Source organism: Capricornis sumatraensis, chromosome 4 (genome assembly GCF_032405125.1).
Source record: "Capricornis sumatraensis isolate serow.1 chromosome 4, serow.2, whole genome shotgun sequence".
Classification (NCBI taxonomy): Eukaryota; Metazoa; Chordata; class Mammalia; order Artiodactyla; family Bovidae; genus Capricornis; species Capricornis sumatraensis.
The window spans coordinates 99977538-100100151 of NC_091072.1; the positions used below are offsets into that span (position 1 = coordinate 99977538).

Consider the following 122614-nt stretch of genomic DNA (forward strand, 5'->3'; position numbering starts at 1 on the left):
ATATTCCATGCAAGGATGGGCACAATAAAAGACAGAAAAGGTAAGGACCTAACAGAAGTAGAAGAGATTAAGAAGAGATGGCAAGAATACACAGAAGAACTATATAAAAAAGTCTTAATGACCAAGATAACCATGATGGTGTGGTCACTCACCTAGAGCCAGATATCCTGGAGTGTGAAGTCAAGTGGGCCTTAGGAAGCATTAACACAAAAAATGGTAGTGGAGGTGATAGAATTTCAGCTGAGCTATTTAAAATTCTAAAAGATGATGGTGTGAAAGTGCTGTACTCAATATGCCAGCAAATTTGGAAAACTCAGCAGTGGCCACAGGACTGGAAAAGGTCAGTTTTTATTTCAATCCCAAAGAAAGGCAATGTCAAAGAATGTCTAAACTACTGAACAATTGTGTTCATTTTACATGTTAGTAAGGTAACGCTCAAAATCCTTCAAGCTAGGCCTCAGCAGTACATGAACTGAGAACTTTCAGATGTACAACCTGGGTTTAGAAAAGGCAGAAGAATAAGAGATCAAATTGCCAACATCCATCAGATCAAAGAGAAACCAAGGGAATTCCAGAAAAACATCTACTTCTGCTTTATTGACTATACTAAAGCCTTTCACTGTGGATCACAACAAACTGTGGAAAATTCTTAAAGAGATGGGAAGACCAGAGCATCTTACCTGTCTCCTGAGAATCCCATATGCGGGTCAAGAAGCAACAGATAGAACTAGGCATGGAACAACTGACTGCTTCAAAATTGAGGATGGAGTACAACAAGGCTGTATATTGTCACCCTGCTTATTTAGCTTATATTCAGAGTACATCATAGGAAATGCCAGGCTGGATGAACCACAAGCTGGAATCAAGACTGTGGGAAAAATATTAACATACTTGGATATACAGATGATACCACTCTCATGGCAGAAAGCGAAGAGGAACTAAAAAACCTCTTGATGAAGGTGAAAGAGGAGAGTGAAAAAGTTGGCTTAAAACTCAACATTCAAAAAACTAAGATCATGGTATCTGGTCCCATGACTTCATGGCAAACAAGGGAGGAAAGTAGAAGCAGTGACAGATTTTATATTATTAGGCTCCAATATAAAGTCACTGCGGACGGTGATGGCAGCTTGTTCCTTAGAAGGAAAGCTATGACAGACTTAAATAGTGTATTAAAAAGCAGAGACATCACTTTGCAGACAAACATCCATATAGTCAAAGCTATGGTCTTTCCAGTAGTTATATATGGATGTGAAAGTTGGACCATAAAGAAGACTGAGCACCAAAGAATTGATGCTTTTGAATTGTGGTGCTGGAGATTATTGAGAGTCCCTTGGACAGCAAGGAGATCAAACTAGTCAATCCTAAAGAAAATCAACCCAGAATATTCATTGGAAAGACTAATGCTGAAGCTGAAGCTCCAATATTTTGGCCAACTGATGCAAAGAGCCAACTCATTCAAAAAGACCCTGATGCTGGGAGAATTGAAGGCAAAAGGAGAAAAGGGTGGCAGAGAATGAGATGGTTAAATAGCATCACCAACTCAACAGACATGAATTTGAGCAAACCCCAGGAGATAGTGAAGGACAGGGAAGACTGGCATGCTGTTGTCCATGGGGTCTCAGAGTTGGACATGACTTAGCAACTGAAAAACAACAACAATGGTCACTAATGTTAACCAGACTTACTGTGGTGATCATTTCATAATGTATACAAATATAAAATCATTATGTCATACACCTGGAACTAATATGACATCATATGTCAATTATTCCTCAATAAAAACAACAACAAAGGACAGTTTGCTGGGACCTATCACCAGAGTTTCTGACTCAGTAGCTGTGAGGTGGGGCTTAGAATTTGCCTTTCTAACATAGCTAATGTTTCTCACAGGTGATGCTAGTAGTGCTGGTCTGGGGCCCACATTTTGAAAGCCACTGTTAGATTAAAAAGACCTGTCAAGTGCCACAAAAAATGAGCCATGCTGATAAATTGTGATCTTTTACTATATCAGGGATAACAGAGAAAGTCCTAAAAGTAGGCATGGGGGAGGTGAATTCTAAGACTCGAGAATCAAAATAGGATGAGATTTCTCAGCTCTTAAATCAAAGTCTGCAAGATAAGGAAGGAGCATTTCCAAAATTCTGAAGGAAAATGATTTTCAACCTAAAATTCTATAACCAGCAAAAAGTAGTCATCAGGAGTAAAGGTGGGAGACTTCCCTGGTGGACCAGTGGTGAAGACTTTGTGCTCCTAATATAGGGGGTCCAGGTTCCATCCCTGGATGGAGAACTATATCCCAAAATGAAGATCAAAGATCCTAAGATCCTATGTGTCACAACTAAGACCCAGCATAGCCAAATAAATATAAATAAATAAATATTAAAAAAAAAAAAAGCTCAGGCAGCACAGATGCACTAAAAAAAGAAGAAGAAGAATGAGGGTGGGATAAAGCCATTTTAGGTAAGCATTAAATCTCTAAAGTATTACTTCCCAGGCATTCTTTCTCAGGAAGCTACTGGAGGATGTGCTTCACTCAAAAGGAAATAAATCGAGGAAGAGGAAGACACTGAGTCCCTGGAGAGGAAAAGGGCAAAGTGAATTCTTAAGTACCAATCATGGGCAGTCCCAGGGTGACAGGTGTGCTGCAAGACTTAAGAGCAAAGCATCCATAGAAAAGCAGAAGGATGGGGTGCCACAGGACAAGTGTCTCCAAGGAGAAACAAAACAGAACCAATAAGATTACATGACAGGTTTGCCCATATGCAAAATTGTACTAAGAAGGCGTTTTACAGAACCATTGAAGGGAGTGGGAAGACGGAGCCAGAGATTCAAAGAAAACCAAGCAAACAAAAAAATGAGGCAATTAACTCCAGGAAAAACAAGAAAGTTGTATAAGAAAGGAAATGTAAACAGAGCACACAACAAAAAGTTATATTAGAAAAGGAAATGAAACCAGCATATTTGCCTCAAAAGTAAACAACATTTTCAAAGTCAATAATGAGATCACTGAACATGGACTTAACCATAAATTGTGATATAAACATAATGGGGGTGGGTAGAGAGGAAGAGAATCAGAACCCTCATCTACCAAGACAAGGAGTGAACAAATTAGATAAATGAACCCAGAACGGCAGTACACATGTTATTTAGAAATAAGGAAGGAAATTCCAGAAGAAACGGCCAAACCAAGTTGAAAGTGACTGTCCCTGGGGAGTAGGATAAAGCTTGGGAGAAAGGCCAGTAGGACTTCTGTTTTTATAACAAGCCCTTTAGAAGGATTTGGTTTGTAAGCAATGTGTATGTATTAGCTCGATAAAAATAAATATTACTTTTATAAAGCAACTGTAAAAGGAAGTGTCACATCCTCCAAGACAGAGTGCCTGAGGGACCCTGTTGTAGCCTCAGAGGACCAGAGGTCTCCCATCCTCATCGCCCCCCTCCCCTGCCCCGAAATGGGCATTGCTCATCAGCTCAGCCCTCTTCTCCCAGAGCACTCCCTCCATCTCTTCCTGTTCTGCGCACCATCCACAGGGTGGCTATACTCCAGCCCTACTGAGCCTGATTCTGGGCCTTTGCATGCACTGTGTCCTCGACCTGGAAGGCTATTCGTTCCTATTCCACTCTCACCCACTCTCACTGCAACAGATTTTTTTTTTTTAATATTTATTATTTGCCTGTGCCAGCTCTTGGTTGTGGCACGTGGCATCTTTTTTTTCAATTGTGACATATGAGATCTTTAGTTGTAGCATGTGGGATCTAGCTCCCTGACCAGGAATCAAACTCCACCCGCTGCACTGGGAGTATGGAGTCTTAGCCACTGGACCACCAGGGAAGTTCCAGATTAAGGACAGTTTAAATTTCAAGCGTCAGTTGAGATAACACTTATCCATAGCCGTCCTCCTTCCCCCCCTAGTCTGGGTCTAAATGCTCCCCCTCTGTGCTATCCTGCAGCTGTGTGTCTGGTCCTCACTGTCGCTCTTTAGTTCCCTGCACTGCAAATGCCCCCTCACTGGTTTAGCTCTCCCACTAGACTGTAAACTCAAAGAAGACAGGAACTCAGTCTTAATCCCTCCAGTTCCAGGTCAGGGCCTGTTCCTGGTAAAATAGTGAATGATCATGCAAACGGCTAAATATTAATATACATGACACATTTAGTAAGGGTTCAGATCTGAGTTCTAAATATTCAAATACAGACCTCCCGCCCCCATCCAAAACATGCTCTGTACTCTCCCTGGCCTATAAGATCAAACTTCTCAGGCAAGCTGGCTGTGGCCAGTGCCTCAACTTCACCCCTGCCTTGATCCCATAAAGCAGTCAAGGCCCCTTCACGATGACCAGGTTCAGCTCCAGTAAAGGCAATTTCTAACCCAGTTCATACTAAAATAGAGGGAGCAGCTTCGAGACCGTCTGCCCAACCCGGGAGGAAATCAACTCCCTCTTAGTTTTCTTGTCGCAGAGCCTAAAACACAGGTCTCAGAGGTCGGCCTGCCGTGCTAAGTCGCTTCAGTCGTGTTTGACTCTGTGCCTGTAGCCTGCCGGGCTCCTCTGTCTATGGGATTCTCCAGGCAAGAACCCTGGAGGTGTTCATGCCCTCCTCTAGGGGATCTTCCCCACGGAGAGAGACATCTGAGTCCCCGGTTAAACAAAGGGGACACAGTCTTTTAACTTTGGCCTGACAAAGGTCCGTCTTTGCATAAACTAAGCGATTGGCTCTACCCAGTCTCTCACCCCCAACCCCCCCACCCCCGTTGCATTCTGCCTCGTTGACTCCCAGCCAGTATTATTCAGCCGCTCAGTCGTGTCTGACTCTCTGCGACCCCATGAACTGCAGCACACCAGGCTTCCCTGTCCTTCAACATCTCCCGGTGTTAAATCAAACTCATGTCCCTCGAGTCGGTAATGCCATCCAACCATCTCATCCTCTCTCGTCCCCTTCTCCTCTTGCCCTCAATCCTTCCCGGCATCAGGGTCAGTACATCCACTGGGAAAGATGAGAGCCCCCAGGCCGTGTTCAGGAAGGCCTGGAGGTAAGAAGCGTGAGTGCTCAGCCTGGGCCAGGCAAACAGTAGGTGATGGGCAGTAAAAATCCGCCTTGCCTCACTCCCACGAGGTCTGGGGAGCAGGCTGGACAATTCGCCTCACTGGGAAGCCTGCAGGTCGCAGGCTTGGGTCAGGGGCGTCCTGCCGCCCCACCCCCATCACACCACGTGACCTCAAAGGGCCGCCAGGGGTTTGGAATGCGGCGACCTCAGCGTCGCTCCCGGAGGGGCCAGCAGAGCTGCGGCGGACGGAGGGAGGGAAGAGGAAGGGGCCGCACCCGCGGCTGGGAGGACTGGAGGGGTGGGGGTGGGGCGCAGGAGGGGGCCTTTTCTTCCCCCAGCGCGCGCGCTGGGGGAGCGAGGCAAGGAGGTAGACGGTTTGGCTTCGTCCAGGAAACCTGTAAATACGGGCCTAGAAACTCGATCTGCTCCTGTCGCTTCCCTATTTAGGAGAAGGGACGGAGACGGGCGATTAGTGGCTCCTGGGGGCGCAGGTCACGTGGCTTCCCAGGACTAGGTAGAGGGAGGGGGAGGCAATGCTCCCTAGGAACCCGGATTCTGGGAGGCCGCCATTCCAGGCCTGGTGGCTCGAGCCCCAAATAGTTGTTTGTCCTCATCTTAGACGCTTGCACCCTGCCTGTGGGGTGGGCAAGTCAAGGGTCCACCCTGCTGCGGGTTCCTGCTCACCACGAGCCCTTCTGAATGCCTTGGCGAAGTGTGTCTGTCGGTCCCGCCAAGCCTCAGTCGGCTCCTGGCCTCCTTTGCAAAACCAGGATTAGATGTGACCAGACTCCCTGGTCCCAGACTCCTGTGCCTGTGGTGGCCATCAGGCTCCAAAGCTCTGCTTTGGGTCTAGGACTCGCCATCCTGGGTGGCAGAGAAAGTGTCCAGGAGCCTGGTGTCCTGCCTCCCGGCTTCCCTGGCTCAGTGGTCCAGGAGACCCGCAGTTCCCAGGGAATAAAGTGCCCACCGGGACTGGCTTCCAACAGAGTCCACTGTGTGGGCATGAGGGGTGTGGAGGAAAAAAGACAGCGTCTGCCCTCAAGGAGCTTACACTGCAGCAGGGACAACAGTCAAGTAAAGCAGAATGAAAATACTGGAGCATTGAGAAATACGTCGAGCACATCAAAGTCCAGCTGGGACCTGGGAGGGTTTGAGGAAGAGGTGGCACTTGAATTGTATTTTAAAAGGATGAGGAGTCATCGCACCGGGGAGGGGGTAGGGCCTCCAGACAGAAAGAACCCTGGGTGCAAAAGCATGGAAGCACACAGTGCCAAAGAACCACAGGTGAACCCTTCCTCAGGACAGAAGCACCAGGGAGTGTAGGAAGGTGTGTGAGAAATGGGGCGGGTGAGCCACCAGGAGCCAGAGCCAGGCTTCTGAGCTTGTTCTGAAAGTCCTAGGGAACTGCTGAATCATTTCATACAGCCAGGATCAGATTTGCATCTTCCAGGAGAACTGGGGATGGATTTGGATACGGGCCCTAGAGCAGGAGAGAGCTTGATTAGGAGCCTGTTGCCAGCCTCCTCCCAGATAGCAGCAGTAGGAACCAGAAGAATGAAAAGGCTTGACAAATACTTGTGAGGGGAAGAGCCACTTGGCTTCAGGATGGATTGGGGAGTGGAGGGGAGTGGGGAGGAGGTGTCTTGGGTGACCTCAGTCAGGCCTGGGGAACTGGGCAGATGATGGATGAAGAAGCCAAGGTTGATGAGGAGAGTCCTATTTATTGAGCACCTCCAGTGTATCAGGCATTCAGTGCTTCCCATATTATCTCATTTAATCCTCACAGTAACCTGTGAAGTAATACTATTGGTTATTCCTATTTTAAGATGAGGAAACTAAATCAAGAGGTTCAATAACGAAGTAATAGGGTTGGGATGATGAACATACCTGCACCTTGCAGAATGCATCATGCCAATCTGAAGCTCCAGTGAAGTTCCCCAGGCTCCTTTACATAGAAAGTATACCCACTACCACTGGCTCCTCCTCCCCTCCCCAGATCCTACATGTGGCATCACCCACAACTGTTCAGTCACTGTCACCAGATCTTTAACCCACCCCACTTCACCCCCAGGTCCTTGCCCGGAATAGCCAGGGCAGGGCCACACAGACCTTGGGTCAGGAGGCCCACAGGGCTCTGCAACCCTGGTGCTAAGATCCCACCTTCTCAGTTACAGTCCAAAAGGGAACTGAGAAACGGCAACAAACAATCAGAGAAAGCAAAAAAATGGGTGTGGTCCATTTGTAGTAAAAAAAATTTTTTTTTCATTTTAATGGAACGTTTCAGTAACATCAGAGGGTCAAGAAAAGTCTTCCTTGGCCCAACCCTGTGCTCATTTTCTGTGGGGAAAGGGGCAGAGTTCTGGAGCAAGTGTGCCCCTCCCATAGAGGAAACTTCTCCAGCTGTTTCCCTTTCCCAACCCTGGCTCAGGAACACCCAGGCCAACCCAAAGAGCCATGGGAGACAGACAGGGGCGGCACTCCTTGGAGCCCCAGCCTCACTACCCCACACCTTGCACTTGGGGAGGGGATGGGGCATTAAGATCCTGTTGCTTCTGGATTGCCTCTCCCTAGCCTTCCGGTGGAAGTAAATTGAGATAAAGGGAAGAAACAGGTAGGTGACCTGATACAGTTTGCAAGCTTTCTCTTGGGAGAATTGTTAGGCCTAGAGAGCCCTGGCCTCAGCTAGCATTCTTGAGCCTAATTAAACAGGGCCCACCCAGTCACACAGTCAGCAACTGGCCCAAGGCCTGGAGGTAGGTTATCAGATGGTTTGAGGCAGAAGTGAGGCCTCTCACCTCCCCTACACCCTTAACTGTAGGAAAGATGCTCATCATGACCCCGGAGAGCTGTCTGGGTCAGGGACCTGAAATCTGAGGACAGAGCAATGAGAACCCCATGGCATCAAGAGTCCAGGCCCCTGCCTGTGGTCCAGGCCCCTGCCTGTGGTCCAGGCTCCAGTAAAGCTGCCACTGCCTTTGTAGTTTCTGGAGGCACAAAGGTCCTTACCAGGCCTCTTGGGGACCTTTCCTCATCTAACCTCTCCACCCTGGGTTCTATTTGCACCGTTGTGCCTCTGGTCTTAGGTTTCTGTGTGTCTTCTTATAAATGAAACTATCTTTGACCTCAGAGCAAGAGGTACTTGAGGGCCATCTACTCTATATCCTTCAGGGACAGCTAGAGCCCTGCACTCAGAAGGCATCCTCAGCACACAGAGATGAAAGCAGTGTGCCTCCAACTGTTGGCCACAACCTGGTAATGGGTCATGAAATCATGACCAGCATCTTAAAAAAAAAAAGTAGAATAAATAAAGTATCATAGTGCACGCATATAGCAAGGATAAGTATTATCCCAAGAAGCTTTTGTTTCAGTTATCTCACGGTTCAGAATATGTTTCTTGCTGTAGGTCACTGAACCCGTGGTTCAGAGCACTAGTTAAGACATAGACTCAAACAGCAAATACAGAGAGAAAGGCTGCCTGCTCTGTGTCGGGCACTATGCTAGATCCAAAACGAACAATACAGTTTTAATCCATCTGCTGGTGGGGAAGGCAATAAGCAAACTATCTGCAAGAAATGATGCTAAGTGCTCTGAGAGAGTAGGTAAGAGGCTATAAAGCCCTGGTGTGAAAGTGGGTATCTGGGAGGGTTTCCCAGAGGAGGTGATGCAGTCAGAGTTCTTAATAGGAAAAGACAGTGACAAGGAAAAAAAAGAAAGGAAGAAAGAAAAAGAAGAAATGGAGAAAATGGTGACTAGATTCTGGTATCTCTTCCATCCTATTGATAGGAGAAGAACGATGGTAAAGTGTTAAGATTCAAGTCTTAAAGTCTAAAGACAACTTCTAGGGAGTTACCTGGCAGTCCAGTGGTTAGGACTTGACAGTTTCACTGCTCTGGACCCAGGTTCGATCCCTGATCGGGAAACTAGGATCCTGCAAGCAGCCTGACCAAAAAAAAAAAAAAAAAAGACAATTTCTAGTCCTGCCTCCTCTTCTTAACAAACTGTGAGACCTTAGGTGAGTCAGTTAATCTTTCCAGACCCTGTTTCCTTGTTTACAAAATGGGCATATCTGCTCTGTCAATCTCAAAACAGTAAGAGATCAAACATGACAGAAAATGTATGTTAAAGTACTTTGTAAACTATAAATGAGGGAGGGATTGTCTCCATGGATGAGGAAATGACAGTGTAGAGAGGTGAAGTGTCCTGTCTAACACTAGAGAGCAGGAGGAAGGGAGTGTTTGGGGAGTAAGGGTGGGCGGGGCAGGTACCCCTCAATCCTCTGTCCTCAGCTTCTGCCTGCACTCCCCCTCGTCTCACTGGAGCAGAATTCCCCACACCGAAAAGGCCCCCTAGCAACCTATTAAAAGATTTCCCTTAAGAATCTTTTAAGGTTTTTATGAACTTTTTCACAATGATGGGAGGTACATGAGAACTCCTCCCTTTCCCCTTCTTTTAATGAATTAGCATCTACCCAAACTCAGTGTTTAAAGTTACATAAGCATCATTCAGATCTTCTGTACCAGCTTTCACTTTGGAAAAACTGCATTTCCTTTAAAAGTGTTATATAAAAAGGTTTTATGTATGTATGTGTAGGAACAGAAGAACAGGTGCACGTGAGCACTGTTAAGGCACACAGGCGCTTATGCATCACAAACTCATCTGTCCGCATGGGGAGCAAGTTTAAGATGTGACCTGCTTGGCCGGCAACCCCCAGTGAGGCCTGGTACATATTGGGCAATGGGAACTACAGCAGGAAGGCCATCAGCTGCCCCAGCCTCCCAGGGGCCAGAGAAATCCTGATCTTCCAGAGAGTTTCTTCCTTGGCAGCCTAAGTTTCATTCATCATAAACTATGGGGGTTGGAGGTAGCTCAGAAGTCACCCAGTGCAATCTCACTGGACATCACTCTCCCCAGCCTTGACTTGAACCGCTCCTTTCCTCCCAAGGCGCCCATGTCACCTGTGGATAGCTGTAGCTCACTGGAAAAGACCTGATATTGAACTGAAATTTGCCTTTCTGGAGTTTCCACTTCTTGGGAACAAATGTATATCCCTCACCCACTATCTTGAGTCCAGGAGTCACAGCCAGCAGGAGAGTGCCTGGGCCCTAAAACCACGGAGGGAGGGCAGTAAGGGTCCACAGAGCTGATACTTTAAGCTTAGAGACTTCTATCCATCTAAACTGAGACTGGTACTCTGGGGGAGGGGGAGCGAAGCGCCCAGGGGTGGATTGAGAGGAGGGGGAGAAGGGAAGAAGCCTTAAATGGGAGTAAGTGAAAGGCTTTGAGCAAAGCTGGCTCCTTAGGTCTCATTTGTTGTGTGAGAGTCAGACCATCCCGAGGTCAGTTCCAGCTCTGATATTCTTAAAGTCCTCGGCCTACTCACACACCACGCACACCACACGTATCCCTTTCTGGTTTCGATGGTTGTACTCTTACGTGAAACGAAGGGGCCACAATTCGAGCGCCAAGCAGGAAGTAAAACAACTGCCCGAAGCCTCTCTCTCATCCTGGTTCGACCTGACTTATGCTTGGAGGCTTGTTTGGCTACCCGAAGGGCGCAACCATTCCACCGTAAGCGGGTAGAGATACCCAGCCAAGAACACCCCGGTACAGAGGAGGGAAACGTGAGCTTTGGAGTGTCCTTTTAAGTAGTTGGGAAGGGGGTGTGGCCGAGGAGACTGGGAGGCCGCAGCCCGACGAAGGGGGAGTGGCCCGGGGCGTGGCCTTAACGACTGGAATGTTGTTGGGTCCCCGCACCGCATAGTAAGGAGGGGCCCCGCCCCTTTTCTCGGAGAGGGCCAATCGGAATGCCGGAGCGGTTTCAAGTCTCCCCCGCCAGCCAGCCCGCCCGCCACCCCACCCCCCTCGGGGATTCGCTTTTTCCGTAACAAAACTGCAAAGCTCCGGATGTTCCGCAGCCCCGGCGGCTCACAGGTGGAGGGGCCCGGGGCCTAGGACTGTGCCCCGAAGCGGGAAGCGCCTGCAGGCTGTAGAGAGGCCGGGTCCCGAGCCTGGAGGCGCGCGGGGGTGGGCGCTGCAGCCGCGGGTTGTTTATCTGGAGTACGGAGGGGAGGGGGGAGCCTGGAAACCGCCCCGTGTCCCATTTCCTCCTCTTGTTTTCGCTCCGGATTCTCCATGTTGGACCCAAACTGAGGAGCCCGGAGCTGCCGCCGGGGGATCGGGGCTGGGGGCACCCGGGAGAGCCGTTACCCGGCTCGCCCGCTCTCCATACAGGCCGCCTCCCTTCCCGGCCCAGGGAGGGAACAAGAGCCGGGATGTGAACAGCAGTGGGAGTCGGAGTCTCGGGAACCGGAGCCTGAGCCGGAGCGGGCCCCCGCCCAGGCCCCCCAGCCCAGCCCAGCCCAGCCTGTGCGCCCGCGCGTCCTCCCGCCCAGCCAGCCCGGGCCCGCGGGATTGTTAGATGGAACACGGCTCCATCATCACCCAGGCGCGGAGGGAAGACGCCCTGGTGCTCACCAAGCAAGGTAGGGGCAGCAACTTCCCAAAACTTTGCGTCGCCCCCAGGCGGGGAGGGGGCTAGCACAGCTCCGAACCCGAGTCTCGGCCCCTGACCTCCCGGGGCTCAGAGTGGGCGATTCCGACCGGATCCCCTACTCCATCCGCCCCTGCGTCCTGGTGCGCACTCACACCCGGCACAGGGCTGCGCCGGGGCCCGGGCTCCCTGCGCCCTAGGGGGAGGGGCGTCATCCGCGCAGCTGTCACCCCTTCCTGCACCCCCTCTCCGGGCAGAGGGACTAAGGGGTGAGCGCTCGAAGCGCGAGTCTACTCGCGTCTATCCTCTCCAGAGTTAGGGGGTGGGGTCGTCACTTTTCCCGCACCGGAGCGTGCGGCTGCCCCAGGACTACAAGGACTGGGGAGGGGAGGAAAAAGAGGGGGTCCCGGCCGACCTCGGGCTAGAATGGAGCCGGGACTGGAGTCCAGCACTTCCCAGCCCCACCCCCCAGCCCCTCACCCCCGCCAAAGCTCGGGGTTGCTCAGGCAGCGGGCGGTGACGGCGTCCGGCGGGACTTGGGACCAAGTTCACCGCCCGGAGGCGGGGGCGGCCGCGGTGGGGGAGGGGCTGAGCCCTGGCTGACCGGACCTGGTCCGCCCGCGGCCCTTTGCTGGGCCAGGGACCTCGGCTCGCGGGGCTCTCCCCGGGCGGCCTCCTGCCGCTTTCGCTGAGCAAACAAGCGCGACCCCAAGGCCCGACCGGAGCCCCTCCCTGCCCCGGTGCGCTTCCCCCGGGCCGCAGCCACACACACAGAGCCGCGTTTGTTTAGCTCGAGAACGGTGTCCCTGGTTACATAATTCGCCGGATGGCATCAGACCCGGCGTGTTTCTGAATCGCGCTGCGAAAAAGTGCGAGTTCTCGGTGGGCAGCGGCTAGCGGCCCCCGTCTTCCTGCGGGTCGCGGGGAGATACGAGGTGGGTCTCGGGCCCTCTCTGGGTGTCGGTTTGGGGGCTGGAGCGTGATTGGGCCGAGGCCATTCCTAGGGACGGGGAAGGTGGGGGTCCGAGGGTGGGATCTTTGAGTTTGGTCCTGGAGAAGGCCCCGAAACTCTTTCCCCCTCCCCCACGTTCCTCATCAGGCCTTGAGGAATGTGTGTGGAAGAGCGGACAGAATTTCCGCGGGGAATAAAGACTAGTCCTTTTTTCTTTTTTTTTTTATCTGGAGAACTTCCCAGACTCGGGCCACCTGGCCTGGGGAGGCTGGGGAGCTCACGCTCTTGGGACCAAATTCGGAGCGTCCCTGCTCATCCCTCGATCCCCCAGAACAGGGCAAAAAAGGCCCAGTGCCTTGTGAGGGGCCAGCCCTGGGGCCTCGGTGTAGCCCCACAGCTCCCTGTTAGGCAACATTAGTCAGCAGATCACTTATTTCGGGGGTTCCTGGTCCCAAGGAGCACCCCCAACTTGCCTAGAGGCGAAAAAGCTGGGCCGGTGGTTTCACCATTCCCTAATTCCCTTGGTGGAATGCTGGGGGGCGGGAAGTAGTGCGTGCTTCCTGCATCTGCTGGCCCTATTTAAATAAGCCTTGCCTACTCAGATCCCAAAGCCCCTGACTCCCTGCTCTCCTGGCCACATCACTAACCAGGCTGCAGCTTCACCCCTCCCCTGGCTGCTCAGCTGTGCTGAGGCTGAAGAGGGGAGGCTTTCTGTTTTTATAACTTCACTCCTGACTCTTCCTGCTCTCTTCCCACCCTCATCTGAGAAAGACTCCCAAGTGCTAGCCTAAAATGAAGAAACGTGTGGATGGAGGATTCCAGAGGGGGCAGTGTTGATGAGAAGGGGAAGAATTGCCCTGAACCCACTCTGGTCCTCCCCTCCTGTAGGGGCTCAGGAGGGTGCCCTCCCAGGGAGAGGACCACACCAAGAGTGGGAGAAGGCTGGACTGCTGAAGAGACAGCTTACCAGTAAAAGCTGGGAGTTTTATCCACCAGGGCAAGTGGTGGGGAAGAGAATAGAGAGCAGCAGAGAGCAAGCAGCTGTCTTCTTGACAGTCTTTAGTTGCTGATGTTGGTTGAATTTTTAGAGTTACAATTTTCATTTTTGTGTGTGTGGTTTATCCTTCAAACTTATCCCTGGAGGAATCTGAATCCTCAAGCCAGCAGCTTGGGGGTCTCTCTCCCCTGTAATTTGACTGCATTCCAGAGAAGACATGATTTCTTCCTGAACTGCTTGGGCAAACGGCAGCCAGCAAGCCAACTTTCTGATTCCTTCATCCTTGACAAAAACAAATCCTGCATCTTACAAAAAAAAAAAAAAAGTGGGGGTGGGGAGCAGATGTTTTCTCTCTCTTTAAGAGTTTGGCCCTCTCTCCTCTCCAGGGTCCTATCTCTACGCTTCTGCCTCCCTTTGGAAAAATGGGGAAGGAGTACAGACCCAGTTTATTAATCAGTAAATTTCTAGAAAAATACTAACGGCTCCTAGCTTGGGTGGTTTTTTAGTGAAGTTGTTGGCTGGATGGTTTTTTTCCTCTTCTTCTTTAGCATTCTGCTCTCAGAGCTTTAAGGCTGGCTGGGTGTTGATGATTCAAAAGTAATTACAGTAGGGGAAGTAGAACAAAGTTGCTGAAAGCATTGATGATGAAAGGACCCAAATTGGACCATCTCCCCAGACAGATGGGTGAAATGGCTCGCTGGTACAGCAAGGATAGGGCTGTGTGGCATATCAAAAGTGAAAAAGGAAAGTTAGTATCCCTGGTCCAGCAAGGCTAGGGCTGTGTGGAGTATCAAAAGTGAAAAAGGAAAGTTAGTATCACTTTGGTTAGAAAAGCACCATTTATGGCAGCCATTGAGGATGTCTCCCCATTGCTGCGAGACTGTGCCTTGGGCTTCGAGGTTAGATGGGGAGAAGCCAAGGGCATAGGTTAGCTTATAACCTCCTGGGGTGAAATGCGAGGGTGGGGCAACCTCTTCCAGAGCTTGAGTGTCCGACAACCCTTCTATGGGAGCTGGGACTGCTTCTGTTTTGTTTTGTGGGACCTAACGCCCCTTCTTTTCAGACAGTTGATGGTGATGCTTTGAATTGTCTTCTCACATGTCTTAGCAGCAGGTTCTGGTAACTGACCATCCCTAAGAGTTAGGATTGAGGCAGGTTTTTCTAACTCTTGCTTCCTCCCTAAAGGGAGAAATTCTGTCTTATTCGTTCACGTAAAAGCTCAGACACCTTTCACTGTAGTTGTAGCTAGGCCCTTAACTTGAAAAGTTTGGCTTTCTTCCTCAGCTGGCTGGGTGAGCGTCCAGGGTGTGTGTTTACAGCTGGCTTCTCCCACCCCACGGGTTCCTCTCCCATCCTGGCCCAGCTTCAGCCTTGGCCTCTTTGTGGCCACCGAGCCTCACTCCTGTGTCTCCTTTGGAGTTGTTGCCCCACCTTGGAGTGGGGTGGGGGCCTGGGTGGTGACTGACACTTGTGTTTGTTCCCTGCCAAAGCAGCCCAAGGGAGCCCTGCTAACTCAGCAACAATGATTGTAAATGCCCGCCATCCTGGGCTGGGAGTTTGTAGTTCTGCTGCTGAGTCTGACTTGGACAGTTTGTGGTGGAGCTGGACTCGGGGATTGCTGTGAAAACCCCTCCAGAGATGGCAGAGGTGGTCGTGTCCCTGACTCCTGTCTCCTCCCTCTCAACTATAGGGGTCTTCAGCTGAATAGAAGAGAGGTCCCTTTTCATCCTCTCAGTGGAACCTTCCAAATCCCTTATGATCACAGACTTTGTTAAAATGATAAATAGAAGTAAGTTGATGCACCCAACCTTTCTCTGAAGAGTTAATACATGTGTTCATTACTTAGCAAGAGAAAACAGTATGTATTTATATGTAAGTATATGTCCCTTCCCCTTCTCAACTTTTCTTCCTCCTAGCTTTTGGGTAAGTTGAGCTATTGTCTTATATTCTTATCTTGTCTCTTGGAATGGAGAGGGGATTGGGAAGGGGAGGGTGGAAGGCAGGGGCAGCAGTTAAAGTGTTCGGGAGAATTGCTGGGGAGCAGAATTGGTTGCTTCTGGCCTGGGTGCAGATCCCTGCTTTCCCTGTTTACAGTGAGACTTGACAAATCACTTCCCCGTTCTTAGCGACTTAGTGACTTTTCTGTAAAATGGAAGTATTGGTCTCTACATATATGTAATCCCTGGTACTTAGAAGATGATTGAAAAATGTTAACATCCTTCTCTTTTAGACAGCTAGACTGCCGCTCCAGTGTTCCTCCATTCCCTGAAGGACACAATACAAGCACCAAAATAATCATATGGGTTTTATTGTTAAAGACAGGTGGCTGAGGGTCAGAGGGAACACTAATGTGGGAGCTTAAGCCTTCTGGGAGGATCATAGCCTTGCTGCACAGACCCCCTCTCTGCCCCTGTGACACTGGATGGGATTTTATGCAAGTAGATTGTGCCTTGGGCCTTTTGCTCTCTTTCTAGAGCCCAGGCATCTGGGGTGGGAGGAGGCCAGGCAGCCACACAGCTCCTATGTAGAGTCCCTGAAGTCTAAATCTTCTGAACAGTTGCTCAGTCCCTCAGAAGTGGGTACAGTGAAGACTTGAGAGAACTGTATGCTATGTTCTTACTGTCTGCATTCGCTAAGAGTTAAAGAACCCGGTGAGATTCATACACACACACACACACACACATATGTATATATGTATTTTTTTTTAGGAAATTCTGGTAACAAGGAGAGAAAAAGAAACTGGGGTTTGAAGAGAAATAGATGTTCCAAAGCTGTGTCTTTGTTTCTGTGTTTTTGGAGTGAACCTTGAGAAAGCACAGACAGCCTTAAAGTGCTTCTCACCCTGTCTCCGTCTGGCCAGCTCAGGAAGCATGGCTTTAACTCACTTGTCCTGGGGACATGGGATTGGATGTGGCCCTGTCTGGACTCCCCTCCCTCTTCTGTAGAGGAGGAACAGTTCCCAACTGAGATGCAGATGAGTTTATTATCATGCACGTTTTAGGAATGAACTAGTAGAAATCAAAGTGGAGAATATGATTTAGCACTGGAAGCCTCTCTGTACCAGAGGCCAAGCAGAACAGAGTACCTTTGTCTGGCCAAGTGCCCAGCCCTTCAGGTCTTAGTGTGTCTGAACCAGGTCTGTTACGGCAGAATGGGTACTCCAGCAAGCACATGGCCTCCTGGGCAGGAGTTACAGGCATGTTCTGTTTTATTCCTCAGCTATTCTAGGGGTTAGCCTTAAACCTGATCTCTCAGCAGACCTGCTGACAGCTCCTTTTCTTTCCCAGGTGATCCTCGTCCTCTCCTACCCTACCCCCATCCCAAATCAGACTTTGCTCTTACTCCCTTTTTATTCAGTACCTCTTTTCATCTCTTTGGCGTTCTGTAGAATTTCTCTTTCCCACCCACATAGATCTCAGGGAACAAACGGGGCCCCAAACCCAATGAGAGCCAAGCAGATTCATGAGAAGGCTCAGAGTGTGTACCACAGATGTTCAGAAGTGTCTCCTGGGTCCACCGAGGGGGTCGGGCCTCCTTCTCAGGAACAGGGGCCTATAGTAAGAGACAGCAGGCTTGGGTCTTTTGACTCTGTGATAGAATAGAGCAAGTACTCCTAGAAAGGAAGATGAGGCTCTGGGGTGCAAGCCCCCTGAAGCCTGCAGAGACACTGCGGCAGTGGGATGTGGTAGGGAAAGGGGCCTTGGGTTCTCTAACTGAATCACCCTCCAGTCCTGGAAGGGTTAGTCAAGGACCACTGGCAGCCTTTAGACATTGGCTCTTAGCCAGTGACACACATCAGACTCTCCTGTGACACTTACTAAAAATACAACCTCCACCTGGGTCCTACAGAATCAGAGCATGAGCAGGTGGGCCGGGCATACGTGTGTTGCAAGTGCTCCCTGTGAGTCTGACAGGTGTCCCTGGAGGAAAGCCAGGTGAGCGCAGCAGTGGCCCAACTGCCTGTTTAGCCTTGAGCATGAAGAGTCCCTGGAGGGATCCAGTTTTGCTGTTAACCACCCTGTGGCTCCTAAAGGGGGGTCTGAAAGTTTTCTGAGTGTAAATGGACAGAGTCATGGTCCTCCCTCACCAGTAATGATCACAGATGATAGAGAGCACTTACTGTGGGGCAGGAACTGCCCCAGCCTTTTATATCTAGTATCTTACTTAAGCCCCACAGTGACCTTGTGAGGTAGGAATGATCCTGTCTGGACAGGTAAGGAAATCCTCTGCCGAGAAACCAACCACCCTGTCCATGGGAACATAGCCAATTTGGGGCAGCTAGGACTGACTGAGTCAAGCCTAACCCTGACCCACACAGCCTCTTCTTGGCATTGTGCAGGCCACCTCTCAAGGTACCTGCTCAAGCTTCAGGTGACCTGAAGCCACCTTGTAAGGGACCATGCAGTCTGGCCCTTTCCTGATTGGCCTTCAAGCAGACAACCCAGGGTGGTTGTGCCTTAGGCAGGCCCACAAGGCTGTTTGAGTGGCTGAGGTGGGGCAGGCGCCAGGTTTCCTGATGTCCAGCTTAGCGCTGTCAGTGGACATAACAAGACTGGTGGGTTGGTCCCACGTGCAGCTGGGCTGTTGGGGGAGCGGGTGAGTGACCCTGTAGGTGGGACAGACTCCCTGGCAGACTCTTTCCAGTTCGTTTGCAGGGGCCAGCCACGAGAGGAAGGAAGGAAGGAAATGGTTGGCCACCCTCAACTAGAGAGAGAGAGAGTGTGTGTGTGTGTGTGTATGCTTGGTTTTTGTGGAGTCTTGGAAAATGCCGTTTCCTAAGATTGGCCCTGCCATGACCTCTATGTGACCTCTGGAATGGTAAGAAACCTCTGTGGTCTCTTTCAATGTGGCCGTTTGAGATTGAGACTGAGATAAGGGTATGAGATTGAGACTGAGATAAGGGTATGAAAGTGCTTTGTGCTGAAGACAAGCAGCTGAACTTGAGTGTTTTACTAGGCTCAGGACACACCCAGACCCACTTGTAATCCGCACAGCTCTGTGAACTGGGTAACATTAGTCTTCCCCTTTTACAGAGGGAGAAACTGGGCCCTGAGGCCACACACCTTGTGTGCAGCAAAGCCGGAATTGAAGCCCAAGTCTGTGACACCTGTGTCACCACCCTATTGTCCACTGGTCAGAGGAGAGATGGTCGAGTCCCTTGCTGTATCTTGGGCCTTCGATCTTTTTCCATCTCACTCTCATGCATGTGTCACCTAGAACAGGCTCCATAGCTGGAGAGAGGAGACACTAAGTTCTTCAGGTCTTCACCAAACCAGAAATCAGGCAGAGCGCTGAGACAGGGGTGGAAACAGCCGCTAAGAGGATATTAGTGTCCTGCTGGGAGGTTTCTTTTAGCCCCTAACCTCCCACTGGGGTTTGCTTAGCACCTCCTTAGGGGAAGAGGAGGGCTCAAGGTGGGAGGGGATGGCTTTCAGTACCCCCTCTGGCCTAGCAGATGCTGCACACAGTGGAAGAGGGGCAGGGGCCAGCCTGTGGGTTCTCCTGGGTGGCATCTCGTGTCTGTCCCTGCTGCTGTGGTGGGCCATCCGGTCACTTCCTGACATCCACCCAGAGCACCCTGGTATGGGCTGTCTGGGCCTGCCCTTGATGCACCTGTGAGGAGATGCTATACTCCAGGGCCTGTTGTTTCTCCTGGGAACCCCAGCCTGTTTCTAAAGTATGTTAGAGCTGCCTGGAAGGGTGTTTTGCCAATTACTCTTGTAAAGGCTGACTCTGAAATTGACCCAGTTATCTTGGTCTTGTTTCAGAAGTTGCCAGGAATCCCTTGCTTCCAGGACTGAGTCGCCCTTGAGGGAAGGGCCCTGAAGTTGTGGCCCCATGTTGTGATCAGTGACAAGACTGCCAAAGGGGCCCGGGGAAAAGCAGACGAGGTTGCCGGTGACCGGGTACCCTGCTCCCACCCCACGGTGGCCTGAAGGACCCAGGACTGAAAGAAGCCCTCCTTCCTTAGAGGAGAGAGAGAGGCAGGGAGCCCTTCTGCCCTGGCAAGAGCTAATGAAGGCGTCTGTGTAGGCAGGACAGCCCTGCTGCTGGCCGCAGGGATGGCGCTCCTACAGAACACGCTGGCGCAAGCCAGACAGCATGGCTACAACTCTCTGAAAGTCCAAACCGTCAGCTTCTCCGCTGCTCTTTGGAACGAGGGACCTGGCGCTGAGCGGGGAGGGGCCCCGCCTGCCTTGCCGCCTGAAGAGAGCAGTGTCCGCAGTGGGCACGGAGCTGGCTGTGCCCGCCCGCGTTTCCAGCTTTTCCTGTGTGGGGGATGTCGAGGCACCTCTCACCTGGCTCCCCTGCCGGCTCGCCTGATGGTCCAAGAGCCCTTCCGTCCACCTGGCGCTTCCAGGCCTCTCCTCGGCCAAGGCACGGATGCCCCGTGCTGGGGACCCGGGAGGACTCCGCTCCACGGGGAGCCCCAATCAGATGCGTCTTGGCCTCAGGTCCCAGGCAGCTGGCCAGGAAAGGCCGGAAACGCTCCACACATGCTCCTTCCTCCAAACGCTGAGGGGAGGGAGGCCCCTCTGAGAGGCCATTTTATAGTCATAGCCAGGCGGCATCCTTTGCTGTGGGGGGATGAGAGATGGTGGCGAGAGAAGTACTTTTGAGGGGTGAACCAAGAAAGCATCCTTCTGCATGAATGGGCTTGTTAAAACCCGACAGCCCGAAAGCTTGCCTTCTGCCGAATCCCAGGCGGGTATGTGAGGAGTTCCTTTGCTGGGACACGAAGCTGTGTTGTTGGCAACGGCGATATCTGAGCCTGACCTTCAGAAGGAGGTTAAAAATAGTGTTGTCCTGGCAAAGCCCTTCTCCATCTGTGTGTATATGTGTGTGTGTGTGTGTGTGTGTATACACACACGCATGTTTGTGCACTAGCTTCTTACGAGGCAGAGGCAAATAGCATCCCCACCTGGTGCGTCTCTGGGGCAGACATGGTGGACACAAGGGGTGAGGCCATTCTTTGTCTCAAGTGGAATGGCTTCACCTGCTTTCCTGTTAACTTGCTGATGCCAGCGAGGGAATTTGCAACTGGAAAACAACTTTTGTAGTGAACTGGGGAGAAGGTACGGGGTGATTTTGACTTTTTGAAGCCTGCTCAGGATCAGAGTTCCTCTGACACCTTTCTTGCTTTCTGTTCTAGAGCTTCAACCACGTGCTGGGGTGGGAGGGCCCATGGGGTTGCCAAGGTGCAGTCGTTTTCCCCTTAGATAACGTGTTAAAACCAGCATGGATTTAGGTTTATTCCGCATGGTGCGCTACTGTGCTTTGTAAGTTTTATCTGTCCTCGCAGTCAGGAGTGGTCTTGTTATCGAAGTTAATAGATAAGGAAGCTAAGGCTCAAAGAAGCGGTGTGGCTGAGTTGGTAACTGGCAGGGCCTGCACCCCAGCCCTGGTGGTCCTGGGGCGGCGGGGTTGGGCAGTGCCTCCCCGTCGCCGTTTCCCTTCACATCCTGCCTCAGTAGGAAGCCTTGCAGCAGTGAGTTGAAGGAGTGTCCTGGCCTCCCTTTTCTCAGCAACCTGCACACTTTATTCTTAAGCCAGAGGTCCCCCCATTAGGTCAGTGCTGGTCCTTTCTGACGTTCAGCCTCAGACCAGAGGTTCGGAACGGGGGACGCAGGCACACATCAGTAATGGAGCTCTGTGGTACCCACTGGAGTCCTGCCCTCCCTCACTGGCGAAACTTGTGTGCTGTGAGATCCGCGCCCCGCCCCCCGCCCCCCCCACACCCCCGGCCTGTACACCCGCTGGTGCCAGGGCACCTCTCCTGGGGAGCGGTTGCAGTCCCTGGCTGGTTGAAAGGAGTCCTGTGACAGGCTCTTTGACACAAGGCTCAGATCCCACCCTGGGTGTTTCCCCTCACCCTTTAACCCACTCAACACAGAGGATCTCTGACCAGAGGTCCTGGCTCCAGCTTCTCCCCGCCCCCATTGTCCTCTTGATCTCCCAGAGCTGTCTGCCAGTCAGAGTATGTGCTAGGCTGGGGTGGGGGGTGAAGGGAGCTTTGGAATGGAATCCCAAAGCCTTGTACTGTTTTACCCCGAACCCCTTTCAGGGACTGCCCACAAGGGCAGCAAAGAAGGGGGCCAAAACCCAAACTGACCCTTGACCAGTCCAGCCTAAAGAGGAAAAGAGCAAACACTCTAAAGGAGACCTTGAGAGTGCCGCACTGCTTCCCACTTGTTGCAGGAATAAATGCTCACGAAGCCCGAGCTGTTGGGGACCCGACAGAGTAGCTAAGAGCCCTGACTCTGGATTCAGGCGGATCTGGGTTCACACCCTTGCTCTGCTGTCCTGCTCCCTGTGTAACCTCAAGCAGGTTGCTTAGCCTCTGTGCTTCAGTTAACCTTCTATAAAACAGGGGATTAAGGCCTATAGATGGGTTTGTAGTGAGGATTAAATGAAATAATAGTGTCAGGTATCTTATCGTGGGCCTGACACATCATTGGTGCTCAGTAAACATGACTGAGGCCCAGAAGGACCGAGTGGCTTGTCTCAGGTGCTCAGCTCCTCAGTCTACCCACCTCTCCTCATAAGGGAGCTTGTTTCTAACTCTTGTGGGCCAGTTGCACAGAAGGCTTCCACAGGTCCTGGCTCTGACGAGCTGACCAAGGCCCTGGAGGCCCCAGAGTCACTCACTCAGCCAGAGTTGCTGAGCACCAGCTACTTAGAAGCTGGAGGCCATTGCAGGCCCTATCGGGAGGCAGCCATGTTAGGGGGAGGCGAAAGAGGCCCTGCTGGATTCTCAGTGGCTTGTTTGTAAAGGTAAGGAGGATGGACAGCCTGGAGAAGGATTGAGGGAAGTGGGGCCCCAGAGGTGGAGGGGTGGTGAGGGGCGTCTGGGGCGCTGACCTTGCTGTCATGGGTCTGGGGTCCCCTCCCGAGGCTCCAAGGCTCTGTGCTCTGCTCCGAGTGCCTGCCCTTGGGGTCAAGGCATTCGTGGTCTCTGAGGCCCAGGGGCTGCCTGGTCACATTGTGTTTTTGAGGAGACCCTCATCCCCTGCAGAGTCCGAACCAAGCTGAGGCGCCCCCAGCCCCTCCTCACAAGCTCCTTCTGAGGCTGAAGCGCTCCTGCCTGCTGGGCCTCCCACAGTGGGAACCAGTGAGGCCTCTCCGTGGCCCCAGCCAGCTGCCCCTTTCACCCCCGCTGCCTCCCAGGATTACTCAGCCTTCACAGCGTCTGTCACTAAGATCCTGAGTGCATTCTTGACGGCCTCTCTTCAGAAAGGGCTTGGGCTGTGTGGCCTTTTAAGAAAGGCTTGGTGCCCAGGTTAAGCCTCTGATTGTGGTTCTGTGTGAAGAAACCATAAGCCAGAGGAAAAGCGAGGTTCAGCTTTGGTCTTAGAGCTTTGTGTCAGCGTCTGTTTGAGTCTCTGGGCTTGGTATTGAACGTGGGCCGTATAGACAGGTGGAGAAACTGTCCTCTGATTTCTGCATAGATTATTCAGAGTAGGAAAAAGTCCGAGGAACCTCTTACCTTGTGGCCTTTAAGTACTGGTCTCTGCTCACAGGTTTGTCTCCTGGACACAGGAGCCTTGGGCAAGGTCTCCAATGCAGCTTCTTCCTTCAGACCAGGATCCCCAGTCTCTGGAAATCCTGCTTTTTCCACCAGGGCCAGGAGCTCAAGAGTGATATCCAGGTTTTTAGGCTCATCTCTGGGAAGCCTGAACATGTTCTGAAAGGTTATAAGTGGTCATACCAGTGTCAGGGGATCTGCCTGATCCAGGGAGGGGAGAGGGCTAGACTGGACTGACTGGTGCCCGACCTCAGCCTCTCTGTTGAGCCAGAGCTGAGTCAGTTGTTCCGGGGCGGTGCTGACTGCCACCTGACTGATGGTCAGCAGCCATTTCCTCATCCTTGGTCCCAGGGACAGAGTTTGGTTTTCCCTCCTCTCCGGGGGCTCAGGCAGCCCAGGAACTGGGTGTTAAATGTCTCTCCATCCCTTCTATAGGAGCAGCCTCTAAGCAGGTGCAGCACACCCTCTGAGGACTGAGCCGAGGGAGCTTGGCCTTGCTGGGATGGCGGTTTGGGTACCACCTTGCCTCCCCTTTCCCTTCTTAAACCCAACAGCACATGGAAGGTTGTCCTCAGTGCTGCATTCTGTTTGTCCCCTACCCTCGCCAGAGATGGAGGTATTTCCGGTGCTTATTTTCCTGCATTGGAGTTTGCCTTAAGCCTTAAAGTGGAGTGGGGTGGCTTTCATTCCACGGCCATCTCCTGCCCTGGACCCAGGAGAGCAGGCCTGTGGCCAAGGACCGTTCTGGAGCAGTGGTGCAGTGCCACCTCCTGGCCACAGTACACAGCCTGGCTTCCTACTCTGGCTCCACAGTTGCTGGAACAGTTCATCTAAAAAGGAACTTGAGAAAGATTTTCCAAAGTCTGATTCTGGTTGATCCTGTAATACCTATAGCTTTTTGTATCAGCTTGACCTTTCTGGGGCTGGTTTACCAAGCCTCTGATTAAGATGGCTTTGTATTTCCAAAGCCCAAATTGTCAAGGCAGGACTTAGCAGTTACAGCCTAGAAGCAGGGACATCAACCCAGAACCCAGCGCTGGATGCGTGTATCCCAAGAGAGTGACCTTCTTGTGGTCTTGGAGGAGAGGGAGTGGTAAGGGAAGTGGCTGGAATGTGGGAAGGACACAGGCATGTGAACAAAGCACGTAGGTTCTTCTTGAGACTGAAGCTGTTCTGCTTTCTAGTCTGGGCTTAGTGCTGCCAACTGATTGGGCATTGAAAGAAGCTGATCCAGGACAGGACAGGAGCTCTGCTAACTTGAAGGGGTCTAGCTCATTCCCTTCTATAGAATTGGTAGTCTTCTGGAAACTGGTGGTAGGGAGGATTTTTGGTTTTGTGAATTCATCTTGAGGGTTCCCTTAGTGTGCTGTTGCCAAAGTGGATTCTGTACCTGGCCCATTTTTCAGTGCCCCTCCCCGCACTGTGCAATTAAGAGCAAGTTTTATGCAGCTCATTTCCCAAACCAGGGACTGGGGATTCCTGTTTCTACTTTACAGAGATGTTGGAATAAACATGTACATTTCACTGTTGACTGTAGTTGGTTGTTCACCTGGCCCGTGCCATGTGCCCCAGTGGAGCTTACAGACTAGAGGGAATACAGCGTGGGAAGTGGGCATCCGTGGATGTCCTATAGCTAACGCCTCTGTCATTCCCTCCTTTCTAGGCCTGGTGTCCAAGTCCTCTCCTAAGAAGCCACGTGGCCGTAACATCTTCAAGGCCCTTTTCTGCTGTTTTCGTGCCCAGCATGTTGGCCAGTCAACCTCCTCCACTGAGCTCTCCCCCTACAAGGAGGAACCCAACACCATTGCTAAGGTAGCTGGATCCAAGGTGGTGTGATGCCAGCAAGGATGAGACTGCCATGGGCGAGTAAGGGTCACTGTAACCATAGCAGGAGGGCAAGCCAGCCTTGCCTGCATCAGAAGATCTCTGGCCCAGAGGAGGCCCTTCCTCTGTCCTTCCCACCGTGGGCCATCTTCTTCCTGTTGACTCCCATCTGTGGTGTGGGCCGCCTGGATGTCCTTGTGGTTTCTGAGGGCCCCTGTAATCCAGATCCTTCCAAGTTCCTGGAACTGTCCAACACACTTTGCATGTGTTGTCTCATATGACCCATAGCAGCCTTGCAAAGAGACTCAAGGATTTCAGCTCACAGACATGAAAACTGAAACCCAGAGGGTATATGTTAGCCCCTGAAGAGTTAATTGGTTAGTAAATGATAGTATCAAGGTTTGAACTAAAATCTTTCTGGCTGTAAGTCCTGTGACTGTTGTTTTTATAAGCAAAGATAACCTCCAAGTTATCTTTCAGGGAACTTTTAGGGAACCAAGGAATTGAAATTCTGTCACATTTCTTGATAACTCCTTGCAGCACTCTGACCTGTACCTGTTAGAGACATTTGGAAATATATAGGGTGTCTTTGATTCCCATAATTACCAGAAGATACATCTGGCATCTCAGAGGTGGGGATAGAAATTATTCTTTCCCCCTAGGCCATTGGTATTTCTTTCTGAACCACCAAGTTTTCGCTGTCCTTCCTCTCTTTCAAAGCCAGGCTATAGACATGAACTTCACTGTCCGAAACAGGGAAATGGTTAAATGAAGAACAAGGTGACAGTATTAACTGTTCACAACAATGTGGAAGTGTTGAGTTGCAACATTAAGTCAAAAAACAGAAAGCAAAAGTATGTATCATGAGGGGGAAAGACTGCTAAAGCAAGCTAGAAGGAAATGCAGTAAAACGCCAGCATTGTTTCTCTAAGTGCTAGGACTTTCATTTTTCTTCAGGGTTTCCATTAAGATCACTTACTTGCTACAACCATAACATTTTTATTATTAGCCAAAGGCAGGAAAAACACTTCTGATCTCTCTGCACTCTATCTCCCTTCACATTTTAGGACTACAGTGTGGGTTCACATCGGCTTACTTGTGTTTTGTAGGGGCTCAGCGCGTGCACACACACACCCGCCATCTGTGCCCCCACGGAGAACATAGGAAAAAGACAGGTTCTCAAAGAAAAGGCTGGTTTCTGGACTAAGCAAGAGGCTAAGCCTCTGTAGTAAGGGGTCTTGATTTGGATTCTTGCTCTGTGCAGTTGGCGTCAGCTGTGTCAGTTCCCTGTTCCTCTGAGAGGCAATGGTAGCCGAGCTCAGGGACACTGCCTTCTCCATCCTTCATCAGGCCTAGTGCGGAAGGGAGACTTCGGCCCCTTTCCTGCCCAGCTCTGAAGGAAAGTCACTTCTGTTATGTCAGGGGGCTTCAGGGGGCTGGGATCTCGGGGAGAAGATTCCCCCGCAGGGCTGAGTGGGCTTCAGACGGCCAGGAAAGGCACTAGTGGCTGGCACTGACTGCCTCCTTTTCTCCCGTAGTCGGATCTGCTCCAGTGCCTCCAGTACCAGTTTTATCAGGTATGTGACTCTGCAGGGCGTCTACTCAGAAGCCCCGAGACCCAGTGAGCCCTGCTAACCTCCTGTGGCAATGTCCTAAGTCCTTGTAGCGTGCTGGCGAGCTCCCCACCTGGGAAGCTGTTTGTCCCAGACATTTGCTGAAGGCCCACTATGTGCAAGGCCTTGGATCGTGGAGGGGGCAGCTGGCCTCCAGCCTGTGGAGCTGACCACCAGTGCTGGCCTCCATCTCTAGTATCTGGATCACTTCACGGTCCCCGGGGAGGCTGGAGCAGGGAGTCGGTCTCTACTCTTTCTCCTCTTGGTCTTCTGGTGTCACCTCTCTCGGGCTGAAGTGGGGGGCATCTTCCATCTCCTCAACGGGCCTAGCTCTTCCCAGAGTTCTGTTGAGGGAAATTAATCTTGGTGGCAGATACAGCACCTTGGCTCTGGTTTTAGATTCCAGGGACCTGCTTGCTCCCAGAGGTGACAGAGGAAGATCAGGGAAGAATCTGCGTGGTCATTGACTTGGATGAGACCCTTGTGCATAGCTCCTTTAAGGTAACGTGACCTGTGGAGCCCTTCCTCACCCGTCTCAGGCTGTCCTGGGAACCTGACTCAGGTGCCGTGAATTGGCCTAAAGGTGATGCTGGAAGAGTGAATAGAGACAGGAGGGCCGGCCTCTGGGATTTGGCCAGACTGGCATCGCAGATACCTGGAGACCACTCCAGAGAATGTTGAGCAGGAGCTCCTCCTCTCTCTCGTCACTGCCAACAGGCTGCATCTGCCCCTTGTGGCATAGGAGCCACCAGGGCTCTGTATAGGACAGGCCCAAAAGAAGGCTATGGGCCATGAGTCAGCCTTGGGCCCTGTCCCTGTCTGTTTTATCAGGCCCAGAGACTCTCAGTTCAGGTAGAATTTGCAGGTGGTAGTAGGTAGAGAAAACCAGAAGGGATATTGCAGCCTGTACTGGGGTGAGAGCCACTTAGTGGGGCGGCAGGAGCTTCTTAGAGCCTCTGAGGTCTGACCCTCCCTCCTCCTCCCAGGGGACAGGCCTTGGCCAGGACTGGGGTGTGGCTGGGCTTCTTGTCTCTTCTCATGAGCTGACTCATTAACTCCTCTGCCTTTCAGCCCATCAACAACGCTGACTTCATAGTGCCTGTAGAGATCGAAGGGACCACTCACCAGGTAAGTACTGCCAGGCCCAGGGCCCCGGGGTCCTCTGTATCTCAGGGCTGTGTTCCATCAGTTGATCCTTTCCTGTAACTTCAGTCTCTCCATCTTTATTGGTACCTTGCACACTCAAGGCTTTCTCATCTTAAAAAATTCAGCCCCCCAGTCGCCTCAAGGTGCCATTTTTATTCTCTTTGCAGCCAAACTTTTTAAAAAACAAGTATTATTTAATAACAGTAATAGCTATCATTTACTTACCTGCCCTGCCCCTACTGAATGTGACCAGCACTGTTAATGCTTTATTACATTTTCTCTGATCTGAAGAGTTGGTGTGTCTGCCTGTTACAGGCAAGGAAGCCAGTACTGGCTGTTTCCTTTCCTCCCCTGCCCACCCATTCCATCTAGCTGGTGAATTTTCTTCCTTCCCAGCTCAGGCATCTCCTCCTCTGTATCTCTCTATGCAGCTCCCTCCCCTTGGGTCCCTTCACGGGATTCTGTCACAATAAATGCTCAGTACACATCTATCTAAAAACACTTGATTCTAAGTAAGAGCAGACTCTGGCTCTGTATAACTGGCTCAGTCCAGGGTTAAGGATCGGTGGTGTTGATAGTCAAACAGAAGAGTTACTTGTAGGGAAATGGGGCTTGAGGCTCCCATGGATGGTCATCGCTCTCCTATGTCCATTAAAAGTTCTCTTCGTCCCAAGGCCCTCCTCCCAGCTGAGGTGCTCCGCCAGGCCTAGCGCCAGATTCTGCGTGGCAGCCCTTTACAGTCTGCTTGGGGGCTTCCCTGGTGGCTCAGATGGGAAAGAATCAGCCCACAGTGCAGGAGACCCGGGTTCAACCCATGGGTTGGGAAGATCCTCTGGAGAAGGGAACAGCAACCCACCCCAGTATTCTTGGCTGGAGAATCCCTGTGGATAGAAGAGCCTGGTGGGCTGCAAGTCCATGGGGTTGCAAAGAGTCGGACACAACTGAGCAATACACTTGAGTATATAGAGGTGTATAAAACTCACAGAGAAGACAAAGGCATATCTTCAGAGAGACAAATAAACACAGTGAACTCCTGGCTAACAAGGAGAGACGTGAATAATGGAAGAGGGATGAGATTTAAATGATTGGGGGGTGGGGGTGGTAGTGGGGTGTCTACGTGCAGAAGTTGGGTTTTCAGCAGAATGGTGAGAGGATGCCAAGCTTGATGAGTAACCAGGAAGAAGAGAGGACCTGTTAAAGGGTAAAGAAACGGCAGGTGAGAGGAGGCCCAATTGTGGCTACCTGGAGCCCAGGGTTCCTGCTGCAGAGCTGGGAGGGGTCTGGTGAGTGATGGCCAGTCCAGGACACCTCCAGGAGGAAGAGTCATAGAGGCACATGCTCTTGAGCAGGGAGAGACGTGGGTAAAAAGAACTTTGAAGGGATGGTTCTAGGAGCACCTACATAGGCTGGATGAGAGGAGCACACCTGGATGGGGGCAGGCACACAGCAGACACAGGAGGGACACGCACCCAGGGAAGCTTTCTGGCCATGATGTGCAAGATGATGAAAGGTAACACGAGGGGTGGGGTGGCTGGCAGGAGCAAGCACAAAATGGGTGGGAGTCACTAGGGCAAGATGCTTCGGGGTGTTGGATCTGTGGTCATGGGAGGGGAACAGGCCACTTTTCCCCTGGTGCCTTTCAGAGAAGCCCTGCAAGGGAGAGCTTGAGGTTTTAGGAAAGATCTGCAACCTTGCCTGATGGGGACCTGGACTTACTGTCCTGCCAGAACCAAGGATAGAAACTCCTGCCGAGGCTGTGGCTGGATTCAAGTAATCCAGGATAGGCTGTTTCCATCCGTGAGGCCTATTCTTGATTACTTGTTTCTGGAGGCAGCTGATGGTTCGCCGCTGGAAAGAGATGGCTCCTGGGACCTGAGGTGTTTTTGTTTGTTTTTGAGCTGGGTCAAGGTTGGGACCACCGAGCCAGCAGGAGCTTGGTGAGGAGGTGATGCTGGTGCCCCGGTCGGTGGGGCAGAAGGCTGCTGGCCAGATGGCCCAGAGGCGGGTCTGTGGGAATGTGGACTGAGCCAGTCTCCTCCTTGTGCAGGTGGTGATGGGGCCTGACGCGGCGCAGCTTCCCCCGCACAGGGTCACCTCCAGCAATCTGCTCTTCTCCTCAGGTATACGTGCTCAAGAGGCCATACGTGGACGAGTTCCTGAGACGGATGGGGGAGCTCTTTGAATGTGTTCTCTTCACTGCCAGCCTGGCCAAGGTATTGGGGGCAGGAGGGGGGCAAAGGCCCGGGAGCAGGGGTGGCAGCTCCTTGCGGGTCTGCAGGAGGCCACGGGGCAACCAGGACCGCATCCACACAAAAAGCCTCCTCTCTCCTCCCAGTATGCTGACCCTGTGACGGATCTGCTGGACCGGTGTGGGGTGTTCCGGGCCCGCCTGTTTCGTGAGTCCTGTGTGTTCCACCAGGGCTGCTACGTCAAGGACCTCAGCCGCCTGGGAAGGGACCTGAGGAAAACCCTCATTCTGGACAACTCGCCTGCTTCCTACATCTTCCACCCAGAGAATGCAGTGAGTGGTCCAGACACACCCACACAGCAGGGCTTGGCAGAGTCCCTGTCCTGGGAAGTAGCGGGGAGGAGAGGGAGGGTGGTGAGCTGTGGGGTTTACTGGAGGAGCACACCAGCCCAGGTGAATGGGCCAAGCTCCAGGGGGATCCGGGGCAGGGAGACTTAGGCCGCCCTCTCCCTCCCCAGGTGCCTGTGCAGTCTTGGTTTGACGACATGGCGGACACTGAGTTGCTTAACCTGATCCCAATCTTTGAGGAGCTGAGCGGAGCTGAGGATGTCTACACCAGCCTGGGGCAGCTGCGGGCCCCTTAGCCTTCCCTGCTGCCAAGCCACGGCCATCCCAGTAGGGGGCTTTCCTACACTGTGCCTTTATGATCAGCTTGACAGAGTGGAAGCTAGAGCATCTCACCAAATGAGGCCTGGAAATAGACGTGACTGGAAAGAGCGTTAGGACAGGTTAGATGCCAAGTGGGCAAATATCAGACCAGTGATACCCAGAACTCCCTACTCCCTGAGTTGGGTTCCTGAGATGTGAGTGAGAGAGAGAGAGAGAGAATGTGTGTGTGTGTGTGTCTTGCCTTGAACTGTGGCCCCAGGATATAAGCGTTTCAGGTTGGGAGAGAAACTGAAGGATCAAGAGTCTCCTCTCCCTTCACCCTGAGAGCCACCGAGCTCCAGGCATGAAGACTGTTGAAGGCTCCATTGCCAAAGCTATGGCCTTTCCTCAGTGTTGTAAGGTTTATGCCAAGGAGAGAGTAGGGTCAGGGGCTGCCTTCGGGTGCCCCAGGCATGCGTCTTTCTGAAGCCTTTCTCTTGCCAGCTGCTGCAGACAGAGAAACGACATTTCTGGGAAGATGAAAGCTTGTTTCCAGAACTGGTAGCCCCAGTGGCCATCAAGTCCTGTGGCCCGACAGCTTCCCTTGCCTCCAGCTGAGTGCCTGACTTGGGTCCTGTCTGCATCTCCCCAAGGCCTGGGCACCAGGCCTGCCTTCCTCGCCGCCTAGCCATAGTCTTGAACCTGTGGGGAAGGAGGTCTTCTCCCTGCCCTGGAAGAGGACAGATAATGGATTTCCGTTCTTTTGACTCTGTTTTAAAATTCCCTTTCTAAATACAGTGTTGAGCTGTTTTGTTTCTGACAGAGCTGCAGTCCTGGGCCTGAGGTGAATGTGGGAGGCCTCGGGGGTGCGGGGACGGGTCCCCAAAGCATGAATGTGTGTGTCCCCTTGGCTTGTAGGGCAGCTGAGCTTGGGGCTGTCTCGGTCTGCCCTTCAGGGAATCTCTGCTGGTGCTGCCACAAGGACTTTGCTCCCAAGTCCGGGAAGGGCGCTCAGCGTCCCACCCTCCTGTTTCCTGGGCAGGGCTCTCTCTTCTCGTGTCTTCCCCAGGGCCTGGCCTGTGCCGAGTGTTCCATCCCTCCTGGCTGGCTGGCTGGCTGGCTGGCGCTATTTCTCTCCAGAGCCTCAGGAACGCTTGAGTTTCCTGGGCGGAGGGGCTGAGTGTTCTCTGCGTTTAGTTTGCCAACATAACACACGTGCGCCCTGCCAACAGTAACAGGTGTGAGTGAGCTCTTCACTCACCTGTGCTTTGCAAGTCTCTTTGCTTTCAAAGTTTCTTAATAGTGAAATGCTTTTTTAAAAAAGAAAGCCACCAAAAGGAAGTTTCCCCAGGATGGAAAACAAAAGAGGAAGAGCTGCTGTAATTGGGAGCACAAGGGGCCCCCTAAGGGGAGCCCCACCTCAGCATCACTGCCTTAACCTTGGCCTCCCCTCCCTCCTTCAGGTGGGAGCTCCTATCACCCCACCCCCACCCCCATTTTCCCTGGAGGCAGGTGTCACCAAGCATTTGTAAGTTGCTTCAGGTGCGAGAACACTGCCCACTCAGGACCGCCCCCATTGTCCCTTCCGGTTCCCACACACTAGGCCAGTCTGAGGAGCTCACCAGGACCAGGCAGCGGAGCAGCAGCTTGGGCTTCTGGCTGCCCAGTTTCTTCCTCTGGCTTCGTGAGGCCTTACCTTTCGCTTTGGTGTCGCATGAGTGGAGTAGGGCCCCCAAGGCATGTGTGGTCCTTTCCCCAGCAGCATTTCCTGGTGTCTGTGGGATCCTGCTTCATGCAGGTAGGGAAAGAGGGCTCCAGGGCTGGCCAGGAACGACATCTCCTGAAGACAAGAAGGAGCTTCTGATTCCAAGCCCCTGGCCTAGGCCTCCTTCCTGGTATCACAGGGGGGCCTCTCCTAAGCCCCACTCAAAGGGTCAGACATCTGGCCAGATCTGCCATGGGGTCCAGCCAAGCTTTTCTGACTAAACAAGCAATAAGAGGCTCTAGGCTGACCCAGATTCAAGGACCTTTTCTGCCCTCCTTTGGGTCACCTGGTCTCCAGGAAGAGTCAGTGCCACCCACTTTCCTGTCAGGCTTGTCTAAGCCGAGGGATCATGACCAGGGCCCAGGATGACCTGGTGGGATGCTTCTTCTGCATGAAGCCCAGCTCCGCAGGCCTGTCTCACCAGACGCCTGCCCCGCCCCTGCGGTTCCTTACCAGAAATGCCGCACCCCCTCCCCTCCTTCCCTGGAGAGGTAGCTCAGCCAAATATAAGTCTAAGCAGGGTCTATCCGTTTGAACCAGAGCCAGCCTGAAGTCGTTATGTGATTTCTGGTCTCCAGTTTCAGTGTGTTAGGGACAAGAGATGATTGCAAAACTTGCTCCTTAGAGGAATCAGGCCAGACTTAACTTGGGAGGAGGGCAAGATTGCAAGGAGGAGCCAGTTCACCCCAGGATCTGTTTCAGGGTTTCCTACCAGCCCTTACTGTTTGAGGCTGGTTTTTGGGAAACAATAGGCCACTAGGCCTGGCCAATCCCAGTTCAAGCCATGCCAGGAATCTGCCCACCTGCCAAGTTCAGTTCTTTTAAGGTGCCTCTTCAGGGACACAGCGTGTCTCTCTGATTGGGCTTCTAAATCAAAAGCCTGATGTTCGTGTCCCTCTCATAGGGGGAGCTTTGGACACAGGACCAGTGTGGAAGGGTCAGGTAAGGGTCTCCACTCTGCACATTGTAGAGGGGACCCTTTGCGGGCCCATGGTCCCTCACTAAAGAGTTTGAGGTAACTTGCCTTCAGTTAATCTGGGACCTTCTGTTTAATTCCCTCCCACCTCGCAAAGATTTGGACCATTTTATAAATGTATAAATTCACCTCTGTTCACAGTGGCCCCTGAAGCTTCCCTGTGCTAACAGCATGGGAAGTCTAAAGGCAGTCATTCCCTGGGAAGTGGGTCCCGTTCTGTTTTGCAGCCCTACCCTGTTCCTGAGGAGGCCTCATTCAGTAAGGCAACTCCCCATCCCCCTCCAAGGTTGTCTTGCACCCCATGTCCCAGCCAGGTCAAGTGTCTACAGAAGGTAAACCTGTTTTCCCCTTTAGGTCTTCATTTGGTTATTTGTTACTATTGTCCCTCAGTTGCCTTTTTTGTAAAATGAGGTTTTAGTTTTGTCTTAAAAAAAACACCAGTGAATACTTGCATTCAAGCCGGGGAGGGGAGGCAGAGGTCTGGCCCCCTGCCGCATTCTCCGAATGCTGTGGGGCATGCCCCTGGAGCACTCTAGTCTTTGGGGCCCTGAGCTTCTTTGCTTGTAGTCATCTCAGATTTGACCTGTCTGTTATGCCGCCCAACCCCCTTCAAGACGCCATCTGGAGGGTCAGGGAGGTCTGCCTCCCACTGTGACTGGGCTCTGGGGTTCTGACCACCTTGCTTACAAGTCCATAATTTGATAAATTTGTTGTATTCAAAAACTTGAAATGTAGGATGCCATTAAATGTCTGTTTATATTTTTGAAATATTTGTATTACTTACAATTAATGAATAAAAGTGGGTTTAAAAAACCCATCCATGAATGGTGCTGTCTCCTGCCCCTGCTGTCGTTCATTCGGAACTTACCCCCCACCCCTTCTTCCCTCAAAACCCCTCTGTCATTACGAGGCTGGAGTGCCCAGGCTGGGAGACCAACTATGGACTCAGCACAGGGATTCTGCCCGAGGTCACAGAAGTCGGGCTCTATTAGCTCTTCCCTGGCCCCCGGGTGGAACCAACCCCATTCCCTCCAGGTGCTTAATAAGCATATGCTTGGTGTCCTATTGACTTCTGGTGAGGAACCAGAAGCCCCGGAGGGACTCAGGGAGGTAGAGTCTTCCTTCTGTGCCCCTTACTGGTTTTCCCAGAGCAGGAGTCCTGAAACTCAACAGTGGTTCCTGGCACCTAGTAAGCACTCAGATTTTGATTGGACTGCCAAGGGACAAACCAGGATGACCTGATAACACACTGTAGGCCCTTCACCCAGACTTCACCTCCGAGAAATGCCCAGAAGCTTCTGGGGGAGGCGCTTGCCAGCCTGGACACCCCAGGGGCTCAGCGGGTGGCCCAGCCCTGCCTCCTGTCATCAGTGTAATGCATTCATATCTACAGGATGGCAAATTTCATATCCTCCCACCCTCTTTCCTGCATTATTGATGGACTGCACTTTTAAAAAATCAATTAGATCAGGGAGTGGGACTGGAGTTAAAAAGAAGTCTTTAAAAGTCTGCTCTTATTTTTGCTGTTTTGAATAGGAACAGATGAAGCTTTCCCTCTGGTTTGAATAAGTCAAGCCCAGGGCTAGGTTGGCTGTGATTGGCCAGGACTAGGAAAATGCGGTTAAAATGCAAACCCAAGCAAATAAAACCCAGTGTCTGCACAGCCATTATTAAGAGAAGGCAGCAGGGCCTGGAGCCTCCCACATTGGGTGGTTCCTCAACACTGCTTACCGACTGCAAGAAAACTGGGAAGACTGGTGAGAGAAGGCAAGGTAAGTTCTCTTTGGTTTATGGGTGCATGTCAGTAGAGCAATTTTACTAGACTAGAAAGAAAGGAGAAGACATTGAAATTTCCTTGGCCTTGTCTTTTTGGATGAGGCTTTTAGAGGATTGAACCAGGAGCTTGTCAGTTTTGCAAACTTCCTGCTGAGAAGTTGAGGTAATTTTTGAGAGACCCCTAAACATTAAGGCACATTTTCAAAAGCTAAGAAAGAGAATACCCCAGCTCAAATAGATGGTGTAGAGCAAGGCATAAATGAAAACCAGCTCCCTCTACTTGGGGTCCATTCATAGGAGTGTTGATAGGAATTAAGGGCCACTACCTTTTAACCTGGGATTTCAAAACTGCACCCTACCCAGCGGTAATGTCAAAGGATACTAAGTTAATAAATTAGGAGTTGAGGAGGGACGGAGAGATGCTTTGGGAGACTTTGGTGTCACAGATGGAAATCACACCTTCTAGGTGTTCCAGTACGGCAAAGTTCCTTTTGTGAGCATGTCCTGTCCTGCATTTCAGGACTCCTGGCCCAGTGAGTGTCTTGATTGCTAAGTCCCTGTTGGGAATTGGGACCACTTTTGGCCCCTGGACTCACAGTCCTAATTAGTGACTGCTGGTTTGACTTTTAGCAGGTTTACACTTAGCTGTCTCCCAGGAACGAATTGGTCCTTATCCCCTTCCCCTAGTTGGGTCATGGCATTTGCCTTTAGTGACTGAAATCCAGGATCTGCAGAAAACCTGAACAAATATTCCCCAGCAGTTCCAAGCAGCACAGGGTGGGGCAGTGCCAGTTATCAAATTAAATCCTCAAACATTGACTGCTCTGCATCATTGCTCTGCTTTAGGCCTGCTACAGCAGTAGACAAAGGGAGGTTTTTGTTTCTCTTTTTTTGTTTTGCCAGTGTCCACACTAGATAATGGCACATACCCAAACCTAGGTTCATCTACCAAGGCTCAAGAAAAGAATGGCCAGACATGCTCCTCCTAACAAGCACAATATGCTTCCAAATAGCCAAACCCCAGGCTTTCCTGGTGGCTCAGATGGCCTGCAATGCACAAGACCCGGGATCGATCCCTGGGTCGGGGAGATGCCCTGGAGAAGGGAATGGCTACCCACTCCAGTACTCTTGCCTGGAGAATTCCATGGATGAGGAGCCTGGTGGGCTACAGTCCATGGAGTCACAAAGAGTCAGACACAGCTGAGTGACTAACACTTTCCCACCAAAATCCCAGATAGATCTTTCAGGGTGTTGTTTTTTCCTTTTCCTATGTATTACTGAATCAGTCAAGCCCATCCTTCACCTTTGCCTGTGAGAGCATCCATCAGTTACTGTGTATCACGAGATTGCAGGCCCCTTGAGAGCAAGAACCACACAGGAATCTTCATTATGTAAAAGCTGTGTGACCACGGCCATGTGTAGGTGCTGGATAACCCTAGACACACCTCGAGTAGAGATGGTGCCCAATGCGCACTTCTCTTTCCCTCTCCCTGTCGCTCCACACCCTGCCTGCGGGAGGCCACTGCACCACTGGCTGGATCTGTGGGGGAGGGGGGGTAGGATCTGTCCACAGGCCACGCCCACCTGTCCCTGCTGGCACCCTGAACTCTTAGTACTCCAACCAGGGATCCAACCCACCACCCCCTGCATTGGAAATCCCAGAGTCTTAAGTGGTGGACTGCCAGGGAAGTCCACCCCCTGAATTCTATGTCCCACCTCTGCCATTTTACTTTCCCTTTTCTTCTGTGAAGCACAGGGAATATATTAGTCATATGACAAAAGCAGGATGGGATAGTTTAAGGATGGTTTACTTTAAAAAGCCTGGTAAGTGAAAGCCCAAAGAGTGGACTGTGAAGAAGGCCTGCCAAGCAAAGAGTCTGGGAGAACTGGAATAAGAATGAGAGAAGGAAACTCAGTTTGGAAATACTCTGATGTAAGCTTTCCAGCCCCGTGGGCCACTGGATTTAGGTAAGTTAGGAAGGGTTGCAGTACCTCAGAGTAATTAGAACAGAGATTTTAAGATCAGGAAGGGATTTCTTTCTAGTGATACTGAGCAAATTATTTAACCTCTCTGAACCTCAATTTTCCCACAATGTTAAGATGAAGGAAATATATTCAGCTTATGAGAATTAAATGAGAGAAATAAAGTCAGTCAACAGAGGGTTTAACACATTTGTCACCCCTTTGGTAAATAATCATGCCTGTTACCAGAGCTCTTAACAAGGGAAGTGGCAAGGGCGAAGCAGAACTTCCGGTGGGCACCACCGCCCACCACCTCCCCGCCGGGTCAGCCAGGCTGACGCCGTGAACTTGGACAAGTCATTTCCCACATCACTGTGAGACGACGGTGCAGGGATGCGCCGTGAGGACATGGCCGGATGGCTGACAAGAGATTGGGAAGTGACTTAGGAGGAAAGCGGGCTGGATGCCTGCTCTGAGAGGCGTCATCTCCCCACTTGTCTGTGATGTTTCAGTCCGGGGAAGACAAGCACCATGTCTCTGAGCAGTGCCTTCCGGGCTGTGGGCAACGACCCCGGGATCATCACCTGGAGGATAGAGGTGAGCTGGGCTGGAAGGGGCTGACGAAGGCCCCCCCACACTGAGTCTCCTGCTAGTGGCTCGGCAGCAGTGAGAGGCAGAGCTGAAGAACATGGTCTCCTATCCTTGCACAGAGCGGGCAGGTGAACTGGAAGAAATGCTCTTCACTTTGGGAGCAGAGCTCCAAGCAAAAATAAGCTGGCCCTTTATCCAGCCATCTGCACTTCCAGTAAATGCCCTGGAGAGATGGGTGGGGCCCGGGCCACCCAGAGAGCCCCAAGACTACTGGCTGCTCTAGTCAGGACAATGGAACCTGTCTTGCATGGGGCACTTTCGCTCCTGCAAAGTAGGAAGTTTGGGTACACCATAGATGGGGCCCTGCTTATCCCTTCTGCTCCGGCTTGAGCCCCTCTGGCTGACCTGGAGCACCACCGGTCTGTAGCTGGGAACCGCCCTGGCCCAGAAAGCCTCACCTCTTCCTCCTCCCTGCTCTGAGCCCAGTGAGGGACTGCTGCATAAAACCCAGGGGAGATGCCCGCCTCACTGTCGTCCACAGGAGGGGTCACAGCTGCCTAGCGAGCTGCTCAGAGCCAGGCACTCCCACTGCTTTTAAGGCTCCCTGGGCATTTAACAACTGATAGGAACAAGAAGTCACACAAACTGTGGGATATTTAACATTTTCACATTTGACACACATATTTTACATAGAATATACTCACATAGGACCTCAGGTTTACCTCCTTGGAGACAGTGATGAAAGTCCCCATCTGAGGCCACATGAATGGCTCTCCTGGGACGAGCCAGACGTGCTATGACAGATGCATCAGAGCTCCAATCCAGACTCCAGACAGGAGCCCTGAGCACAGAACCTGCACACAGCCAGCCCTCAGCCCCCAGAGCCGCACAGAATCCGAGTATTCCACTCCGTTCTCAGACCTGGGCCAGTGCTGGGTGGATGGAGTCAGTGCTGGAGACCCTGGTGCTTTGGCTCAGAGACTTGAGGCTCTTCCTTGAGGGCTTACACCCAGCTGCATAGGACTGAGGGGGCTCACCAGATTCCTCAGTGTAGCGAGATGAGACCAGGCAGGTGGTGGGAGGACAGACCCCGGGCTGTGCGGGCGGAGCTCAGCAGAAGCCGAAGGGATGTGCGCTCATCCTGGGGCTGGCCACCGTGCCCCGTTGGGGACATCTCCCTACCTTTCCACCCACTCCCCAGCCCTGTCACCTGTGCCAAATAATAGCGTGGAGGGAGGAGGCTTGGGGGAGCGAGGGGGAAGGAATGTACCCTACCCATACCCCTGTCCTTCCAGAAAATGGAGCTGGCGCTGGTCCCCCTGAGTGCCCATGGCAACTTCTACGAGGGAGACTGCTATGTCATCCTCTCGGTGAGCACCGTCCCGCCCTCTCCTCTGATTCTCACAAGCTCCTCCCCAGAAAGCCAGTTCCGGTGCTTCCCTGGGAGATCTGCCCACAAAGTTAATCAGGCCTCTTGTATCCGTCTTGATTCTTCCTCGCTGTTGCATGGAACAGGCTTCCAGTTTGCCTATCAAAGGCTGTGCTTAGGCCAGGGTTTTAAATTTTGCATCAGAATTTGGGGGGGGGGGTGGCCCTCAGTCTGAACCTCAGCACGTGGCCCATAGCCAGGCTTCGGCCTCCAGGGCCCAGACCCCAGATTACAGTGCTGTGGAGGAAGGCTAGGTGGACACAGGGCCGTCTCTGGCCTCAAAGTGCTCACCTAGCCGAGGGAACAGCCTCGCACATGGATGGTGCTGACAGAGCCACGCTGGCAAACGGCAGCTCTATACAGCTGTGAGAGTGCAGGGGTGCAAATGAGCAACAAGACAACTCTTGCCTGCAGTCCAGCCTGGCAAGATCCTCCCACCTCTGCTTATGTGGAGGACAGTAAACTGTCAGCATTCCCCAAACATAGGGAGGGACTCAGGCTGCTAGGGCTTGAGTCACGTAACAGGTCTGCCCAGGGGCCACTGCAGGGAGGAAGAGACTGCAGAGCAGGACACAGAGGCCCGAGCTTGCCGAGAATGGGACACAAGTCACCCTAGGCAGCTAGCTTCCCAGGCCAGAGGGGCAAACCGGCCCCTGAGCCAGTCTCTTTGACTACACCCCAGACCCGGAGAGTGGGCAGCCTCCTCTCCCAAGACATCCACTTCTGGATTGGGAAGGACTCCTCCCAGGATGAACAGAGCTGTGCAGCCATCTACACTACGCAGCTGGACGACTACCTGGGGGGCAGCCCTGTTCAGCACCGGGAGGTCCAGTACCACGAGTCCGACACCTTCCACGGATACTTCAAGCAGGGCATCATGTGAGTAGCTGGGCACACAGCAAGGACGTAGATGTGGTCCACCAAAGAGGAAACCCAAAGGCTAAAAAGTATGTGAAGAAAGTAATCAGAGCAATGCGAATCAAAACAAAGCTGTCCTTTCCACCAGTGTAAGTTAGAGGGCTGGGTGCTGCTGAGTGTTGGCAAGGCTGTGGGGAGATGGGCCTGGAGCCCTGCTGGTGGGAGTGAGGACTGGCCCAGTGTTCCGGAGGGCAGTCTGCTACTGCCACTGGGGCAGTTCCCAGGTCCACAAGGGCATGGGAGCCAGAATGTTCATAGTGGTATCAGTGGTGGTGAGAAGCTGCAGGCAGTGGGGCGTGCCTCCCCCGGGGAGACTGAACAGGAGAAACACTCCAAGACAGCACGGAGTACCATGCAGTCACATTAAGACACATCTGACCTGTGGACACACCTTAAAAACACTGGGCTTAAGGAACACAGGAAGAAACAGGCTTGAAATAGAGAACAGAATGCCAATTCCTGTCTGTAAAAAATGACATAAGCACAAAACAACAGGCCACGTTTACCAGAATGAAAATGGAAAGATAGATGTTAAATGGTTAGAATGGATGCCTATGGTGGGGAGAAAAAGGCAGGGAGGAGAGGGTTTGCAGATAAAAGGGAACACATGAACACTTCAAGAGGGGGGTCTTGTAAAGGCCAGTGATGACAGACAGCCTTCCATGAGCTGAGGAGTTTGATCACCTCCAAACTTTACACTTGAGACTGACAACATTTACCCTTGGAATTCTTTGTTGTTAATCTCAAGGAGCTCAAGAGTTCTGAGGCTGGTCGAAGGCCAGCTTCTTGCAGGTGAGCAGTCCTCACTGAGGACCCACTGGGCACAGAGCAGCCTGCTGAGTCACCAGAGCCACAACACCTGTTGAGCAGCAACAGAGGCCCTCTGCTCCCCGGGGGCTTTCTGGGTGCCCTTCACATGTGGGATGCCTAGAGGAGGCTGGGTTGGGGTGAGACCCAGAGGCAGGAGAGTGGTTTCCTGGAGTGAGCTGGTCTTCAGGCCACAGGGAGATGACTGTGCCCCTCCCCCAACACACATGATGTTCAGCTTCAAGAACAAAACAAAGCAAGCTCTTCCATGCTGTGGGGACTCGATCACTCCTCTGTCTGGAGATCTAGTCCTCTGGTGGTTGGTTCCTACTCTTAATATCTCAACTCAAATGTCAGTCCTCCAGAGAAGACAGTCCCAAATGTTCTGTCAAAAAGCCCTCCACTGAGGGCAACTCTGCGGCAGGGGTGACCAGCATCAGTGTTTGCCTTGCTCATTTACCGTCATCACCTGTGTGGGCAGAGGCTGCCTCTGTGTGGCCCACCACTCTCTCCCCAGGACCTGGCACATAGCAGGTTCTCAGTAAATAATGCAACGGTTGTGCCCTCAGCTACAAGAAGGGGGGTGTGGCCTCTGGGATGAAGCACGTGGAGACCAACACCTACGACGTGAAGCGGCTGCTGCATGTGAAGGGGAAGAGAAACATCCGGGCCACCGAGGTGAGTCCTGCCCCCTGTTGAGGTGAGTCCTGCCCCCTGTCTGTCCTGGGCCTGAGGCCTCTCCGCCTGGCACCCAGGTATTCCTTCTGCCTGATGTCTACCTCTTCCCTGCAGGTGGAAATGAGCTGGGACAGTTTTAACCAAGGGGATGTCTTCTTGCTGGATCTTGGGAAGGTCATCATCCAATGGAACGGCCCGGAGAGCAACAGTGGGGAGCGCCTGAAGGTGTGGCCCATGCGGTCGGCCCCTCCTTTCCCCCAGCTACTCTTTCCTTCTTCTCTCCTGGCTGGCTCTTTCCTGCCCTTCCAGCCAGATGCCTGCCTTTGAGCAGCATCTGTTTCAGAGACAGGCCACATGACTGAGGCTGCGACTCAGCCTGGGGTTCCTCAGCATCAGGGTAACCCCTGTGTCTGGGATCTAGGCTGTTTCTCTTGGAACTAAGGGCATCCCTGGCCTTCTTTACAGGCGATGCTTCTGGCAAAGGATATTCGGGACAGGGAGCGAGGGGGCCGTGCTGAGATAGGAGTGATCGAGGGAGACAAGGAGGCAGCCAGCCCGGAGCTGATGAAGGTCCTTCAGGACACCCTCGGCCAGCGCTCCATTATCCAACCAGCAGTCCCAGATGAGGTCATAGATCAGCAGCAGAAATCAAACATCACGTTGTATCAGTGAGTAGCTAAGGCTGGCTACTGGTTGGAACCTGGGGTCAGGAGAAGGTGGCCCCCAGAGAAACAAGCACTTCTGCTTGGCTCCATCTAGGGTGCAGGCACCTGGGTTTCTTTCAGTCTTTCTTCGAATGCAGCTTCTACAAGGAACTCGTTGTTCCCTGAGCAGCTACTGTCTGCTCTTGTTAGCAATGATTCCTGGTCTCTGGGAGAGAATGTTCCTTGACTCAGGTCTATGCATCCCAGGGGTGTGGACAGGATAATGTCAGGGGCAGGGTAGAGATAATATTCAGGAAAGAGATATACAGAAGTCTCCCCCAGACAACAGTGTCCATCACATTCCAGTCTGCACTCAAGCCATGCCTGTCACGAGAAGTCAAACTCTACCCAGAAACTCCATCCTAAGACCAAGGCAGGAAATAGCAAACTGACCACATGATGCGCTGCAGAAGGGAAGGTACAGGCTAACCTCTCCCCTTCTCCAGTGTCTCAGATTCATCTGGACAGCTGGTGGTCACAGAGGTAGCGACGAGGCCTCTGGTCCAGGACTTACTGAACCCTGATGTGAGTAGCACTTGGGTGGGCTTGGCTTGGGGTAGCTGGACCTGGCTTCAGAGGCAGGCCGCACGGAGAGGCCTTCCTTATGGTCTCGGGCAGCAGTAACCACTTTTGTCCCTGGCCATCTGCTTCAGGACTGCTACCTCCTGGACCAAAGTGGAACCAAGATCTATGTGTGGAAAGGAAGAGGAGCCACAAAGGCTGAGAAACAGATGGCCATGTCTAAAGCCCTGGTAGGAGCTATGGACATGCAGTATTATCCAAAAAGTCTGTCCACAAAGCGTCAGAGGTGCTCGGAGAGCCGTACTAGGCACTGGAGCACAAAACATCGCAGTTATATCCGTGACTTCAAAGTCAGACAGGCAAACTGGGATTCAAATCCAGGTCTAGTGTTACCTCCTGGGGTTGTTGTGATGGTTAAATAACATTTGTAAAGCACTCAAACACACTGGCACACACAACTGCCCAATAAAAGGTGGCTGTTATTATTGAAGGCAATATCACGTATCAACAGCCCTGTCCTCAAGGAACTTATGATATTATTGTGCAGCCTCCTGCAGCTGAACCAAGAAGGATGCATCTACCAAGCAAAAAAACAAAGCAAATGAAGGTGATGCAAAGTCAGTAGAGTGCAGAAGTGCTGAAGGGATATACCACAGGGGATAAAAAAAAATCAGTAATAATCATGACCGACGAAGGAATGCCAAAATGTTCTGTTTAGTCCTTTCCTTGAGGCAGCTAGCTTGGTCCCTAGATGGAAGTGGGTTAGAATTTGACTCTGACTCCCAGAAGGAAACAATCTTATCCAATGGCTTCAAAGGGGTGAATTACCAATCAAGCCAAGAACCCAGTGCGTTCCCTGACTGACCTGCCCTTTGGGGGTGGGGGGGTACCCACAGAATTTCATCAGGATGAAGGGCTACCCCAGCAGCACCAACGTGGAGACCGTCAATGACGGTGCCGAGTCGGCCATGTTCAAGCAGCTGTTCCAGAAGTGGACGGTGAAGGAACAGACCATAGGTCTGGGGAAAACGTTCAGCATGGGTAAAGTTGGTAAGACTGCCCCCAGATGGTGTTCTCATTGTGGGGAGTCTCTAGAAAGACGGGCACGGATGCTTTTCACTCACCTGGCTTCTCCCAACCCCTTCTCTGCAGCAAAGGTTTTCCAGGATAAATTTGATGTAATTCTGCTGCACACCAAACCAGGGGTGGCAGCCCAGGAAAGAATGGTGGATGACGGCAATGGCAAAGTTGAGGTAATAAGCCCAGTGACCCGTGTGCCCGGGCAGCCTGGGCACCGGCTCGCCTGGCTGCTTTGCTGCAGAGGAACGCACAGGATCCTGTGTCTCCTCTGCTTCCCTTGTCACCTCCGGGGCCTCGGGACTCTTCCCTAAGAGGTGTCTGTGTCTGCAGGGCTCTCCCACAATTCTTCAGGGAAGGAAAAGGTAGGCACCCCGGTGTGCTGTCAACAGCTCACCTGGCAGACGCATTCAAATCACCTCTGAGCTGTGATGGGGGTGCGTCTGACCAGGGATGACCTAGTTCTCCGGATTCAAATCATGCAAATGTGATAAGCCCTCAGTACTGGGAAGAAGCAGCAGAGGAGAAGGGGTACTGTGAATGGACCTTTGTGCCTCATCCACCTGGATTCTCTGCTCAGCATGGCCCAGTTCCCTCCAGGTGGCTGTTTGTTCAAAGAGGACTCCCCCCATCTCTGGGGAACTGTGTCTCCTTCTATGCCCAGGTCTGGAGGATAGAAAACCTGGAGCTGGTCCCCGTGGAGCACCAGTGGTATGGCTTTTTTTATGGGGGAGACTGCTATCTGGTTCTCTATACGTACGAGATGCATGGGAAGCCTCATTACATCCTGTATATCTGGCAGGTAGGCCTGGGGCAGGCTCTTAGCTTTGGATCCTGGTGCTTCCTCTGGCCACTGAGCTGGGGGGAGGCGGGAGGTGGCAGGGCCCCATTGCACCCCTCTCACCCCTGCAGGGCCGCCAGGCCTCACAGGATGAGCTGGCAGCCTCGGCATATCAGGCGGAAGAGGTGGACCAGCAGTTTGAAGGGGCCCCCGTGCAGGTTCGGGTCACCATGGGGAAGGAGCCGCGCCACTTCATGGCCATCTTCAAAGGAAAGCTGGTCATCTTTGAGGTGAGAACCCTTAGGTAAAATTCCCCCAGAAGCAGAATGCTCAGAACCAGCAGGTCAGCAGGGAGCTACAGTAGAGGAGAGGAGGGGTGGAGAGTGGGGCTTGGGGTGGACACAGACGAGAAGGGGGTAAATCTCTCTAAGACACTGAAGTGTATCCCGACTGCCTAGGGCTTCGAGTCCACACTCCTGCCTAGTTCATGTTCAAGGTCTTGTATAATCTGACCCATATTACCTGTGCAGGTGCATCAGCCTCAGCTCCCTAACCTCCACACTCCACTCCAGTCAGGTGGGTCTCCTCTTTAGACCTCACATGTGCTCTATCGTCCTGTCTGCCTCCTCCAGCCATTGTGCCCCTGACTCCAGTCCCATGTCTTCCAGAAAGCCTTGGCTGAAGCACCACCAGGACTGTATGATGTCACAGGCTTGACATACACAAGTCTGTGGTCAAGCCCTAGTCCTGTCATTGATTAGCCAGTTTTCTGAGCTTCAGTTTCCTCACCTGCACTGTGGGATAATAATACCTACTTCACAGAGTTATTATGAGGATCAATAAAATGATATAGCCAAGGCACCAGAAAAGAGCCTGGCATATGACTCAGGTCTCAGAATGAAAGCTAACACCATTTCTTAAAAATATGTATTTATTTGGCTGCAGAGGGTCTTAGCTCTCACATGTGGGACCTAGTTCTCTGACCAGGGATTGAAGCTGGGCCCCCTGCACTGGGAGCACAGAGTCTTAGCTGCTGGACAACCAGGGAAGCCCCCGAAAGCTAACACTGTTGGTACCGTAACTCCGGCTCACCTCGACCTCTCTCAGTTGGCTGAGAAGCTCCTTGAGGGCAAAAATGGTGTCAGATATAGCCCTGTTCTCCACAGCGCTGGCCCAGTGCTCAGCGCACATGGCACACCTTAGATCTAGACTCTGCTTTTCTTTTTCTCTCTAGGGTGGCACTTCTAGGAAGGGAAATGCTGAGCCGGATCCTCCAGTAAGACTCTTCCAGATTCAAGGACATAACAAATATAACACCAAAGCAGTGGAAGTCCCAGCCTTCACCTCCTCCCTAAACTCCAATGATGTCTTTCTGCTGCGGACGCAGGCAGAGCACTACCTGTGGTTTGGCAAGGTAGGACGGCTGGCCCAGCAGTCACACCCATCCCTTGGCTCCCAGCCCTGCACCCACCCTCTGGTCAGCAAGGGCAAAGGAACTTAGAGTAGGCTGGAGCAGTCCTCACAAAGAGGAGTCTTTTTCCTAAAGATTCTTCAAAGGGACCAGCAGTGTTTCTCACAATTAGGCCTCCAGTTACACACTCAATAATGGCACTCCTCACACCCAGGAAACCCTCCATAAACAGCTAAACACATGGAGGCTGGATGCAGGATGGAAAAGCCAATCTTTCCACACCAGTGTGATGCACTGTAATAGGACAGGCATTAATACTGAACAAAAGAACACTAAAAATATGATGTTTGTCAATTCAGATTTCATGCATTGAAAAGCACTAGAACTGTTTTACAAAAGAGAACAGAATAGAAAAAGATGCTCAATATTAATAGTCATTAGGGAAATGCAAATAGAAACCCCAATGAGATACCACTACACACCTAGGAGTAATGACTAAAAAACTGATAATATCTAGTGCTGGTGGCAAAAAGCAATAGGAATTCTCACACACTGCAGGTGAAAATGCAAATATGGCCTTAGAAAACAATTTGACAGTTTCTTATAAAACATATACTTATTGTATGAGCCCATTCCTGGGTATGTACCCATGTGAAAAAACTACCTTCACACAAAAATCTATACAGAAATGTTTAATAGCACCTTTATTTGTAATTGCCAAAAACTGGAAGCAAATCAACTGGAGGATGGATAAGCAAGCAGTGGTGCCTCCACACAATTGGAATGGAATACTACTCAGCTGCAGAACACCCACAGCTGCAAGGAAGAATCTCAAATGCGTTATGCTAAGTGAAAGAAGCTAGACTCAAAGGCCACACAGTGTAGGACTCCATTTACCAGGTTTTGGAAGAGGCAAAACCGTAGTGATGGAGAACAGATCCCTGGTTGCCAGAGGCTAAGGATTCAGGGAGGGTTTGACTACAAAGGTACGGTAGTCTGAGGGAAGCTTTTGCAGAGGTGAGGCAACTTCTCTGTTTTTGTTGTGGTGGTGGTAGCATGATTCTATGCATTTGTCAAGAGTCATAGAACTCTATGGCAGAAAAGGTGAATTTTCCTGTATATAATTTTAAAAATAAGTTTAATTTTTTTCTTAAAAAAAATCAAAAGTAGGTGCTAAAATTCCAACTGAAGGTAAAACAAAAGTGACCTCTCAATACCCACTGAGCAGTTCAGAGTCTAGTCCTGCCCTTTGCTTCCACACTGTTTTCCTCCTTCCCACCCACCCCCCACCCCCAAGCCTCCCCCCACCCCCCCAGCCCCCCACCCCCGCCTCCACCCTTCCAAGCACCGGAACCACACTTCCAAGCACCGGAACAAAACCATCTATCTCCCTGTCCTGAGGTCTTTTGGCTTGGTAACTAATCCTGGCTGCTGCTGCTGCTGCTAAGTCGCTTCAGTCGTGTCTGACTCTGTGTGACCCCATAGACAGCAGCCCACCAGGCTCCCCCCATCCCTGGGATTCTCCAGGCAAGAACACTGGAGTGGGGTGCCATTTCCTTCTACACTGAGTTATTAGTCTAAAGCACTTTATTCCCACATCAACGTGCCTGTGTGTGACTAACATCTGTGTTCTCGCCACACCGTTCTCAGGGGTCTAGTGGGGATGAGCGGGCGATGGCTAAGGAGCTGGCCGGACTTCTCTGTGATGGTACTGAGAACACAGTGGCTGAGGGCCAGGAGCCAGCTGAGTTCTGGGACCTGCTGGGAGGGAAAACTCCCTACGCCAGTGACAAAAGGTACAGGACCACAGCATCCCCCTCCGTTTGGCTCCCCCTGCCTCCCAGACTGGTGAACTGCAGGTGATTTCCAAGCAGCTCAGCTCCTCTGCATGGACTGTATTGCAGACTACAGCAGGAGATCCTAGATGTCCAGCCTCGTCTCTTCGAATGTTCCAATAAGACTGGCCGGTTCACTGTCACTGAGATCATAGACTTCACCCAGGATGACCTGAACCCAGGTGACGTGATGCTCCTGGATACCTGGGACCAGGTAAGACACAGCCGGAGAGCTTGGAACGAACGACAGACATCCTCACGCTTTAGTCTATTTTTGTATAGTATCTCTCCCCCAAACCCCAGTTAAGCCAGGGTAGCCCTGGACCATCCCCAAGTCAATCAAGCAATTGTCAGTGGTGACCGAAGGGAGAGCCTGCTTTTTGGCCAGCGTTGGAGAGAATAGAATGTTGTTTAAAACTCACCATCCTGGGAATTTTCCCACCATGCTCTGCGAAAATCATGCCATCCTACCTATCACACACTCCATTCTCTCAGGACCAAGAGCAGCAGGCTCCACACCTGGAGATTTGGGCCTTTGGGGGAATAAAGGGATAAAAGGGGACATCTTCAAGGCCACCCTTCCGCCACATCCTGACACCTCTTCCTTTCTAATCACTGTGCTGGGTGTGGTGTCACTAAGGCGAAGGGCCCCACCCCACTCTCAGAGTCTACAGGCTGATGGAGGGTGGAGGAGACCGGACGTAGAATCATCATTTTACTGTGATGGAGGTACCTATGAAGTGCCTCGGCAGCACAAATTAGGGGTATTCAACACAGTTCAAGGGCTCAGAGAAGACTCTCTGGAGGAGATGGCTCCCAGACTCCAAGGAGAAACAGGTATCAACCAAGTAAAGAGGCCATTCCAGGCAAAAGAAAAGCAAGGCAGGAAATAGTCTAGTATATAGGGAACTACAAAGAGTATTATCAGAGTATAATACAGAGTTAAAGAGTGCCCTAGAGGTGAAGTTAAAGAAGTAGGTATGGACCTTACCAACCAAGTCAAGAAGTTTGGAACTTACCCTGGAAAGCTACTGAAATTTAAGCAGGTGAGTGACATGGTCAGAGTGTGCTTTAGATCACTCACTCTGGCGAGTGTAGGAGAGGAGGGAGGGGGTGTGAGAAAAAAGAAGACTGTACGTTGGGAGGCCCGTCAGCACACCATGGTCCTAGTTCAGAAAGAGCTGCTGCTGGCCCACACAGAAGCAGTGGAGCAGAGCTGGATGGATGGCGACAGATTTGACAAAAGCGTGGGAGGTAAACTAGCTCAGTCCTGGTGATACAGAAGGCATTCAGGATGATTCCCAGGTTACTGCCTTGGGTGACTGAATGGACACCATTCCCCAAGAATGCAGACACAGATACAAGTTTAGGAAAGAGCTACATGTTGGGGGTGTTATACTTGAGGTGCTTGGAGACAGCCAAGAGGAGATGTTTTGCAAGCAGCTGGATTCAGGAAGCTGACGTTCAGAGAGTTCAGGACTGGAGATGTAGATGTGGGAGATACACAAATCAAAATAAATCTGAGAAAAACTTTACTCTGCTGAGGCTGTGAACTGCTGGCAGGGAAAGACGGGGCAGCGTGTACTATCTAGCTTTGGCACGAGTGAGCGCAGTAACAAACAGTCTCTATGACAACAGGTGTTCCTGTGGATTGGGGCTGAGGCCAATGCCGCAGAGAAGGAGAGCGCTCTGTCTACCGCCCAGGAGTACCTGCACACTCACCCCAGCGGCCGAGACACCGGCACACCGATCCTGATCGTTAAACAGGGGTTCGAGCCTCCCATCTTCACAGGCTTGTTCCTGGCCTGGGACCCTCACATTTGGAGTGTAAGGACAGAGAAGCAGGGAGATGTTCTTACTGCCAGGGTGCTCAGCACTGACAGCTCAGAAGGATGGCAGGGAACTCGAGGGCCGAGTCGACCCAGGACTGTACCTCCCCACTCCCTTCTCCCCTCTTGTGTTTTCACCTTCCTTCTCTTTCGCATCCTGCACAGCAGTTAAGTTTAGTCGGCAAATTCACAGCTTGCCTCAGGAACAGGCAACGTGATAAGCAGTAAAGTTTGTGAAGTCTGTCCACACACATTACACCCTGATAGCCAGGGGAACATTGTTGCCTGTGTTACAAATGAGGAAGCTCAGAGGAGAAGTTACTTGTCTACAGTCACAACCAGTAGGAAGAAGCCAGGTTTTCTGACTCCTAGTCAACTGTTCTTAGTATGGAACATTGAGGAGCCACCAGCAAACAGTGCAGATCATGTTTAAGTACCTTCCAACCCTGCATAGTCCTTTCTGCTTATCTCTGAAATGTTTTCTGTCCGCTGGCTGTTTTTCTTCTCTCAAGGGTTATAGACCAGACCTGAGACGTCCCTCCACTAAAAGCAGCATCTCATCCTGTGTTTTCTATCTCTTCTTTCCAGGCAGGGAAATCATATGAACAGTTAAAAGAGGAGCTGGGAGATGCTGCTGCTATCACAAGAATCACTGCTGTGAGTTTCTTGGAGGAGCTATTCACAGGCAACCAGAGCCAGAAAGAAACAGCAGATGCTACAGACACAGCATGGCCGAAACCCTATCATGTCCTTCTCAGTATCACTCTGACGGTCTAATTGGATGTGAAGATTGTTTTAATTGGTAGAAAAAGCAGGCTTCAGAGCCGAGTTCCTTATTTTACTGCCTTCCAAAATTTAGAACAGACTTGCTGTTACCAAATCGAATTATTCAACTCTGTCACTCAGGAGAGATTAAATTTACTAGTAGTATTTTTCAGAAATAACAAGCTTCTAACCCAGGTGGGGCTTCCCTGGTGGCTCAGAGGGTAAAGCGCCTGCATGCAATGCAGGTGACCTGGGTTCGATCCCTGGGTTGGGACGTTCCCCTGGAGAAGGAAATGGCAACCCACTCCAGTATCCTTGCCTGGAGAATCCCATGGAAGAGCCTGGTGGGCTACAGTCCGTGGGGTAGCAAAGAGTCGGATGCGACTGAGCGAGCTCACTTCACTTCAACCCACGTGACACTATTAGTTTCTGACAGTGGCATCCACAGAAACTCAGGCCATTATCCCTGTTTTAATGGCCCCCAAAAGTGGAGCTCCTGGCCGAGAAGCCAACAGGTTTTTAACATCAGGACAGTGCACAGCACCGCTGTCCAAACCATCTGGCATTTTGTTGTTTGTGCTCTAAAAACTCAAGATTTCAAAACTCAGGGCAATGTAGCATCTTTAGAATGTATTTAAGAGAAGTATGACTTCGATTTGAAATCATCTGAAGGCCAGAAATGTAGAGCCCAAAGTAAAAGTACCAAGAGAAAGGATGTGATCACAGTATTTAAGTGAGATTTATGCAAAACATTCATGCCAACTGACGATACAGGATTTACCTTAGACTCACTGAATCAGCTTCCCAAGAACCCCCAAACTAAAATATTTTAGATTTCCTGATGACTCTGACATGCAGCCAGTGTTGGGGACCACTGTTCTAAAAGATGATTATAAAGTGTGAAGTGGTAAAAAAAAAAAAAAAAATTTAAATGTTATAAACACAGAACTTCAATTGCACAGACCTGAGTGGTCTTTTATTGTGTCTACATTCTTATCTTCCCTAGGATATGAGGGACACAACCCTTCCCCTGAATTCTGAGCCAAAATATTACCCCCTAGAAGTTCTGTTGAAAAATCAGAGTCAGGAGTTGCCAGAGGATGTGAACCCTGCCAAAAAGGAGGTGAGTGACTGACGTGAGTGGAGCTCTGCATAAGCACCATCTCGGAATATGGCCAACACTGTAAACACTCAGTAGACATCTGACCTACCCAGGAGCTCAAGCCAGAAACCCAGGGCTCCTTCTCGATTCTTTTTCCTCACCTCCCACATCAACCCATCAGCTAGCTGCCACCCACTGCTCTCCATCTCTCTGCTGCCAGTATGGCCAGCCATCATGGACCACTGCCATAGGCCCCCAGTGAGTTTCCACCTCTGTCCCTACAATCTGATCCCCATATAACAACCAATGGGCTTTTACAGCAGATGATACTCTTCTGTTTAACACACCTCGAATGGCTTCCCACTGCACTTAGAATCCAGAGTCCCTGTAATGGCCTCCAAGGCCCTATACAACCTGGCCCCTACCCACCTCTGATTTAGTCTTACAGGCTCACTACTGTCTTCACTTACAGCCCTTTAGCCAGTTGCTGTTTTTCTGTTCCTCAAACGTGAGCCTTTCTGCTGGCTACTGCTCCTGCCTGAAAAAACATCTCTCCCAGATCATCAGAGAGCCAGGTCCGCCTCACTGTTTAGGTCACAGCTGCAGGGTCACCTCCCCAGGAAGGCCTTCCCTGGCCACCCGACCCTGCCTCCCTCAGCCCCTACAGTCCTCTTGTACTTGGTCATTCAATGTCTGTCTGCCCCACTCCCTGACACCTTCAAAAGCAGGGGCCTTGTCTGTACTGTTCACCATCACATTCTCAGCTTCTTAGCACCTGAACAGTGACTGGCAGATCATAGGCACAACTTCCGTTTCAGCTGATTTAATCAACGGTCATGTTGAATGAATGAATTTATTTTCCCCTTGAAGGGTTTCTGGGCTTCCCTGATAGCTCAGTTGGTAAAGAATCTGCCTGCCCCCGGTTTGATTCCTGGGTAGGGAAGATCTGCTGGAGAAGGGATAGGCTACCCACTCCAGTATTCATGGGCTTCCCTGGTGGCTCAGCTGGTAAAGAATCCACCTGAGATGCAGGAGACCTGGGTTCAGTCCCTGGGTTGGGAAGATCACCCGGAGAAGGGAAAGGCTACGCACTCCAGTATTCTGCCTGGAGAATTCCATGGACTGTATAGTCTATGGGGTTGCAAAAAGTCAGATACAGCTGAGCAACTTTCACCTGAAGGGTCTCTAAATTTTCCACAGTGTCTGGGCTACAACTTCCTTGAAAACAGAAACCATACCTTAATAATTTTACTTGGACTGAAAATATCCATTAATCATTAATAAATAAATGTTAGAATGCTATGCTCTCAACAAGATCCACCTGATCCTGCACTGGAAAACATCTGGACAAAAAATGGCAGATAAAAAAGAAAAATATTAATAAAAAATGGCAGATGAGGGCATAAGGCAAGGAAACCTGTCACTCAGTTTAGCTCTCCATTCAGCCAAAGCCTAATGTTTAGCACTCATACATAATATATAACCCATTTCTTGTCCTTCTGGCAAGAGACTGGTGCCAGGTGGGACTGCAAGCGCAGTGAACCCAGTCAGCGCTTCCACAGGCCACGGTGGGATTCCACAAACTGAAGAGCTCGCCAATGAATAATTAAAGTCAAACACAGACTTTCTGAAAAATTCATTCTACTTTCCCTTTCAAGAAACTACTTGGGACTATCTCTTGGCCCCTCTGCCCCCACCCCATTAACACTGACAGGTGCCAGGTCTTCTAACTAGAAACTTTGTTTTCTCTCTTAGAATTACCTCTCTGAACGGGACTTTGTTTCTGTGTTTGGCATCACAAGAGGGCAGTTTGCTGCTCTGCCTGGCTGGAAACAGCTCCAGATGAAGAAAGAAAAGGGGCTTTTCTGAGGCAAGAAGGCATCTGCCTATTGCAAGATCCCAGAAGAGAGCAGACAGTGCCAATGTCAGGAAAGAATTTCTCTAATTTCTGCCTAACGTCCAGCTACTTAATGGAGAGATAGTTGAGCCTGCCAATCACAGCATGTACTCCATTTTTCTCATCCCTGCATTTCTTAGTTGTCATATACCTAAAATGGTAGCTGCTCACTTTGAAATTTTTATGGTCTTCTGGCTGAAGCCTTAGCAGAAAACGCTAAAACTGCATGAAAATCTGGAGAAGTCAAAAGTAAGAGAACAGAAAAATTGTTTAAAGTGCTTAATTCTGGGGCAAGGGCCTAAGTTTAAATTTTAAGGTTGGTATTTTCTATTTAACCCACAAATTATCAAAGTTATTCACATATGTACCCTGAAGTCAAAATCTAAATGCTCAAATCTGTATGTGCCAGAAGTTTTTAAGTTTTCAAATAAAGATATCTATAAGGACAAACGGGAGTTCTTTTCAGTATTTTGGGTCTGCCCATTAGGGTAACTACTGTGTTCTACGAGAGAAATGTCTCAGGACTGGGGAAGTCAAGAGGCACTGCTGGGCTTCCCTAGAGTGGCTCAGTGGTAAAGAACCCACCTGCTGATGCAGGAGACATGAGTTCGATCCCTGCTCTGGGAAGATCCCACGTGCCATGGAGCAACTAAGCCTTTGAGACACAACTATTGAGTCTGCACTCTAGAGCGCAGAAGCCCCAGCTACTGAGCCCATGAGCCCCAACTACTGAAGCCTGCAAACTTACAGAGTCCGTGCTCCGCAACAAGAGAAGCCACTGCAATGAGAAGCCCGAGCACCACAACTGGAGTAAAAGCCCACAAAGCAACAAAGACCCAGCACAGCCGTAAACAAATAAAACTATTAAAATTTTTTTTAAAAGAGGCACTGCTGAGGGAGCTCTCTGGATAGCTGGGATCCCTGTTTCTGGCACAAGAATCCCAGAATCTGCCTCACAGCTGTCCAGGAAACCTCAGGCCCCACCCAGCTACACCCTACTATCCAGAAGAGAAACAAGGCCATGTGTTATTAATTTCAGGAATGAGGCCAGAACCAGTGTGTATACCACCACAGAGAGCCTTCAGAGCATGCTACAGACATCAACAAATGAACCACATTTTCCAGACAACTCTGAGTCAACAACTGCAGAAGATTCCATGCGGCAAAAGTAATGTAACTGGGGAAGTTCCAGGATAGAAGCTTGGTCCAAAGCGTCACAAAGTAAAACTGAACAAGAGAGGTCGCTGTCACAGGAGTAGGAGGGGAAGAGTCAGACATCCTGGGGACGCCATAATAAACGCGTGGAAGGGAGAAGCAGCACAGTTCCCCCAGACACTGTCAGCCACTTCCATGAGGCTCACCTGCTGGTTTCTAAAACGTGTCACAAGTCAGGCACAAAAAAGCTAGACCCAGCATGACGCAAACAAGGAAAAGTTCTACTTTATTACCTAACAATTTTATTTAATAGCTTTACCCACAAAGTATATAATTTCATTATAAACTCAAATGAAAAACAAATTCTGGGTTTGAAAAGGCTTAGGAAGTAAACTTCTTTTTGTAAATGTCCCGGGTTAAGAATAAACACGTCCTCCTGGGCCCAAAATCTGTGGAACCCTATTCAGCATCTGCTGCGTCTTCTCCTTCTCCACACTCAAACCGCACAAAGTCTACGACGGACACCCCATGGGGCTGCACGTACTGTCCCAGTGTGATGGAAGGGTCCAGCAAGTATGGCTGGGACAGCATCTTGGTGTCCCCCTCTCCCCCGGGCTCGTCGTCCAGGGAGCCAACAGAGAGGGGAGCCATGCCCACCACGTGCTGCCCAAGGCGGCGGCCAAGGTCTTCGAGGTTTGCCTTCAGCTCTGACGTCTCGCAGATGACCAGGGCCCCATACTTCCCCAGCAACAGGTTGTGGAGCGAGGGGCTGTGCATTGCCCCATGGACGTAAGAGCCAACATAGAACCCAGCTGGCACCTTCACCCATGCAGCCCGTTTCAGAATCATGTTTTCTCCCAGTTTCCCTGTGAGACAGCAAAAACAAACAAAGAAAAACCATGCTTCCAGAATACAGTGCCCATGGTGGTACCAAAATACGCACAGCAGTGGCCAAGCCTGGGAGATAGTCCTCTGCATTTACGCCGTGGATGTGCCGTAAGATGGAAAGATTCCATTTTCAGGACAAATAGGAAAAGGGGTTTTGGGGGAGAAGGTGGGAGAGATGGAACGTACTTTATGGAGCACCAACCAGGTGCCATGCTGGTATTCAGAAACATAGACTCTGGTGTCACACAGACCCTGGCCACAGATTCTGCCTCTCACCGGCCACACAACCTTAGGCAAGTAACTTAATAATATAACCCCATTTACTAATTCATCAAGTCTTTTGTGTTCTCATCTGCAAAATGGAGATCATGCCACTTAACCTCAAGGCAGGGTTACTGGAAGAAATAAATAAGAGGTGTAAAGAACTTATTACAGTATCTGGCCCTCTAATATGAGTACTCCCATCTGGCTAACATCACTACATTAAACTTAGGCTTAGAGAGCTTAAGGAATCTCTCCAAAGCTACAGAGCTAATGTATGGCACAGCTGGAATTCAAACTCAGATCTGACTCAATTCAGGGCTTTTCCCCATCAAATCACCACCCCCTCCCCCAAACCACTGTGACTGACACAGACTCCTGATCATCCATTATATTGGGGGGAAAATCCCAAACTAAAAGCCCTGGAAAATCTGAAACCCCATGTCATCTGGTGGTTTCAACTTTCCTTCATCAAAAATAAAAAGATAACATCTTTGGAGTTACTTGCAAGAACCAAAACCAGATTCTAGTCCCACCCCTCCCCCAACACTGTTCTCTCAGGATGCTATCCCCTCCTATTGGAAGCCCAAATAAGTCAAAAGGTAGGAAGGGGCAGGAAAATAACGGGGTCTGGGTTAATAACCCTGAATTAGCCATCGTTACATCTAAAAGTCATAGAAGTCATAAACCAAAAGGGATCTTAAAACAGCTCTAAGCACCTACCCAACAGTCAATTCCCAGAAACTGACAAGGCTGAAACACTCAATTCTTCCAGAATTTCTTAAGAAGTTTCATACATAGCTGGCTGGCTGGCTGGTTTCTCAACCATGACTCACTGAAACAGCATACATACCTCAAGATGACATGATAAAAACAGAACTGATGCCTTGACTGGAAACATCAGATGAGCAGTAACTTCCCCCAAGCTCCACCCCACCCCTGCTTCCCTCCTTCCATCAAAGTCATACAGGAGGGAGGCAAAACCCATGCTGTTCCCACCACAATGATCCAGATGCGGTTCCTATAGCCAGTGGTTCTGAAAAAATGTACCTTCACAATCTCAGGATCAGATTTTTTTTTTTTTTAAAGAGAAGACAATTTCCTAAACACCATGCCCTGAAATATTCCTGGATTCCTTCATAAAGGTGAAACAACCTCTGATGGACTATTTCCTTCACAGTGGATAGAGAGGGAGTCAACCGGAGGTCAAAAGGCCATCTCTGCCTAAAGACATGCCTTGTTTGGTCAGCAGTGATGCCTGCTAATTTTAATTAGTTGCAAACAGCTAAAAACTAAGATTTTTATTTTCATACAAATCTAAATCCATTTAAAGGAATTTAAAAATTCTGATGACACTGGGATCCTATTTCCCTCAAAGTTATCAGGTGGTTTGGTAATGGTTTCCTTCAGTGGAATGTGAGCTTTTCAAGGTGTCCACTGCTCACCAATCTCTAACACACAACCCACTTCTCACATTCATATTGTCTGACCCTTGCAGGAACTTGACCTTGTAATTTTTGATCTAGATTTGGAGGAATATCAAAGATACCAGGAGATTCAGTTCTTAATTTCCAGTTTCCATATCCTTACAAATACTCACCAATTGCTAAAGCCAGCTGATCCTTGAGAGAACCCTCTCTCTCGGGTCCTGCTGGAAGTTCAGAGAGCTCAGAGGAATTCAAGAAGCCCTAAGTGTGCAAAGAAAATGAACAAGAGTCATTTTCAGTACAACTGAACATAAGTCAGTCTGTACAATTCAAATTACCAATAGACTAGGCAAAAATATAGGTTATAGGTTATTCCTCAGAAAGTTATTTAAGACAATTGGGTACAATGTTTTCATTAAGCCAAGGACATTAACAATTGCTAAAAGCTTCACTTTTATAAATATTTTATTCTATCAACACTTCACCCCTAAATCCATCCCAATCTCCAGCCTAACTTCTCAGAATGTAGCTTCCTAGAAATCAGGAATAATATTTTTATACAATCATAATACTAAAGCTAAAAGGTTAGTAGATTGTTTGTAGGGAGGGAAAATGGTGCAAATCCAATGGTGGGGAATTGTACGATAGCTAACAAAACTATTACATATACTTTGATCCTTTGATTCGGCAATCCTATTTCTAGAAATTTACTATAATACTCTTCCAATGATACAAAAGTACATGTGCACACTTATTCATTGAGCAAATATTTCTAATTGTAAAATACTGGAAAGTTTAAAAGTCTAAACATAGGTGGAGACTGGCTGAATAAACCACAGTTCAGTCACAGGTAGAATACTATGTAGCTGAAAAAAAGAAAAGATGCCTTCATGAGCTGTTAAGGAGTATTTCCAAGGTATATGAAGTGAAAAAAGCAAACTAAAAGAATACATACATATTATATCACCATTTGTGTAATAAATATTTGTATGAAAGTGTTAGCCTCTCAGTCGTGTCCAACTCTTTGTGACTCCATGGACTCAGCCCACCAGGCTCCCCTGTCCATGGGACTCTTCAAGCAAGAATACTGGAGTAGATAGCCATTCCCTTCTCCAGGAGATCTTTTCAACACAGGGATCCAACCTGGGTCTCCTGCACTGTAGGCAAATTCTTTACCATCCGAGCCACCAGGATGAATATGCTTATTTTTGCAAAAAGGATAACCAGAAACCAATGAAGTTGGTTATCTACAAGAGTGGATAGGAATGCGGTAGAAGGGAGAGGAGGGAGTAACACCTGTGTATGTGTTGGGGGGAGTTATTATAGTTTTAACTTTCAGAACTTCATTAGTTTTACATATTCAAAGATAAAATTAAGGGGACTTGGAGTGAAAATGAACACTGACCAAACAGAAACCAAACAGAAACAAAGAGACCAAACAGAAACAAAGATTCTAACAGAGATTCTACCACTGACCAAACAGAAACAAAGATTCAAAGGAATAAGGTAACTTCAAAAGGAGGAACACAACTAATCCAAGTTATTTTTGATAGAGTCCTTTGACGACTTAACTTCAACTATGACGACATAACTTCAACTAAGGACAAAAAGAACCTCAGAGAAATTTTGAACTACTTAGTAGGTTTATTACTTGCAGTGATCAGGGACAGTAACTCTGAAACAAAGCGTGTATGCACTGTACAGCAAGTAAATAAGCAAACATACTGAAGTTGCTAGGAGCCAGTGCATTCACTATGAGAGAAGAAAGGTATAGATTACAGAATGAGGGAAGACAAGGAAGGAGCCTGTGGTGCAGGATTAGAACTGAAACACACACACACTTCTAGCTCTGCTGAAAGAGCAGAACAGCAATGACATCTCAATAGAATTAAGCATACCCAATGCCCAGATCTTCCCCTGGAGGAGAGTATGGCAACCCACTCCAGTATTCTTTTTTTTTTAATTGAAGTATAATTACTTTGTAGAATTTTGTTGATTTCTGTCAAAACTCATCATGAATCAGCCATAGGTATACATATATCCCCTCCCTTTTGAACCTCCCTCCCATCTCCCTCCCCATCCCACCCCTCTAGGTTGATACAGCCCCTGTTTGAGTTTCCTGAGACATACAGCAAATTCCAGCTGGCTATCTATTTTACATATGGTAATGTAAGTTTTCACGTTACTTTCTCCATACTCCAATATTCTTGCCTGGAGAATACCACGGACAGAGGAGCCTGGTGGATTATGGTCCATAGGGTTGCAAAGGGTCGGACACGACTGAAGAGAGTCAGCATGCACACATGCACACAATGCCCAGATCTTTGTTTCTAAAAACCATTCCCCACCAAAAAGGGTCAAGAGCCCTTGTAGAAGCGGCCACTTCCATGGATGGGGGCAAGGAAAGTATGATATAAGCCCAGAATATTTTGTTATGCCAAAAAGTAAGGAAATACTTGGAAAATAATAAGCTATACCGAAGAGACAATGGAGACAGCTTGCACAGGCTTAGCTTATACTGGCCAAATCCAGGGATAATTTGAACATTAAAATGACTGATGGATTATATGATAAATTGTAGTCTATCACATTCAATATAAAAGAAGAATCTACAGTGGAGAAGGAAATGGCAACCCACTCCACTATTCTAGCCTGGGAAATCCCATGGAAAGAGGAACCTGGCGGGCTACAGTCCATGGGGTCACAAGGAGTTGGACACGATTTAGCGACTAAACAACACAATACCAGGAGTAATTAACATTTATCACAAGATCTCAAGAGAAAGATAAATAGAAGGAAAAGGGTGGTACAAACAAAAAAAAACTGTTGTGAGTAGTTAGTTCGTTTTTCCTTTGACAATAAGGATCGATCAAAGGCATACGGATATGTCAATAATTCCTTCCTTGATCCATCTACAGAAAAGAAAATGCTCGGTCTCCTCAATTGTGCCTTTCTCTAGGACAGTATTTAGAAATCCTTTCCTTAGGACATTCTAGATTCCTAAATACAAAGTTTCACCTGATTTGATGGATTTTTGTCCCACAGGCATCCATTCATTCATTAACAGAGATGTAATGAGCCCCAACCAAGTGCTGGACCCACCCCTCATGCACCAGAGACACACTAGTGCAAAGAAATTTCCTGCCTCATGAAACTTATAGTCTATTGTGGAAGGCAAACAAGAAATGAATAAACATAAATTTAATATATAAGCACTATAACAAAATATTTTAAATGAAGCAAAATAAGGGGACAGAGCAATGGGAGGAAAGATACTCCTCTCCTGAGAGATAAGCAGAGACATGAAATAAGGAAGTGAGACATGAGAACGTCTGAAAAAATGGAACAGCAAAGACCCTAAGAGGGGAGGAACAAACCCAGCATGTTGGCGACAACCCCAAAACTCACTTTACTGTATGTGGAGAGTTGATCCTTTAAGTTCTGACAATGCAACAGGGTTCCCAGAGCTACTTGCTGGACCAACTGTTGAAATTTTAAATTTCTGGAAACAAAATCTGTCTCACAGTTCACCTATGGGAATAAATTGATATTGTTGTATAAGCTGTTTACTAATAGTCTCCAAGTGTCTTAAAGCAAGATATTGACAGAACAGGCAGCAGACCCAACAAAACAGAAACAAATGTCTGTGGGATTTTAAAGCTACAGTTGCTCCACTAGCGTGAGGCCAGAAACTTAATGAAGTGATCCCTGCTGTGCCAATGAGTCAGCACTGACCACACCTTCAGAGATTGGTTCCATAATGTCCCCAAAGGATTCACTTCAAGTTCACACCTGCCTGTGCCCGCAAGCCATAATCCTCTCATTCTCTGGGCTCCTCCAATGCCAAACCACTTTTGTGATTCTCATAAGGAGCACGCAACCTTGACCCCTCACATGCACAGTTCAGAGCAGGGTTCAAGCTCCTATGAGAATCAAATGCCACCATTAATCTGATAGAAGACAGAGCTCAGCTGGTAATGCAAGCGATCAGGAGAGGCTGTAAATACAAAGGAAGCTTCGCTCCCTCACCTGACACTCACCTCCTGCTCTGTGGCCTAGTTCCTAAGAGGCCACAGACCAGTACCAGTCTGTAGCATGGAGGCTGGAGACCCTCTGGGCTATCCTAATAGGCCTTCCCTCACCAACAACCTGTGCATGTCTATACTTAAATGAATCCAGAGCTAATAACTGGGGTCTCACAGGCTTAATTCTAATTAGCTTTTATGGTTCTCAAACACCTCTTCTTTAAGAATGCAAAGGTCTACCACAAAGCTCACACTCAAGCAGACAGTTGCTTCTGATATCTAGAACTCTGACACTCACCTCTACTAACACAGTCGTGTCTCCTTCCTGCAGCAGCCCAATCAGACCTTCTTTGGTCTTCCTCCCATGGAGCCTAGCAGCTTTACTCCAGCCCTCCTTCTGGGCCTGCTTATGGAGCCAGCTCTCTGCCTATAAATAAAAAAGATAAAGGGCAGATGACACAAGCACAGAATTTAGAAAGGAATGGGGCTCTAAAATATCTTCAGGTTACCCAATTTTCTCCTTCTCCTCAAACCTACAACAGAAACTAAAGTAATCTATCATTTACTGGCAGCATACCACCAAATGCCAAACAGTAGACATTGTGCCTGATGTTTGGTAAATTTTTAAAAATTATTTATTTAGCTTGTGGATCTTAGTTGCAGCATGAAGGATCTCCGTCTTCATTATTGCATATAGGATCCTCAGCTGCAGCATGCAAATCTTTAGTTGCAGCATGTGGGACCTAGTTCCCGGACAGGGATCGAACCAGGTCCCCTGCACTGCGAGCTTGAAGTCCTAGCCACTGGACCACCAGGGAAGTCCCACGCCTGGTATTTTGGATAAGTTTAATCTTCACAACAACCCTATGGGGGAGATAGCAGTATTTTCTTCACGTAAAAAAAGAACTCTTAAAGATTAAGTAAGGTATCCATGGTCGCGGGGATTCGTGTGAGGGTACCAGGATCTGAGCGTTGGTCGTTGGTCTGACTACTATAACAGCCTTGCATGGAACAGTGTGTTAGCCCTGGGACCCTGAGTCAGTTGCTTCAAAACAGGTAAGCGTCAAAGGGTGAGAATGGCATTAAAGTCAGAATCCTGTGTAGGACTGTGTATGGGTCACTGGACAGCAGGTGTGATTTCTACGGTCCCCAGAGCGACCTCTGGAAAGCACTGGGGTCGGGCCCCAGTACCTCACCCCCGCTCCCCTCCACTTCCTTCCCCACACCTGTTTGAGATCCCCGCCACAAGCCTCCAGGGCTTTCTTGCAGTTTACAAAGGAGTAGCCCGTTTTCCGCCGCAGCTTCATGAGGAGCTCCTTGCTGGAAGCCGAGGACAGCCAGGACCCAGAGTGAAATGTATGCCACTGCTGGGGCGACTGAAGCAGAGGGAGCCCGGCCTGGAGGGAATAAGAAGGGATGAGAAGCAGGAAGCGGCGAGGAGCTCCCTCCGGGGAAGGGAGCACGTCGGCCGGGGAACGACTTCAGGAGAGACGGGCCCAGGGGGTCGGGGGAAAGGCAGGGCCGGGACTCTGGACCGCGAAGAGGCACCGAGGTGGGGAGAAGGGTAAGATGGAGCCGAACGCAGCCAGGGGAGGGGAAGGGAGCGTGCCGGGCGCACGGGAGACCTGCAAGGAAGGCAGGAAGGGACCAGGGCCAAGAGCGCTCAGCGGGCAGCTCCCGGTCCGCGCGACCAGGCAGAGGCGCAATGACCGCAGCAGCGACATCTTTCCGGTGGCCGTACAGTGCAGCCGGTCGGCGCACCTATGAGGCCACGGGCCTACGGCGTGGCAGCGGGGCCAAAACTCTCCACAAGAACGCGCCGAGCGGGGACAACGCCACCTGCTGTCCAGGGGGCGCATTCGCCTCCCCTACTTGGTTTACTGAGACTACATTTCACAAGAGAATTACTCCCCAGAGGTAAAATAATGGAAAACATGAAACCGAGTTGTCACAAAATAACAACACAAGACACGTGGTAAGACTTTACGTTTATTTCCAATGCTTATTTCTATATCCATTTATGGCTCACTGACAAACTTGTGAGGTAGGAGAGTGGGTTTAGAAGTTTGACCAAGGTCACCTAGGGAGGAGGAAGGGTGTCCCTCCAACAAACCGAGTAAATTATTTGTTGAACAAGCAGAAATATTTGATGTGTGCCTGGAACCATATAGCCCTACCCTCTAAGGTGATCTGATGGTGAGGAAATAGGGAGCAGACAAAGATCACACAAGACAAGGTAAATAAACCCCAGGAGACAAAGAGTTAAAGGGTCTCAAAGGAGAAAAATCATATTCAAACAGGAGGCTCAGATAAAGCTTTTTTCAAGAGACAGGCTAAGAGCAATGAAGATTTTGAGAGGTAGAAATAAAACCCAGGCAGGGAATCATCAGAATGAAGGAAGAAGTCAGAGAATTTTAGTGTGGGTTTAGGAAACAAAGAGTAGACTTTTGTAATTTGGCCAGAGGTTAGAACACATGTAGGAAACCAGTAGGAAATGAAATAGAAGGGTAATTTGGGATCACATGGAGAAGGAAATGGCAACCCACTCCAGTACTCTTGCCTGGAAAATCCCAAAGACAGAGAAGCCTGGTAGACTACAGTCCATCGGATCCCAAAGCGACTTCACTTTTTGGGGATCACATGGGATACACTGAGTACCAAGCAGAAGAGCTTATTCTTGCTTCTGTTGGCAGCAGCAGAAGCTAATCGGATCTGATTGTGGAAGATTACAAGAGTTTACAAAACAGTTTGAATGGGAGTGAATGGAGGCTAGGAGACCACAGGAGGTGATGTGTGACCCAAGGAGTAAGTCAAGAGAGGACCAGAGGCCCCATAGTGGGAGAAGGAAAGAGGTGAGGGCAAAGCGCATTAGGAAGGAAGGACTGACAGGGCTTGGAAAGGTACAAAAAAAAAAAAAAATCAAAGAGAACCTGGAACTTAGTGATCAGGACTCCAACTCCAAAAAGACTGAAGGAGCTACAGTCCAAAGGACAGCTCTGCGGCCTAACCCCAACTTCAGGGCTAGGAAGACTTGACCCAGTTAGAGCCACAGTTCCACCAGACTATCTCTAAAAGCAAGAAGTGGGTGGTCTGAAGTTTCTTGCTTCCCAGTGCCCCCCAGCAAAAGCCCATGTTCTCTGGATGCAGGAGAGATCTTTAATGCTTATTTTCCTTTAAAAAAACTTCCAATCGAATCTGGAAAAAAATAATCCATTCTGTATAAAAAAGACAATGGCAGGACAGACAGGATCACGACAGTCTCTCTGCACCCACTGTTTACATCCCACCTAACCTCCCCTTCCCCTAAAATCCTAGCTGCCCTCTCATTTTCCTCTGTTGAGAACAGGAACTGGGAATTTCCTTTGCACTCTAGCCCACACAGCAAGAGCTCTAGTATCCCTAACAAGTGGCACCTCCCTGCAGCTTCCCAAGAGGCTCTCAGGAAACAATGAGGGAAGGAGGAAAGACAGGCAAGGGCGATCCATCTTTTTTTGGTCCTTATGTTTATGGCTCTGGAGATATGGCAGTTCCTTCATGAGAACGAGGGGTTCAGAGAAGCAGAAGGGTGACGTTAAGCAGGTCTTGGTCCCCTGTGCCTGGCCCTATAGATGTTGACATTTTCATCCTCATCCCGCTGGGCCAGCTCCAGTTGGAAATGCTGGGGCAGGAGATGCTGAAAGAAGCTCTCTGTCCCGTGCTCCTCTCTCATCTTGGAGGCCAGATAGATGGTGCCATGGGGCCCGCACAGATGTCGGAGGGTCCCCAGCAGCAGTGGGAAGGTGGGCTCCAGGTACACGATATCAGCCCCCAGCACCAGGTCATAGTCTCCAGGGAAGACATGCTGGTCAACCCCCCAGGACAAGGCGCGGACCTGGGCCCGGCCTCCAGGGGGCACATTGGCCTGGACGTTGCCCTGGATCTGTTCTAGAACCAGGGGTAGGTCAGTGATGGTAACATCCCCCCCTGAGAGAGAGGAAGGAGGAGAAATGCAAGTCAGAGGGACCAACCAAGGGGTTTCAGCTCCTCCCCAGAAGGTCCAGAGACCTCAGGGCCTAGAGGATAATGTTTTGACTGCCCAAAGTCCACACTTTGGATTTTAGCTGCCCTAACCTCAGCTTCATCCACTGCCATCTCATTACTCTACATTCTACAACATCAACATTCTCGCTGAGCTAATCTTCAACCTCTCTGCCCAACACACAACAATCAGATGTCAGCAGAAGCCTGGGCAAGACTAAGCTGGAGGTGGGCTATGCACCCACCCCCTACTGACACAAACCAGCCTTCATGGATTTGGAAAGCTTCCCAGAAGACATGACCTCAGCAAGCCTTAAAGGGCAAGGAGGAGTTAGTCAGGTGAAGCTTCTCAAGCAGAGAACAGAGAGTACAAAGGCTGGTGATGAGAGAGCACGGCATATGCAAGGAAGGCTAGACCTCAAAGAAGATGGAAGGGAAACGTGTTAAGGCATGAGAGTACAGAGAAAAATCATTATGACATGCTAAGGAGATCCAGGCTTGCTCCTGAGGGCAACAGGCTTAAGGGCAGAAGCAGAGGGTGACGATGGTTAGATTAGGACTTCAGAAACCTTCCTTCATGCAGTAAGCACATGTACTGAGCATTCACCAAGTTCTGAGGGTACAGGGGTGAGCCAGACAAGACCTTGGCCTTCCTTGAGATTTGTTATAGAGGCGGAGACAAATGAGGTAATGCAAGTAATAGCCGGTAGTCATAATCATGGTGATTATTACAGAAACAGGAAATATTCAGAATTCATTCTTCCATTAATAGTCATTATGTGCCTATACACCAGGTGCTGAGAATACAGCAGTGAACCAATCAGGCAAGAATCCCTCCACTCCTAGGACTAACAGTCTAGTGGCTAGAGACAACAACAACAAAAAATGAAACAAAACACATTGTAAATCAGATGGCATGCTGAAGCAGGGAGGGAGGATAAGAACTGCTTGAGGGACAGGGCAGGGAAGGTCGTTTTAAACAAGGTAGTTAGGGAAAGCTTCAAACTGGTAGTTAGGGAGCAGATTATGTTTGAGCAATGACCTGTACGAAGTGATGGGGAAAACTCTATGGGTCTCACAGATTAAAAGGTACCAAATGATGGGCTAACAGAAAGAAAAGAGGTCAAGGTAAGACACATTAGGAAGGAAAGACTGACAGAGCTTAGAAACCCCTCCCCCCGCCCCCCCAAAAACCAGCCGTAAACTAAGGACCAAGAATAAAGACCTTGAGGCAAGAGTTCACCTAACAAGTCTGAGGACCAGTAGGAATGCCTGTAGCTGGAACAAAATAAGTGAGAGAAATAGTTGGTAGGGGTCAGATTCTAGATAGCGCCTTAAAAAGCAACCAAGAAGTTTGGTTTTTAGTCTGAGTGATATGGGAAGCTACTGGAAAATTTGTAATGGAAGAATGTCATAAACTTTATGGCTTTAAGAATTGAAGAATGGCTCTAAAGAGATCACTCTGGCTACTGTGATGAGGAAATACTACGGAGGGGCAAAGTCAGAACAGACCAGTTAGGAGGCGGCTACACTTACCCAGGGGAGAAGTGATCATGGCTTGAACCAGGGCAGCAGCTTGTCAGATCCTGAATACATTTTGAAAGTAGAGTCAATAAGGGGGGTTCTGACAAATTAGATATGCACTAACAGAGAGAGAGGCTGAGGATGGTTCCAAGATATTTGGCCTGACAACCAGAAGATCATATTGTCATTTATTTAGGTGAGGAGGGCTGCAGGAGGAGCAGGCTGGACAGGAAAATCATGAATGCGTTTCTGGACACATTAAGTTTGACATGTTCATCAGACAACCACAGGAAGGCATCAAGTAGGCCGTAGGTTATACAAATAAGTCTGGAGATATAAGTAGGAGAGTCAGAGTCATCAGTATGGAAAGGGCATTTAGAGTCATGAATACACACAGAATAGGGGAGGGGTCAAAGGGCTGCTCCTGAGCCCCTGTGCACTCAGACTTTTGGTTGTGAAGAGGAACAGCAACCAACAAAGGAGAATGGAAGAAGTGCCAGCAAGGTGGGTAGAACCCAGAAGCATGGTGTCTTGAAATCCAAAGAAGGAGTGTTTCAAGGAGGGAATGACAACTGCCAAGTCCAGGAAGTTGGCCTCATATTGACTGCTGTACTTTTTTTTTTCTTTAATATTTATTTATTTGGCTGCACCAGGTCTTAGTTGCAGGATCTTCAACCTTTGTTGCAGCATTCAGGTTCTTTAGTTGCGACATGCGAACTCTTAGTTTTGGCATGTGGGATCTAGTTCCCTGATCAGGGATGGAACCGAGGTCCCCAGCATTGGAAACTTGGAGTCTTAGCCACTGGACCATCAGGGAAATCCGCTCAGTGCTGAACTTAACAACATGCAGTCAAAAGTGAAGCTCACAATCTTGACTGGAGCAACTGGAATGGAGAAGGCAAGTTGTCCGGGGCGGGGGGGAGGGGGTTGTAAGGGCGTGTTCTGGAACAGAACTGAAGAAACAATAGGAAGAGAGGAATGACAGTGAGTATTAACTCTTCTGAGTTTCATCACAAAGCTGAGCAGAGAAATGGAATGGTAACTGGAAGGATGTGTAGGATCTGAGATAGGAGAAATTATAGCATATTTATATGCATAATACACGCAAACACACATATGGAATGATCCAGAGAGAAGGGAAAACAATGCAGGAGAGGCAGGGGAGCCGGGTGTCTGCTTGAACAATGTCTTTAAATAGATGAGAAGGTTTAGGGTCTCATGAGGCATGAGGGGCTTGACCTTAACTAGGAGCACAGCACGTCTACCATGGTACCAGGAGAGAAGGCAGTGCAGACAGACACAGCTGGGTGAGTAGATGCTGTGAGAGGAACTTGTGGACATTTTCTATAAGGAAAAAAAAAGCAATCAGAAGAGCTAGGGAACAAAGTCATAGGCTGGGGAGAGAGACATTTGGAGGCATGAAGGGTGAAATGGTAAGGAATAAGACATTTGGGAGAGCAGAAGAATAACTGGATGGGGGAGAGGTAAGAGGCTAGCAGGACATCATCTAAGGACACATCTGAGGATAATGACAACAAATTTAAAATGAAACCAGCCAGCACAATTGTGTCTATAATACTAGAAGTAGCTAAGATAGCTTGGGGGTGGGAGTGCCCTGGAGGCCTTCCCTTGGAAGTGACGTTTGAGCTGAGCACTGAAGAAGGCATATGCATTAACCAAGTGGCACGAGGGGTATACACATAGAGTACAAGCACGGCCTATGTGAAGGCTCCAAGGAAGGGGACGCAGAGATAGGCTCGAGGAACTGACAGGAGAGCACTAGGTAGCACGAGGAGTCCAGGAGGGGAGGGAGGGGCACAGAAAGAGGCTCGAGAGGGAGGGCGTGCCAAAGGGACTCGTTCTATCCTGAAAGCAGCAAGAAGCCACTGAAAGATGGGGAAGGTGTGCTGGGAAGATCACTCTGCCAGCTGGGTGGAGCGAGCAGAGGTCTAGGTGGGGGCAAGGAGCAGAAGCAGGAAGACCAGTTTGATTAACTGTAGCCATCCAAGAGCGTGACGGTGCCAAGGACTGGGGAGCCATCAGTGCGGATGGAAAGACAGGAACTTCAAGAGAGTTTTAGGAGTTAAATCAGCCAGACTCAGATAATGGAGATGAGGATGAGAAAAAGAGACATGTCAGAGGTGGGTCTAGATTCCCCATTGGTTGGATGGAGTTTGATTCATTATGATGGGGAAACAGGTTTGGTGGCAGAAGGTCACAAGATCTACTCTGGGCATGCCAAACTTCTCCCTAGAGAAGCTTGAAGACACTCGTGAAAATCCACGGGAAAGTTGGCAGAGCTAATTAGAGCTACGGGGAAGAGAACAGACAACTGGGGACGTATTAAGGACATGTGACTCACAGGACTCGATGACTGCCAGGATGTGAGGGGAGAGGGCAATGGATGAGAATGACACCCAGATTTCTGAGTGGGCAGCAGAACAGAAGACAAAAGAAGTCAGTCTGGAAGCAAGTGAAAGGTGTTTCCCTTGATATTACACATCTTTTCTGCCATTTTAGCATAGCTGCCCACTTATCCACTCATCCTTCATGGAAAGCTGCTGGTGACATTCCTTCGGTTCTTTCTGAGCCTGCTGTGTTCATACTCCTCATCTGATAGACCGTCTTCTTGATGGATTCCCAGAGTCAAGGGAGACATGGCCAGAGCGTGTCCACTGGCTCTACACATAGCTCTCCATAACATCCTGTAACATTTTCCCCCATCTTCAACCCCAGGCCATAAACTCCCTGGGGAGAGGAAATCTGTCTTACTCATCGCTGTATCCCAATACCTAGCATGATTCTTGGCACATATAGGACTCCAAATACATGTTGGTTGAAAGAACAGAATAAAAGAATGAAAGCCTGCTACTGGGAAAGACTTTCCTGAATGTGTTTTGTGTTCTGTCCCTACGAACGAGGACATGTAAATTTGCATTCCTAGGGAGATGTCATCGTAAGTGTTTTTAAAGGAATGTTTTCAGTGTGGGTTTTGCCTGCCCATCAGATTATAAACCAAGGAACTTTTTCCTTTGTAGTTTTTGATTCTTGACAAAAATAAAGCAGAATTTTTACCTTTTTATTTCCCAAGTCGGCAGTGCCTAATTTCTACACCACTTCCCACAAAACACAGCCTAACCCTCAAAAACTCATACGCTTGTTCCTCCCAAGCAATCAAAACCTAAAGAATCAAAAATATATTCACAGTGAAGTTATAAAGTACTCATGAGGTTTAACACCTGCAGATTGCTCCCTCTAGAGAGTAATTCCATATAGGCATTTTAACAAAAGACCATATCCAAAGCAAAGATTTTTTCTGACAGCATTGTCCAGGAAATCGCAAAAAGGTAGGAAAAACTCCTCCTAAGGCCTGCCCAAATTTTATTTCCTGCCCACCCCCAACCCCCAATCAATCACCATAGGTGCTAGAACAGCGAATCAGCACTGTCTGGCACACAGGAGCAGGCAGGGGCAAAAAAAAAAAAAAAAATTTAAGTTTGTTATAAAGAAAACACTGTGTTGGTCCCAAACCACTCCCCTCCCTCTCTCAAGAATCCAGGAAGTGACAAGTTCTCTACATCCCCGTTCCCCTCACTCCCTCCCACCGCAAAGCTCACGCACCCTGCAGCGCTGCCAAGATTCCCACGATACCAGTCCCCGCGCCCAATTCGATCACTTTCTTGCCTCGGAAATCCACATTTTGACTCTCGAAATAGTTGCAAAGGCTTAGAGCCTACAGGAGAAAAAACAGAAAATATAAGATTGCAGCGGGGATGGCTCCATATGGGAGAGCGGGAGTCCGGGGTCTGACCTCCCCGCGGACCCTAGCCCAGGGCCGCCCACTCCTCACCGCATCCCACACGCGCGCTGCCACCCCGAGGCGGGACCCGAAGTTCTCCGTGATATTCAGCACGTGCCCACAGAAGCAGAACCTGCTCTTCTCCGAGTAGCAGTCGGCGAAGAGCCCGACCTCACGTGGGAACACCGAATCGGGCTCTGACTCAGGATCTGGGCGGGAATCTGCCATCTGGCCGAGAGAGTGCCCTGACGCCAGCCAGCGCTCGGATCCCTGAGCTGAAGCGGGGTGGGGGTTGGGAGGCAGCGAGCCCCGCGGCTGCCCCGTGGCACCGAGCCCCGCCTCCTCGAGTTTGCCCTCCTTCCTCCAGTCTGACTTCCTGAAGGTGGATGAGGAGCTGCCTCCCTGGCTCCGGTCCCCAGCGCACACCCGACGGGATTTACACCGGGCTACGAGGGTCAGACCCAGTGCACTGTTCGGAAACCGGAAGAAGGGGAGAGGAACGAGGATTAATTCAACGTAGGAAAGCGGGGTCCCTGGACCCCTCTCACCTGCGGGGTGCACAGGGGCCTGCAACAGGGATAGTAACCCAGACCAAACAGAGGAAGGCTAACGATAGAGGCTGGGTGCGAGTCTGGCCTTGCCAGCCCAGTTAAAGACCTGCGGCGCGGAGGCACCCTCCCTTGCGGCCCCGCTGCGGTCCTCCCTGCCCAGCCCAGCCGAATTCACTCCTGAGGCTTTAAGGGGAGGGCTCTGAGCATACGTGCCTGGCTGCGTCATTCTCTTGCGTCCAGAGCCTAGTTCTCCACGTGAGTTCCGTAGAGAAACTCGCTCTGGAGATCATGGCGGGAACCGAGACTGGGGACGCGGCCGGAGCCGAGGCCCCACAGCCTCAAAAGCGCTACTATCGGCAGCGGGCTCACTCCAACCCCATGGCGGATCATACGCTGCGCTAGTGAGTGAGCGAGGCGGGGCGAGCAGGGGAGCCAGAGGAGGGCAGAATTCTCGGATTAGCCCGGAAAAGCGATCGTGCTGGAACGGTTGGGAGGGTTTAGGGTACTCTTGGGAGGATCGCTGGGTGACGTCATTTTCGTGTGTGGTGGCGCGGGGGTTGGGGGGATAAGATTCGGTAGAGGGCGGAGTTTGCGGGTTGGAGGGGGCGTGGTGTTCTGGCCGACGTCTGGGTAGGATTGCTAGGCTGGGAAGAGAAAGAAATTGTTACTGAGACTAGAGTGATGGAGGAAGGATGTCGTTTCCATCTTTCAGTTTCATCTGTGAAATTTAACAAAAGGCAAACTTGGAGGAGGGATAAATTGGGAGTCTGGGATTCACATGTACACACTACCAAAGTAGATAACTAATAAGGACCTCCTGTATAGCACAGGGAACTCCACTCAATCGTCTGTAATGACCTATATGGGAAAAGATTCTTAAAAAGAGTGGTTATATGTATATGTGTAACTAAGTCACTTTGCACTATAGCATAAACTAACACAATATTGTAAATCAAGTATTCAGTTCAGTTCAGTTCAGTCGCTCAGTCGTGTCCGACTCTTTGCGACCCCATGAATCGCAGCACGCCAGGCCTCCCTGTCCATCACCAACTCCCGGAGTTCACTCAGACTCACGTCCATCGAGTCAGTGATGCCATCCAGCCATCTCATCCTCTGTCGTCCCCTTCTCCTCCTCCCCCAATCCCTCCCAGCATCAGAGTCTTTTCCAATGAGTCAACTCTTCGCGAATCAAGTATACTCCAATAAAATCAGTTTAAAAAAAAAGAGGAACTTCCACACCACCCCACCCACACCTTACTCCATCCTCTTCCGGAAGAGAACTTCAGCAAAGACAAGTCCCAGTGCCTTAGGCAGCCGGTCTCTGGGACAAGGGGAACTTGAACCCCAGAAAGGAGAGATGCACAGTCAGTCACATCAGCCCTGGAAAGGGAGATAGGCGGATCACAGTCATGGGCCCCATGATAGGCGGATGATTCATACTGGGGGTTAAGGGTGGTTTCCATTGTGCTCCCTAGAGGCCAAAGGACCCACTCTTACCGAATTTTTGAGAAACCCTCCTCTCATGCATCTCCCACCCTCACCCATCCACCCACACACATAGTACCACTTCCACAATGGCGTAACCACATTTCTCACGTCTTCTCTCCAATAGCCCTGTGAAACCAGAGGACATGGACTGGTCTGAGCTATACCCAGAGTTCTTCGCTCCACTGCCTCAAAATCAGAGCCACGATGACCCAAAGGATAAGAAAGAAAAGAAAGCTCAGGCTCAAGTGGAGTTTGCAGACGTAGGCTGTGGCTATGGCGGCCTGTTAGGTAACACTCTGGCCCTCTCTCTGGGGCAAGGAGAGGCAGTGCCTAGCTTCTGCCACCTCAGCAGGTTTGCTGGGGGCCATAGTTGGCCTTTCCCCTTCGGACCAGACACTGCTTGCTGTGACATCGTTGTGAAGAACCTCCACCTTCCCTCTACTCTGGGTCTGTGGCCTTCGCCCAGGAGAAGGGAGGGGGCTGCCTCAAAGCCTCTTAGAACCTGAGTTGTCTTGGTCTGGCCCCGCTTCTGGCTCTGGTCCCTACATGAGCCGTTTCACCTGCCAGGTGCCGGGTCAGTGAGCTGGTCAGCACAAGCGTCAGAGATTAGTCGCTGTGGCCAATGATCCTGAACTGTCTTTCTCGGGGATTCCACCCCCCTCTCCCTTCCCCCTTCCTCACCAGAACTCATTCCTTCTCCAAGATACTATTTTCAGATTTCTCTCATATCGTCCGTGTTGTCCCAGCCATGCATGCTAGACCTCCTTCTCTATGTAGAGCTCTTCCATGGAAATAGCAGCATGAGAGAGAGGAAGAGCATAGTACTTGGTGGCGGGAAACCACGGTTCCAAGTTCCAGTTCTGCCTCTTCTTAGCTCTGTGGCTTCAGCCATTTCCCACACTCAGATTTATCATCTTTGCAGTTTACCACATAATGTCATGAGAATTAAGTGAGACAATGTGTGGAAACACTGTGAAGACTTTAAAGCATGTGCAAAGACACATGTATTGCCAGGCCTTCCCACTTCCGGTTCTGGTGACAATTTTGGGGTGTCCCTCAGCCTCTCCAGCACAGAGCTATCCATAGAGGTAGCTCTCTGGCCACACTTTCCGTTCCTGATTTGGGTAATTGCTGATTGAGGCTTCCTTTCCCGTGTTGACCCCTCTGTACATCCTGTAAGGATGAGGTTGATTCTGTTTCTGTGTCCAGTGGAACTGTCACCGCTGTTCCCAGACACGCTGATTCTGGGTCTGGAGATCCGGGTGAAAGTCTCAGACTATGTACAAGACCGGATCCGGGCCCTGCGAGCCGCTCCTGGAGGTGGTTTCCAGAACATCGCCTGTCTCCGCAGCAATGCCATGAAGCACCTTCCTAACTTCTTCCACAAGGGCCAGGTGGGGCCGGGCCCCAGGGGTTTAGGCTGGTAAGCAGGTGGGGTGTGGAGGCCAGGCTCTCACCATCCTGTCGGTGCTCGTCTGTCTCACAGCTGACAAAGATGTTCTTCCTCTTCCCTGACCCACATTTCAAGCGGACGAAGCACAAGTGGCGAATCATCAGTCCCACACTGCTGGCAGAATATGCCTACGTGCTGAGAGTTGGGGTGAGTCGAGAGCAGGAGGGAGGACGGGGTGAGGGGTTCCAACCGAGAATTCAGTGGGGGTTCATTGGGGACTCACCACCATCCCCATCACCCTGCTGCTCGACTGCTTGCAGCGGCCCCTCCAGACTGACTTTGCCTGTGCAGGGGCTGGTGTACACCATAACTGACGTGCTGGAGCTGCATGAGTGGATGTGCACCCACTTTGAAGGGCACCCATTGTTTGAGCGTGTGCCTCTGGAGGAGCTGGTAAGTAGGGAGCCTAAGAGAAACTGTGGAGAGTTATGGAAAGATCCTTGCCAGAGTGGTTCTGTCTTTGAATCCAGCTTAATGCTCAGAGGATGGGATGAATGTCTAGGGACCAGGGCAATCTGAAAGATGGGCAAGGACTTACTGGACCCTTCCTTCTCCCAGAGTGAAGACCCCATTGTGGGACATCTGGGCACCTCAACCGAGGAGGGAAAGAAAGTTCTACGCAGTGGAGGAAAGAACTTCCCAGCCATCTTCCGAAGAATACAGGATCCCACCCTCCAGGCAGTGACTCCCACTCCTACCCCTCCTGGTCACTGACTTTGCCTTTGCCTTAGTGGAACCCCGTATTTGGGGGACTGAAACGGAGATCAGGCCTTTGGACCTTCCCAGCCGAGCCTGTTACAGAGAGAGCAGGCAGCAGTCTCCAAGTTGAAGAGCTGCCCAGGGCAGGACCCTGGAGTTCAGGACTGCCCCAGACGCCTCTTACCTTCTTGCCCTTCCACTGGCAGCAAAAACCCAAAGCAGCTGACTGGGAAGGTCAAAAGACCTTGGACCAGAAGGGATCCTTGGAAAGGAGTGGGAACTTGCTCTTCCTTAGCACTTCCTTTTCCTAGGAGCTCTCCTCAGCTGGAGTGAGGAATGCCCTTCTCCACTGTCCATCTACACTGCCTGCTAGACTAAAATCACCTGCCACTCACGTTTGCTTTACGGTTCTGAGGGTAACATATATGTGTGTGCACATAACATGCTACGTTTTTGAGGAAAGGCTAGAGTGTGTATCACTCCCATCCTCTCCCTGCCCAAGACTTGACCTGGGGAACCCGTGTTCCCTTTGTTCTTGCTGTCTCTGGAGATCCTGGGAGAGTGTGGTGGTGGAGACCCCCTCCCTTCTCATGTTGACCTTTGCTTTGATTTCAGAGCTGACTGACTAGCACCGAACCTGCTTGTGGGAGACGGGAGTAAGGAGCAGAGAGCTGAGCTGGGGAGGATTCTGAGGCTAAGAGTGGAAAGGGGCTGCTGACTAGAAACCCCCCACACACACAGGAGACTGAGTCAGCTGGAGAGTCAGAACTCTGGGCTCTGGGCTCTGTCCAGGAGCCCAGAAAAATCTCTCAACTCTTCTAGTTTGCAATAAGTTCCTTCGTTTCTGCTCCTCAAGTCTCATATTCCCATGGCTGGTAGGACAGGGCTTGTTGACCCAAAAGACCAACCCCCTCTCCTCAAGGAATAAAAATGAAGGCTCCTGAAACCATTTTAACCCATGAACCCACCTGCCCTCTGTCCAGTTGCGGGGTAGGGGGGCAGGGAGAGGGGCAGGGGGAGCCATGTGGTAGTGCAGAAAAATTCTGCTCAGGTACAGAAAAGGTGCAGCCCAACGAGGCAAGAATCTGAGGAGAGCCCCAGCTGTGCCTCTTCCCGCTCTTACTCCTGCAAGAGCTGGAGGTCGGGGAATTCCTGAGGGGGTGGGGGGCGGGGGACGGGCCGAGCTCCCTGGGGAAGTGGTGGGAATACCAGGGACCGAGTCTGTATCTTGGTCAACTAAACCTCACCAAATGGACTTTCTGAGGAAGAGATCTTTAGGCTGATGGACTAGGGCACCAGCCCAGGAGAAACTGAGGCAAGCCTCCCCTCCCAAGAGGGTCATGGGTAACATGAGACCCAAGGGAGCAGCCTTGGCCGCTCCGGCCCCGCCTACTGTTCCTGGGTGCTAATCCTCAGCATTGGCCACTCAGGAGAGGGGATTGGCTGAGGAGCTTGGAGAGGGGGCGTCGCCACTACCGCGCCCAAGAGTTAAATAGGGGCCGGGCAAGATGCTGTGGAGGAGCCAGCTTTGGTGGGTTCCGGAGCCAGACCATGACCCAGACCCTCAAATTCGCATCCAGAGTGTTCCATCGCGTCCGCTGTCCTGAGCTGGGCGCCTCACTGGGCTCCAGAGGCTCCGACTCAGCACCCCGTGTTTTGGCGGACATCCCAGGCCCCTCCACGCCCGGCTTCCTTGCGGAGCTTTTCTGCAAAGGGGGGCTGTCACGGCTACACGAGCTGCAGGTAGAACGGGGCGCCGTTCCCACGACTGAAAGCTGGGGAGGCTGACTTTCACAAACCCTAGTGCAGAACGTAGCAAGGAGGGCCGGTGGGAAGGGATGCCCATGCGTCACGGAAAAGACGAAGTTGGGAGTGGGGGCGGTGGCCCCCGGGACGCGGAGTCCTCTGGATACCCCGCGGAGGAGTGCGTTCAAAACGCCCCTTTTCGCGATGCAGGCGTCTCGAGGCTCGCAGATCCAGAACAAGTGCTCGGGAGGCGGGACTCTCTTAAAGCTAGTACGCTCCTATGCCTTCAGTGGGGGCTCGTCCTAAGATGAACAGTCCACCGGAGGAGCCTTTAGGGATTTCTCCGCCCAGGTGGCCAAAGAGAGATTCTGAAAGTCAGCTTTGCGTCCAGCTCCTCCGTTTTGCCCATCACCCCCAGACTTCCTAAGGATGGGGAGTGAGGGAAAGGAGAGGGATTTGCAGCATCAGAGCCATACACCACTTGGGAGCAGAAGCTCCCCCTTTCAAACCCGAAACAGCGCCTTTGGAGTTGGCGCAGGCCAAGCCGGGAGCTCCCGGCCTGGATCTCCAAGTCCGCCGCTCGCGTTCTCCCAGGTGCAGGGCGCCGCGCGCTTCGGGCCGGTGTGGTTGGCCAGCTTTGGGACGGTGCGCACCGTGTACCTGGCGGCCCCTACGCTGGTCGAGCAGCTGCTACGACAGGAGGGACCCCGGCCCGAACGCTGCAGCTTCTCACCCTGGACGGAGCACCGTCGCCGCCGCCAGCGGGCTTGCGGACTGCTTACCGCGTGAGTCCTCTGGCCCCAAAGCCCCCGACGTCCAGCTGCCTTCCTCCCTTGCGGCCCGGTCTGGAGACAGTCTGGGGAGGTGGAAGTCGTTCTCCCCAGCCTTCTGGCAAGTCGAGGTTCCCACCCTAGTCCGTTTCGCTCAAGCTCAGGTGGAGCCCGGCTCTGGTGCTTGTTCACCTCTTTATCTTTTGAAGCCGGAATCTTGGGGACTCCGGAAGGGGCTGAGGCACCAGGATCTAGATGCAAAGGAAGATTCTGTGACTCAGCTTACCCAGAACCCAGGCCCCTCCGGGACAGGAAATGAGTAACGAGGAGTGGGGATGGAAAGCGGGTCCCGGCATGGTCCGGTTTCTGTACCCCCGAGGGAGAAGACGCTATCCCTCTCCTGGCCACCCCAGCCCGACACGCTCCATCTCCAGCGCCACCAGCCCCGTCGGGTCGCCTCTCCACACTACCGTCTGCCCTGATGCGCGCCCTCTCCGCACCCCCGCACAGGGAAGGGGAAGAATGGCAGAGGCTTCGCAGCCTCCTGGCCCCGCTGCTCCTCCGGCCTCAAGCGGCCGCCCGCTATGCCGGGACCCTACACGGCGTGGTCCGTGACCTTGTGCGGCGACTGCGGCGCCAGCGGGGACTGGGCGCTGGGCCGCCCGCCCTGGTTCGAGACGTGGCGGGAGAGTTTTACAAGTTTGGACTGGAAGGTGAGTCCCAGGACTGGAACACTCGTAAGAGGCACCTGGGCAGGGTCTCGAGGTGCCCTGACAGCGCCCCCTCCCGGCCAGGCATTGCTGCGGTGCTGCTGGGCTCCCGCCTCGGCTGCCTGGAGGCAGAGGTACCCCCAGACACAGAGACCTTCATCCGCGCGGTCGGCTCGGTGTTCGTGTCCACGCTGTTGACCATGGCGATGCCCAACTGGCTGCACCGCGTCGTGCCCGGACCCTGGGACCGCCTCTGCCGAGACTGGGACCAGATGTTTGCATTCGGTAATGCACAGACGGGTTGGGCTTCCCAGGTGGGCTGGGCTTTCCAGGTGGCGCTAGTGGTAAAGAATCCGCCTGCCAGTGCAGGAGACATAGGAGAAGAGGGTTCGATTCCTGGGTCGGGAAGATCCCCTGGAAGAGGGCATGGCAGCCCACTCCAGGATCCTTGCCTGCAGAATCCCTATGGACAGAGGAGCTGGTGGGATATAGTCCACGGGGTCGCAAAGAGTCAGGGACATAACTGAAGCGACTTAGCAGGCACACGCACAGCAAGGCACAGAAACGAAGTGGGGATGGGAGAACATAAAGCTGTTCCCAGGTGGTGAGGAACACCCTGTCCCCATCCGCACAGCCCAGCAGCACGTAGAGCAGCGAGAGGCTGAGGTAGCCATGAGGAACCATTTGGGGAAGTCTGAGGAGGACACGGGACCTGCGGCACACCTGACCTACTTCTTGCTCCGGAAAGAGCTGCCTGCCGCGTCCATCCTGGGGAATGTGACGGAGCTGCTTCTCGCTGGGGTGGACACGGTGAGGTTCTCCCTCTGTGTTGGGAGCCCCACTTCCACAGCTTAACCTCCTCCATCTCGGGGCCATTTCCCTGCGGCTGGAAACCCACTATGGTCCTCTATGCCAGCTTGGCTTAGCACCTCCTGGGGTCCAGACTGCCTCATATCCTGCCCCCTATGCTGGGTCCCCACTCTCAACACCTCTAATGCTTCCCCCTGTCGCCACAGGTGTCCAACACGCTCTCCTGGGCTCTATATGAACTCTCCCGGCACCCTGAAATCCAGACAGCACTCCATGCTGAGATCACAGCTGCCTTGGGCCCTGGCTCCAGTACCCAACCCTCGGCCACTGCCCTATCCCAGCTGCCCCTGCTGAAGGCCGTGGTCAAGGAAGTGCTAAGGTGAGAGGGCAGGAGAGGAGAGCTAGAGAAAATGCTGGGGGAGGGCTGGGGAAGCATACAGGGGTGGGAGCTGGGAGAAGGGGTACAGGAAAATGGTACTCTACCCCTGGCCAAGAATGGATTTGGAATTTGGATGGCAGGAGAGGAGGGTGAAGCCTTTGCTTCACCTTGTTGTCTCCCTTTTGTGCTCTGCCATCCAGATTGTACCCCGTGGTACCTGGAAATTCCCGTGTCCCAGACAGAGACATTTGTGTGGGTGAATATATCATCCCCAAAAATGTGAGTAGAGCCTACGGGCCCCTCCTGCTAAGCCATCCCTACCTTGCGACTGTTCCTGTTCTCAGATACTCTCCATAAGCCCTTCAAACCCTTTCCTTGGCCTGGGTGCCTCTCTGGGATATAATGGGGCAGTAGAGAAAAGCTGCTCCAGAAAACTTCCAAATCACAGTCAACCAGAACCTGCCTTCCTCCCAGTCCATAGGTCCTGTTCTCTCCCTCCCTCCTGGCATTCCTGGGCCCAAATTGACAAGTTTATTTTCCTTCCTCACCAGACACTGGTCACTCTGTGTCACTATGCTACTTCAAGGGACCCTGCCCAGTTCCCAGAACCAAACTCTTTTCGTCCAGCTCGCTGGCTAGGGGAAGGTCCAGCTCCCCACCCATTCGCATCTCTCCCCTTTGGCTTTGGCAAGCGCAGCTGCATGGGAAGACGCCTGGCGGAGCTTGAGTTGCACATGGCCTTGGCCCAGGTGAGTGATCTAGATCTTCTGCCTTCCCCAGAGCAGAGGGCTCTAAAGCCATGATCTCTCCTTCTGATAGTCATTTTTTGTTCTTGTTCAGTCACTCAGTCGTCTCTGACTTTTTGCAACCCCATAGACTGTACCCCACCAAGTTCCTCTGTCCATGGGATTCCTCAGGCAAGAATCCTGGAGTGGGTTGCCATTTCCTTCTCCAGGGGATCTTCCTGACCCGGGGATCAAACCCACATCTCCTACTTGGCAAGTGGATTCTTTACCACTGAGCCACCTGGGAAGCCCTCTAGATAGGCATATGGAAATATATAAGACCTGGGGACCTAATCCCCTGAAATATGTCAGTCCCATCATAGGCCCAGAGGGTGAGTGAGGATTTTCAGACTATCTTTTTCCCTACCATAATCTCTTACCCTCATTGACTAAGACATCCCCTAGTAGCCACAGGTGCCATTCCAACACTGACCATCCTAACACTAATAATGCCCATTACCAATCAAGCCCACCACTGTAGACCCCTCCATAGTGATAGCCTTCTTCCTCCCTTTCCAGATCTTGATCCACTTTGAGGTGCAACCTGAGCCAGGTTCTGCCCCCGTCAGACCGATGACCCGGACTGTCCTGGTGCCTGAGAGAAGCATCAACCTACAGTTTGTGGACAGATAGTATGGTGGAAACAGGCTGTCACCATCTCCGCTTCTCTCATCACAGGGGTTTATGAGGCATGAGACCAAGAGATGTATATTTCTCTGCAGTCTGTCTGGTTAGAGAGACCATAGCAAAGTGCTTGAAGCAGCCCTGATCGAGGTAGGAAGTATGTACCTGGCCGGACCCAGCAAGCCTTGAGAAAACCATGACCCATTAACCTGCTTAGCCCTTTTAGTCATATCATATGCGTCCTTCAAGGGCCAACTTCAATTTTAACTAATCATGCTGGGTGGCTGAGGAAGAATTCAACCACTGGCCTTTGGGGGCTTCACAGTGTTTACTGATGCTGCTGGCTAAGCACTTACTTAGCCTGAGCTAAGTGTGTATCTGGTCTGCCCCTGGTTGATCCTCTCTTGTTGCCTGTGAGCTCTTTGAGAGGAAGGATGAAGCCTTATTCTGTCTTCATACACCTTGCCAGGGCCTGTCCCTGACTGAGTGACACCAGGTAGACCCTCAGATTGTATCTGGATGATGTGGCAGAAGGGACAAACAGCTTACCAGGCTCTGTCTACCCTGCTTCTTCCTCATCTTGCCCCTAGGAAGGTGAGTCTATCCTCATCTGGGTTGTGATTTTTTAAAAACTCTCCTTGGCTCTCTAGTCACTATTAAGTTTGCTTGCCCCCCACCACTTAGACCCCAGGCAGAGATGTCTTTGGACCAAAGTCCTCCTTTTACATATTGAAGTTTTTTAAATACTGTTTTTAAATTTAAAAATTGCTTTGAATGTTCCATCCTTGACTTTTGACTGACTTATTTCTCTCACTTCCTACAAAGACCTGGAGGTAAGACCTTGACCCAGATTACCTACTTTGGTTTCTCAGGTCCCAGAAGTGACCCCCCGCGCCCACCCCCCCCCCCCACTGCCTCCATAACAATGGGAGGTCTAGACACCTGGGAGAAAGGTTTGCATCACAAACCCAGACACATTTCTATCTGTGGTGGGAACAGCCAAGTCTGGCTCCTGGTAAGAGATTAAGGAAGGGTGGTGTTGAAAAGTAGCTTCAAGGGCTAGGCTGTTAAAAGGGGTGGGGAGGGACTTGCAGAGATGGCCAGAGATGGTTGACTGTTTGGCAGAGGAGTGCTTTTGAAACCTGGACTGCCAGGACTAAAAGGACACCTTAGCATGGCCACTCTGCCCTCTTTAGAGATGTTGCTCCAAGGTAATTTCCTTCAGAGAAAGATAAGGATACAGACAGAGAGGTGGCGTCAGAGAGGATGAACGCCAAGTGTGGGGGTGGCTAGAAGCCCTAGGGCACCAAAGCAGAAGAGGAGTGGGCAGCAAGAGTCCCTGTTCCCCTGAGTCAGCACTCTCTGGCCCCCCAGAGGCTGGACTCAGTTCTCTACTCGTGATGCATATAGATTAACTCATCTTCCATACAAATAAATCTCTCAGCACCTTCCCTGCAGCACCTTTTGTAGCCTAGCTTACCCTCCCCATGTCAGGACTTGTCCCCCTTCTTCCTGCTCCCCTCCATTCCAATTAGCAGATGGAGACGGAGATTTCACTTCACACTTCCTCCTCCTCTCACCACCTCAGCCCCTGCCCTAGACATGGCTCCCTTCCACAGAAACTCCATCAGCCACTAGCCTTCTGGGGGCTATCTATTTATGTTAAGATCTACAGAGGGGTAAGGTATACTCCCAACCATGTGCAAAGACCAAGGTTTGGGTTACTGCTCCTCCTCTCAGCTCCTTCTCAGCTGCGTTCTCAGTCTCTAATCCTACTCACTATCACTAGCTCGACTTGAACTTAAGTGACCTGATTTGGGGCAGTTCTAAGCTTAGAGGGAGAGTTAACTCCCCAATTCCGCTCAGACCCTTTCCCCTGGAATCAGTGGTCAAGATTTTTCACATTCACACTCCTCATGGGAAAGTAGGCCTGCTCACTTAAGAAGGGCAGCAGATGTTATGACCCTTTCCTGGACAATAATCCTTTAAAGGTAGAAAAAGGAGAGAGGACAAAATAGATTGCCAGTCCCAACCTCCATACCTATACCTCCAATGGTCCTGAAGGGGAAGGGAAAATGCTGTCTCACTTAGCCCTGTTTTAGGACCCAGCACAGAAATGGACAGTGTGCTTGTGCGTTAAGTGCCTATATTCTTGGTTATATCTAAGTCTTTATGTGGGGCCATCAAGGGGGAAAGCTAAGTGTTGGCACAGGAAATCCCACCTGTCTCATACCTACCTAAACCCTATCTACTTGGATAAGAACTTGGAGTCACTTAGTTTTGCTGACTCCCTTCTGGTTCTCACCAGCTAGTCTGTGAAAGGCAAATCAGTGAAGTCTGGTCCTTCTGTATCCCCAGGTGGGGAATGCGGAAGGTTGTCTCTCTGGGGAGACTATTTCTCACTGGAAAAGTAGGGGGCGGAGGTGGGGGATAGGGCTTAGCCTGTTTTCTCTTCACTTTAATCCCCTCTGAGGTTGGAGGTGATACACTTCAACACTTCCAGGTTACTCACACTCAAGTACACCTCTGATTCCTATACTCCCAAGTGAGTCTGGGTGCCAGCACCATGGACAGCGGCTGAGACCCCTTCTGGAGAGGGATTGGGGAGGACCATTTCCTGGGCAAGGATATGTGACCTTTAATAGAGAAGCATTACCAAAACACCCCCAGGGAGAAGACAAAGCAGAGCCTTCCTTGAGAGGAGGACCAATAATAGGAGAGGTCTCTGGATCTGACTTCAACAATGTTATGAAGTAATTATTTTAATTGCTGATGAATAGTTCACGTAAAAGACACCATCCTTCATATAACACACAGCCCCAAGGCCGCAAGAAAAAGGGACCAGGCATCACGCTGGCATCTTCATCAGTCCTTCCCAAACCTTTTTCAGCCCTCTACACTCCTGCCTCCAAGCACAAGATATTCCAGTTAATATCAACTAGCTGGGGCACACCAGGATCAGACCTGTGGCCCTGAACAAGGGAGCTTAAACTGGGGCTGGAGACTCATAACCCTGGGAGAGTCTGTCTGTCTCACTCCAAATGAGTCCAAATTCACTTCACACCACTTTTCCTGGTAAGCACATTACCTAGTAGGGATTGATAGAACCTGCAAGATTCCCTGAACAAGGACTGCTCCAGCCCCCAATGTTTAGGGGATTGGAGGAGCTCTCATTTTTGCAAATAACCACCATCCTTCACATTTGCAATGTCTATTTCCCCTCAAATTTTCTGTATCTATTATGATACTTAACACAAATTTCCAAGACTCTGTGTAACTCCAGTTGAAAAACACTTTGGAATTTGTAAATCAGCTATTATTTGAAATAAATGCACCATCAACTGGTCTAGAAATCACTGATTTTCCCTACGATGGCATTCAACCTGTCCCTCATTTATCCTCAATCCAGCCCTAGGAGGTAGACAGGAAAACCACGGTGGGGAAATTTTTTTTCTAAATCACACAACACCCAGGTTATCAGGTCCACCCCTGAGATGCTTCTGAGCACTGCCACCTAGCAGCCAATGTGAATTATTCACCACCAAGTGGGAGTTACACCTCTAACTCAGAAACCACTCCTGCATTTGGGATTTGCAACCTCTGCAGAGAAACTTCCCCACGCCTCCCAACCCTCCAGAAAACCCCCGGATGAGAAAGGAGTCTCCATGTGCATATAAATGATTCTTTATGCCCTTCCCCCCCATGCAATGGGGGGGGAGGTGGAGCACAGGGAAGTACCCCCGCCCTCATGCAGGGAACGGGAGGTCAATGTATACTAGTCTTATTGCCAGCTGCCCTGTGGCCATGGGGTAGGGAATGGGGGGGTCTACAGCCCCTTTCTTCTGGCATTGGTCCCCCTTCACCAAGTCACCATAGTGGAGCTGGGGGGCTGGAGGCCCTAGGAGCTGAGGTAAGGACGGTTCTCTAGGGAAGAAATGATGCTCTCCCCACCTACCCACTGGTTGCCCCAGGATGAGTGTGAGGGGCTGTCAGTGGGGGCTGGAATGTATCCAGGTGTCTCTACCCAGTGGGCAGTAGAGGCCAGACAATGTCTCCAGCTTGAAGCTGTCCACAGAGATCCTCACTGGTGGAGGCAGTGTGCCCCAAACACCTTGTCCAGGTGGTACCTCCAGCAGCCATGACAGCTTATCTCTGGCCGATGCATTGACTCAGCATCCCCACTCCTGGAGTTCAGACCGTGGTGACCCTCATGACCACCTCACGGCCAGAACTGGAACTGGAACGGGCATCTGGTGGCCGCAGCTGTCCAAGGAGATGCAGGATTGTGTAGCCACAGCGCTGAGGCAAGAGCGTCCGCATGCGCTGGGCCGCCGGGGGGCGGCTGGTGGCCCCAGTAGGGGGGCCCGTCCGTGAGGTCCTGGGGCCCGGCTTCCCTGCCGTCCCTCCCCCTGCATCTCCTCCTATGTCCTTGGTCTTGTCATAATTCAGGACCTTCCACTGCTGGTTTACTGCCTGCCAGCGCTTGAAGATACGGTAGACGGAGGAGCCTTCATGGACGATGAGGCCTGAGCAAGAGGATAAGAAGTCCAGAGTCAATGCTGCCCAGACCTAGAACCAGAGGTACTTAAGCCAACATTTCTCCAGGAGGGGTGGAGATAGCGTTGCAAAGGGCCAGGAGAAGCAGGGAAGGGAGGGACACCAGGATTGCCCTAAAGGTTCTCAATGGTAGAAAACGTGGCCATGAAACTGAGGGAATGGGCAGGGAAAGTGAAGTGTGTCAGTTGGAGGAAGATGCTGAGCAGGTGAGAGAGAGAGAGAGGTGCCCTCACCTATGCAGACGACATCCATGAAGCCGTACATGCCATAGCAGATCTGAAAGAGCAGATCTTGCCGTTGCCACTTGGCTGAAGGGCTAAGTGAGGACCAGATGAGCCAGGAGATGCTGGCGACGAGGAAGAGTGAGCCCAGAACTATGGCTGCAATCTGGACCTTCTCGATGACCGTCAGGGAGATGGCCTGCCACTGTATGGGAGAAAAGGCTCCAAAAAGTCACAGAAAGAGATGGAAAGCCAGGTTAGGGTTGCCCTTATCAGGAGGATGCACCAGGAGCCTTCCTGAAACCCTTCAGGTAGGACTAATAATCTGTCTTCTCTGTGCCTTGATCAAGTCTAGAATGTGGCACTTCTTATATTGTTTGAGACCATTTCTTGTCTTATTTTAGAAAGGCATGACAGACAACTGCTCTGAAATCAGATCATCTAGGATCTGAATTCCAAATCCTCACTCACTTTCTGGCTGAGTAACTTCGGGCAAGTTTTAAAATTTACTTGTGCATCAATGTCCTCACTGACTTGAAATGCAGATACTAATGGTACATAATTACTAGGATTAAAAGAGTTAATACACACCAAGAACTTGACACATAGATCACTCTACATGTATGCTTCCAGCAGTAACAGCAGCGCCACTGCCTTTTCATCTTTTGTTGTCCCAGGGCCTGGCACACAGGTGGCGCCCAATAAATGTCTTTGTGAGTAAACGAAGGAAGGGAGATTATAGACAGAAGATTATGATAATGGAGGATAGGGTGACTTTGAAGCAAGAGTAAATGAATGAAATAAGCTGCCTGGAAGGTCCCTGATTCTAATTGCTGAAAGGCCCTTGCCCCAGTCTCAGAGTGCTCCCCTTATACCTCACCTGCAAGGGGTTCTTGGTGCTGATTGCCAGGACCTGGTACTTGAAGTAGCAGAGCTCACAGCTCCAGGAGCCCCTCTCGCTGATCCAGCGGATGAGGCAGGGCTGGTGAGTACAGCGCACTGAGCCATCGCAACGGCAGGGGCTCAGGAGCTCCCCCTGGAGGAAGAGTAAGGAGAGTCCCTGTCAGCTATCGCCACCCGACCACAGTCCTCTCCACTCCAGAGAGAGAAACCTCTTCTCCAGGTGTCTCCTACCTTAAAAAAAGAAAAAAGAAAAAAGAAAAATCAGGCCTTTCAACCAAAACAAAGCAAGACGCTAAGGCTACAAGCCCAAAAGAAAAAAATTTAGAGTTCAAGGTAAACTTCCCGGACCCAATAGAAGAGACAAGAGAAGGGATGGGGAGGGGGGAGTTGGCTGGTAAATACTGGGTCTTCTCTGTTCCTAGAGTTTGAGGAGGGTGCTCCTTAAGGTTTCCCAAATGGAGGGCCACCCGTTAGGATCTGGAGAAACAGAAGTGCGAGCTTCTGAGCCATGCCTTCCTAACCCATTCCATCACTGTAAAGTGTTTCACAGATGTGGTGCAGACTGGGATAGGTTACAGTCCTCAGTTTCCAAGAATCAGAAAGGAAGATATCCTAAGGGTGGGAGTGGAGGCTGTTCCCCTTTAATCAAGTAATTTCTCAAGACAGGAAGAGACACCCCCTTGGTACTATCCCAGGACAACTTTGTCCATAACATTTAAACAAAGAATATTCTTTGGCATGAGAAAGAAAGTTGTGGAATGGGAAATGAAGAAAAGTGCCCCACGGAGAGAACTACTGAGGGAGGCGAGGGAACCGGCTGGGCGCCTCCTTTCAAGGTGGGAACAGAAGCATTCTCCTGTCTGCCCATCTCCCGGCCCTCAGCCTACAGAGACCCTGGGGTAAGAGAAGTGGGGGAGAAAGGCTGTCTCGGTTAAGCCGAGAGAAGGATTTGAGGCGCCCCCAAGAGAAAGCCCCACCCCTTCCTGGAGACCCCTGATCCGCCTCCACCCCAAATCTGCGCTCCTGGAGTCTTCAGCCAAGCCCCCCAACCTCACTCCATTTCCACCCCAGGTCCCTGGGTCCCGCCCAGCCTCCTCAGGCCCCGCCCCCTGCTCCCGGTCTCCCCGGACGCCCCAGGTGCGCGCCCCCACCCCTCCCCGCCCCGCCAGGTGCCCGGGCCTGACCTGCTCAGGGCCTTGGAAGCAGATTCGGCACTGAGGGGTTCGGAGCCCGCTGTCCAGGCTGCTGCTGAGCGACAGGGCGTCCAGAGCGCCCGGGGGCGGCGGCGGCGGCGCGGGCGGCGGCGGGGGTCCGGCCCGCGGCTCCTTGTCGCCGGCCAGGCCCCGGGCTCTCGGCTCTGACCCGTAGTACTCCTCTTCGTCTCCGTCGCCGTCCCGGGCCGAGCAGCCGGCGAAGGGTGCCCAGCCGCAGCCGCCTCCCCCGCCCCCCCGGGGCTGCGGCTCGGCCCGGGGCCGCCCCCCGCCCGTCAGCACCAGCAGCTTCAGCTCGTTCAGGAACATGCGGAGCCGAGACTTGAGCATCGTCCGGGCGCCGGGGGGCGGGGGGCGGCGTGCAAGGGGGGCTCTCAGGCGGCTGGGGGAAGGGAGAGGACAAGGCCGGGAAGGGGGCGCGCGCTGGAGAGGCAAGCCCGGCTGAGGTCTACGGGGCCTGCGAGAACCGTTCACTGCTGCCGCCGCCGGGACTCCGGGGTTTGCGGGGCGAGAGGGCTGGCGGCCCGGGGGCGGCGGGGCGGGCAGCCATGGCTGGGGCAGGGGGCGGGGTGGGAGTGGGCTCAGGGTGCCGCGCCCCGCGGGTCCGGGTCCGGAGCGGGCCGGGCCCCCGGGGTTACGAGCCCCGGCCCTCCTGCGCCGGGGCCGCCCCCCATCGCCGTCCTCCTGGCCCCAGTCCCGCTCCGGCTCCGGCTCCGGCTCCGGCTCGGCCCGTGCGCTCGGCGGTGGCAAATGGCGGCTCCTTCCGGCGGCGGCGGCGGCGGAGACCCCCCCGGAGCGGCGGGCGGGCGGGGCGGGAGGGGCGGGAGCCGGGGAGCCGGTGAGGGATGGAGGGAGGGGCGGGGCGGGGAGGGGGAAAGGAGGAGAAGTGGCCGCGGCTGCGCATCCCCGCCCTGCCCCGCACGAGCAGGTGTCCCCAGAGGCGGGGGCGAGTGTGCGAACCCGGGGGAGGGTGGAGGGAGGGGAGTGGCCAAGGAAGGGGAGTGTGCACATGGGTAAGAGAATAGGTGTGTGAATGGGGGTGTTGAGAGGGGGGAGCGGGTGAGGATGGAAGGTGAGTGGTAACAGACGCAGGTGCACCAGGGAGGGAGAGGCTTGTGCAAAATGGGAGTGTGCAAAGAAAGAAAGCTAAGCAAGGGTCCGAGGTGAGTGAGCAAGACATGGGCTCAAGCAATAAACACTTTTACACAAAAGACTGAAAAGTGTGCACAGTGTGGGACTGTGGAAGAGATGAATGTGTAAGGGGTGGAATTGGATTGTATGAAAAACAGAAGTGTGTAATTGTGTGAGGGAGGTGAGTGAGCAAAGGAGCAGAGTGTTAAAGGGGTGAGTGTCTTTCCTGGTATTCCCCTGACCCACCACCACTGCACTGAAGTGAACCGTACCTAACACACACACATACACACCCGCGCATGCACACACATGCTTAGCTCTTTGTTGTATGGGGGGTCTTGACCCTGAGAACCAGTTGTAACCTTCTCATCCCTTATTTCTGCCTTATGGTTACATCCTTCTTCTCCTCTCCTTATCAATGCTGTGGGAAAAGGAATTCCAGGGAAGCTCACTGGGTCAAACACACTGGGAAAAAAAATTAATTAGTAAAAAAAGTAATTAACAGGAAAAGGGAGGGTATGTAATCAGGGACAGACTGCCAAACTAAAGATCCTCAATAGAAAGTGATTAAGGAGAGTAATGGTGTTACAAATCATTCAAATATTTTGGATGGATGGATGAATGAATCAGAAAAAGGGTCTGGAACCCAAGCCAAGATGGAGGATGACTTCTATTTTAAAAACAGTGAGCTTATGTGGAGGGTGAGGCTAAAGTGGGACCTTGCTGGTGTAGGATGAAAGTTTAAAACACTCAGAGACACTTAGCCTTCCAGAGGTTTACAGACCCACCAATCCTAGCAAAATAGTCAATGAAACATTCACCTCACAAGCCCCTTAATTAGTTAGCACCTTGGGATTTTTCTTACCAGAATTCCAGTTGCCTTTGCCAGCAAAGGTCCAGGACTACAACTATCAGAATGCAAAGAGGGTAAATCTGTACTGACATGTCTTCCATTTGGGCCTGGAGCATGGTTTATATGAATCTCAGGCTTGAACTCATATCCTCAGCCAGATGATTAAGAATAGAAGTTCAGGGCACAAGGAGAGCAAATAGAGTAATAGAATGGTTTCAGATTTTAGTTCAGTTCAGTTCAGTCGCTCAATCGTGTCCGACTCTTTGCGACCCCGTGAATCACAGCACACCAGGCCTCCCTGTCCATCACCAACTCCCGGAGTTCACTCAGATTCACCTCCATCGAGTCAGTGATGCCATCCAGCCATCTCATCCTCTGTCATCCCCTTCTCCTCCTGCCCCCAATCCCTCCCAGCGTCGAAGTCTTTTCCAATGAGTCAACTCTTCGCATGAGGTGGCCAAAGTACTGGAGTTTCAGCTTTAGCATCATTCCTTCCAAAGAAATCCCAGGGCTGATCTCCTTCAGAATGGACTGGTTGGATCTCTTTGCAGTCCAAGGGACTCCCAAGAGTCTTGTCCAACACCACAGTTCAAAAGCATCAATTCTTTGGCACTCAACCTTCTTCACAGTCCAACTCTCACATCCACACATGACCACAGGAAAAACCATAGCCTTGACTAGACGGACCTTAGTCGGCAAAGTAATGTCTCTGCTTTTGAACATACTATCTAGGTTGGTCATAACTTTTCTTCCAAGGAGTAAGCGTCTTTTAATTTCATGGCTGCAGTCACCATCTGTAGTGATTTTGGAGCCCAAAAAAATAAAGTCTGACACTGTTCCCACTGTTTCCCCATCTATTTCCCATGGAGTGATGAGACCAGATGCCATGATCTTCGTTTTCTGAATGTTGAGCTTTAAGCCAACTTTTTCACTCTCCTCTTTCACTTTCAGATTTTAGACAGTTTATCATAAATGAGAAATTGATCTCTTCTTTTCCTTATTCCCATTCTCTCAAAGGATTGGGAGACAAAGAAGTTGGAGTCAGTAAGACAAGAGAAGTCAGAGAAACTTGCCTGTTGTCTACCTAGATGTCTGTGAGCAAAGGTTGTTTGGGAAAAGTCTCTTAGGACAAGGGCTAGGAAAGCTTGCCATAGGGGAAAAAAAGAGAAATGCAACAACCCCATATAAGGAGTCACAAGGTTTGCAGAAGGGAACACTCACTTTCATGCAGTGTGGTGGTAACTTTCTTGCTCATGCTCGCTCACTCCTATGTCTATCTATATGTGATGTATATAATATCATACACACATGTCATACCATCTTACTGCAGAAAAGAACCTTAAAGAATACTCCCAAGTATTCCTCTTTCCAGCTCATCAATAACTTCTCTGTCAGCAGGTATCTGGTCTCTGCTTTGGAAGTTGGAAAGAGGGGACGACATTACCTTGCCACACGTCCTGTTGGATTATTGTACTAACCTGCCTTCCATTAGCCCTTTAATCCTAGTTTTGTCCTCAGATGGGCAGTCTCTTGGACTGCAAGGAAATCCAACCAGTCTATCCCAAAGGAAATCAGTCCTGAATATTCATTGGAAGGACTGATGCTGAAGCTGAAACTGCAATACTTTGGCCACCTGATGCAAAGAACTGACTCACTAGAAAAGGCCCTGATGCTGGGAAAGATTGAAGGCGGGAGGAGAAGAGGACGACAGAGGATGAGATGGTTGGATGGCATCACTGACTGGATGGACATGAGTTTGAGTAAGCTCCGGGAGTTGGTGATGGACAGGGAAGCCTGGCGTGCTGTAGTCCATGGGGTCGCAAAGAGTCAGACACGACTGAGCAACTGAACTGAACTGGGCACCGTCTACTCCCTATTTTATATGACCACATATAAAATATGTGACTGTATCTTTATAGATAACCTTATCACTAGTTGAACAAAAGGTCAAGTGTCTGCGACTCGAAAAAAAATTAACAAAAAAAAGAAACCCCACATACACACAGGAAGCAAGGACTCAGTAAACATTTGCTGAATGAATGAATGAAACAAAGACACAAATGAGAACATGTTTTCCGCTAGCGATGGAGCAGAAAGACGACTGCACCACCTCCCGTCCCTCGACCCATCTCCCCGCTTAGAGAGAGTGAGAGACAGGTAGTGAGACTCAGGCTCGGCTTGCAGCCCGGAGTTGGGAATCCTGGGTGGCCCAGGTTGCCATGGCACCGCATTGGACTCCACCCTCTCTCTTCCCCCGCCCCACCGCCCCAGCCAGAGTTAAGGCAGCCAGTCACGTGCCCTTCAGCGTAACCACACCTCTGCTCCTCCAAGCAATGTCAAGCGGTCACGTGTGATAGCAACAGATCATGTGGTTGCCATCTCTCTCCGCCTCTTTCCCCTCCTCGCCCCTTTCTCGTTCAAAGCCGCTTTCTGGCTGCCCCTCTGCGCATGAGTAGTCCGGTCACGTGGTCCGAACGTCCGGCGTTCGCCCCGCCCCTCCAATTTCCGCGCGCCTCTTTGGCAGCTGGTCACATGGTGAGGGTGGGGGTAAAGGGGGCCGCTCTAGCCTGCGGCCTGTGTCTATGGTCGGGCCCATAGCGTCCAGCTACCCAGGACAGACCTTGAGTGTATGGCGCTGCAGGAACCGGCTCCGGGGTCCGGATAACGGGCCGACCCCGAAGCTCCTGACACGGGGCGAGGTGAGTGTAACCCTTTTCAGGAATGGGGACCATTCTCGCCCTCCACTGCTTCCTACGCGGGCTGGTTATGGAAGGGTTGCTCGAGGGCGGGAAGTGGGGCAGGATGTGATAATGTTCCTTTGTGGCCGAAGGGAGGTGTAATTTCAGGAACTGGGTGTCGGGTCTTTGGTGTAGGGGGTGTGTCTTATGGGATTTCCCTTGTGTGGGGCTTGATGGTCCCCAAGGAAAATGCATCTTTGAAAAAGTTATAGGGCCTCACGTGGCTGGGAGGGTTTGGGGTTAGAGTTATTGTGTTACCTAGGGGGCTGCCTTCAGGGAAGTTTGGGAATGCTGTTGGTGTTGTCTTTGTGATGTCTTTTGTGGGAGTCACTTTGTTGCTGCAGGCTCACTGAGCCTCTGTGATTGTAGGGTCTCCTCTGGTCTGAGAATGGCTACCTCTCGATATGAGCCAGTGGCTGAGATTGGTGTCGGTGCCTATGGGACAGTGTACAAGGCCCGTGATCCCCACAGTGGCCACTTTGTGGCCCTCAAGAGTGTAAGAGTCCCCAATGGAGGAGGTGCTGGAGGGGGCCTGCCCATCAGCACCGTTCGGGAGGTGGCCTTACTGCGGCGTCTGGAGGCTTTTGAGCATCCCAATGTTGTCAGGTGAGAAGAAGATGGAAGGGTGGGAGTGGGTCGTGAAAGGAAAAAGACAGCCTAACCTGTAGATGTGAAGTGGTGGTCAGAAGAGGAGTGGGAACCCTGAGGAAATAGGGGAGGCCATGTTGGGTCCAAGACCATTGCTCAATGAGTGACCATTTGTTCTGGCCAGGCTCATGGACGTCTGTGCAACAGCCCGAACTGACCGGGAGACCAAAGTGACCCTGGTGTTTGAGCATGTGGACCAAGACCTCAGGACGTATCTGGACAAGGCACCCCCACCAGGCTTGCCAGTGGAGACCATAAAGGTAAGTAGGGCGGGCAGACACTGAGAGGTAGCTTGAGACCTTTGTGGTAGTTTGTTGTAATTTCAGGTGTGGCACCTAGTTCCCAGTTTCTCTGTACTTCCCCCTTCCAAACCAGGATCTGATGCGCCAGTTTCTAAGAGGCCTGGATTTCCTTCATGCCAACTGCATCGTTCACCGAGACCTGAAGCCAGAGAACATTCTGGTGACAAGTGGTGGGACAGTCAAGCTGGCTGACTTTGGCCTGGCCAGAATCTACAGCTACCAGATGGCACTTACACCTGTGGTCAGTAGAATGATGGTGGCCAGGATGGGGCCAGAGTGGGGTCTGGCTGGGGGAGAAGAGTGATTGCCCATAACAGTTGAGAAGGAGTGTGTTTTTCCATGTGCTTTGCAATAACTTGCAGGATTCTCATCCGCATTACTTATTCCCATCAGGTTGTTACACTCTGGTATCGTGCTCCAGAAGTTCTTTTGCAGTCTACGTATGCAACACCCGTGGACATGTGGAGTGTTGGCTGTATCTTTGCAGAGATGTTTCGTCGAAAGTATGGGGCCCAAGTATCCCAAACATTTTGAATTTCCCAAGTTTTTTATTCATAAACCATGCCTATACCCTGCCCGCTCTTCCACTTACTATTGGCCACCTTGTCCATAGCCGGAAACTCTGAAATGTTCTGGAATTAGGAATTTCGTAGCTCTTTATTCTCCACACCCTATGTTTTGAGCCACTAAACAGTATCTACCACCCTGTCTTTGTAAAACTGCTACTGGAATGACTGTCTCTTTTCACCTTAGGCCTCTCTTCTGTGGAAACTCTGAAGCTGACCAGTTAGGCAAAATCTTTGAGTAAGTGACCTGCAAGGGGGAAGAACTTTGCATTCCGAGTCCTTGACTTTGCATTCTGCTGAGTCCTTGACAGCAGCTGGCTCTGCCCCTGGAGAGGGGGCTGGAAAAGGGCCCTCCTGACCAGAATTCTCCTGTTCCCCATAGCCTGATCGGACTGCCCCCGGAGGATGACTGGCCCCGAGATGTCTCTCTACCCCGAGGAGCCTTTTCCCCCAGAGGGCCCCGCCCAGTGCAGTCGGTGGTCCCTGAGCTGGAGGAATCTGGAGCACAGCTGCTGCTGGTAATAGACTCAGGCATGGGCACAGGGCGAGACTGCAGGGGGAAATCACATGTTTGTCACTTAGTCCTGTCAGACTCTTTACAACCCCATGGACTGTAGCCCACTGGAGTGGGTTGCCATTTCCTTCTCCAGTGGGTCATCCTAGGGATTGAATCCAGGTCTCCTGCATTGCAGGCAGTTTATTTTACCATTTGAGCCACCAGTAGAGGGAAATGGAGCAGGATAAAAGGGACCCAAATGCATTGTTGTTACTGAGACTTGATAATGAACGGGCTGGTTTTTATTACTGTTTTGAATGGCTGTCCACAAGAGGGATAGAAAAAATCACCCATTCTAGGTATTGTTGGGGGTAAGCAGGAGTCCTTTTTGTTTCTTCCATGTTTTCTGACATTTGCGTCTCTTCTCAGGAGATGCTGACTTTTAACCCACACAAGCGAATCTCTGCCTTCCGAGCCCTGCAGCACTCTTATCTACACAAGGCAGAAGGTGACGCAGAGTGAGCAACAGAATGGTTGGAACAGAACCAAGGCGAGAGACACCAAATTTCCCTTCTTTTGAACACTTGAGTGGAGAGCCCCACCACTGAGAAGGCAACCTCTGCCTTCACCTCTGAAGCTGTGGAGACTCCTCCTCCAACTTTTTACAGACAATATTTTACTGCCTTAACAATATTCCCCTCCCACCCTTCTTTTTGAGGCTTATCCTTATCCTGTGTCCTTACACCAAGAGATACGTCCCTTGTTCTCCCCTTCTTTATACCTTTATATTGGGATCCTTTTTTATACAGGACAAACAAAACAAAGAAATATGGTCTTTTTTTTTTTTTAATATTTCTTCCTCTGATTGGCTTTACTGTTTGGGGATTTGGAAAAAACCATTAGGAAGATGGAACTTCCTTGCAGATTCTCTTTAGATTACAGGGTCAGTGGAGCCCCTCTACTAACAAGGGAAGGAAAGGCACTTACATGGCTTCTTTGATTATAGAGTTTAAATGGTTTTTATTTTTATATTTACTGAACCTCCCCAAACCAGGTCCTCCTTATTACAAGAGTTCTTGGTAGTTTTCTCTCTGGATCTGTCCCTGATTTACCCTTGGAGCAAAGATGTGTTGAGGTGGTCCAGCATATGGAAGGGAGAAGAGGGGAAACAGCCAGGAATGACTCCAACCGCCATCCCATCTCATGTAATCCTGGAAACTTCCCATATCCACTTAGGAAGAGAGGAAGGAAGAAGGGTTTTTCTTTGTTCCTTATAATCTTTCTCCCAGCAAAACATATCAAGGCATAAAGCCTAACTGTTCAGTCATCTTTAGGGAACATGGCAAAGGCCCTTTCCTTTTTCTCAAAAAGGGCTACAGACCCCAAGTTTTCCCTAAGGGGAAGAAAAAGCTTAGGGAGAGCAGACAGCAGGAAAGATGTCAGAAGGATCCAGAGTCTCATAGAAAGGCACTGGGGTTGGCTCGAGGATCCTTCTGATTCCGAAATCTCATCGCTAGCCAAACACCAAGGATCTGTAGAAGCAAAGAGAAAAGAGATAAACATGAACTATGAATTTCTGGGGCTAAGACTTGGAGGTGTACCAAAGGGATATAAGGGAACTAGAGAATGTTACCTCTGTGAAGCTAAAGAAGAGTCCAACACCCCCCAGGATTTTCAGGGCTTCATCTGAATGCTTAAGAAACTTTTCTCCACACATCTGGCATGTGGGGCTCCGGCTCTTGCAGACCTGAGTGAAAAACACGCATATGCATATTTGGAGGATGCAGTTGCTACGGGTGCTCTATCATAACTGTGGTGAATGACCCTAGGAATTATCTTCCAGTTCCTGATTAGTATCCTATAGACTGGACGCTCACTTGGCTAATTCTCTAGAATCTGTATCCATCCCCCAACCCCTACCAGCACACAGCCCCAGTACAAGTGAGCTGCTAGAGACAGGCAATCACATTAAGCTCAAATCTGCCAATTTGAGCATCGGCCTTAGCCAGTTTTCTATCACACAAACCACCGCCACCCCCCACCCCCTCCCATGCCAGCTCACTGCAGTGCAGAAAGCATAATCCTGTTGATCCAGGGTTGTAAGGTTGAACAAGCCACAGCAATCAAAACTTCTTTCCAGTTCATCCCGGGTATTGTTGCTCATGACCCACCAAGAAGCATTGATGACATCTGTCTGGAGGATATAGGCAGAAGGAAATCATTTGATGCTGCTAATCTTAAGAATCCCCTAACATTTTGATCCCAGCTCCAGTGTTTCAATTTCCCTTTTTAAGCAAAAAGTTAACGTCCTTGAAAAGCAAAGGTGCAGACACAATAACTACCCACTTCTGGATGGTCCTCACGGTCAGTTAGCCAGACATCCCAAAGGAAGCAAATAGCTCTGGAAGTTGTGGGTCTAAGAATGGTCTTTGGGGCCAGACTGAGAGGAGTCAAGAGGTTAGAGGGTGGGGGAAAAAGTACTTGAAAGGGCACCTTCTTACCTGTTTGCTTAGGTTAATAGCCAGACATGAGCAAGAGATTCCAAACTGGAAGAGGAAGACCAAACCAAGGATGATCATGTACTGAGAGGAAGAGTTATGGAAAAAAAAAAAATCCTAGATTCCTTTATGTTCCACCTATAGTAACGATCTGATTCAGTCGAAGAACTTACACAATTATGTCAGTTGAAAACAAAATCATTGGCTTTTGTTTCATAGAGTATGGTATAAGGGAGGGTAAGGAGACATATCCCCCAAACACCGGAGGTCTCCTACCCTCCTTTCCAGCTTCCTAGCGAACAGTCCTCCCAAGAGCCCCAGTGCCCCAATCACTTCAGGTCAGGATACAAAGAAAAGCAGTACTTGGTGGTGGTTGACAGCACCTACCAGCCCAGCAACCGCGATGAGAAGAAGGAAGACTCCCACTGCAATAACTCCTCCGATGATATGGATGCTGGACACCAGACCCAGGCCCTTAGCCCATGCAGCCACTCCAATGAGCAACAAGCCTACCAGCTATGGAAAACAGGATATATCTCAAAAGAATTCCGGTGTGCATCACAGCCAAAGGCCAAGGTGAGAGAGGTGGCTGGACAATAAAGAACTGAGTTTTGCGTGAGTGAGTGAGAGGTGCTACTACCAGGACCGGGACCATCCCTGGGCACTCCTCCCATCAGAGGTCAGAATGGCTGGAATAGGGTTGAGAGGCGGCAGGGGGCGTAAAGTCTAAGAATATAAAATAGAACATTTAGCTTCATCCATCACTTCCATTTGGGAGAAGCCTAAATTCAGAAGAGGGAGGGCTGGGCCTTTATGCCCACGATGAGCCTTCACTTCATCACCCCCCACCCCCACCCCTAGATAAACCCTCTGATCACCGGAAGTCTCCCCTCTTCCCACGGAAGTCCCTAGGAATTCCCTCTTCGCCGGAAGTTCCCGGGAATCTTCCCGGAACCCCTAGTACATCCCTCTCCCCATCCGAAGTCCTTTAGACATTCTCTCCACTGGCCTTTCCGCCCTGGAGCTTCCCCCGACCTCCAAAACCTCACCATGTAGACCACGTTGAGCGCGCAGAGCGCATTCTTGGAGCAGGCAAAGCCTCCGCAAACCATCTCCCCAGCTTTGGGGACCCAAGTGGTCCCAAAAACTTGGGGGGAGGGTCTCGCGGACCGTCTTCTTGGGCCCCGACAGCTTCTGTCTCTTTAAATCGAGTCCAGCCAAACCCAATCCTCTGCGCCTGCACGGTCCCACCCCCGCCTTTGGATTGGCGAAATTGGGGACTAATCTAGGACGTCGGTGGCCTGAATGCCAATCAATCTGCATCGCGTCACTGACCCGCCTGCCGGCCCCTCCTTTAGGTTCTTTATTGGATGAAACTTAAAACTGGGGGCAGGGCTTCCAGAGAGTCTCGTAGAGATCGGAGCCTAAATTTCAAAACCCCGGATTGAAAACGGAGATTTCTGTGGTGGCGGCTGCAAGAGGACTTATCCGAGGGAGGAGGCTCTCGGGAAATTCCGGTGAAGAGAAGGTGCTTCAAGGGCCGGGTGAAAGGGCTCCTCCCCTCAAGGGAGGGCTCTCCCGCCCCTTTCCCCTTGTCCCGCAATGACTTCATGATGACGCTCTCGTTTGCTACTATTGCATCACATTCGGGAACACCCAGAGAAGCAAAATACTAAGCTATTTAGCCCGGCCACAGAGGCTCCGGGTTGGGCATAACACCACCTAGCAAATACTCTCATCTTTGCAAGTGCGTCCACTGGTACACATAGCCTGATCCATATCCCCTCCTGATGGGCTGTGAACATGCTAGAAATTCAGTAGGAAAATTAGCAGCCTCGGAGCGGCGCATTCCTGTATGTGACAATACCACAAGACGCACATGAGTGTGCTGGAGTCTTCAGAGCACATGCCTGATCCTGGGCGGTAAAAAAAAAAAAAAGAAAAAAGACAAAGGGAGGGGCCTGGAATATGAATAAATATCAGGGGAAGGCGGAGTCTTCTTCACATTTTCACTCCAGGGGCGGGCGTAGTGGTTGATCAATATCTGTTTATTAAGGAATAAGTGCTTTGACGCACCACCTTTTGCGTGGGGATAGGAAAAGACATAGTTCCTCTTTCCACCAAAACAAAGAGGCAGTGGTAGTAGGAACACAAATGAAAAACCTCCCTTCAGCCCTACAGAATAATTTACATTTGTGTGTACTTAGTTTCTATGACTGCCTAAGTGGCACCATCTTACCGCTCAAGTCAGATCGCAGGGGCTTCCAACTTTGCGGCTTACTAGCTGTGTAACCTTTGGCCAGTTACTTAAGCTCCCTGTGCCTGTTTCCTCATCTGTAAAATGGGGATAAATAACCATACACCTACCTCTTGTGTTGTGAAAATTGAATGAGTTAATATATATAGAATGCTTAGAATATACGTAGAATGGTTACCTGGCACATAGTAAACGCTCACTGCTAGTTATTATCTTTTGGGCTATTTTACAGTTTCCAGTGGGTAATCCTGAATCTAATTCTCTTATCTCCAACTACACATTTATATATTAAAATCCCTCATCCATCACAAATTAGTATCAGTAAGATATACAGAAAGGGCATTTGGCAGGGCCAGAAAGGTTTATAAGTCCTGAAACAAAATGATTACATCAAACTACCCACTGTTTTCCTCTTCACTCCCTCCCCCTACCGCATCTTCTTTCTGTCCTTCAATTCCTCACCCACCCTCTTTCAGGCACTAAATCAAGGACAGGACAGTGGTATCAGGCATAAGGGGATCTGGTTGGCGAGTGTCTTAGTTGGGCGGTGTAGTGAAAAGTGTATCAGAATTATAATCAGAATACCTAAATCCTTATCTTTGTGTCACCTCTTACTGGCCTCTCTGAGCTTCAGTTTCCTTTTCTGCCAAAGAGGGATAAAAATCCTACCCCTTGGGCCTGTTGTGAAGTCAATATATATGAAAGTGTGTTGTAAACTATTAAGTGTTATAGACAAGTCAATTATTATGAAAGTAACTGAACATGGAGCCTAGTGGTTTTGTCTGGTTACAGGTTACTATCCTCCATAACTTGTTCTCCCTGGGCCTGCTTGGCCCTTTTAAGCAGGAGATGGTTGCAGTGGGGTAGCCGACTAAGGAAGGGTTACATTGCAAGATGTTAAGTGTGTGAACCCTTTGGATGTGCAGAGTAGGTGGGGAGTACAGCCGTAAGCTGGAATGCAGGGCATTAAAGGTGCCAGACCAAGAGTGTGTGGATTCCTGTGAGGGTTTGAGACTGCACACAAACCTATAGGTCATCAGGAGTTTGGGACTGCATCTGGGACGTGACATGCCACAGTCTCCCCTTACCAACACCCATCTTAATTAGCTACCTCCCACAGGAGGCCCTCGGATGCTCATTGAGGCCTCTCCATCCACCTGGCTGGGCAATTGTGGCAGGGGCTGGCTGGCAGAGCTGATGGGCCAACGCTAGAGGGGGTGGGTGGTGCAGGAGGTAGTGCTGACCCAGGCTGTGGGTTTGAAACTCACCAGTCAGGAAGTGAAGTCGACAGACAGACGGAAGGGCGGGCAGGGGAGGGAGTTCTGAGGCTGAGCAGAAGGGGCCTTCTGAGGTTTGGGGATTGTGGGGCCATGGGCTTCAGGGCCAGTGGTTGCTCTTAGCCCAGCAGGACAGGTCTGGGCAACATGCATGCCCAGAGGCAGTTGGCTGTAGCTGCAGTGAGAGCAGAAGTCAGACGACATGAGGTGGCCAGGCAGGCTCTAAACCGCCTCAGGAAGCTGGCAGAGAGGGTGAGCGACCCTGAACTTCGGAACAGTATTCAAGCCTCGCTGGACAGCATACGAGGTAAGAGAAGGATTAGCTCCCAACTTCGGTGTCTTGAGGACCATCAGGGGCGTATAAGGGCTTGCCAGGTCATCCATCATTTCCCAATCAGCCACTTTTTGGTTCCCAAGATGGACCTTGGACTTGGGGAAAGAATACATCTGGAAAGGATGGAAAAAGACAGAGGAGGTGTCATTTTTTCTCTTTCCCCAATTCTCCTCCTCCTCCCAGGGGATCAAAATACAGATCATTGCTGAGCTGACCTTGGCAATGGAGAAGTGGGTGAGCATGAGGAAGACAGGCTGTGACAGACCCATGGTAGACTTGGACCCTGCTGGGGGAGTCTGGGGCAGGAAGCAGTTTGGGACAGGAGGTTCCAGGACTGGATAATGTGGTCATTCCCAGGACCCACGAAGGACCTCTTGTTTTCCAGCTGTAGAGAGAACACACACTCACACACATGCCAGAAATACACCACGCAGAGTATCTCAGGCTCCCAGACACACATAACACTCACACAGCATGCTCTGCCCAGCTGAAAGTGCAGAGAAGTCCCCAGTATTCTCCTCGGTCCCCTTTCCTCCCTGTGCTCCTGTTCCTGTCTCTCCCCCCCAACACACACACACCTTCCGCTCTACCTCCTTAGTGCCATTAGAGCAAGTGATGACAACACAGGGAGGAAGTGCTGCCATGGCAACACCATCTGCCACATCCTCCTGCCCACCCCAGCCTTCAATCCTGTGGTGGGGCCCTGGCAGGAGAGGCCTCTCTCTATCCACAAGGCCCCACCACTAAGGAACTAGTGGAGCTGGAGGTCATCTCTGGTCTGGTGTCATTTAATTTGCCTCTGAAGCTGCAAAGAGCCAATAAAAGCTAGCTACTTTGCTCACTAAAGGTGTCTGGGTGAAGTATATCCTCCATTATACCCTGGTCTCTTCCAGGCTCTCCATGCTTAGCTGCTTACCTGGGGGTTGTGGTGGGGGGTGAGTGGGCAAGAGACTGTTCTTCCCATCAAGGATGATTCCTGCCAGACCCCTCTGATAGAGGCCAACAGGAACTTTTGGTTCACTTGGGGAAGGAACAGTTTGGTTCAAGTTCCTAAGGGAACAGTCTAATTCCTTTTTCATTGCCTTTCTTCCACTGGTACCCCTCTCACCATTTCTCCCCCATCTTTTGCCAAGAATTACAGCTGATACCTTCTCTACAGGGGTTAGAAAAGGAGACCTAGCGGGGAGTGGCCCCATGAGGCCTCCTAGGGAGGAACTCCAAGCACCACCCACTGCTTAGGGGAGAAAAAGAAAGAGTGGGTGAGGAAGGGTTTAGGCCAGGTAGAGGAACACAGCTTATCTTTGGAGAGGAGAGAGAGAGGAAGAGTGGAGGCTGAACTCAGAAAACCACTCTTCCTAACTGATTTGTTCCACTCCACTCTAAGAGTCAGGATTCTGTTCCCATTGAACATAAACGAAAACTGAGGCAACCAAAGGAAGGAATATTAAGCCAGAGGCAACACATTTTCACCCTCTCTTTCAGAAAAGTCTGTTGAAGGGTCTTCTGTTCTGGGGATGGTGTCATCCTTCTGCTGAGGGTGGGAGGGGGGCGCTGGTGGGTGCTGACTGAGGACCGCGGAGGGACTGGGTACAAGTTTCAGGGAGAACAAAGGGCACCCAGCATCCTGGTACCGTCCCCCCCCTCATCCCCTACCAGGCCCAGCATGCCGCCGGCTTCTGCCTCCAAGAGCCGCCCACGGCAGCACTTATTATAGTCTCCGCTGCGTCAGGAGGGTGGGACGCCAAATTAGGGGAACGTTGAGACTCCCCGAGTCCCAGGGAGGGGACTTCAAGGCTGGAATGGAGGCCTCCCTCGACTGGTGCACACCTGCCCATCTCATCGTCTGTCCTCCATCGGCCTAGCCCTTTCACCCTTCTCCTGGGCTTAAGGACAGTCAGCCTTTAACTCCAGGGTCCCTAAAAGGCTGGAGGACACAGAGAAGGCGTTTTTCATTCTATCTCCTCTTTAACCTTCGGAAAAAAGCCCCACCCCGAAAACCTCAGGAGATTGAATGGAACTTAGAGGAGGCCTGTACCCTCTGCCTCAGCTGACGGGGTCTTTATGTTGAGCCGCTAAATGTTCGGCATGCGTGTAACCAGGTGTGAAGGTGGTGCCTCCACTACTCAGCCGGTCCCCCCACACACCATACACACCGATCCTCCTCTCTGCTTATCCCCGCTCTTTCTGAGGCGCTCTTGGAGCTACGGTTGCTATGGAGACCGGATGCATTTTGGTATGGGGGGTGGTGTCGATCTGTAGACGTCTTCTTTCTCCTTCCACCCAGAGCTGGAACCTTGGGACTCACTTTTCCGCCGGGCTCCTCCACTCCGTAGATCTCTCTCCACTTGAGGCAACCCCTCCTTCCACCCACCCTGCTGAGTTCCATGTTTGTCCCCATCCCCAGGGAACACTTTCCAAGTTCACTTTGGGACAGTTAGGCTCAAGTCATGGCCCAGTCAACGCACTGCGTGTGGAAGGTGGGGGTGGACGACGGGGCTGGGTCGTGGGAAGAGGAACCCGTGCAAGTACCTGGGGAAAACAAGGGGTCTTGGAAAAGGGATTTCAAGGCTCCCCATTTTCGCACGTCAGCCTCCCCGGAATTGACAGTGAATCCGAATTTGCTCCGTTTTCGCCGGTATTGCCCACCCATACAACGATTTTTACTCTCTTGCCTAAAGGCCACACCCAACAGTAGCGCTTCCTAACCGAGGTGTGCTAGGGGAGGGGGCTCGATGTTGGAGTAGATGAGTCCAAGTTCCAGGAAATCCAGCCCAGGATTTGGGAGAGAAATCCAGTCCTGGATTTTGCACCGCCTTCGCAGACAGCCGTGCTGGTGGAGAGAAGGTGGGGGGGAGATTGGGTGGGGGGGCAGGGGGGCCGCCTCCTCCTCACTGTGAGGGGAGCGCCCGGACACAGCGCGCATCCGGACCGAGCCGAGCCCCGGCGAGCCCCCCGGACCCTGCGCCCGGATCTCACGCCCCTCCTCTCCCGGACCCCAGACCTGTGGGTTCCCACCCCCTCCGGCTTCCCTCCTTCCTCCCCCGCCGGCGCCTGTATCTCCATGCCCAGCATCCTCCCCGCGCCCCTGCGAATCCCCCGCACGACCAGCCCCATTAGCTTCCCACCCTCCTAAAGACCCCCTCTCGACCCCCATCCGCGGCCCCTGTCCCTCGAGCCCCCGTTCCCCGCCCCTGCCTCCCCCGCACCGGTTCTTCTCCCTCAGCCCCGGGTTCCTCTTTTCTGCCCCGTTTTCCTCCCTCTCCCCTTTTGCCCCCACTACAGTCCTCCCCGCCCTCCCCCGCCCATCTCAGCGCCCCCACCCAGGCCGGGGTGCAGGGTCCGGCGCGCCTCCTTGGAGCAGCACCAAGGTCCCGGGGTTCCAACGGGGTGGGGGCGCAGGGCGGGGAGCATGGGGAGGGGGCGCCCCGTGTGATGGGAGGGGGGCGCAAGCGGAGGCGGCGGCGGCGGCGGCGACAGCGGAGCCGGGCCGGGGGCTCAGCGGGGTCCGGGGGCTGGGGGCAGCGAGCAGGGCGGCCCCATGGCCGGGCCCCCCTGAGGCAGTCCGGGGGAGTTCCCTCCCCTCCCCAGCTCGGGGGTCTCGGGGCCCCATGAGCCGGGGCGCGGGCGCGCTCCAGCGCCGGACAACGACCTACCTCATCTCGCTGACCCTGGTCAAGCTCGAGTCGGTGCCTCCGCCGCCGCCTTCTCCGTCTGCGGCCGCAGCCGGCGCCCCTGGGACCAGACGTACCGAGACCGCGGATCCCGGCAGCCCCCGAGGCGCTGAGGAGCCGGGCAAGAAGCGGCACGAGCGGCTCTTCCACCGGCAGGATGCGCTGTGGATCAGCACGAGCAGCGCGGGCGCCGGGGGCGCCGAGCCCCTCGCCCTGTCCCCGGCTCCGGCCAGCCCGGCCCGCCCCGTCTCCCCGGCTCCCGGCCGCCGCCTCTCCCTCTGGGCCGCCCCTCCCGGACCCCCGCTCTCCGGGGGCCTGAGTCCAGACCCCAAGCCCGGGGGCGCCCCCACCTCCTCCCGGCGCCCCCTGCTCAGCAGCCCGAGCTGGGGGGGCCCGGAACCCGAAGGCCGGGCGGGCGTCGGCGTCCCCGGCTCGTCCTCCCCGCACCCCGGCACCGGCAGCCGGAGGCTCAAGGTGGCGCCTCCTCCGCCGGCTCCCAAGCCTTGCAAGACCGTGACCACGAGTGGCGCCAAAGCCGGCGGGGGCAAGGGCGCCGGTAGCCGCCTGTCATGGCCCGAAAGCGAGGGCAAGCCCAGGGTCAAGGGGTCAAAGAGCAGCGCCGGGACTGGAGTTACGGCCGCCGCCGGCGCCGCAGGGGGAGGGGGAGCGGCAGCCACGACCTCTGGTGGGGTCGGGGCTGTGCCCGGAGTCCGAGGGAAGCTGTCCCCTCGGAAAGGCAAGAGTAAGACCTTGGACAACAGTGACTTGCACCCGGGACCGCCTGCCGGCTCTCCTCCTCCGCTAACCGTCCCAGCCACCCTGACTCCCACCTCTGCTGTCACCGCCGCCTCCGCGCTGCCCACCGGGCCTGCACCTCCAATCACTCTGGAGCCTCCAGCTCCCGGGCTGAAACGGGGCCGGGAGGGGGGCCGAGCATCCACTCGAGATCGCAAGATGCTCAAGTTTATCAGCGGCATCTTTACCAAGAGCACAGGAGGGCCTCCTGGTCCCGGGCCCCCTCCCGGTCCGCCGGTCCTGTCTTCTGGCAGCGGGTCTAGGGAGCTGCTGGGTGCAGAGCTCCGCGCCTCCCCCAGTGAGTAGGCCCAGGGCCTGAGGACAGGGAGGGGAGGGCACCTGGAATGCTCAGCTTGGGGTGGAGGAGTGGTGTCCAGGACTGACTGAGAGAAGCTTCTTGGGTGGATGGATGAACCAGGTTCATTTCTCTGCCAAGAACTGGGGCAAAAAGGATAAGAGGTCCTGGAAGCGGGGTGAGTAGGCATTGTGGGACATGAAAGACGACGATGTCAGAGGGACTCAGAAAGCCTCAGAGCTTTCTGGGATAAATAATGCCCTTGGTCAGCATGGCTGTAGGAAATTGCTCCCAGAGAAGCCCCAGACTCCACTCCCAGCTTCAGCTGGCCTCTGGGAGCATGGAAACAGCTTTGCGTTGCCCAGAGGGTTACTGAAGGAGAAAGGAGGTGGGGAAGCCTCAGTTTCTCCTGAGCACTTGGGGTGGGTGATCAGAGTGACCTTGCAGACGGTCCTCGCCAGGGACAGGTCTTTTGCTGGGCTGAGAGCAGGCTGGTGAGGTTTCTAGCAGGAAGGGACAGGGTTCTTTCCATTCAGTGAAGGCGAATTGGGCAGTACGGGAGTGCACGGGGGCTGGAACGTGCTGAACACTTGGCGTGTGAAGTGAGAGGGGGCGGATAGGTAGCCTCACTCTCCCCCCACCGCCCACCCCAGCCCCAGAGCGCATTGAAATTCCTAGGGGGCCTGACCGGGAGTGACTCAGTGGGGTGGAACTGCTGCAAAGGCAATTCTTACTCCTGGAGACTTGGGAGTGGGTACGGAGAAAGTACTGTCTTTTTCCGGTTGGGGGGGCGGTGGTGGTGGTGGTCTTTATTTATTTATTTTCTAGAAGAGAGAGGCGAGGGCGTCTCGGTTCAGCTCACACTCCCGGGAGAGGTGGCGAGTCCGGGAGCGCAGGCGGCCCCCGGGGTTTGGCTCTCGAGCGGGTGGGAGCAGATGGCTCTGGATCCCGGAGTTCCCGCCGCAGCTGCGGCGCCCCGGGAACGTCCGGCTAGTGTCAGGCGCGGGGGCTGGACCCGGCGGGCGGAAGGAGCATCTTTCCTCTCCCACCCCCCCACTCTATCCCTCCCCAGGCCGGTGGCTTCTCTCGGCCTGGGAGTGGAGCCCGGTTCCCCATCGTTCTTCTGGAGGGTGCTGGTGAGAAGGGTATCAGAGGGGCGTATAGAAAAATCCAACCTCCATTCCTTGGGCTGTGGGGAGGGGTCAGGGCCACAGTGCCGTTGACCTTGAAAAGGGGGAATGATATCTTCACTTCAGGTTCGGTTCTATGAAAGGGAGATTGAGGTGGACCCACTCCCTCCTATGTCCCAGTCCTTTTTTCTGGGGATTTACCCTGGGAATCAGTCAGTTTGGTGAGCTGGACACCTTTTTGTCTTCCAGAGAGAAGACCCCGTCAACTGTCAGAGCCTTGGTCCCCCAGTTTGGGGCAGGGACTCATGTTTGGGGATGTGTTTTAAGGGAGATGCCCACTGAAGTATTTTTGTCTTGCTGGCTCCGTTGCTAAGCAACCGCTGAGCGGCAGCAACAGCTGTGGGGAGAGAGACTAGGATGGGAGGACTGGGGACCACTCTCAACTCAGCTTTTCCACACAGCTCTCCAGCCCAGGCAGGGCAACTACAAAAGGAGGAGGGGTAACAGGGTTGGGAGCCCTCCTTGGCCTGGAGTATCCCTCTTAAGACTCCTTTTCTGTTACAGAAGCTGTGGTCAATAGCCAGGAATGGACTTTGAGCCGCTCCATTCCTGAACTGCGCCTGGTAGGTAACCCAGTCTCCTGGTCTGTGTGAAGGTTGATCTCTCTGCCACTGGCACTCAGCTCTCTTGCCTTCACCTCTTCCCTTCCCTCCCTCTATGAGAATGGGGAATAGTTTTCCAGTTCTGAGATTCTACCTTCATAGCACCTTCCTGGGGCTTGATACATCCTCATAACTTTTCCTACTATAGTTTCCCTTCTTCCTGCTGGTCCATGGTCCTCTTCCAGATTTCTCCTCATTTCTGACTTCTCCCCTTCAGTCCTTCATGTTCTGTTGCCTAGAATTGGGTAAAATTTTCCAACTATTGCCTAGAACTGTAACATGTCCCTCACCAGACATGCATCTGGTATGTTTCCTAAACAACAGAATACCAAAAAAAAAAAAAAAAAAAGGCACTGAATTGACATTCTTCAGCTTGTGGTCCACTTCTAGCTTGGGATCATTTCTTACAACACTCGTGGCCTGATCCTTGCAAATGCCCTCCTGACTGATGTCACCCAGGCCCTGTAGAACCCTGCTTGGAAGACTTAACACTGCCAGTCTCTTAGAGTTCTCTGGAATGTTCAGACTCAGTCGTCCTGCCTCTTCTTAATTCCTTCCATCTCTGCTCTACAACCTTTCCTCAGGGTGTGCTGGGTGATGCCCGGAGTGGGAAGTCATCGCTTATCCACCGGTTCCTGACTGGTTCATACCAGGTGCTGGAGAAGACAGAGAGTGAGTTCTCAGGACCCATAGTAACCTAAGGGTTGGGGTCAGGGATCTGGGCAGTGTGATCGATGACTCTGCAGCTATGGTGACCAGAGAGAAGAATGCAGCCACAACAGCTAAAACACAGGGAGCATGGGGAGATTTGGTGACCTGTGACCTCTGACCTCCTATCACTCCCAACTCTTCTGGACAGGTGAGCAGCACAAGAAAGAAATGTTGGTGGATGGACAGACTCATCTGGTGTTGATCCGAGAGGAAGCTGGGGCACCCGATGCCAAGGTGAGGGATGAGATGATGGGGTAGGCAGGTGGGCTGGGGTCAGCACTGGCCAAAGGAGAGGCCTCTGGTTTCCCAGGTCTCCTTGGGAATAACATCCAGAGAAGTGGACCTGTCTGACCATCCATTTGCTCCCTCACCCTCCGCAAGTTCTCAGGCTGGGCAGATGCTGTGATTTTCGTCTTCAGCCTGGAGGATGAGAACAGTTTCCAGGCCGTGAGCCGTCTTCACGGGCAGCTGAGCTCCCTTCGGGGTGAGGGACGAGGAGGCCTTGCCCTGGCACTGGTGGGAACACAAGGTAAGGAGGGGCTGGGGAAGCACAGCTTTCAGGGGGGCTGCTACTGGGTATCACCCAACACAAGTGAGAGCTTGGCAAGGTGTGTGGACAGGGCCACTGGATTTCAGTAACCCTCTGGACAGAGTCTGGTCTCTAAATAAGAGTCGTTAAACAAAACACAAACTCCCCAAGGTCTGAGAGAGAAAAGAGGACCTTCCAGGAAGGACAGCTGCAATGGCAACCTCCTTCCTTTGAGATGTCACCTGCTTGGTGTTCTCACACTGCTGTTTCCTGATGCCACCACCAGGCCCTCTTCACCAGCAGAGCCAGGAAAAGCTTCTCCAGGACTCACCTGTACGAAGCTGGCAGGTCTTTCTGTCTAGATGCCTGTCCTGCAGATGGCTGTTTCCACCTGTTGCTTGCCTCTTGGCTTCCTGCTGCAGATGAACAGTCCACCTTTTACCATGGACCTTTAGCCTCATCCCAGTTCATATGCTGCCAGGTGTCCTCCCACTCAGTTCAGGACTCACTGAATTTGCAGGGCAGGGGGAGTGCCACTCAAGAGTGTCAGCCATGTCAGACCTTATCAGGACATTCCAGTCAGCTCTGGAGACTGGCACACTGAGCTCACCCAGCCTACTCGTGATGCAGCTGGGCCCAACATTCAGAAAAGACTATACGCTCCCATTGCACCCGGTCATAGGAGGGATATCGTCTCATACCCTATCCCTAGTGGTCCCAGCGGAGAAGGCGATGGCACCCCACTCCAGTACTCTTGCCTGGAAAATCCCATGAATGGAGGAGCCTGGTGGGCTGCAGTCCATGGGATCGCAAAAAGTTGGACATGACTGAGCGACTTCACTTTCACTTTTCACTTTCATGCATTGGAGAAGGAAATGGCAACCCACTCCAGTACTCTTGCCTGGAGAATCCCAGGGATGGGGGAGCCTGGTGGGCTGCTGTCTATGGGGTCGTACAGAGTTGGACACGACTGAAGCGACTTAGCAGCAGCAGCAGCAGTCCCAGACTAGGACTAGAACCCAGAAGAAAGGAAGGCAGCCAAGTGTGCATGGGCGCCCTCATCCACTACCCCTTCTCTCTCGTCCACTCAGACAGGATCAGTGCTTCCTCCCCCCGCGTGGTGGGCGATGCTCGCGCCAGAGCTCTGTGTGCTGATATGAAGCGCTGCAGCTACTATGAGACTTGTGCAACCTATGGGCTCAATGTGGATCGGGTGTTCCAGGAGGGTGAGCTTGGCCATCCCTTGCATGTGTTGGGGAGCAGGGAACTTAGATATTCCTCAAGGTCCCACCTCCAGGCCTCCCTCTGTGAGCAACAGGAAATTAGCCTGTGTGGGAGGGAGGAGGGACCAGGGAGGTCAGAGAAGATTTGCTTAATAGCCACAGGTCCTTCTGGGCAGGAGGAGCTGGCAAGGCCACAGTGACAAGGAAGTTGGAGCCTGTTATCTCCTGGGCATTTCTCAAAGTTGGGCATGAAAGGGTGGTCTTGGGTATCTGCCCTGCTCATGCCTTCTTCCCCTCCCCTCCCCTAGTGGCCCAGAAAGTGGTGACCTTGCGAAAGCAGCAGCAGCTTCTGGCTGCCTGCAAGTCCCTCCCCAGCTCCCCAAGCCACTCAGCAGCTTCCACTCCTGTAGCTGGGCAGGTGAGTCAGGATTTCATGGTCCAAAGAAGGGCTGGTGGGAATTAGAGGAGGGGCTGGTGATCCAAGGAGAGGCACAAAGAACCCAAGGAAGTTGTGGGGGTGAGGACAGATGGAAATGGTGGTGACAGTTTGTAGAAAATGCATCGGACTGGAAATCAACCAGGTTTGAAACACCATTTGTAGCGTCCTTGAGCAATTCACCTAAACATCCCAAGGTTGTCAGGAAAATTGTATGGCATAATACTTGTGAAGTCAACCTCTGTAAAATCTAAAGCACTGTGACAATGCTAGTGAGCAGTTTTATTATTAATGATAATACAAATAAATGGTGATGAGACGAGGGACTATCTCAAATGCCTCATCACTTGATATGACTGTAGCCTGGTGGGCTGGGGGCCCCTCGGCAGTTCTGAGCCCTCTGTTTGCCTGCAGGCTGGTAACGGGGGCCACACTAGCGACTACTCTTCCTCTCTCCCGTCCTCACCCAATGTCGGTCACCGGGAGCTCCGGGCTGAGGCAGCTGCAGTGGCCGGATTGAGCACCCCAGGGTCCCTGCACCGGGCGGCCAAGCGTAGGACCAGCCTTTTTGCGGTATTGGACACTCTAACCCCCTATCTGCCTGTCCCCTGTTACATGCCTATCTTCCCTGGTCCCTAAATCTCTCTGTTGGCCCTTCATCTGTCTCTCATGTCCTTCCATCAGCATATCCATCCTCTAATTGATGCCAATAACCATTCCAGAATCGTCGGGGCAGTGACTCTGAGAAACGGAGCTTGGACAGTCGGGGAGAGACAACGGGAAGTGGGCGAGCCATCCCCATCAAACAGGTGGGTGGTTCAGGGACTGGGGTTGGGCTGGGGGGAGCTGGTCTTCACTGGGTTTTCTCCCACATGTCTCTTTCCATTCTTCAGAGCTTCCTACTAAAGCGAAGTGGCAACTCCTTGAACAAAGAATGGAAGAAAAAATATGTGACCTTGTCCAGTAATGGCTTCCTACTCTACCACCCCAGCATTAATGTGAGTGCCAGAGACTGGCTGGGCTACAGGGGCTGGCCTTGGGTGCACTTCTAGCTCTTCCAGTCTGTGCCTCTAGCAGATATCAACACTGGTTCTGGGAAGCGCTAGTCCTCTTCTTTTTACTTTAGCAAAACATCTGTTAGGCAGCTACCATGTGCCCATGTTGCAGATAGAAAGGTAAATCCATCTCCTGAGGACTTGCAATCTAGTGCGAGCAGATGGAGAAAAGACCTCTAACCTGGCCTGCCATTCAGGGATGCTTTCTGGGGGAGACAGTGCTGGGCCCAGTCTGTTGGGCTCATCCCAACCCAGTCAGCTCCCAGAGCCCTCTCTCCAGTCCCTCTCTGCCGATAATATTGGCTGCCTCCCAGCACTACTGAGGACCCCAACATTCCCTACACTCTCAACCCCTATACTCCTGTAGGATTACATCCACAGTACCCATGGCAAGGAGATGGACTTACTACGAACAACAGTAAAAGTCCCTGGCAAGCGGCCCCCACGGGCCATCTCTGCTTTTGGCCCCTCAGCCAGCATCAACGGGCTGGTCAAGGACATGAGCACTGTCCAGATGGGAGAAGGTCCTGGTGAGTGAGGCTGCTGACAAAGGGGCAGGAGAGGGGCCAGGGCTAGGAAAAAGAGGAGGGAGGAAGAGGAGAATGGGACTGGTTAAATGGGAAGGTGGGTAATGACAAGGGACCACGTAAGGAATCACTCAGAGACTGACTCACTGAGGATTTATTTTCTTCCCCATCTGACAGAAGCCACCACTCCTACCCCAAGCCCCAGCCCCAGCCCTAGCTCCCTGCAGCCACCACCAGACCAGACATCCAAGCACCTGCTGAAGCCAGACCGGAGCCTGGCACGAGCCCTCAGCACCGGTCAGTAAGGAATCATCCTCCATTGCTGTCTTCCAGATCCAGAAGGGATGCGGAGGGAACTAAAACTGGGGTGGGAGCTTGGAGGCTGGACTCAGTGAATAAGTGGACACCCCAAGCACTGACTGGGTACCCAGGCACCAAGCTCAGTCATATTGTGTTTAGCAAAATGGCTAAGACAAGTGGGTTCTAGAGCTAAGCTGCCTGAACTTGAACTTGAATCCTGGCTTGCCACTTGGGCAAGTTACTTGACCTCTCCACATCTCAGTTTCCTCATCTGTAAAATGGAGATAATAGTTTCTACCTCAGACGGTTGCTTTGAGGCTTAAACTGAGAACATTGTCCTGCACATAGCCAGCCATCAACATTTGGAATGTTTGGAAATATGTATTTTTTAAACAAGTAGCAAGTAACATTGTAACAAGTGGTCCTCACAACAACCTTGTTGGGTCAAGATTATTATCCCCATTTTAGGGATGAAGAAACTGAGACTCAGAAGATTAAGTGACTTGCTCAAGGTCTCAAGGCCAGTAAGTGGCAGAGCCAGGATCTGAGTACAGGTCTGACTCTAAACCACTCATCTGCCCTCCTCCCCAGGATTGATCAAGGGGGACCTCCTAGAGAGGGATGGCTGAGGAGGGGGACCCTAAAATGCCAAATCTAGTTCAGGGGAGACAGGTTATGGAGAAATCAGGGAATCTGTGGAGGAGGCAGCTGAGGCAGCTGTGTTCCCCTCCCCAAGACTGTACCCCATCTGGAGACCTGAGCCCCCTGAGTCGGGAACCCCCTCCTTCTCCCATGGTGAAGAAGCAGAGGAGGAAAAAGTTGACGACACCATCTAAAACTGAAGGCTCGGCTGGGCAGGCTGAAGGTGAGGCCCTGGTGGGCAGTTTCACTCTCACCCTGGACCCTCACCCCCAAACTCCAGGTCACCCCTGCAGGAGGAGGAAAGGTGCCTGAGAGGAGTGCTTGACTATCATCACCACTCTGTACAGTATTTAGTGAAAAATGGACGGATGCCTTTCAGCCCCTGTGCTTCCTCCTATTCCCCAGCCAATGCCTTTTATGGCAACAGGGCCCAGCCCCTGCTCTCAATGGCCCCTGTAAGTCTGTAGCTCTTGCTCCCTCTCCTCATAACCCTCTAGTTCATGTTCCAGACCCAACTCTGCTTAACACCCCAGCCCCTGTGCCCAGAAGGCCCCATTATCCCCGAGGACTCAGTCCCTGACTTCAGTGACCCCCAGTGACTCTTCAGCTCCTGGGGTCTACCCACGCAGCTCCTGTTCCCAATAACTTTCTGTGATTGCCAAGCTCCCACAACAGCCTTTGACTACAGTGATTTCCATTCCTGCCTCCCTGTGACTTCCCACAGACCCATGAGACTCTGCCTGAATCCCAGGGACCCCTCACCCCTGGCCTCTGAACTCCTGTCCCCCTTCCCCATGATCCCTCAGATCCTGGCTATCCCTTCCCCTCCCAGAGACCCGGCTCCTCATTGGTCATGATACCCAGTCCCTGCCGCCCCTGCTCTCTGCCGGGTGCTCAGATCCAGGTTCCAGATCTGCCTACTCTCATGGCTCTTGGCTTCCGCTCTTCTCTGCTCGGGGGCCACTGACTTTAGTTCTGCTTTCTCTCCCCATCTGTCTGTCCTGCTTTGTCTCTGGCACTCTGTCACTGTCTCTCTCTCCACCTCTCCATTTGCCTCTCTTTTTTCTCCTTTCTTGGTCTCTTTCTCTGTTTTGCTCTCCATTCTATCTCTATCTCCTTTGCTTCGGGAAACCAGCCAAGCGCAAAATGTGGAAACTAAAATCCTTTGGTAGTTTAAGAAATATTTATAAAGCAGGTAACAAGTGGGGAGCTGGGTGGGGCGCTGAGCTGGGGTGCAGAGGGGTGGGGGTGCCCCTGCCTTCCCCTGCATGTGCTCGGGCTTCCTGCTCTCCCGCACCCTCTGCTTCCCCAACCACTCTGCTCCACTCCCAGGGGCTTGGGATGGACCTCTGGGAGGAATGGTTTGGGCGAGGCAGCTCCTGTTTGAATTCTATCCCTAATGACCCCATCCCATCCCCCCACCTAGAGGAAAACTTCGAGTTCCTGATCGTGTCCAGCACTGGTCAGACATGGCACTTTGAGGCAGCCAGTTTTGAAGAGCGGGACGCCTGGGTTCAGGCCATCGAAAGTCAGATCCTAGCCAGTCTCCAGTGCTGTGAGAGCAGTAAGGTCAAGGTAAAGGGTCGGGTGTTGGGCGGAAAGCAGAGGTGAGTGTCTGAGGCGTCCGGAGAAGGGCTCAGAGGGAGAGTCTGACTACTTCCAACCCTTTCTGCAGCTGCGCACAGACAGCCAAAGCGAAGCGGTGGCCATCCAGGCGATCCGGAATGCCAAGGGGAACTCAATCTGCGTGGACTGCGGGGCCCCCAGTGAGCACAAGGGGGCAGTGGAGAGACCCGGGAGGGAGTGTGGTTCGCTAGAATTGATGAATGCTGCTGGGTGGCCCGTCCAGCTGCTCCGCCAGGGAGCTGACCCCTGCATTCCCTCCCCAGACCCCACGTGGGCCAGCCTGAACCTGGGCGCACTCATCTGCATCGAGTGTTCTGGCATTCACCGGAACCTGGGCACACACCTGTCCCGCGTTCGCTCGCTCGACTTGGACGACTGGCCGCGGGAGCTGACCCTGGTGCTGACAGCCATTGGCAACGACATGGCCAACCGCGTGTGGGAGAGTGACACGCGGGGCCGCGTCAAACCCACGCGGGACTCTTCGCGGTACGCGCGCAGAAGAGGGGTGGGGGCGACTTAGTGTGTGCAGCTCCCAGGAGGGTCACCTGGGTAGGGAGCAGAGGTCTTGGGGTGGGAGGTCCCTAGAGCCTTTCCTGTTGATCTCTGGTCCTGCAGGGAGGAGCGTGAGTCGTGGATTCGCGCCAAGTACGAACAGCTGCTGTTCCTGGCACCACTGGGCACTTCCGAGGAACCGCTGGGCCGCCAGCTGTGGGCCGCGGTGCAGGCCCAGGACGTGGCCGCCGTTCTCCTGCTTCTGGCCCACGCGCGACACGGGCCGCTCGACACCAGCGTAGAGGACCCGCAGCTTCGCTCCCCACTTCACCTGGCGGCCGAGCTCTCCCACGTAGTCATCACGCAACTGCTGCTGTGGGTAAGTGAACCGAGGATGTTGTAAAGGGGTTTGAGGGTTCCGTCTGGGAAACAGGCAGGCGCGCGGTGCGCGGGGCGAGATCCCCAAAGGCACCCTGTGGAAGTGGGCCTGGCGATCCCGGGGAGCCGGCGGGAGGGGATTGGCCCCGGGGACGCACCGTAACGCGGCCGTCTCCGCTCTCTCTAGAACGGCGCCGACGTGTCCGCCCGCGACGCGCAGGGCCGCACCGCGCTCTTCTACGCTCGCCAGGCTGGGAGTCAGCTGTGCGCCGACATCCTTCTCCAGCACGGTTGCCCGTGTGAGGGCGGCAGCACGGCCACCACTCCCAGCGCGGCCACCACCCCCAGCATTACCGCCACGCCCAGCCCCCGCCGCCGGAGCAGCGCTGCCAGCGTGGGCCGAGCCGACGCTCCAGTCGCGCTGGTATAGTTGTGCCGCCGGAGAGACACCCCCACCCCCACACGGGCAGGGCACGACCACACCGGGTGGACCGCTGGACAGATGCACCCACTCACCTCTCCGATCCGCACCTCGTTCCCGCGGGAGCACTTCTTCCCCCACGCCATCCCCGCAAGAGGGCACAGCCCCCGCGCCTCCCGGAAGACACAAACTCACTTCCCTCTCCCCAGCGAGGCATGGAGACCCCAGCTTGACACGCCCCCTCTCCACTGTTTCCACACTCGGATTGCTCTGGGTCTACCCGCTGGAGGGACTCGCCCGCCGAGGTCCCTGCTCCTGGCCGTTTGGGTGTGCCCGCTCGCGCCCCCTAGGGGTGGGGGATAGGACTAAGTCCTGCCTGTGTTCGATTATCCCACGGCGGGAGCATTTACCCAGGCTGGCTCCTGGGGCGACGCCACGCCACAGGGAGGGGTTAGTACGTGGGAAGGCTAGCTCTGGGACTTGGGGCCAATAAGGGGGACCCTACCCCTTCCATGCTAATCTCACTGCCCAGTGAAGGGGGAAGGGCAGCGAGGGGCAGGACCCCTGCTGCCCATGGGGGTAGGGGGTCCCCAACCCTTTCCGTGAAAGGGACCAAGAGGAGTGGAAATCAGGACGTTCCCCCCACATCCACCCATGGATGGAAACTAAAGGGTCGGGGGAGCCGAAAACCTGGGTCCCTCCTCACTATCTTGGGAGGGAGAAGGGACGGAGCAAGAGCGGGCTAAGGGGGACTGGGGAGGGGCCTTGTAATTTATTGCTTTGTTCCCCAACCAAGGGGCGGGGCGGGCAGGGCTTGGGGAGGGCGTTTCAGGGTAGGGGAAGCCAAGGGTGGGCAGAGGGTGGGGTGGGGTGGGGGTGCTCTCGGGTTGTGAGTGTCTGTGACCGTGACTGCGTCCCTGTGACTGTGCAGCGCCCGTGGTGATCTGGGGTAGGGGGCACCCCTACAATGGGACCCCTCCCCCACTATTCTTCCTGTCCAGCCCCTCCCTCCCACTGGAGCAGCTCCAGACCCATCCCTCAGCCCCATGATCCCCCCCAGCCAGGGTTAAGATGGTGTGAGGCGGCTGGGAGGGTTTCCAGACCCCCCCCACCCCGCCCCCTCACCCGTCCCATCCCCAGAAAGGGGATGGTGTGGTGAATTTACCTGGCCCAGCCCCGCCTCCCTCAATCAACCCAGCCCTTGGGCCGTCTGTGTCAGTGGTTTCCGGTCTTTTTTTTTTTTCCTGGCTAAAATATTTTGCAGAGGACCAGGTAACTGGGGAGAGAAGAGGGGCGGGGGCAGCAGGGGATACTACCCCCTCATCTCCTCCAAGGCAAGTGGTGTGAATCTTCATCAACAGCAATTAAAGAGGAAGTGATTTTGTCTAGGGGGTGAGCTGCTGGTCTGTTCTTGAAGAGCTGGGTCAGGGAATGGCCTTGGTCAGGCTGGGGAACTGGAGGTGGGAGAGGGCTAGGGCGGGTGCCTCCTGCTGGGGCTGGTGGCAGGGCAGTATCTAGAGGGACGAGGTGGTAGGTCAGGTACTCCATCATGTGCAACAGTTCCTGGAGTGGAAGGAGACAGGCAGGTCAGAGCAACAGTGGGGACCCAGGGAGTAGAGAAGTCACTAACTCCCAAGATGACTCCTGTTCTGGGCGGGAGTTGGGGTGTGAAGTTTAGAGAAGACCGGAGGGGGCTGCTTGGAGGAATGAATAAGGTCGCTTTGGTTAAGAGCAAGAACTTTGGAGTCAAATCTGGTTTTGACACCAGTACCTCCGCTTCATAGTTAAGTGATCTTGGATAGGTTATCTTGGTGGCATCTGTTTATCTGTAATCTGAACAATATGTGCTCAGACGGCACCTGGTCAGGGCTCCAGCATCAGCCCTGGAGGACCACCCCAGGCCAGACTACTCACTTTGAGCATCTGGTACCAGAAGTAGAGCTTTATAGTAGAGTCCCTCTCCTGGCAGGGAGGGAAGAGCTGGGAGATCTCCCAACCGCAGAAGTCACTGGTGTCACAAATTCCAGCTCCGCTGAGGCAGACATCTGCCCACCCCCATGACATGCAGAAGACTGCAAGGACATGGCAGCCTGAGGCCCGCACCATGCCAAGAGCTGCAGCATCTTGTGGTTCAGCATGTAGCCAGTCCTGCTGTTGCTTGTCTGCAGCTGAAAGCATTCAACCTGGTAGAGGGGCCAGATGCGGTGCTGTTGGGCCAGCAACCTGGGCACAGCCACACACATGTTGTCAGCCACTTTGATAAACCAGTCTATGGCCCATTGTCTTCTGGTGGAGTTGGTTCTGGCCCCCCAGGCACACTCAGCCTCACGAGGGACATTCAGCTACAGGTGCGCCAGTGAGCTGATTGTATGAAGGAGCCCAGATCCTACTCACATGGGAGGCCCTGCTTCTGCAGGGTCCTAGGCTGGGTGACCTCCTAGCACAGCAGCCTGACCCAGGAGAAGGTGGAGTCAGGGTTGCAGATGTAGTCGCAGGTGTGTGGTCTGGGAAGGCAAAGCAAGAGGAAGAGAGGCAAGTAGCAAAGAAGACTCAACTGGGAGACCTAGCCACCATGCCCCCCTTTATCAGAGCCCCTAGATGCCCCTACTCCATCCTCACTTTCTTTTTTGGTAGCAAAAGCTCACTCCCTTCCTCAGAAGCTTGAATGTGAGAGATTGTGAGAAGGAAACAAGGACCCTGGAGAGAATGAATGACCACAGGGAGCCAGAGGCGAGTGGGATGTTCCTTTCAGTTCCTAGCAGTGAAAGGTGGCCAAGGTGTCAGCAATCCCACATCAGATTCCCACACTAAGGACTCCACTGGCTTCTTTTTATCATGGGCTGCATCTTGGCCTGTGGGAAATGTAAAAGGTGGTTCTCCAGACTGTGGCAGAACAGGACTCGAAGTGGATTCCCTGCGGGCTGGAGGGGCGCTGCTATCCCTAACATCCACGCCAACTTCCCAGTTCCCCTTGGGGTCCTCACCTGATTCCTGCTGCTATCTGCTCTCCCCTCTTCCAGTTACCATCTGCCATACATCCTGCTCCCCTCCTCTTGTTTGCCTTAGTACAGCTGGGAGTTTCACCAGAAGCCAAAGGAAAGTAAAAGGGAATTTATTATTGAAAGTACAAAATGATTAAATCTAGCAAAGTCTCTAGAACTCTATTTTCTTTTTTATTTATTTTTATTTTCTATTGAATTATCTAGTTGATTTACAATGTTGTATTAGTTTCTGGTGAACAGCAAAGTGATTCAGTTACATATACATATATATGTGTATATATACACACACATGTATATATATTTTGGGGGGTATTTTCCATTATGATTTATTATAGGATATTTAATATAGTTTGTTTCCTGTGCTATACAGTAGGATATTGTTGTTTATTTTGTATATAACAGTTTGTGTCTGCTAATCCCACACTCCTAATTTATTCCTCCCTCACCCACTTTCCCCTTTGGTAACTATAAGTTTGTTTTCAATATCTATGAATCTGTTTTTGTTTTATAAATAAGTTAATTTGTATCATATCTTAGACTCCACATATAGGTGATATCATGTGATATTTATCTTTCTGACTTACAGAGTATAATTTCTAGGTCTATCCATGTTGCTACAAATGGCACTATTTCATTCTTTTGTTTATGGCTAAGTAGTATTCCAGAGTGTGTGTGTGTGTGTGTGTGTGTGTGTGTGTGTGTGTGTGTATGCCACATCTTCTTTATCTGTTTATCTGTCAGTGGACATTTAGGTGGCTTCCATGTCTTGGCTATTATAAATAGTGCTGCAATGAATATTGAGCTACATGTAGCTCTTGGCGTTAGTTTTCTCTGGATATATACCCAGGAATGAGATTGCTGGATCACATGGCAACTCTTTTTTTTTTTTTAAGGAACCTCCATACTGTTTTCCATACTTGTTACACCAATATACATTCCCACCAACACTGTAGGAGTGTTCCCTTTTCTCCACACCCCCTCCAGCATTTATTATTTGTACACATTTTTAATGAAGGCCATCCTGACCAGTGTGAGGTGATGCCTCATCATAGTTTTGATTTGCATTTCTCTAATAATTAGCAATGTTGATCATCTTTGCATGTGCCTATTGATCATTTGTATCTCCTTTGGAGAAATCTTTAAGTCTTCTACCCATTTTTTGATTCAGTTGGTTCTATTGTTATTATTGAGTAGTATGAGCTGTTTGTATATTTTTGGAAATTAAGCCCTTGTCAGTTGCATCATTTGCAAATATGTTCTCCCAGTCCCTAGGTTGTCCTATCATTTCATTTATGGTTTCCTTTGCTGTGCAAAAGCTTATGTTTGATTAGGTCCCATTTGCATATTTTTGCTTTTATTTCTATTGCCTTGGGAGACTAACCTATGGAAACAATATGATTTATGTCAGAAAATGTTTTACATATTCTCTTCTAGGAATTTTATGGTGTCATATCTTATATTGAGGTCTTTAAGGCATTTTGAATTTATTTTTGCGTGTGGTGTAAGGGAATGTTCTAACTGCATTGATATACATTCAGCTGTCCGGCTTTCCCAACACCACTTGCTGATGAGACTGCCTTTTTTTTCATTGAATATTCTTGCCTCCTTTGTTAAAGATTAATTGACCATAGGTGTATGGGCTTGTTTCTGGGCTCTCTATTCTGTTGCATTAATCCATATGTCTGTTTTTTTGTTTGTTCATTTTTCTGGTTTGCCAATACCATGCTGTTTTGATTACTGTAGCTTTGTAGTATGGTCTGAGGTCTGGTAGGGTTATGTCTCTACTTTGTTCTTTTTCCTCAGTATTGTTTTGGGATTTCTGGATCTTTTATGGTTCTATATACATTTTAGGATTATTTGTTCCAGGTCTGTGAAAACTGTCATGGGTGTTTTGATAGGAATTGCATTAAATCTGTAGATTGCTTTGGTAGTGCGGCCATTTTAATAATATTAATTCTTCCAATCCAAGATCTTAGGCTATATTTCCATTTCTTTGAATCATCTTCAGTTTCCTTTATCAATGTTTTATAGTTCTCAGCATGTAGGTCTTTCACCTTCTTGGTCAGGTTTGATCCTGTTTTTGTTTTTTTTTAAATAATGTTATTTTAAAAGGGATTTTTTTTTTTACTTTCCCTTTCTGACATTTCATTGTTAGTGTAAAGAAATGCAACAGATTTCTGTATGTTTATCTTGTATCCTGTATCTTGCTGAATTTATCAGTTCTAGTAGTTTTTGTGTAGTGTCTTTAGAATTTTTTGACCTAGTATAATGTTATCTGCATAAATGAGTTTTACCTCTTTCTTTTCAATCTGGATACATTTTATTTCTTTTCTTTGTCTGATTGCTATGGCTAGGACTTCCCATACTATGGTGAGAGTGGGCATCCTTGTCTTCTTCTAGATTTTAGCAAGGAGGCTTTCCACTTTTCACCATTGAATATTATATAATCTGTGGGTTTGTCATAAATATGGCTTTTATTATGTTGAGATATGTTCCTTCTGTACCCACTGTGGTAAGAGTTTTCTTTAAAATCATGGATAGATGTTGAATTTTATTAGATGCTTTTTTTCATCGATTGAGGTGATCATGTGGTTTTTGTCTTTTCTTTTGTTGATGTGGTATATCACACTGATCTTTGTATCCTTGTCCCAAGGACTGTCCTTGTCCCAAGGACTATCCTTGTCCCAAGGATGAATCCAGCTTGACTGTGGTACATGATCTTTGTTGGATTCAGCTTGTTAATATTTTGTTGAGAACTTCTGTGTCTATATTCTTCGAAGATATTGGCCTGTAACTTTCTTCTTTTGTAGTGTTTTTGTCTGGCTTTGGTATCAGAATGATGGAGGCTTCATAGAATGACTTTGGGACTGTTCCCTCCTCTTTAGTCTTTTGGAAGAGTTTGAGAATGATCAGTATAATTTCTTCTAAGTTTGGTAGAATTCCCCAGTGAAGCCATCTGGTCACGGGCTTTTGTTTGCAGGGAGTTGTATTTTATTGTTGTTTTTAAATTATAAATTCTATTTCACTTGTAATGATTGGGTTATTCAAATTAATTCTTTTTGATTCAGTTTTCATGGGATATATTTCTAGAAACTTGTCCATTTCATCTAGGTTGTCTGATTTCTGGCACTTAATTGTTTGTAGTATTTTTTACACTTTGAAAATTTCTATAGTGTTGGTTATTTCTCCTCTTTCATTTCTTATTTGATTTGAGTCCTTTCTCTTTTCTTTTTGGTGAGCCTGGACAGAGGTTTGCTGATTTTGTTCACCCTTTCAAAGACTCAGCTCTTGGTTTCATTGACTTTTTCTATTGTTTTTTTAAACCTCTATTTTATTTACTCTCTGATCTTTATTTTCTTCCTTCTGCTTGTTTTAGCTTGTTATTCTTTCTCTAGGTTGATTATTTGAGATTTTCCTTGTTTTCTGAGGAAGGTCTGTATGGTTATGAACTTCCTTCTAAAGACTGCTTTTCTTGCATCTCATAGATTTTGTGTGGTTATGTTTTCATTGTCATTCGTCTCAAGGTATTTTTAAATTTTCTCTTTGATCTCATCATTGACCCATTGTTTTTTTTAGTACCACACTGTTTAATCTCTGTGTAATTGTTTTTTTTTCTTTCATTTCTCTTTTTTTGTGGTTGATTTCCAGTTTCATGCTTTTATAATCAAAAAAGATACTTGAAATAATTTCTATCCAATTAAATGTTTTGAGGCTTGTTTTGTGTCCTAGTATATGGTCTATCCTAGAGAATATTCCATGTGCACTTATATGCACTGTTTTTTCTGATGATGTTAAGATTTTATGCCTATCAAATCAAAGATAAGCCTCCTGCCCCAGCCTATCCCCATGCTCCCATTCTACAAAATTCTGCTACAGCTTCTGATCAGCTTCTGATGGTATTCCTTCTATGACGCTTGTCTCCAGGTACCTTCCAGTCTCTTCAGAACTCAGCAGCTGGTTTATTATGTTATTGAGTACTTCCTATGGGCCAGGTACTGTGCTAAGAGCACAACACACACACTATCTCATTCAACCTCACAACCACCCAAGGCCAGTATAGTTGTCCACAGTTTACCCAGGAGGAAACAGCACTGCAGAAATTAAACAGCTTGTTCAAGGCCCTACTAATAGTAAGTGGAGGGGTGGGAATTTGAACCCACCATTCTGCCTGTAGCTGCACTTGTGGTAGTGTCTTAGATCCCTCTCCTTAAGATGCACAAGTGGATCTGGGGTTGCAGGGTTTTAGAAGCCTACCCATTTGTAATTTTAAATAAAACAATTTAAGCATAACTTGCTCAACAAGTATAAGACCACTTTCAGCAAGAAGAGGGTCAGCCTCATACAGCTTCCTTCCCCAGCTGAATC

General features: G+C 51.2%; 10 protein-coding genes across 18 annotated transcripts; 6 read left to right on the top strand and 4 right to left on the bottom strand.

Moving 5' to 3' along the window:
- Positions 1 to 10980: 10980 nt before the first annotated feature.
- CTDSP2 (CTD small phosphatase 2) lies at positions 10981 to 33956 on the top strand. 3 transcript variants are annotated; one of them, XM_068970213.1, is made up of 8 exons: positions 10981 to 11524; positions 24671 to 24819; positions 26370 to 26408; positions 26844 to 26945; positions 27516 to 27572; positions 29711 to 29803; positions 29926 to 30111; positions 30297 to 33956. In XM_068970213.1, exons 1-8 carry the CDS (start codon positions 11461 to 11463, stop codon positions 30420 to 30422), a joined length of 816 nt encoding a protein of 271 aa, XP_068826314.1. In that variant the 5' UTR covers positions 10981 to 11460; the 3' UTR covers positions 30423 to 33956. The 3 variants fall into 3 exon arrangements, with proteins under 3 accessions (XP_068826314.1, XP_068826315.1, XP_068826316.1); XM_068970214.1 differs by having other exon boundaries at positions 30010 to 30111; XM_068970215.1 differs by lacking the exon at positions 26844 to 26945.
- A 3480-nt stretch (positions 33957 to 37436) lies between these two features.
- AVIL (advillin) lies at positions 37437 to 53223 on the top strand. Its single transcript, XM_068970877.1, has 19 exons — positions 37437 to 37502; positions 38792 to 38866; positions 39608 to 39804; positions 41220 to 41328; positions 41443 to 41553; positions 41794 to 41996; positions 42479 to 42557; positions 42686 to 42784; positions 43451 to 43604; positions 43707 to 43807; positions 44296 to 44433; positions 44544 to 44702; positions 45647 to 45826; positions 47474 to 47619; positions 47728 to 47872; positions 49297 to 49485; positions 50076 to 50144; positions 51259 to 51375; positions 53110 to 53223. The coding sequence occupies exons 1-19, from the start codon at positions 37437 to 37439 to the stop codon at positions 53221 to 53223; spliced, it is 2451 nt and encodes an 816-aa protein (XP_068826978.1).
- Positions 53224 to 54722: 1499 nt separating this feature from the next.
- On the bottom strand, positions 54723 to 62747 carry TSFM (Ts translation elongation factor, mitochondrial). 2 transcript variants are annotated; one of them, XM_068971114.1, is made up of 6 exons: positions 62633 to 62747; positions 62234 to 62404; positions 61306 to 61434; positions 60391 to 60513; positions 57156 to 57243; positions 54723 to 55272 (listed from the first exon to the last, which is right to left on the bottom strand). In XM_068971114.1, the coding sequence occupies exons 1-6, from the start codon at positions 62729 to 62731 to the stop codon at positions 54866 to 54868; spliced, it is 1017 nt and encodes a 338-aa protein (XP_068827215.1). In that variant the 5' UTR covers positions 62732 to 62747; the 3' UTR covers positions 54723 to 54865. The 2 variants fall into 2 exon arrangements, with proteins under 2 accessions (XP_068827215.1, XP_068827217.1); XM_068971116.1 differs by having other exon boundaries at positions 62669 to 62731.
- Positions 62748 to 64578: 1831 nt separating this feature from the next.
- Positions 64579 to 70605, bottom strand: EEF1AKMT3 (EEF1A lysine methyltransferase 3). Its single transcript, XM_068972202.1, has 3 exons — positions 70399 to 70605; positions 70170 to 70281; positions 64579 to 64970 (listed from the first exon to the last, which is right to left on the bottom strand). Exons 1-3 carry the CDS (start codon positions 70573 to 70575, stop codon positions 64579 to 64581), a joined length of 681 nt encoding a protein of 226 aa, XP_068828303.1. The 5' UTR covers positions 70576 to 70605.
- Positions 70606 to 71175: 570 nt separating this feature from the next.
- METTL1 (methyltransferase 1, tRNA methylguanosine) lies at positions 71176 to 75408 on the top strand. The gene is made up of 6 exons (XM_068971065.1): positions 71176 to 71299; positions 72511 to 72674; positions 73596 to 73780; positions 73873 to 73986; positions 74131 to 74232; positions 74398 to 75408. The coding sequence occupies exons 1-6, from the start codon at positions 71187 to 71189 to the stop codon at positions 74551 to 74553; spliced, it is 834 nt and encodes a 277-aa protein (XP_068827166.1). The 5' UTR covers positions 71176 to 71186; the 3' UTR covers positions 74554 to 75408.
- Positions 75409 to 76089: 681 nt separating this feature from the next.
- On the top strand, positions 76090 to 80548 carry CYP27B1 (cytochrome P450 family 27 subfamily B member 1). Its single transcript, XM_068971955.1, has 9 exons — positions 76090 to 76281; positions 76879 to 77069; positions 77565 to 77767; positions 77849 to 78049; positions 78399 to 78574; positions 78781 to 78953; positions 79154 to 79232; positions 79505 to 79702; positions 80258 to 80548. Exons 1-9 carry the CDS (start codon positions 76090 to 76092, stop codon positions 80369 to 80371), a joined length of 1527 nt encoding a protein of 508 aa, XP_068828056.1. The 3' UTR covers positions 80372 to 80548.
- A 3954-nt stretch (positions 80549 to 84502) lies between these two features.
- On the bottom strand, positions 84503 to 87584 carry MARCHF9 (membrane associated ring-CH-type finger 9). Its single transcript, XM_068971892.1, has 4 exons — positions 87228 to 87584; positions 86021 to 86176; positions 85153 to 85345; positions 84503 to 84888 (listed from the first exon to the last, which is right to left on the bottom strand). Exons 1-4 carry the CDS (start codon positions 87582 to 87584, stop codon positions 84554 to 84556), a joined length of 1041 nt encoding a protein of 346 aa, XP_068827993.1. The 3' UTR covers positions 84503 to 84553.
- A 4216-nt stretch (positions 87585 to 91800) lies between these two features.
- On the top strand, positions 91801 to 94869 carry CDK4 (cyclin dependent kinase 4). The gene is made up of 8 exons (XM_068969947.1): positions 91801 to 91937; positions 92346 to 92582; positions 92749 to 92884; positions 93000 to 93167; positions 93320 to 93429; positions 93680 to 93730; positions 93875 to 94010; positions 94418 to 94869. The coding sequence occupies exons 2-8, from the start codon at positions 92365 to 92367 to the stop codon at positions 94508 to 94510; spliced, it is 912 nt and encodes a 303-aa protein (XP_068826048.1). The 5' UTR covers positions 91801 to 91937; positions 92346 to 92364; the 3' UTR covers positions 94511 to 94869.
- On the bottom strand, positions 94739 to 97706 carry TSPAN31 (tetraspanin 31). 5 transcript variants are annotated; one of them, XM_068969949.1, is made up of 6 exons: positions 97536 to 97706; positions 96874 to 97002; positions 96490 to 96534; positions 96051 to 96182; positions 95622 to 95735; positions 94739 to 95520 (listed from the first exon to the last, which is right to left on the bottom strand). In XM_068969949.1, exons 1-6 carry the CDS (start codon positions 97596 to 97598, stop codon positions 95446 to 95448), a joined length of 558 nt encoding a protein of 185 aa, XP_068826050.1. In that variant the 5' UTR covers positions 97599 to 97706; the 3' UTR covers positions 94739 to 95445. The 5 variants fall into 5 exon arrangements, with proteins under 5 accessions (XP_068826050.1, XP_068826049.1, XP_068826053.1 ...); XM_068969948.1 differs by having other exon boundaries at positions 96490 to 96570; positions 96835 to 97002; XM_068969952.1 differs by having other exon boundaries at positions 96490 to 96570; positions 96835 to 97212; positions 97536 to 97642.
- A 2461-nt stretch (positions 97707 to 100167) lies between these two features.
- Positions 100168 to 115256, top strand: AGAP2 (ArfGAP with GTPase domain, ankyrin repeat and PH domain 2). Of its 2 annotated transcripts, XM_068970523.1 has the most exons (19): positions 103963 to 105118; positions 106810 to 106868; positions 107492 to 107579; positions 107767 to 107852; positions 108000 to 108147; positions 109239 to 109373; positions 109679 to 109788; positions 110221 to 110379; positions 110529 to 110615; positions 110700 to 110804; positions 111229 to 111391; positions 111566 to 111685; positions 112425 to 112553; positions 113466 to 113525; positions 113757 to 113905; positions 114006 to 114096; positions 114220 to 114442; positions 114572 to 114827; positions 115014 to 115256. In XM_068970523.1, the coding sequence occupies exons 1-19, from the start codon at positions 103963 to 103965 to the stop codon at positions 115254 to 115256; spliced, it is 3567 nt and encodes a 1188-aa protein (XP_068826624.1). The 2 variants fall into 2 exon arrangements, with proteins under 2 accessions (XP_068826625.1, XP_068826624.1); XM_068970524.1 differs by lacking the exons at positions 103963 to 105118; positions 113466 to 113525 and adding an exon at positions 100168 to 100327.
- Positions 115257 to 122614: the final 7358 nt, after the last annotated feature.

What these genes read in the sequence shown, in the direction of transcription:
- CTDSP2 (XM_068970213.1), top strand. Translation starts at nt 11,461, where the DNA reads ATGGAACACGGCTCCATCATCACCCAGGCGCGGAGGGAAGACGCCCTG. An exon ending in CCTGGTGCTCACCAAGCAAG is followed by an intron (nt 11,525 to 24,670) that starts GTAGGGGCAGCA and finishes CCTCCTTTCTAG; the next exon opens with GCCTGGTGTCCAAGTCCTCT. An exon ending in TCCAGTACCAGTTTTATCAG is followed by an intron (nt 26,409 to 26,843) that starts GTATGTGACTCT and finishes CTCTGGTTTTAG; the next exon opens with ATTCCAGGGACCTGCTTGCT.
- AVIL (XM_068970877.1), top strand. Translation starts at nt 37,437, where the DNA reads ATGTCTCTGAGCAGTGCCTTCCGGGCTGTGGGCAACGACCCCGGGATC. An exon ending in TACTTCAAGCAGGGCATCAT is followed by an intron (nt 39,805 to 41,219) that starts GTGAGTAGCTGG and finishes TTGTGCCCTCAG; the next exon opens with CTACAAGAAGGGGGGTGTGG. An exon ending in CTATCACAAGAATCACTGCT is followed by an intron (nt 50,145 to 51,258) that starts GTGAGTTTCTTG and finishes TATCTTCCCTAG; the next exon opens with GATATGAGGGACACAACCCT.
- TSFM (XM_068971114.1), bottom strand. Translation starts at nt 62,731, where the DNA reads ATGTCGCTGCTGCGGTCATTGCGCCTCTGCCTGGTCGCGCGGACCGGG. An exon ending in GTGGCGGGGATCTCAAACAG is followed by an intron (nt 61,435 to 62,233) that starts GTGTGGGGAAGG and finishes TTTTATTTATAG; the next exon opens with GCAGAGAGCTGGCTCCATAA. An exon ending in TCAGCTGGCTTTAGCAATTG is followed by an intron (nt 55,273 to 57,155) that starts GTGAGTATTTGT and finishes GCTGTCTCACAG; the next exon opens with GGAAACTGGGAGAAAACATG.
- EEF1AKMT3 (XM_068972202.1), bottom strand. Translation starts at nt 70,575, where the DNA reads ATGGCAGATTCCCGCCCAGATCCTGAGTCAGAGCCCGATTCGGTGTTC. An exon ending in CAGCGCGCGTGTGGGATGCG is followed by an intron (nt 70,282 to 70,398) that starts GTGAGGAGTGGG and finishes TTTCTCCTGTAG; the next exon opens with GCTCTAAGCCTTTGCAACTA. An exon ending in AATCTTGGCAGCGCTGCAGG is followed by an intron (nt 64,971 to 70,169) that starts GTGCGTGAGCTT and finishes CCTCTCTCTCAG; the next exon opens with GGGGGGATGTTACCATCACT.
- METTL1 (XM_068971065.1), top strand. Translation starts at nt 71,187, where the DNA reads ATGGCGGGAACCGAGACTGGGGACGCGGCCGGAGCCGAGGCCCCACAG. An exon ending in GCGGATCATACGCTGCGCTA is followed by an intron (nt 71,300 to 72,510) that starts GTGAGTGAGCGA and finishes TCTCTCCAATAG; the next exon opens with CCCTGTGAAACCAGAGGACA. An exon ending in GTGTGCCTCTGGAGGAGCTG is followed by an intron (nt 74,233 to 74,397) that starts GTAAGTAGGGAG and finishes TCCTTCTCCCAG; the next exon opens with AGTGAAGACCCCATTGTGGG.
- CYP27B1 (XM_068971955.1), top strand. Translation starts at nt 76,090, where the DNA reads ATGACCCAGACCCTCAAATTCGCATCCAGAGTGTTCCATCGCGTCCGC. An exon ending in TTCTCGCTGGGGTGGACACG is followed by an intron (nt 78,575 to 78,780) that starts GTGAGGTTCTCC and finishes CTGTCGCCACAG; the next exon opens with GTGTCCAACACGCTCTCCTG. An exon ending in GTGGTCAAGGAAGTGCTAAG is followed by an intron (nt 78,954 to 79,153) that starts GTGAGAGGGCAG and finishes TCTGCCATCCAG; the next exon opens with ATTGTACCCCGTGGTACCTG.
- MARCHF9 (XM_068971892.1), bottom strand. Translation starts at nt 87,584, where the DNA reads ATGCTCAAGTCTCGGCTCCGCATGTTCCTGAACGAGCTGAAGCTGCTG. An exon ending in GCACCAAGAACCCCTTGCAG is followed by an intron (nt 85,346 to 86,020) that starts GTGAGGTATAAG and finishes TCTCCCATACAG; the next exon opens with TGGCAGGCCATCTCCCTGAC. An exon ending in CATGGATGTCGTCTGCATAG is followed by an intron (nt 84,889 to 85,152) that starts GTGAGGGCACCT and finishes CCTCTTGCTCAG; the next exon opens with GCCTCATCGTCCATGAAGGC.
- CDK4 (XM_068969947.1), top strand. Translation starts at nt 92,365, where the DNA reads ATGGCTACCTCTCGATATGAGCCAGTGGCTGAGATTGGTGTCGGTGCC. An exon ending in AGATGGCACTTACACCTGTG is followed by an intron (nt 93,168 to 93,319) that starts GTCAGTAGAATG and finishes TATTCCCATCAG; the next exon opens with GTTGTTACACTCTGGTATCG. An exon ending in GCAGAGATGTTTCGTCGAAA is followed by an intron (nt 93,430 to 93,679) that starts GTATGGGGCCCA and finishes TTTTCACCTTAG; the next exon opens with GCCTCTCTTCTGTGGAAACT.
- TSPAN31 (XM_068969948.1), bottom strand. Translation starts at nt 97,598, where the DNA reads ATGGTTTGCGGAGGCTTTGCCTGCTCCAAGAATGCGCTCTGCGCGCTC. An exon ending in ACCAAGTACTGCTTTTCTTT is followed by an intron (nt 96,571 to 96,834) that starts GTATCCTGACCT and finishes TCTTCCTCTCAG; the next exon opens with TACATGATCATCCTTGGTTT. An exon ending in TCTTCTTTAGCTTCACAGAG is followed by an intron (nt 95,521 to 95,621) that starts GTAACATTCTCT and finishes TTGCTTCTACAG; the next exon opens with ATCCTTGGTGTTTGGCTAGC.
- AGAP2 (XM_068970523.1), top strand. Translation starts at nt 103,963, where the DNA reads ATGAGCCGGGGCGCGGGCGCGCTCCAGCGCCGGACAACGACCTACCTC. An exon ending in CCATTCCTGAACTGCGCCTG is followed by an intron (nt 106,869 to 107,491) that starts GTAGGTAACCCA and finishes ACCTTTCCTCAG; the next exon opens with GGTGTGCTGGGTGATGCCCG. An exon ending in GGTGCTGGAGAAGACAGAGA is followed by an intron (nt 107,580 to 107,766) that starts GTGAGTTCTCAG and finishes TCTTCTGGACAG; the next exon opens with GTGAGCAGCACAAGAAAGAA.